The sequence below is a fragment of the Elgaria multicarinata genome, chromosome 1 (genome assembly GCF_023053635.1).
Source record: "Elgaria multicarinata webbii isolate HBS135686 ecotype San Diego chromosome 1, rElgMul1.1.pri, whole genome shotgun sequence".
NCBI lineage: Eukaryota > Metazoa > Chordata > Lepidosauria > Squamata > Anguidae > Elgaria > Elgaria multicarinata.
Genome location: NC_086171.1, coordinates 214,478,794 through 214,607,089, shown reverse-complemented (window position 1 = coordinate 214,607,089; position 128,296 = coordinate 214,478,794). Strand labels below are relative to the sequence as shown.

The 128,296-nt window shown below is 48.4% G+C and overlaps 1 protein-coding gene across 1 annotated transcript; it reads left to right on the top strand.

Annotated features, from left to right (window-relative positions):
• Positions 1 to 12,993: 12,993 nt before the first annotated feature.
• Positions 12,994 to 74,203, top strand: ANGPT4 (angiopoietin 4). The gene is made up of 9 exons (XM_063121164.1): positions 12,994 to 13,368; positions 50,846 to 50,989; positions 52,915 to 53,036; positions 56,782 to 57,014; positions 58,977 to 59,092; positions 60,918 to 61,019; positions 63,507 to 63,673; positions 73,168 to 73,298; positions 74,021 to 74,203. The coding sequence occupies exons 1-9, from the start codon at positions 13,048 to 13,050 to the stop codon at positions 74,191 to 74,193; spliced, it is 1,509 nt and encodes a 502-aa protein (XP_062977234.1). The 5' UTR covers positions 12,994 to 13,047; the 3' UTR covers positions 74,194 to 74,203.
• Positions 74,204 to 128,296: the final 54,093 nt, after the last annotated feature.

The following is a 128,296-nucleotide window of genomic DNA, read 5'->3' as shown; positions in this document are numbered from 1 at the left end:
TTCACCAGGTGCTACATGCACACAAAAGACACCTGCTCAATTTCCCTTTTCTATACAACTGTTGAAGATGCAGGAGCCCTGTCTTCTTGGAGCAAAGAGACCGTTGTTCTCATTCACTATAGAACGTTTCCAAATTCAGCCTCAGGCCAACCTAACTCGCTCCACCAACAGAACCCACCTTCTGGTTGCAACTCTCGCTTTCCCACTGAAGGGAAATTGCCCTGGCAATGGAGAGGGCTGCTGAGGCAACCTTTCTTTGGTGAGAACATCAGAAGAACCCTGCTGGATAAGACCAAGGGTCCATCAGACCAAGGCCTATCCAGTGGAATTTTAAGATGTTTTTAGAATGTTTCTAGGATGTTTTTTAGGATGTTTTAACAATGTATATTATGTTTTAATTCACTTATTTATTTTATTGTTTGCTGTTGTTCCCTGCCTCGATCAGAATGAAGAGGCAGGTAAGAAATAAAAATTATTATTATTATTATTATTATTATTATTATTATTATTATTATTATTATTATTCTCTAATCCAGTTCACAGAGTGGGCATCCAGTTGTCAATCAGGGACCCACACGCAGGATATGGTGCAACAGCACCCTCCCACCCATGTTCCCCAGCAACTGGTGTATATAGGCTTACTGCCTCTGATACTGGAAGTAGCATATGGTAGCAACACTAACACCTGGTAAACTGAGGCAGTTAGAAAGCTACTTGTCCATGGCCCTACACACTGATTACGCTCAGAAGCGTAATTTGAACACAGTAAAGCAGCAGTTTCTGCAGCCGAAACTCTCCCCACGGCCTGAGTTCGATCCCAGCGGAAGCTGGTTTCAGGCAGCCGGCTCAGGTCGACTCAGCCTTCCATCCTCCCGAAGTCGGTAAAATGAGTACCCAGTTAGCTGGGGGGAAGGTAATAACAGCCAGGGAAGGCAACGGCAAACCACCCCACTATAAGGCCTGCCAAGAAAACGTCAGCGAAAGCTGGCGTCCCTCCAAGAGTCAGTAATGACTCAGTGCTTGCACGAGAGGTTCCTTTCCTTTCCTTTCTCCTGAATCCAAGGCCTTCACTCTAGCCAATACATGACCAGACATCTTTAACAGAAGCTGCACTTATTTATAGCATCATTGACTTGGAAGGACACTTGAAGGTCATCTAGCCCAACCCCTTGCTCAATGCAGGCTCTGCAATAGTTTTTGCTGTTTTGGCATTTGCTGTTAGCTCCACTCCCCTGTGAGATCCCATCTCTGAGCCACAGGCTCTGACTCTGACCCGCACTTGAGTCCTGCCTCTACACCAGGCACCACTTCTTACAAGGAATGTTCGAGAAATCCTCAGTGGACTCAGATGGGTTCAGATTTCTATGAATCTGATCTGCAGGTTGTGCAGAAGACGCACATATATTTTTAGTTGTGCAGACTTGCAGGCTGACTTTTCACTTTTAGGGGGGGATTTGTACAAACAGGGACGAAATTCTTGCACAAAAGTCTAATTCCGTCAGTGAGAGGGACACAGAATGAAAGATGCCTGCAAAGCATAGATGGAATATATGTAACAAAATTTATGCCTCCCTACTCCTTATCCATGTTTCTCCACCCTCAATCTGTCAGGATCCAGCTATTTCGGTGAGCCCCTGCCAAAGGAGGTGAGGCAGGTGGCTACCAGGAGCAGGGCCTTCTCTGCTGTGGCACCCCGGCTGTGGAATGAGCTCCCTAAGGAGGTTCGCTTGGCACCTACATTATATGCTTTTAGACGCCAGGTGAAGACCTTTTTATTCTCCCAATATTTTAACAATCTATAAATTTTAAATAACATGGTTTTAAATTTGTAATTTTGCATTGCTGCTGTTTTGTTTTTATCTGGTTGAGCTTTTATATTGTATTTTATATTATGGTTTTATACTGTTGTTTTATATTTTGAATGGTTTTAATTTTTGTGAACCGCCCAGAGAGCTCCAGCTATTGGGCAGTATAGAAATGTAATAAATAAATAAATAAATAAATAAAATTTATCGCCAAGGTTCCTCCTTCTGAAATTGAAGGTCTGAGGAGCAACCCCAGATGAGACATGAGTGTTCAAGCCAAGCAGAAAATAGCCTGGCTCTGCCTTTCCCCCCTGAGAGTTCACTTCTTTGCCTCGAGACTTGGAAGAAGCTAAGCCCAAAAAGTTCAGGTCACCCCTTGAGACTTCATAGAATCATAGAATAGTAGAAGGGGCCTCTAAGGCCATCGAGTCCAGCCCCCTGCTCAATGCAGGAATCCACCCTAAAGCAACCTGACAGATGGTTGTCCAGCTGCCTCTTGAAGGCCTCTAGTGTGGGAGAGCCCACAACTTCACCAGGCAACTGATTCCATTGTCGTACTGCTCTAACAGTCAGGAAGTTTTTCCTGATGTCCAGCCGGAATCTGGCTTCCTTTAACTTGAGCCCATTATTCTGTGTCCTGCACTCTGGGAGGATCGAGAAGAGATCCTGGCCCTCTTCTGTGTGACAACCTTCCAAGTATTTGAAGAGTGCTATCATGTCTCCCCTCCATCTTCTCTTCTCCAGGCTAAACATGCCCAGTTCTTTCAGTCTCTCTTCATAGGGCTTTGTTTCTTGGCAACCCTCGTCCCATTGCAATGTTTCCGCCGCTAAGCCAAGAGGTGAAATGTCTTGAGAAGAACGGAATTGCCCTTTGGCCTGGCTCTGGCAAGTCCCCTGGGCCCTCAGAAAAGGCTACGGGAAAATATAAACAGATATTATCTGAAGCACAAACGCTGCACTGCCTCTCTTCCCTGGGTGCCAGAAGGCACTTTGCCGTCCTAATCCCCCCTGCAAACTGGAACAGCAGGGTTCAAAAACCAGCAAAAAGGCAAGAGATGGGTTAGCTTCACATTCCAAAATCTTGATGGTGTTCAAGTTAGAACTGATACTACAATACTACAAATGAGAAGGATCTTGGAATTGTTGTAGATCGCAAGCTGAATATGAGCCAACAGTGCAATATGGCTGCAAGAAAGGCAAATGCTATTTTGGGCTGCATTAAGAGAAGTAGAGCTTCCAAATCACATGAGGTACTGGTTCCTCTCTATTCGGCCCTGGTTAGGCCTCATCTAGAGTATTGCGTCCAGTTCTGGGCTCCACAATTAAAAAAGGACGCAGACAAGCTGGAGCGTGTTCAGAGGAGGGCAACCAGGATGATCAGGGGTCTGGAAACAAAGCCCTATGAAGAGAGACTGAAAGAACTGGGCATGTTTAGCCTGGAGAAGAGAAGATGGAGGGGAGACATGAGAGCACTCTTCAAATACTTAAAAGGTTGTCACACAGAGGAGGGCCAGGATCTCTTCTCGATCCTCCCAGAGTGCAGGACACGGAATAACGGGCTCAAGTGAAAGGAAGCCAGATTCCAGCTGGACATCAGGAAAACCTCCTGACCGTTACAGCAGTACGACAATGGAAATAGTTACCTAGGGAGGTTGTGGGCTCTCCCACACTAGAGGCCTTCAAGAGGCAGCTGGACAACCATCTGTAAGGTAGATTCCTGCATTGAGCAGGGGGTTGGACTCAATGGCCTTTAGGCCCCTTCCAACTCTACTATTCCATGATTCTATAAGTGCTTCAAAGGGTCCCTCACACACGGTCCCTTTCACGTGGGTTTCCGCTTGTTTGCTCTTCCATTCGAACCCGTCCCTTCTCCTTTCTTCTCCAGTTCGTTGGTTGTGGGACTCTGATGGGTGTGGGCTCTTCCCCACACTTGCTCAGGCTTCGTTGTCTTACTTTTAAGGTTTCATCTGGGCTCTGTTTCTGCGGGCAATGGAGCGGGGTGGCGGTTCGGGCACTAAAAAGTCCATTCAACCAACGACCCTACGACCACTGACCTGCCCACAGGTGTCATTTGTATGCCTGCAGCACCTGGTGAAACGCCCTCCATCACAACAGTTAAAGCGATAGTGACTAGATACAAACGAGGGCAGTGCTCCTGCAGTTTTACCTGTTGCAAGGAAGAGGGAATTTCACCAGGTGCTGCATGCATAACAATGCCACCTTTAGAAATTCCCTTTTCAATGCAACAGTTAAAGATACAGCAGCCCTGTCCTCCTTTCCATATGTTCATCCCACACCCACGACTCTGTGCCAGCTTGCTTTCGCACATGTCCCCTGGGAGGGTGAAGCGGCCTTTGCTACACCACTCAGTTGCCAACCATAATACAGCAGGCCACGGAGAGAGCAAGGGAAATGACAACCTGCCCGTTCAGGGAAAACAGAAGCATTCCTTTTCCCGACCATAATTTCTCAAGGCCAGGTTTGGAACGGAGTGGCCTTGTGTGCTACTTTACAGAGGACTGTCCTCTGTTTTGAAGGCTTCCTCTGTTTGAAGAGCTGTCTGTTACAAGTAGGGTGACCCTATGGAAAGGAGGACAGGGCTCCTGTAACTTTAACAGGTGTATAGAAAAGGGAATTTCAGCAGGTGTTGTTTGTAGGCATGCACCACCTGGTGAAATTCCCTCTTCATCATAACAGTTAAAGCTGCAGGAGCCCTGCCCTCTTTTACATTTGGTCACTCTAGTATAGCTCCTACAGCGTTAACTGTTGTGATGAAGACGGGATTTCACCAGGTGCTGCATGAGTTCAGTTTTCTATGAATCCGACCTGTTGCATGTTACACAAAAGGCTTGATTTTTCTGAGTGATGCGGCTACTGTAGAACTGCAGACCGATTTATTTATTTATTCATTTATTACTGGGGGAGATTTGCGCAGGGACGCACTTGTGCAAGTGGAACAAAATTCTTGTCCATTCCTAAATAAAATCCGATTCCGTTAATTAGTAGACGAAGGAACGAAAGATGTCTGACAATCTGTGAAACACAGAGGGAATCGATTTAACAAAATCCATACCTCCCTATGCAGAATAAGGGCCTTGCTAGACCTACCAGATAATCCGGTCGGGAGTAGGGGCGACGCTGCGCTGCAGCTAGCGCGCGCTGTCGCCCCTAGCTAGACATAAACACGCGACGGGGCAAAGGAAATCCCTGTCGAGTGCTCCGGTTTTCCCCAACTTAAAGGGCCATGTGCGCAGGAGCGCACCAACAAAAAAGTAAGGACTTTTTTTTAAAAAAATAAAGGGTTCCCCGCTCCCCCTGCCCCTGTTTCCCCCCCCACAATGTCTGATGCCCCCCCGCCTGCTCGCTCACCCGTCCTCCCCCCGTTCTTCTTCCCCCATCCCCGTCTGCCATGCCTGTCCCCGTCCTTCTTCCCCCCCATCCGCCAGGCCCTGTCCCTGTCCGCCATGATTGTCCCTGTGGCGTTACACCGCACAAGTCAATTCCAAATGTATGTCTGCAGTGTGTAAGTCTGTGGTTTTTAGAATGTTGGCCTGAGTGGGCGGAGTTAGAATGTCTTGGGGGTGGATGAGTGATATATAAGGGAAGGACGGAGGGGATTGAGAGTTCTTTTCAAGGTTCTTGTTCTTTTGAGGGAAGACCTTTTCAGGGAGACTTGTTAGGTACTCGTAGAGTCTGTAGTGCTCTCTGTGTTTATGGTACTTAAGCTCTGGGAAATTTGAGGGTCAGGGTAGAGAGTGGTGTCTTTAGAGTGTGGTGTGCACGTAGTGGAGGTATATCAATCAATACTGATAATAAAGAAAGTTCAAGAGTGATTGTGTGAGAAAAAGGAAAGCGCGAATGTGAAGGAGTGACCAGATTGTATGAAAGGTTTCAAAAAGGTTTTTAAATGTTGTTATTTGAAACAAAGCTTATGAACTTTTAAAAATAAATTTTGATTGTTTTGTTTTAAAACTACCACAAAAGTCCCACGTGTCTGTTTGGCATTTATCATCTTAAGTTTATACATATAACACCCACTCTGACAATCATTCACCTAAGCAGATATAACTCACAGCGCATTATTATATATATTAAAATCCTTCTCCATTTTAAACCCCTTTCTCCACATAGTTTGGAGGAAGGTGGGTTTTATCCCTCAGGCATATCAAGTGGTGGTGCTTGGCTTGAGCAGGGAGTAGCCTCGGCCGGGTCTGGTGTTCAGAGCCTGTGCCGTGGCAGTCCCCCATCCCCGTTCTTCTTCCCCTGCCCCAGTCCGCCATGGCTGTCCCCCGTCCCCGTTCTTCTTCCCCCGCCCCCATCCGCCATGCCTGTCCCTGCTTTTCTTCCCCCCCATCTCTCCTGCCGGGTCCATTCTTTCCCCTGGCCCCCATCTCCCCCCCCCCCCCGTGATTCACCCCCCCCCCCCCGGCCCGATGGGCACAGCGTTCCTATGGAATGCTGTGCCCAGTCTGTGGCTTCTCCTGGCTACTCATGAGTAAGCGAACAGCCGGGAAAAGCCACGGACCCTGCTAGACCGTCTGCAGCCCCAGCCTCAGGTCGGGGCTGCAGAAAAGCTGGGCCATAAGCGGATCCGCTTATTCCAGTTCAAGCGAGGAGTTAGCCCAGCCTGACCCCGGGATCCCCTGTGCGTCATCTGGATGCACAGGAGGGAGACCGGGCCTCACACCACGTTAAGGCCTCGTCTAGCAACGGCCTAAGTATATAATACAGTATATGTAGTTTCATGATTTACTTCTTCGCTGAGGGTCATTTTCAGTGAGGCATGTTTTCTGTTCTTCATTCTTTTCTTTTAATTAATAGTTGAATTATAGTTGGTAATCAGATTTATCATTGGGGCTGCCATGTAAACTTTTATTCAAAGGAAATTATTTATTTATTTATGTACAAAGTTTTTTGAAATATGGTGTTGTCTGTCTTTCTGTGGCCCTGAAGTGCTAGGTCTTGGATGTTGCTGAACATTGGATCCGAATTTTGGGGTTTTGTGATCAAATCCCCTTTTAAAGCCATCCAAGTTGGTGGCCATCACCACATGTTGTGGTAGAACATTCCATAGTTTTAACTATGCGCTGTGTGAAGAAGAAATTCCATTTCTCTGTCCTGAATCACCCACCGATCAGCTTCATGGGATGACTGTGTTAGGTTCTAGTATTTTCGGAGTGGGAGAAAAACGTCTCCCCGTCCACATTCTCCGCACCAGGCATCATTTTGTACACCTCTATCAAGTCTCCCTTTAGCCTCCTTTTTTCCAAGCTAAACAATCCCAACTGTTGTAAACGTCTCTCCTAGGTGATATGCTCCAGCCCCTTGATCATAGAATCACAGAATAGCAGAGTTGGAAGGGGCCTACAAGGCCATCGAGTCCAACCCCCTGCTCAATGCAGGAATCCACCCTAAAGCATCCCTGACAGATGGTTGTCCAGCTGCCTCTTGAAGGCCTCTAGTGTGGGAGAGCCCACGACATCCCTAGGTAACTGGTTCCATTGTCGTACTGCTCAAACAGTCAGGAAGATTTTTGTGATGTTCAGCTGGAATCTGGCTTCCTTTAACTTGAGCCTGTTATTCTGTGTCCTGCACTCTGGGAGGATTGAGAAGACATCCTGGCCCTCCTCTGTGTGACAACCTTTTAAGTATTTGAAGAGTGCTCTCATGTCTCCCCTCAATCTTCTCTTCTCCAGGGTAAACATGCCCAGTTCTTTCAGTCTCTCTTCATAGGGCATCGTTTCCATATTGGTTATCCTTTTCTGCACCTTTTCCAGATCTGCAATGTCCTCTTTTAGGTGCGTTGACCAGAATTGGACACCGTATTCGAAGTGCAGAAATGCCACATCGTACAGCTACAATGTCTGGCCAAGGCTCAGAAGTGCTTCCAATAGGACCGTATAGGACTCAAGGAAAAAGGTCCTTCATCTTTACCATATAGGACTCTGCATTTTCTCTTTAGCCTGAGGAAGAATTCCCCTTGACCGGGAGAAACGATTGCAGGCAGGCCCTGCCTCAGTTCCCTGGAATATCATAAATTTACCAGAAAACGAAGGAGGAAGTGCTCACTCTAATCTGAATGCCGCAGCTTTGAACCCAGCAGCAAGGTCACAGCTGGTACTGATCAGGGAGGGATTTGCTGGGTTTCTAGCGCAGAGGGGACTCTGGAAAAGAAACGGCATTTGCTTCGGAGGCTTGCTCTCTGCTTTGTTCCCGAGGATGTGCTCTGGGTAATGATATCCAGCCCTCCTGGGGTGGTAGCCTGACCTTTCAGGAACCCCTTTCCACACCCCTTTCCCATAGCTACACCCCCAATTCCTCAACCACCAGTCATTCAGTGGTTTCTTGGCTTTTTCTGCAGTTTTCTTAGTGCATTCTAAGAGGTCGAAATGACCCTGCGAAGGATTAGTCACTGGCAGTAAGAGCCTTAGGGCAGAATCCAAGCATGCCCCGGCCAGCATTTTTAAGGATTGCACCCTTATTTATTTATTTATTTATTTATTGCATTTCTATACCGCCCAATAGCCGAAGCTCTCTGGGCGGTTTACAAAATTAAGACAATTCAAGTCTAAAAGAACAATATAAAACCATAATACGATATAAAAAGCACAACCAAGATAAAAACAGCAGCAATGCAAAAATACAAATTTAAAATACAAATTTAAAACAGCAAGTTCAAATTTACTGCCAAAGGAAGAGAGGCAGGTGGCTACCAGGAGGAGGGCCTTCTCTGCTGTGGCACTCTGGCTGTGGAATGAGCTCCCTAAGGAGGTTCGCTTATATGCCTTTAGACACCAGGTGAAGACCTTTTTATTCTCCCAGCATTTTAACAGTCTATAAATTAATTTGAACTTGGTGTTTTAAATTTGTAATTTTGCATTGCTGCTGTTTTGATCTGGTTGAGCTTTTATATTGTATTTTATATTATGGTTTTATACTGTTGTTTTATGCTTTGAATGTTTTTAATTTTTGTGAACCGCCCAGAGAGCTCCGGCTATTGGGCGGTATAGAAATGTAATAAATAAATAAATAAATAAATAAATAAATAAATAAATTTATAGACTGTTAAAATGCTGGGAGAATAGAAAGGTCTTCAACTGACGTCTAAAGGCATATAATGTAGGTGCCAAGCGAACCTCCTTAGGGAGCTCATTCCACAGCCGGGGTGCCACAGCAGAGAAGGCCCTGCTCCTGGTAGCCACCTGCCTCACTTCCTTCGGCAGAGGCTCACGGAGAAGGACCCCTGAGGATGACCTTAGGGTCCGGGCAGGTACATACGGGAGGAGGCGCTCCTTCAGATAGCCTGGCCTCAAGCTGTTTAGGGCTTTAAATGTTAATACCAGTACTTTGAATCGGGCCCAGACCTGGACTGGCAGCCAATGAACCTGGAAAAGGACTGGCGTAATGTGATCTCGCCGGCCAGTCCCTGTTAGTAACCGTGCTGCCCTGTTTTGTACCAGCTGAAGCTTCCGGACCGTTTTCAAAGGCAGCCGCACGTATAACGCATTGCAGTAATCCAAACGAGAGGTTATCAGAGCATGGATCACTGTAGCTAGGCTGTCTCTGTCCAGATAAGGGCGAAGTTGGTACAATAGGCTGGGTTTTTTGGCCCCACCCTTTTGCCTTGGCCCTGCCCATTTTGCCCTAGTGTTGAAAGAGGTTCTGCACTCCAGTCTTAAATCATTTTTTGGGATGGGGTCACATATTGCCAGGTTCCATGGAAATGGCTGGTTTATTTAGCTTGATCTCACACGGATATGATGAAACTATGGAGCCAGTGTGGTGTAGTGGTCAGAGTGTTGGACTGGGCATCGGGAGATCCGGGTTCTAGTCCCCCCTCGGCCGTGGAAGCTCACTGGGTGACTTTGGGCCAATCACAGACTCTCAGCCCAACCTCCCTCACAGGGTTGTTGTTGTAACGATGAAATGGAAAGGAGGAGGAGGATTATGTGCACTGCTTTGGGTTCCTTGGAGGAAAAAAAGGCAGGATATAAATGCAATAAAATAAATAAAATAAAATATGGGGCAGGGCAGACTCCAGTGAAGGCTGACCTTTGGGAACAGATATATCATGGTGCTAGTTTTCATTACTATATGTGTTTGGGAAAGGGTCCAAATCAATCCGAATAGATCCAAATTGATTCGGAGCATGCCGATACGCTTTGGACTGATCCGGACCTGTTTTGATTCGCTTCGGATCTGTTTCAAAGCCCTCCGAATCACCCCGATTCACTTCGGATTTGGGATTCAGATCCAAAGTGGTGCACAACCCTAATATCCATCCACAGAGGGCCATGGCCAAGAGGTCTGGCATCAGTATCCGGGCCAGATGGCCATGGTTCAGCCCACTGGAACTGATGGGGTTCACCGCACTGTTCTTCGCTCTCATTTTTTAAAGGAACATTTAATACCCAGGATGTGGATGGCTCAGCATGTACCTGGTTACAGATATTCCTTTTTCAATGTTTACTTTTACAAGATATATCAGCCTTTTCTACAACACAACAGTGTTTATTCCCAAGTAAAAGAGTTTAGCGTCAGGGGCAGCAGAAGCAAACTCCCATTTTATTCCTGTAGCCATGATGGTGCTGTAATTGATGAATTTAAAATGCCAAACTGCACATGTTCAGAGTATATCTTGTTTTTAATCAGGGTTGCCAAACAGGTGGTTGTTGTTGTTGTTGTTGTTGGTAGGGTTTCTTTGAAACATATCAAGAGATGTTATGTAGAACAAGTTTGTCTTAATCGTGTGCTGTGAAATCAGATATGTGACCAAGGCTGTGTTCGGGTGGGCACCCAAACACAGGGGGCGTGCTGGACACGCCCCCTGGGGCCAGACGCGTTGGTGGGCACGCCCCCTTGAGGGCCGACTGTGTTGTCCTCCTTTTTGGTTTCCAAAATATGGTCACCCTAAAGAGTGTAGAAGCACTTGCAAAGCATGGAAAGGTGAGCCAGTGGGGAGAAACAAAATGCCAGGTGTGTTCTTCGCAACCGAAGTAATACACATTGGCTGCGTGAATGGGGCCGGGGTGAGGCGGGCCGTTCTTTTTGTTGTTGATTCGTTCAGTCGCTTCCGACTCTTCGTGACTTCATGGACCAGCCCACGCCAGAGCTTTCTGTCGGCCGTCGCCACCCCTAGCTCCCCCAAGGTTGAGTCCGTCACCTCCAGAATATCCTCCATCCATCTTGCCCTTGGTCAGCCCCTCTTCCTTTTGCCTTCCACTTTCCCCAGCATCAGCATCTTCTCCAGGGTGTCCTGTCTTATTTTATTTATTTATTTATTTATTTATTTATTTATGGATTTTTATGCTGCCATTCAGCCAAAAAAGGCTCTCATGGCGGCTTACAAAAGTATTTCTTGACAGTCCCTGCCCACAGGCTTACAATCTAAAAGACATGACACAAAAGGAAAGGGGATTGGGAGGGAGGAGGAGGAGGGGGGAAAGGAAAGAAAATTCAGGCACTACAATCTTAGTTGCAAAGTTCAGCAGTGACAGTTGACAGCAGGGGGGGGGGGGGCTCTCAGCTGGAGCTGGACCCAGGCACGGTGGAGAGGTGCCTGGCTGCTGCTTCCTCCCTCACTGGTGGCCTCTGCAGAGACAGTTGGCAGCAGGAGGGAGGGGGCTCTCAGCTGGAGCTGGACCCAGGCACGGTGGAGAGGTGCCTGGCTGCTGCTTCCTCCCTCACTGGTGGCCTCTCATTATGTGGCCAAAGTACTTCAGTTTTGCCTTTACTACCCTTCCCTCAAGTGAGCAGTCTGGCTTTATTTCCTGGGGCGGATCCGCACGTCGGCCCCAGAGCGCATTTATGCGACCCCAGGGCACCCCGAAAACGATAGTCTGTACTTGCCTGTAAAAAGAAACGAGGAAGAGACGACGATGATGATGCCGCCGCCGCCGCCACCCAGCTTCCTGCTCCCCGGCCGGGACGGAGAGCTGGGTGGAGAGCGGAAGAAGCTCTCTACCCCCCCGCCTTCTTCAAAAAGAGCTCTCCGAACCGGCCGGGGAGCAGGAAGCTGGGTGGTGGCAGCAGCGGCGGCGGCTCTTCCTCGTTTCTTTTTACAGGCAAGTACAGACTATCGTTTTCGGGGTGCCCTGGGGTCGCATAAATGCGCTCTGGGGCCAACGTGCGGATCCGCCCCTGGAGTATAGACTGGTTTGATCTTCTTGCAGTCCAAGGCACTCTCAGAATTTTCCTCCAACACCACAGTTCAAAAGCATCTATCTTCCTTCGCTCAGCTTTCCTTATGGTCCAGCTCTCGCAGCCATAGGTTACTACGGGGAATACCATTGCTTTAACTATGCAGACCTTTGTTGTCAGTGTGGCGTCTCTGCTCTTAACTATTTTATCAAGAGTTGTCATTGCTCTCCTCCCAAGAAGTAAACGTCATTAAACCCAGGGTCTAAACTTATTTAGCTGCACCCTGGAGTAGCACAGTTGGCATTCGTGAGACAAGCCCAGCGAACTGTGCCTTGAGAATGCGGTGGTTTTTCTCACATGGCATGGAGCACCCAGAAACTTCTGGGCAGTGCGTGGGGAATCCTGATTTGCGCGATCTCATCTCTTCCAGGTTAAGGGGTGCGCATGAGCTCCTTGCATCCACCCCACAAATCCCACTGCCCGCTGCAGTTCCGCATCAGCAAATTTACATAAACTGGTTGTCGCTTACAGGGTTATATGTGTCAGAAAACCGAAATCTGTACATAGGCCTGGAAGGGGCTGTTGGCTTGGCGCTCTCTCTCTCTCTCTCTCTCTCTCTCTGTGTGTGTGTGTGTGTGTGCTAGTAACTTCACATTTGAAACTTGAGCTCTTCTAGTGGGATAGGAAGGAGGGGGGGGAATCACCGAACTCTTCTGCGTTTTCTTTTCGTTCCTTCCCCCCATTCCCTTTTCTTGGCAAGGCTGCCCAGTATTGCCGCTGGAGCCAGGATAGTGATAAAAGAAAGAGCAGAGACGCCGGGGATTGGAGGGGGTGGGGTGGGGGTGCTAGAAAGACAGGGGAAAAGAGGAGGGGGATAAGAGGAAGTTCGGAGTTTATGGGATTTTAAGATGTTTTGAAGGACGGAGGGAACCAGTGTGCCTTGCAAAGGGAATCCGGGGAGTTATCCCCCAGGCAGCTGTTTCATCCCCTGAGTCTGCATCGGAGGCTGCGTGATTTTCACCCTCATCAGCCTCTGCCTGACGAATGAGGCCTGGGTGTTAGAGCAGACCGGTCTGGCCCTACGCTCTGCCACCTGGCAGCCATGTGGACGGCTACCAACTTCCACCTCTTGGCCTTGGCGTCCTTGCTGGCGGCGGTCTGGGCAGCGGGCAGCCAGCGGAGGGCGACAGAGGGCGGGATCCACAGGCGATCCCACCGCGTGCAGCACGGGCGCTGCAGCTACACCTTTGTCCTGCCGGAGGCTGACCTGCCGCCCTGCCAGCATGCCGCGGACGCCTTCGACGTCAACACTCTCCAGAGGGATTCGCCCGCCGGCCCTTCGCTGCGGAACGACGACCAGTCCACGCAGCGCGTCCAGCAGCTTGAGAGGGTCTTGGAAAACAATACCCAGTGGCTGTTGAAGGTAAGGGAAAGGTCTTGTTTGGGTAGGGTGTGATAGACCTGGAACCGGAGAAGTGCTCGGGTCACTTCAAGCTTGCCCAGAAGCTATGCCTGAGCCTAGATATCAGGGAGCTGGATTGGGTGGCTCAATGGCTAGAATAAGGCACTCCACCCATGCCCAGAAGCTCTTGCGCCCCTTCCACAGGTGTCAGAAGAAAGCGTATGTGTGTGTGATGGCATCCAATGATGGGTTCTGGGGTTGAGTTCTGGAGCTATAGGGGCACATGTGAAAATAATAGGACTTCTAAGCCCTCTTTGAGTGAGTCTCACAGCTAGCAGACAGCCCTTTCAACCTCAGTTTCCCACTTGTAACATCAGAATATGGAAGGGCCGGTTGCTTCGTGGAGTAAGGGGGGATGAATCAGTAAGGAACTGAAAGCAAAATCTCTTTCGTGAACTTCAGAATCGAATTTCAACGCACACTAGCTCTGCTTTTGGAATCACCTCTATGATTCCATGAAGGTGCCCCCTATGGGAAGGAGGCTGGAAGTCGACTGGGCCTGTACCTGTGGGATGGTTGAATGGAACCATGCCATTGAGCATGTACAAAATGCCGTCACCTCCTCCCAAATAATCACCAGTAGGCTGCCTGGTGGGGAAAATGCAGTGGAGGCTAGTGGCTCCGATGTCCGTGGAGCAGTGAATCCATTCCAGGTTTCGGTCGGGACTCTAAAGGAGCTGTCCAGCTCCTTTAGTTTTCTGACCGGTTCTGACTGAAACCCAGAACAGATTCATTACCCCACGGACATCGGAGCTACCAGCCTCTACTGGGGAAATGTGTGTGAATATCCCAGTACACAGCTAAAATGTTTGCTTCCTTTAGCTACCACATCTTGCTTCCAGGGCTCACCTCAATTCAGTTTTACAGAGGAGTTGTAGAAGCACGTAGCCAGACGTTTCTGTGTGCCTGCTTGTTTAGGTGTGAGGGGAGCAGCTGAACTGGGGGGATCCTGGGTAGCCCATGAAAAGCAATGTCAAGGAGCCAAAACCTAAATCCAAGAGAGGATCTACACAGCGTCGTGAAGGCGTCGTGAAGGCTCTTGCGTGTGCCTGCAGGGCGCCCCGAAACTCCTTGTGTAGATCCTGCCTGCAGAAGAGACAGAGGAGGAGGCAGCGGCGGTGGCCCCGCATCACCCTCGCGGGGACGGGGCAAAAAGTTTCTGGGGTCGGCGCGTCCTTGCCGCCGCCGCCGCCCACCTCCCCGAGCCCGGAAACTTTTCGCCCCGTCCCCGCGAGGGGCGATGCGGGGCTGCTGCCGCTGCCTCCTCCTCCGTCTCTTCTGCAGCAGGATCTACACAAGGAGTTTCGGGGCGCCCTGCAGGCGCACGCAAGCGCCTTCACGACGCCTTCACGACGCTGTGTAGATCCGCCCCAAGTAATCTAACACGTGTAGAGTGATTTTGCTGACTTATGTTAAAGAAATAAAAACACATGTTAAGGTGTTTTTTTAAAAGAAGAAGAAGAAGAAGAAGAAGAAGAAGAAGAAGAAGAAGAAGAAAGGAAAGACAAAATGTCTGTCTATATTATTATTATTATTATTATTATTATTAATAATAATAATAATAATAATAATAATAATAATTATATACCACCCCATAGACAAAGCTCTCTGGGCAGTTTACAAAAGTTTAAAACAGCAGATTTCTTAGGGATTTCTTATGGAACCATTGGGCTGCACATATTCCATATGGAAGGTAAAGTGACCTGCTTTAGGGTGGATTCCTGCATTGAGCAGGGGGTTGGACTCGATGGCCTTGTAGGCCCCTTCCAACTCTGCTATTCTATGACTCTATTCCTCTCTATTCGACACTAATGAGACCACACCTGGAGTATCGTGTATGGTTCTGGCCACTACATTTCCAGACAGACATTGACAGGTTAGAACAGGTTCAGAGGAGGGCCACAAAGATGATACAGGGACTTGAGGACATGCCTTACGAGGACGGGATGAAGAAACTTCAGATGTTCAGTCTGGAGAAAAGAAGACTGAAAGGAGACATGTTAGCAGTGTTCAGGTACATAAAAGCCTGCCACAGGAGGGTGGTCAAGAACTATTTTCCATGGCCACAGAAAATAGGACGCCAAATAATGGGTATAAGTTACAGCTACCTAGATTCCGATGAAATATAAGGAAAAACTTCCTGAATGTAAGATCTGTACAACAGTGGAACGGTCAACAGTGAAACCTTCTCTGGAGGTTTTTAAGAGGCTGGACTGCCAGCTCTCATAGATGGTTTAACTGGTTTTCTTGCACATTGAAGAGGGTTGGACTATCAGTGGTTCTCAACCTGGGGCACTCCAGATGTGTTGGACTGCATCTCCCAGAATGCCCCAGCCTGGCTGGGGCATTCTGGGAGTTGTAGTCCAACACATCTGGAGCGCCCCAGGTTGAGAAAGGCTGAGATGATCCTTGTGCATCCTTCCAACTCCACAGTTCTATGATTCTATGAGTTAGAGCAGCCTACCCAAACTGATATTTTTTATTTTGGGGGTATGTGTGTGTAATCTTATGCATGTTTAGAAAGTAGAACGTACTGGGACTCCCAGCGTACCCCAGCCAGTATGGGAGCGGTAGGACCTTTTTCTGTCCAAACATACATAGGATCGCACCCTGAATTGATTGGATTAATTTATATCCCACCTTGGTACTCAAGGCAGGCTAACGATAACATAACCTAAAAACACAATTTCAAACACAACAATAGAAGAAATAAACAGCACCAACCCATTAGAAACACCTTTTGCAACAGATCAGTTTATACGCCCGTGCCCTCCCGATGTGTTGGACTGCAACGTCCCACGCCAGCATCACCATTAGTCATTCTAGCTAGGGATGATCGAGATTGTACTCCGAATCATCTGTGGAGCGCACCAGGTTGGAAAAGGCGGAATTAGTGACACGTTTCTAGGCTAAAGAAGGAAAAAGAAGAGGGGAGAAAGTTGAGAAAGAGGCAGCTGGACAACCATCTGTCAGGGATGCTTTAGGGTGGATTCCTGCTAGAGGTGTGCTCCGCTCCGATTAGAATCGGAGAATCAGAAGCGAATTGGCCTGCTCCGCCTTGCCCAGAGGTGGAGTAGAAGCGGACCGCGGACCCTTAGAAGCACGGTGAAGAGAAGCGCCCATAGGCGGAGCGCTTCTCTTTTCGCGGCGCGATGCGATCGCCATTTTGGAAAATTCCGCCCATAGGATTGCATTGCAGAAAAGAATAGGGGATAACTGTGTTGTTTTTAAAGCTATCTTTCTGAAACTTTTTGTGCTTAGAGAGTCGTGGCTGGGGGTCATTTTGAGCCTACTCTCAGCTCTCTGCGTGGTGCGGTTCGCTTGCTATAATTTTTTTAAAAACCGGGTAAAAAACCCAGGAGATTTACCTTTTTGAAGTGCTGAGGGGCAGAGTCAACTCCCGGGCATGATCACATGATCCCAAAGTTGGAGGAGGGGATAGGCAAAACGGGATACTGGGAACTTCTCTTTCTTAGTCTGAACAGACTTTTCCCAGTGTTTTTTAAAAAACAGTAGCCCCACCAAATGCACAAACACAACCTGAAATCATATAGTAAGCAAATAAATAACAGATAGGAAACACAGCACTGCTACCCACCCTAACCTTGGTGAACAACTGAATAGATGTGGTGCAAGGGGATGAGGTCCCCTAGGGCATGTGGACATGCCCAGTGCACACACACTCTCCCACCCTTGGAGGGTCATCAGAGCCCTCCAAAGAGTAACCAGTGGAGAAGCAATGCCTATCATGAGTTGAAGTGTAAGTTGGCTTCTTAAAGAGTGGTCCCTAGACAGGGACAGTCAAATTGGCATTAATTCCCCCTCCCCCTGGGCACGTCCACTTCCCTCTTACTGGTAAAAGACAGATATAGCCTTTTAAAAAAAGTTCTTGCTGTTTATTCAGCAACACTGCTGCTTTTAATTCCACCCCTCCTTTATTTATTTATTTATTTATTCCATTTTATATTATTTACACCCCATAGCCCAAGCTCTCCTGGCTTTTCCTCTTCAGTGAAGTCAGGCAGGCTTTCATTGTGGTTCAACTCCTTATTGTTGTTGTTGTTGTTGTTGCTATTAATATTAATTAGTACTGCTATTAACATTATTATTTTGTTGTTCAGTAATCCCTGTGATCACAGTGCAGTCAATCAACTCTGAAGCAAGGATCACAAAGCTTTACTCTTATCCTCCTATTCTCCTAGTTATGGGATGCAAAAGAAAAGGCATCTCTCTGTGCTGCTCCCACCTCACAGGGATGGTTTGCATTATTGGCTTTGAAACTATCCTTGGCTCACTTCCTTATGCCCCCAGAAATGTCTGCTGCCTGCCTGCCTTCCCTCCCTCCCTCCTCCCCTGCCCGCCTCGCAGGGATGGTTTGTGTGTGTCTTGCTTTGACTCAGGGGATAAGTCCTTCCTGCGCTCACTTTGACTTTTGGAAGTTCCAAATCAATTTTTCAAGTGTGGAAGAAGATTCATAGAGGTTTATCTCTACTCCCCAATTCATGGCATGTTGGGATTTCCTTTGATATGGCCCCATTGAGCTGACTGCAGCTTTAAATCCCTGAGATACTGGGGTGTCCGATTTTCATAAATTCCCCAAAAATCAGGGGATGATGGGATTGGCTTGAGTCTTGGCATGCATGTGGATCTAGATGGCATCTGTGAGGGTGCCTGCTTCAATTTTTTTTTATCTGTCAAAATGTCAGAGAACAGTCCATGTCTGAAAATGGGGTGTCCGATTTTCATAAATTCCCCCAAAATCAGGGGATGGTGGGATTGGCTTGAGTCTTGGCATGCATGTGTATCCATGGATAATCTATCATAGTGCTGAGTTTGAGGTTTCTAACGTGAAAATTGACGGAGATATCAAAAGGGGTGTGAATTGGGGTGAGTTAAAAGGTTTAAGCCCCGCCAAAAATCAGAGGATGATGGGATTTGCTTGAAACTTGGCATGATTGTGGATCTAGATGGCATCTGTGAGGGTGCCTGCTTCAAATTTTTTTATCTGTCAAATTGTCAGAGAACAGTGCATGTCTGAAAATGGGGTATCCGATTTTCATAAATTCCCCAAAAATCAGAGGCTGCTTGGATTGGATTGAGCCTTGGCATGCGTGTGTATACATCCATGAGGTGTCATGGTGCCAAACTTGAGGTTTCTAACTTTAACAGAAAAAAAGTTGTAGACGTTTTTGGATTTCAATGCAAGCCTATGGGGGGAAAAGCGGAGCTCCGATCCGGATCCAGAGCTCTGCAGCGGAGCGGACTATAGGCGGAGCGGGGCGGAGCGAAGCGGCCCGATCTGCAAATTGTGGATCTGGAAGAGAAGTGAATTGGGGGTCCGTGCACACCCCTAATTCCTGCATGGAGCAGGGGGTTGGACTCCATGGCCTTGTAGGCCCCTTCCAACTCTGCTATTCTATGATTCTATGAATTTAAGGAAGGGGTTTGGAATATCTGTGAGGGGTCCTGCTCCCCTGACCCCGATGAGGGTCCAGGACATTTGTCAGGGGTCCAGCCGTCTGCCCCCAAAATAGGAGCCAGCCACAGCAAAAAAAAAAGTCCTCTATCCTCCCAAGTCCCATCTGACTTCACATCTGTCATCTCTGAGTAACAACTGCTTGCGTCAGGCCCACAAATAACTGTGTCCCTGATTGGCTGAAAGGGACAGAGTCCCACACCAGCTGGGGGGAAACTGGAAGGAACTAAATTGTGCAGCAAAGAAGAGATCGGCTCTGGGCTTGTCCTTCTCATGAGAAAATGAATGGGAGAACTTGGAAAACCATGCTCAACACCACCAGCCCGCTCTCCATTAGCATCCCTGTGAAAGGCCTGCTCTCGGTGGGATTGGGGCCACACCTTCTAACTGCCCTGGCTTATTGGAGAAAGCATCTGTTTTCTGGCGTGTCCCCCCGGTAAATCAGCAGATGTTGGGGATGGCTTTTAAAATGCTGCTGATGTGCAGTGCACATGTGCACCCCGAGTTTTCAGTTTTCAGCTCCCTCACTCAATGCTTTAAAAAAAAATCTCTGCGTGGGAAGAGGTGATACGCATGCCTTCAGTGTGCGAGCCTGCAAACATGTTTATTGTTTATTACATAGAATCATAGAATCATAGAATAGCAGAGTTGGAAGGGGCCTACAAGGCCATCGAGTCCAACCCCCTGCTCAATGCAGGAATCCACCCTAAAGCATCCCTGACAGATGGTTGTCCAGCTGCCTCTTGAATGCCTCTAGTGTGGGAGAGCCCACAACCTCCCTAGGTAGCTGATTCCACTGTCGTACTGCTCTAACAGTCAGGAAGTTTTTCCTGATGTGCAGCCGGAATCTGGATTCCTTTAACTTGAGCCCGTTATTCCGTGTCCTGCACTCTGGGAGAATCGAGAAGAGATCCTGGCCCTCCTCTGTGTGACAACCTTTTAAGTATTTGAAGAGTGCTATCATGTCTCCCCTCAATCTTCTCTTCTCCAGGCTAAACATGCCCAGTTCTTTCAGTCTCTCTTCATAGGGCTTTGTTTCTAGACCTCTGATCATCCTGGTTGCCCTCCTCTGAACACGCTCCAGCTTGTCTGCGTCCTTCTTGAATTGTGGAGCCCAGAACTGGACGCAATACTCTAGATGAGGCCTAACCAGGGCCGAATAGAGAGGAACCAGTACCTCACGTGATTTGGAAGCTATACTTCTATTAATGCAGCCCAAAATAGCATTTGCCTTTCTTGCAGCCATATCGCACTGTTGGCTCATATTCAGCTTGTGATCTACAACAATTCCAAGATCTTTCTCATTTGTAGTATTGCTGAGCCAAGTGTCCCCCATCTTGTAACTGTGCCTTTGGTTTCTATTCCCTAAATGTAGAACTTGGCATTTGTCCCTATTAAATTTCATTCTGTTGTTGTTTATTACATTTCTATACCACCCCATAGCCAAAGCTCTCTGGGCAGTTTACAAAGATTAAAAACATTAAAATACAAAAAATAATAATAATGCGAAAATATGCAAACTTTAAAAACATAAGAAACACAGACAGTCTGTTCACACAGAGACAAAATATATTGAAAAACAACATTGAGTAATCAGCTGAACCATAACGCAAATCCAGGATTGATTAAAACTCATCATATGCTGCCAAATGCCTGAGGACACAAAAAAGTCTTGACCTGGTGCTGAAACGGCAGCGACGTTGGCGCCCAGCAGGGCCTCGTTGGGGAGATGATCCCATAATTCATAGAATCATAGAATCATAGAATAGCAGAGTTGGAAGGGGCCTACAAGGCCATCGAGTCCAACCCCCTGCTCAAGGCAGGAATCCACCCTAAAGCATCCCTGACAGATGGTTGTCCAGCTGCCTCTTGAAGGCCTCCAGTGTGGGAGAGCCCACAACCTCCCTAGGTAAGTGATTCCATTGTCGTACTGCTCTAACAGTCAGGAAGTTTTTCCTGATGTCAAGCTGGAATTGGCTTCCTTTAACTTGAGCCCATTATTCTGTGTCCTGCACTCTGGGAGGATTGAGAGGGGGGCACCACAGAGTTGTGCAGACTTTATACTGTTAGTTTTACCCTACCCTGTGCCTGCTTACCCTACCCTTACCTGTTTGCATTCTCTTCCCCTCCTTATTGTTTTACTATGATTTTATTAGATTGTAAGCCTATGCGGCAGAGTCTTGCTATTTATTGTTTTACTCTGTACAGCACCATGTACATTGATGGTGCTATATAAATAATAATAATAATAATAATAATAATAATAATAATAATAATAATAATAGGAGGCCCTCTCCCTTGTTGCTGTCTTTCGAGCCTCTCTTAGAGTAGGCACCCAGAGGAGGACCTTAGATGTTGAGCATAGTGAACACGTAAGTTTGTGTCGGGAGAGGCGCTCCATCAGGAATGCAGTCTGAGCCATGTGAAGCTTTATAGGTTAAAACCAGCACCTTAAATTGGGCTCAGAAACATACAGGCAGAGGTGCCAGCAGGCCAGAGTCAGTCTGATATGTTTGGACCTTCTGGCCTCTGGCATCAATATGGCCACTGCAGCTTCTGAACCGTCTTCAAAGGCAGCCCCACATAGAGCGCATTGCAGTAATCTAACTCAGAGGTTACCAGAGCAAAGATAACTGAAGCCAGGTTAACCCTTTCCAGAGAGGGGCGTAGCTGGGCCACCAACCAGTTGGTAGAAGGCACTCCTGCTACCGAGGCCACCTGAGCCTCAAGTGACAGAGAGGGTTCCAGGAAAGCCCACAAGCTACAAACCTGAACATTCAGAGGGAGTGAAGCCCCATCCAGAACAGAGCTCTCTGAGCCAGCCGGCGAGGAGGTAGGTGGGTGGTGGTGGCGGCGGCAAGGACACCTCTTCCTCGTCTCTTCGCCAGGCAAGTTACACGATCGCTTTCACGTCGCACTGGGGCCGCATGGAAGCTCCCTCAGTACGACATGTGGAATCCCCCCTGGTAGGGCTGGAATAATTCCTTCCTGTAACTTTGGAGAGCCGCTGCTGCCAGTCCGTGTAGGCAGTCCTGGGCTAGATGGACCCAGGATCTGACTCGGTATAAGATGCCTTTCTATGTTCCTACGTACGTTCTTAGATGTCAGTGCAGGTCCAGCTGCTGTGGAGCCCATGAATGGACGGACCCTGCACTAGGCAGGGAAGAACTGCCTGCAAAGGGTAATACATTCTTCCCCGACCTGAGGAAACCGACATGGGATGATGGGAGTTGTAGTCCTCCATATTGTGATAGGATGGAGGCTTGGTGTTGATGGGCACTCAGGCAGTAACTTGCGATGTGATCAGTGGTGCAGTTAGGTCAGGGGTGGGCCGTGCGGCCTCAGTGGCCACTGTGCTGTGCCACCAAAAATGCCCCCTGCTATGACACTGGAACCACAGGATTCTGCTGGGAAACAAGGGACTCATCTACACCAAGCAGGATATTCCACTATGAAAGTGGTAGGAAAGCGGTATATAAAAGGCAGGAGCCACACGACGGTTTTATAGCGGTATTGAAGTGCGCTGCAAGATCTACAGTACTGCTTTATAGGCCTTAGCTAGACCTACCTGTTATCCTGCGACAGAGGAGGGAAGATCTCGCATCGTGTTTAACGCGAGATCCCTCCTCTGTTTACACACGACGCTCGACGACCTCAGAAGGAGAGGCGTCGTGCCTGCCATTTTTTTTATTTTCTTAAAGGACCAGCAGCGCATGAGCGCTCGTGCGCAAAAGGTAATTCCTTTTTAAAACTCAACTTACTTTCCCCGCTTTCGCCACCCTACCCCCGATGCGCGGCTCTCAGCTCCTCGCGAGGAATCGCACAGAGCCGGGTCAACCCACAGCACCGCGGTCTCGGGCTCTAAACTGGGGCCAAAGGGTAGGGCGAGATCCTATGGCAAGGGAGGGGGTCATCCCTCCCTGATCCTGGGATCCCCTGTGCTTCATGTAGACACACAGGGACAATCCCGGGGTTCGCCCCAGGATAAAGCCCCGTCTATCTATGGCCATAGTGGTAATGAAGTGCACTCACAACATGTTGGGGCTGATGACACATCTACACCAAGCACGATATAACACCATGAAAGAGGGTTGAAAGCAGTATATGGTATGTGTCATGGGCCTCAACAACATTCGCTTCCACAAGACATAGTGATGGCCACCAATTTGGATGGCTTTAAAAGGGGGTTGAATAAATTCCCAGAGGAGAAGGCTATCAATGGCTATTAGCCCTGATGGTTGTGTGCCATCTCCAGTATCAGAGGCAGAAAGCCTGTATACACCAATGCTGGGGAACATGGGTAAGAGGGTGCTCTTGCACTGAATCCTGCTTGTGGGTCCCTGGTCGACAGCTGGTTGGCCACTGTGTGAACAAGAGCTGGACTGGATCCCCTTTCATATGTTTTAATGTGATTTTAGGTTGTAAGCCTCTAGGAAGGGTATCACTGTTTTATTTGTATATTTTGTACAGCACCAAGTACATTGTTGGTGCTAAATAAATAAATAAATAAATAGTGGAGTGTGTTCAGAGGAGGGCAACCAGGATGATCAGGGGTCTGGAAACAAAGCCCTATGAAGAGAGACTGAAAGAACTGGGCATGTTTAGCCTGGAGAAGAGAAGATGGAGGGGAGACCTGATAGCACTCTTCAAATACTTGAAAGGTTGTCACACAGAGGAGGGCCAGGATCTCTTCTCGATCCTCCCAGAGTGCAGGACACGGAATAACGGGCTCAAGTTAAAGGAAGCCAGATTCCGGCTGGACATCAGGAAAAACTTCCTGACTGTTAGAGCAGTACGACAATGGAATCAGTTGCCTGGTGAGGTTGTGGGCTCTCCCACACTAGAGGCCTTCAAGAGGCAGCTGGACAACTACTTGTCAGGGATGCTTTAGGGTGGATTCCTGCATTGAGCAGGGGATTGGACTTGATGGCCTTGTAGGCCCCTTCCAACTCTGCTATTCTATGATTCTAATAATAATAATAATAATAATAATAATAATAATAATAATAATAATAATAATAATAATAATAGGCCCTTGGTCTCATCCAGTAGGACTCCTCTTTTGTCCTTGCTGATTAAATCTGCAGGCAAGTGCCTTCTGTGCTATGAAAGGGGAAAATAAACATCATTTGTTTTTAGGTGATGTGCATGTAGGGATGTGTGAATCAACAAAACCCGGGTTCACGGAAGTTCTCTGGATTCCATCTCAAAGCTCCTTCCAACTCAAGTCCCCATCAGATTGCAACTTTTTCTTTTCTCATAACCCATATTGTTGCATGTTTTCAAAATGCAGGCATCAATGGCCCGCAAACCTGAAATGTGTGCATTCTTCTCCCACTGATTAAAGCGTATTTGTCTGCTTTTTTCAGAAGTGCGTATTTTTTCATGAGCATTTTTCAAATGTTTGCATGCTGCTGAATACATTCCCCCCCCCCCCGGGAGGGGCCTGTCTACACATCCCATTGCAAGCTTGGAAATGTATAGACTTTGACAGCAGATTGCATTCACGTTCGCTTCTATTCCTGAAGGTGCGAACTGGGTAAATCCTAATCGAAAACGAACCGAAACAAAGTTCTCATGCATCCCTCTGCAGTTGTGCTCACATTTTACAGCAGCTCCATCGCAGAGGAGGAATTCCTTAATGTATGTAAGGGTGAGAAGGAGAGATGCTTACTCTGAGATGGTGCTTTTGATGCGCACAGTTCTCATAAGTTCTTCACTTCAAGCATAATTAGGTTTTGGCAAAAGCTGCCTGATGAATTGGGCACATGTTTTTAGTCGATTGAAAGGATTTTCAAAAACAGATTAAACTCCCTGATTAACATGGCGATCCTATAGATGGCATCAGAGCGCCCCCTGGAGGAGGAGCGTCCCATGCATCCAACACCCTGCAGGGCTCCAGCTGCCTGGGCAACAGGGAAGGGAGGGTGGCATTCTCTGCTCTTCGTAACAGATTCCCCACCCACCCCCAAAACAAACAAACAAACAAAATTCCTTTCCCAGTAGGAGAGAATGAACTTAGACCAGATACAGGGCTGAACTAAATTTCCCACATGATATGGGGCTGGAAGGGCTTTGCATCCACCGGATCCTTTCCTGCTCCACCCATAGTAGGTCTGTGGCTGTTACTAGATTAGGGTTTAGCCTGGGCTGATACCTGGCCTCACTCCTGTTTATCCAGATGACGCACAGGGGATCCCGGGGTCAGCCCGGGCTAAACCTTTCCTTGGCCTGGGATAACCGGCACCAGTTGTGGCCCGGTATTTCCGTAGCCCTGGGGGGAGCTGCAGAAGGTCTAGCCCGTTCCGTGGCTTTTCCTGGCTTCCGTGGCTTTTCCCAGCTACATCGGGCCAGGAATCGCAGGAGGGGGAGGGAGATCGAGGCCAGGGGGAGAAATTGGGGGGGGGAGATGGGGCCAGGGGAAGAAGAGCGGACCCGGCGGGAGAGATAGGGGGAAGAACAGAGCTGGAGGGAAGATCGCGCCCGGGGGATCACAGATCGCAGCCAGGGGGAGCAGGGGGGCATCGGACATGGCAGGCGGGGGGGGGGGCATCGGACATTGCGGGGGGGAAATTGGGGGCAGGGGGGGCAGGGAACCCATTTTTTTTTAAAAAAAGCCTACCTTATCATCATCATCATTGTTATTATTATTAATAATTATTATTATTTATAAAGCGCCATCAATTTTCATGGCGCTGTACATAATAAAACAAAGCAAGACAATCTGCCATATGGCTTACAATCGTTGGTGCGCTCCTGCACACATGGCCCCGTTACATGTAAAAAAAAAAAAAAGGCTGACGCAACGGGGCTTTCTTTTACCCCGTCACATGTCACATGTAGACAGGAACGACAGCCTGCGCTACCTCTAGCATGGGCACCAGGCTGGCCCCTCCACATGCCGGGATTTTAAGGTAAGTCTAGCAAGGCTCCAAGATCTGCTCCCTTTCCCAAGGTCAGAGCCCCGATGTCAGAGTGGGGAGGGGCATGGATCTTTCTGCAGAGGCAGAGGGTTGCTGGGGTGGGGGGGATCAGCTCCTCTCCTCCAGTCCTCTGTCTCTGACTTTGGAGGGTTATGATTATGATCCATCCTATGGCCTGTCCCAGGGCCCGTAGAAGTGCGCCCTAAATCACTAAAGATCACAGCTTTCACGACAGCTTGTCCCCCATCCCTGTTATCGATTAGGCTGGTCACCGGTACACCTAGGGGTGACCACATTACACCAGTTTTAAAATCTCTTCACTGGCTGCCAATTAGTTTCCGGGCGAAGTATAAAGTGTTGGTTATCACCTTTAAAGCCCTACATGGTTTGGGTCCAGGCTACCTGCGGGATCGCCTCCTCCCGTACAATCCGCCCCACACACTCAGGTCCTCTGGGAAAAATCTACTTCGGTCTGCCAAAATTAGGCTGACAAGTATAACCCAGCGGACCTTCTCTTCTGCTGCTCCCAGACTGTGGAATGGCCTGCCGGAGGAGACTTGCCAACTTGACAGTCAATTAGCATTTAAGAGAGCTATAAAGACTGATGTCTTCCAGCAGGCCTATCCAGGGGAATTTTAGGATGCTTTTAGTAAGTTTTTAGGATGTTTTAACAATGTTTATTGTGTTCTTAATTCAGTTTTATGTATATTATTATTATTATTATTATTATTATTATTATTATTATTATTATTTACTGTTGTTCCCCGCCTCAATCAAAATGGAGAGGCGGGTAAGAAATAAATTTTATTATTATTTATTATTATGAAATGTTGGAAAGCACAAGATTTCCAGGGCAGGTTTGAGTTAAAAAACATGAAGAAGAAGGAGGAGGAGGAGGAGGAGGAGGAGGAGGAGGAGGAGGAGGAGGAGGAAGAGGAGGAGGATTTTTCTGCTGTGGCGGGAGGATGTGATCTTAGAACATGTCTATATACACCTGCTCAACAGGTAAAGAAAAGATAGGTACCTGGCCTCTTCCGTGGAAGCTGGCCTCTCGCCAGTCCTACACCCATGGCCACCCAGTTCAGGATAAACATAGGCTAGCTGTGATGATGAAGACACACAGCACATGCTCTGAGGCACTCTTTTCTCTAGGCAACTTGTGGCCCTCTGGATGTGTTGGCCTGCCAGCATGGCAATGGTGAGGTATGATGGGAGTTGTAGGCCCAAACATCTGGAGGGGGGTCATTTGCCCACTACTGAGGTAGCCCTACTGTCAATATATGGGGCGAGGTCACAGTGCATCATAGAATCATAGAATAGCAGAGTTGGAAGGGGCCTACAAGGCCATCGAGTCCAACCCCTGCTCAATGCAGGAATCCACCCTAAAGCATCCCTGACAGATGGTTGTCCAGCTGCCTCTTGAAGGCCTCTTGTGTGGGAGAGCCCACAACCTCCCTAGGTATCTGGTTCCATTGTCGTACTGCTCTAACAGTCAGGAAGTTTTTTCCTGATGTCCAGCTGGAATCTGGCTTCCTTTAACTTGAGCCTGTTATTCCGTGTCCTGCACTCTGGGAGGATCGAGAAGAGATCCTGGTCCTCCTCTGTGTGACAACCTTTCAAGTATTTGAAGAGTGCTATCATGTCTCCCCTCAATCTTCTCTTCTCCAGGCTAAACATGCCCAGTTCTTTCAGTCTCTCTTCATAGGGCTATGTTTCCAGACCCCTGATCATCCTGGTTGCCCTCCTCTGAACACGCTCCAGCTTGTCTGCATCCTTCTTGAATTGTGGAGCCCAGAACTGGACGCAATACTCTAGATGAGGCCTAACCAGGGCTGAATAGAGAGGAACCAGTACCTCCCGTGATTTGGAAGCTATACTTCTATTAATGCAGCTCAAAATTGTGGACTCCACCATCGTGCAGCCAGAAGAAAGATCTTCACTGTCCAATGATGGGTGCTTCCCTCTTAGGAAGAATGGCAGCCTGGAGGGGGGGGGGCAGGTTTAGTGGGACCATGTCATGGAGAGAAAGGTTAGCCTCCCCCCCACCGCCCACGCTGCAGTCCCAGTCATGTGATTGTTAAAGGAAACGGCAAGAAAAATAGCCAGACATCCAAGCATGTGACGTCACTTCTGCAGTGTAGCAGCTTTAAGCTGGGAACTCTCCTTCCCGTGCGTCTCTGGAGGAATGTCTCCCTCGCTGGACAAAGCCGCGCTCCTCTTCTGTGTACACAGCTGCATCCAAGGTTGCTACTGGGGAAAGTGTTGCTGATGCAGCAACGCGGTGGAGGATGAAAGGCCTTTGCAGCAAGCAATGGGGTGGAAGAGCAACAAGCTACTGGAGCAGCCATGTCGGGTCACCCTGATTTACACAGGATCCGTTCCCCCACTCCCATCCCCTACACAGCCACAGGCCACAGCCCCCCCCCCCTTGACACTCTTTGCTTTGAGTTGCTGCTACATGCAGAGATACAGTATCTGCATCCTTTGCAGCTGTGTGAAACAACTAGGGGAAAAGAGCAAATGCTATTTTAGTATGCATTAATAGAAGTAGAGCTTCCAAATCGTTTGAGGTACTGGTTCCCCTCTATTCAGCACTGGTTAGGCCTCATCTAGAGAATTGCGTCCAGTTCTGGGCTCCACAATTCAAGAAGGACGCAGACAAGCTGGAGCGTGTTCAGAGGAGGGCAACCAGGATGATCAGGGGTCTGGAAACAAAGCCCTATGAAGAGAGACTGAAAGAACTGGGCATGTTTAGCCTGGAGAAGAGAAGATTGAGGGGAGACAGGATAGCACTCTTCAAATACTTAAAAGGTATTAAAATATACATAATACACATTTTAAGTATTTAAAAATTTAAAATACTTAAAATACACAGAGGAGGGCCAGGATCTTTTCTCGATCCTCCCAGAGTGCAGGACACGGAATAACGGGGCTGAAGTTACATTAAGCCAGATTCTGGCTGAACATCAGGAAAAGCTTCCTGACTGTTAGAGCAGTACAACAATGGAACCAATGACATAGGGAGGTTGTGGGAGGTCATGGGCTCTCCCACACTAGAGGCCTTCAAGAGGCAGCTGGACAGCCATCTGTCAGGAATGCTTGAAGGTGGATTCCTGCATTGAGCAGGGGGTTGGACTCGATGGCCTCAGAGGCCCCTTCCAACTCTACTGTTCGATCATTCTATGATTCTATGAAGACAGGTCTGTGTGTATTCCACAAATCCTCAGGATTGCTGTGCTGTGCAACTGTCTGTCACTGAACTGGGCAACCTGAGCATACTGGTCTTACTTAAAACAAAATCCACAGCATTTTCAAAATGTTGCAAAATACAATAAAAAAATCAAAGAAAATGCACCACATATTCAAAATGTTGTGAAAATTGCAGAAGAGAGTGAGAAGGTAAGGTAACTATGGCTCCTTCTGTCTTTTTCCTCCACGTGGTCTGGTCCTCCGTCCACCTGCAGAGCTCCAAGTTCGTTGCACAAATTATGAAGATTAGGGTTGTGCTCCGCTCCGCTTCGGATCCCCAAATCCGAAGCGGAGCAGGCCGATCCAGACCTCCTACACCCGGTTCCAGAGTGAGTCAGTGGAGGTCCGGATCGACTCTAAGCGGTTTGGAATGGTCCAAATCGTTCCGAAGTTTTGGAGGCAGGTAAAGGGGGAAGGGGGGCTTACCTGGCTCCGCTGCCACCACGGTCCGTGTGGTAACAGCGGCGGAGGCAGGTAAGTGGAGAATGGGAGGGGCTTACCTGGCTCTGCTGTCCACTGCCACTGCGGTCCGTGTGGCGATGTCGGCGGAGCCAGGGAAGGGGGAGGGGTCTTACCTCATTCTGCCGTCCGCCACTGCCACGGTCCTTGCGTCAGCTTTGACTGCTACTGATGTCTAAGGCCAGAAGTAGGCCACGGCCTTAGGCGTCAGTGGCAGTTGAAGCTGCCGCACGGACCACAGCAGACGGCAGAACCAGTTAAGGCCCCCTCCCCACTTACCTGGCTCTGCATTCCGCCGCTGCTGTGGTCTGTGCGGTGGCGGCAACAGAGCCAGGGAAGGGGGGAAGGAGGAGGGGGGCTTATTTGGATGCCTTATTTTGTCCCCCCCTTCCCCACTCACCTGCCTCCACCATCTGCCATGGAAGGAGGTAAGTGGAAAAGGGGGGGGGGGGCAAAAAAGCGTCCTAATATCAATCTGGACCTCCAGATCTCGTTCCGGATCCAGTTCCGGAGGAGGTCAGGGGGGTATCCAGATCGACCCGAATCAGTTTGGGCTCGATCCGGAAGGTCCGGATTGGGATATTGGGGGGGGGGGGCGTGCACGTCCAAACGAAGATGATGATAAGACTATGGAAGGGAGAAAAGAGGAGGAATCAATTATTTTATTTTCTATAACACCCATTAGCTGAAGCTCTCTGGGAGGTTCAGAAACATTACAAACCAAATACAAGATAATAAAAACGTAATATAAAAACTTCAACATACAAAATTTAAAAAATATATATTAAAAAATGGCTAAAACAGTTGCAGTAAGATACTTGACCTGAGATCATAAATGCCTCCATCATATGCCATTGAATTCCTGGGAGTAGAGGACAATCTTTACCTGGGATTGAAAAGATGACAGTCATGGCGGCAGGAGGACCTCAGTGGGGAGACCATTCAAGAATAGGGGACCCACCTCTGAGAAGGCCCTGTTCCTTGTTTCCACCTTCCAAGCTTCCCTTGAGGCGCTCAAAGGAAGGTCTCAGATGCTGATTGCAGCATCTGGTTGGGAGAGGCACCCCATCAGGAGGGAAGGCAGCCCCACCAAGAACTCAGACTACCTTCCTTCATCTTCATCCAGAGATTTAGAGGGTTACGCCTTGCACCTGTGTCTTGCAAGATGGCAATCTAGGCATCCTGCAAATCTGAGCATATCTACATTGATTGAGGCTGCAGCCCTAGGCTGACCATATGGAAAGGAGGACAGGGCTCCTGTACCTTTAACAGTTGTATTGAAAAGAGAATTTCAGCAGGTGTCATTTGTGTATATGGGGAACCTGGTGAAATTCCCTCTTCATCACCACAGTTAAAGCTGCAGGACCTATGCTAGAGTGACCAGATTTAAAAGAGGGCAGGGCTCCTGCAGCTTTAACTGTGGTGATGAAGAGGGAATTTCACCAGGTTCTCCATACATACAAATGACACCTGCTGGAATTCCCTTTTCAATACAACTGTTAAAGATACGGGAGCCCTGTCCTCCTTTTCATAGGGTCACCCTGTGCATGGTAATGGCCTCTCAAATAGGGTGACCCTATGAAAAGGAGGACAGGGCTCCTGTATCTTTAACAGTTGTATTGAAAAGGGAATTTCAGCAGGTGTCATTTGTATATATGGGGAACCTGGTGAAATTCTGTCTTCATCCCAACCATTAAAGCTGCAGGAGCTATACTAGAGTGACCACATTTAGGCTCCTGCAGCTTTCACTGTGGTAATGAAGAGGGAATTTCACCAGGTTCTCCATATATACAAATGACACCTGCTGGAATTCCCTTTTCAATACAACTGTTAAAGATACAGGAGCCCTGTCCTCCTTTTCATAGGGTCACCCTGTGCGTGGTAATGGCCTCTCAAATAGGGTGACCCTATGAAAAGGAGGACAGGGCTCCTGTATCTTTAACAGTTGTATTGAAAAGGGAATTTCAGCAGGTGTCATTTGTATATATGGGGAACCTGGTGAAATTCTGTTTTCATCCCAACCGTTAAAGCTGCAGGAGCTATACTAGAGTGACCACATTTAAAAGAGAGCAGGGCTCCTGCAGCTTTAACTGTGGTGATGAAGAGGGAATTTCACCAGGTTCTCCATATATACAAATGACAGCTGCTGAAATTCCATTTTCTATGCAACTGTTAAAGATACAGGAGCCCTGTCCTCCTTTTCATAGGGTCACCCTAGCCTTGTTCACATCTGAGGCAGTTTTACGTTAGACTTGACCATGGCAGGGCAGCGTGGCCACTGAATTTCTGAAAAAAAGAGGAAATGTGTAGCCAAAAGAAGGAAAAAAACAAAAAAAAAACAAGGGCAGCAATTTGCATATAATTTGCATATGCTAATTTATATGTATAAATGTACAATTAGAAGTATTATTTCAATAGTAATACCCTACAACTCACCATAGCGGGAAGGACCCGGGAATCCATGCTCAGTTGTTTACAACCGGAAGGCCTTTCTAATGGCTTGTTGTAGGACTTGGACTGGGGCAGTCCTTCAAAACAGAAGATGCTTTCCAAGTAGAGGACCGTCCTATGACAGCCCTTTAAACAGAGTTGGTTAACATATGGAAAGGAGGACAAGGCTCCTGTATTTAACAGTTGTATTGAAAAGGTGATTTCAGTAGGTGTCGTTATGCATGCAGCACCTGGTGAAATTCCCTCTTCATCACAACAGTTAAATCTGCAGGAGCCCTGCCCTCTTTTGTATCTGGTCCCTCGAGTATAGAGGTAATTTCACTAGGTGCTGCATGCTTGACAATGACACCCACTGAAATCCCCTCTTTATCACAGTTAAAGCTGCAGGAGCTATACTAGAGTGATCGGATACAAAAGAGGGCAGGGCTCCTGCAGCTTTAACTGCTGTGTTAAAGAGGGGATTTCACCAAGCGCTGCATGCCTACTAATGACACCTGCTGAAATTCCCTTTTCTATGCAACTGTATACAGGAGCCCTGTCCTCCTTTCCATAGGGTCGCCCTAAAATAGAGGGCCGCCCTATGTCAAAGAAAACCCATGGGTGCCCCCTACAGAAGCTTTGCAGGCATGGTTTTGGCTTTGGAGGGAATGTGGGGGAATAAGGTGCTTCATCGCAGCCTTCTCAGAGGGCGGGAACCTGGCTTTGGCCGCCTTGGCCCTGGCTCGCCAAAAGCCCCGTGTCCCCTTGACCTCCCTGCTGCAGTGTTGGGGGGAATCTGCATGTCGTTGTCAGGGCGCTTCTAAGTGACCCCAGTGCGGCCCCAAAGTGATAGTGTAACTTACCTGGAGAAGAGCCGAGGAAGAGACGTCCTTGCCGCCGCCGCCGGCAAGGACGTCTCTTCCTCGGCTCTTCTCCAGGTAAGTTACACTATCGCTTTGGGGCCGCTTAGAAGCGCCCTGAGAACGACGTGCGGATTCCCCCTTGCTCTTCCAAGACAGGGTTGTTTTTCACAAATCCAGCTGGAACCACTTAACGGGACCTGTTTTCTTTGGATTCGGATCCTGAAACAACAAGTAGGAGGCATGGATGAGGTGAGGGTGGGGTAGGGACTGAGCTGTGACAGAAGAGAAAGTTCAAAATGGCTTCAGGCCAAGTTGCCTGGATGCCACGGCCTGGAATTGTTAGGAAGGAGGAGGAGGGCGCCTCTGTGCGTGTGTAGAGCACCTTTCCCCCACTGTTGAGTAACAGAACCAGCTTCCACAAATGTGGCATTAGGGATGGGGACAATGAAAGGTGAGAAGACCAGAGTTGCAGGTATAATTTTTTAAAAGCAATTTTGAGGTTCTTCAGGTTGGTACGGTAGATCAGGGAGTTGGTTTAAATCCACTTGAACTACTGGTTACACTTTCCAAGTCTAGGAAAGCTGAGAGTTGGGAGCAGGGGTCAGAGGACCTAGCCCAATGGGCCCCTGCTGGCTAGGAGCCTTGCAGGGGCTGGATGCTCAGGTGAGAGTGTCTTAATGGACAAGGCAGAGGGGGGCAGACGAATACCATAACAAGTAACCAAGTCAAGCGCTTAAGAGTGACTCACACGTGTTCTCACTCACATTTTACACTTTTACTTTGGTCTACATCTTCGATAGCTCCTTAAGAGTTCTGACTGAAACCCGGAGCGGAATCGTAACCCCACTGACATCGGAGCCACCCGCCTCCACTGCTCCTGGCAAGCCTATCATGGTCCTCAGTAAACAATAGTTAGAGACGTTGTGTTTTTCTCTCTTCTGTTCCTCTGGCTCTCAAGAACGTACAGTGACCAAGACCAGAGCTTTGGAGGTCTTCTCCTGGGAGCTTTGGTGAGGCTTGATTAAATGGGCAGAAGCCTTTCCAAATTTTATTTTTTGAGAAAAAGCAGGAGGAGGCTAGCTCTCTGGAATGCACGAAATACAACGTCCATAGAAACCATGCATTAGAGACATGCAATCATTTTAAAGGGAGATCCTGTCATGTGTTCACTCAGCTCTCTGGGCCCATCGCTCGTCTCTGGACAAATCAGCTACTGCAGGCCTTGGAAGCACTACAAAAATCTAGGGCTGTGCTCCGCTTCTCTTTGGGATCAAAGCAGAAGCGGATCGGAGTGCTTTGCCTCCCCTTAAGGCGGAGGCGAAGAGGATCAGGGAGGCAGCGGAGCATCGCGGAGCGGATCGAGATGAAGGCGGATCCTTCGCCTCAATCCGGAGCTCTGAAAAAAAGGTAAAGGAGCCTTACCTGGCACTGCCACCGCCCATGCAGTGACGGCAGCAGAGCCAGGTAAGGGGGCAGGGGGCAGGGGGGTCTTACCTGGTCCATTGCGGCCCGTTGACAGCTTCACTTGAGCTTGCGGCTAAACCCGGAAGTGTAGGCCCTACAGTTCTGGGTTGAGCCGCGGGCTGAAGTGAAGCTGGAGACGGGCCGCAACAGACTAGGTAAGTGGTGAGCGTGAGGGTGGGCTTACCTGGCCCCGCCACCACAGTTCGTGTGGCGACGGTGGCACAGCCAGGTAAGTCTATGGGTGTGTGTGGGGAAACGGAGCTCCAATTCAGATCTGGAGCTCCGTAACAAAGCGGACCGGGCCACAGGTGGATCGTGGCGGGGCGGATCGGCCCGATCCGGAAGTCGTGGATCGGGCCGCAAAGAGGATCGGGGGGTCCGTGCACAGCCCTACAAAAATCTACTAATCTTTGCATGAGTAGAGTTGAGAGTCACCCACGTGCACACGCAAAAGCCTGAGTGTGCAAAACCATGAGCAACAATGCTGGAAGAAGCCAGAGGCTTGTCAAAAGCAGCCTGGATTCTCCGTGCTGGTTGGAGGCTGGCATCTCGCCCTGATTCTGCATTAGGAGGGCCAGCACTGTCAATGTCTCCCAGTCGCTTCTTCCATACCATTCCTTCCTAACCTCTACATTTGAAGATAAACAGATTGGGAGTTAGACTTTCTAAGACAGGGGTTCCCGACTTTTTGGGAACCCCTGTGGCATATTTGGGAATTTGGGGGAACTGCCATGGTTGCCACCACAAAATGGCTCCCGCAGAGGATGTGGCTAGTCACACAATGGCTGCCATAGGGGCCTAGCTAGTCAAAAGACGTCGGAGGAGAGAAATAGCCAGGCTACAGGCTGGGAGGCAGAGGAGGACTAGCAAGGCAAAGGGGTAGAGGAGAGAGAAAGAGCAGGGCTGGCAGAGGGGGAGAAACAGCGAGGTGAAAAGTTGCGGAGAGAGAAACAGTGAGGCTAGAGGCTGGCAGTGGAGAGAAACAGCAAGATAAAGGGGTGAATGGGAGAGAAATAAGTGTCATGTCTAACCCTACTGCCCCGGTTTTGGGAGAAAGTGTTTCAGGTAATCAATCAGAATCAGATTCAGAACTAGAAGACTCAGCGCCAGACACCAACCAGCCTGTTCCAGTGGGGGAGGAAGCTCTCACAGGTGATTCCCCAGCTGGCGGTCAGCCCTCTCCAGAGCTTATCTCCTCAAGGCCAAATCCTACACACTCAGTGGGAAGTGAGGTTTGTTCTGGAGGTGAGCGTCCTGACAAGCTAGCTGATGCAAGGGTCCGCCGGAAGCAGAAACACACGGCGTGGAAGGAAGGTGTGAGAAAGTCGTTTAGATTATGCCAGAACCTGCCTCCGCACCAGGCGCTCTGAAGTTATGGGTGTTTGAGAAGTGGCTTCCTATTCTTCTTGAACAGACAACTGTCTTGCTTAATTTGCATAGTTTTGCCTAGGGGAAACTTTCCGAGAGGTTAGACTCTATTCAGGGAGAAGAAACGTTAGTTGCTTAATAAAAGCTTTGTGGATTACTTAGCAAGTCTCGTCATTTGCCTCCCATCGAAAGCAGGAGTGTTCTGAGAAACACGACAATAAGGTGGCCAGGGATGGGATAGAGGAAGAAGTAGAAAGACCCAGGCTAGAGGCTAGGGGAGGAGAGAGACAGCAAAGGGGGAAAGGCCTTTTGGGACAGAAGAAGATTGGCTGGGTCCAGGAAGCAACTAGTTTCTTCTCTGATCAGTGGCAGATTCAGGAACAGAAAGAAGAACCTGATGCCCTAACATTTTCCAAGGTTTTTTGAATTTAAAATAAATTTGCAAAAGGGCAGGGAGCAGAGAGCTTCATCAGCACCCTTGGCGGTTTCTGTGGGCCTGTGGGTGCTGCACCGGGCCCCCCCTGATTTAAAGCTCCTCCAGCATATCTCCTCCAGTGGTTGCGTCGACTTTGCAGGGGCTGATTTGAGATCCTCTGGGCCCTTGTTTTGGCATGAGGAGACATTTTGCAGAGCGGGACCCTGCCAATGCGTCTTGGTCTTGGGACTGCACTGGATTTCACTCTTCTGCCTTTCATAGAATCATAGAATAGCAGAGTTTGAAGGGGTCTATATGAGGCCATCAAGTCCAACCTCCTGCTCGATGCAGGAATCCACCCTAAAGCATCCCTGACAGATGGTTGTCCAGCTGCCTCTTGAAGGCCTCCAGTGTGGGAGAGCCCACAACCTCCCTAGGGAACTGGTTCCATTGTCGTACTGCTCTAACAGTCAGGAAGTTTTTCCTGATGTCCAGCCGGAATCTGGATTCCTGTCACTTGAGCCCGTTATTCCATGTCCTGCACTCTGGGAGGATCAAGAAGAGATCCTGGCCCTCCTCTGTGTGACAACCTTTGAAGTCTTTGAAGAGTGCTATCATGTCTCCCCAAAATCTTCTCTTCTCCAGGCTAAACATGCCCAGTTCTATCAGTCTCTCTTCATAGGGCTTTGTTTCCAGACCCCTGATCAACCTGGTTGCCCTCCTCTGAACAAGCTTCCTTTAAGCTAGGGTGACCATATGAAAAGGAGGACAGGGCTCCTGTATCTTTAAGAGTTGCATAGAAAAGGGAAGTTCAGCAGGTGTCATTTGTATATATGGAGAATCTGGTGAAATTCCCACTTCATCACCACAGTTAAAGGTGCAGGAGCTATACTAGAGTGACCAGATTTAAAAGAGGTCAGGGCACCTGCAGCTTTAACTGTGGTGATGAAGATGGAATTTCACCAGGTGATGCACGCATACCGGTGACGCCTGCTGAAACTATGCAACTGTTCTATGCATAGTTCTATGCAACTATGCAACTGTTCTATGCAACTGTTAAAGATACAGGAGCCCTGTCCTCCTTTTCATGTGGTCACCCTATTTAAGCCAGCCTGCCCCAACCTGGTGACAACCCCAACATCCCCAACCAGCATGGCCAATGGGACTTGTAGTCCAACACATATGGCGGAGGGCTCCAGGTTGGAGAATAACACCCTTTTAAAGCTGTCATTAAATTACAGATGTTGAGCAACTTCTGCCTCCCTTGGGATCTTTCCACGAACACCATAAACATGGATCTGGTTTACGTTTCCCAAAATAGCAAGGAGCATAACCCCACCCACCCTGATCTCTTCCCCTTCTCTCATTGGCACTTTTGATGTTTTCTCAGTCTGTTATTCTAACATTATCTGGGACCCGGCCATAGAGTTCTTTGCAAACTGGTTATTTTTCATCACAGGAGAAATTCATTTTGGTTCAAAGGAAAACGTGGAATGGAGCCGGTGTGGGGAGCAAAGACAAGGAACGGGGTTGAGGGGGCGGGGTGTAGCATAGGGTCTCTCATCAGTGTTCTGCTTCTTGGCAGTAAGAAACCGTGATTAATGAGTGGCTGTCAAGATGCTGTGGAGAGAGTGAATTAGCAAGCTGTTCCTTCCCAAATATTCTGATTTGATAGATCGGGTCCTGCAGGGCGACCATCTGTCTTGATGGATCAGGAGACAAGGCCAATGGATGGGAAGCAGCTCAACCCAAATCCCAGGGAAGTAATAATATTGTTCTTCTCAGAACTGGGAAGGTTTCATCGAGGAAGTCGTCTATCCTGCAAGATGTACCAATTCATAGAATCATAGAATCATAGAATAGCAGAGTTGGAAGGGGCCTACAAGGCCATCGAGTCCACCCCCTGCTCAATGCAGGAATCCACCCTAAAGCATCCCTGACAGATGGTTGTCCAGCTGCCTCTTGAAGGCCTCCAGTGTGGGAGAGCCCACCACCTCCCTAGGGAACTGATTACATTGCTGTACTGCTCTAACGGTCAGGAAGTTTTTCCTGATGTCCAGCTGGAATCTGGCTTCCTTTAACCTGAGCCCGTTATTCCGTGTCCTGCACTCTGGGAGGATCGAGAAGAGATCCTGGCCCTCCTCTGTGTGACAAGTATTTGAAGAGTGCTCTCATGTCTCCCCTCAATCTTCTCTTCTCCAGGCTAAACATGCCAAGTTCTTTCAGTCTCTCTTCATAGGGCTTTGTTTCCAGACCCCTGATCATCCTGGTTGCCCTCCTCTGAACACGCTCCAGCTTGTCTGCATCCTTCTTGAACTGTGGAGCCCAGAACTGGATGCAATACTCTAGATGAGGCCTGACCAGGGCCGAATAGAGAGGAATTAGTACTTCACATGATTTGGAAGCTATACTTCTATTAATGCAGCCCAAAACAGCATTTGCCTTCCTTGCAGCCGTATTGCACTGTTGGCTCATATTCTTTTCCAGCGTGCTTCTTTTCCATGCGTTTCTGATGCTGACCAGTCAAAGCTGCCTGACTGGCTACTGAATTTCACCCCAATTATTTGTTTATTTAAATTGCTGTTGTTGTTATTGTTGTTGCTTTCTCACTGCCAGAGGTGGTGCATAAAGATTTTAATAACGATGTAAAGCCAATTAAAATAACAATAAAAAATAGCGTACTAAAAATGTATAACAGCAAAGCGCAGGAGTAAAACGAAGGAGTAACGTTCGATGTACAGAGTTTAAAATACCCTTTTGAGCCCAGGAGAATAATAATAATAATAATAAAATCCTGGCACGAAAGAACAAAAGTGGCAACAACAGGCAAGTATTGCAGCAGGGGGCCCCGAGTGCAGAGGCAAAGCGCTTGCTTTGCATGCAGAAGGCTCGAGGTGGAATCTCTGACGTCTGAACAAAGAGTCGGTAGCAGGAGCTACGAAAAGCCTGTGCCTGAGATCCTGGAACGCTACTGCCTATTCTATTAAATTGCCCTGAGTGATGTCATTACCTAGCAACATCTCATTGGCTGTGCTGACCCACATGATTTTCTTTACTGACATTCGGTGATGTCGGATGTAGTGCCGTGACATTGTTCCATCCACTCAGAGATCCTTAAGAACATCAGAAGAGCCCTGCTGGATCAAACCAAGGCCGTTGCTAGACGAGGCGTTAGCCCGGTGTGAGGCCCGGTCTCCCTCCTGTGCATCCAGATGATGCACAGGGGATTCTGGGGTCAGGCTGGGCTAAGACCTCCCTTAACCCGGGATAACCGGATGTGGTTATGGCCCGGCTTTTCCGCAGCCCCGGCCTGAGACCGGGGCTGTGGAAGGTGTAGCAGGGTCTGTGGCTTTTCCTGGCTGCTCACTTACTCGCAAGTAGCCGGGAGAAGCCATGGACTGGGCACAGCATTCCATAGGAGCGCTGTGCCCATCGGGCCAGGGGGGGGAATCACGGGGGGGAGATGGGGGCTGGGGGAAACAACGGACCCGGCAGGAGAGATGGGAGGGAGAAGAACGGGGACATCCATGGCGGACGGGGGGAGGACGGGTGAGCGAGTAGGCAGGGGAGGGCATCAGACATCGTGGGGGGGAAATCAGGGGGAGCGGGAACCCTTTATTTTTAAAAAAAATCACTTACCTTTTCCGTTGGTTCTGCGCACATGGCCCTTTAAGTCTTAAAAAAACTGGAGGACGCGACGGGGCTTTCCCTTACCCCATCGCATGTTACGTCTAGAAAAGGGTGACGGCGTGTGCTAGTTGCAGCGCGCCGTCGCTCCTACTCCCCACCGGATTATCTGGTAGGTCTAGCAAGACCCCAAGAGGCCATCTAGTCCAGCACTCTGTTCACACAGCGGACAACCAGGAAGGAAGAAGCAGGAAGTGATATCAGCTAGCAAGAAAGCAGGAAGTGGGCATCAGATGTCAGCCATTTCAGGACTGGATGTGGCCAAGCTATGGAGGTCTTCCCTGGAGCTCAGCTGGGTGGCTGGTAGTAGACTGGGAAAAAGGAGGTGCAAAGCTGCATTCTGTCGAACCTTCCCTGACCTGGTGCCCTCCAGATGTTACAGACTTTAATTCCCATCATCCCAGCCCACATGGACAGTGAGCAGGAAACACGAGAGCTGTAGTCCAAAACGTCTGGTGGGCAACCAGGTTGAGGAAGGGTGGTCTAAGGTTTGAGCCAAGGATCCTATATTCCTTGCTGAATCTTTCAACAAGTTCCCACACTGGTTTATTGAGGCATGATGAGCTTGAATAGGCAAACACTTTGGCCAGGGCAGGCCCGAGAGGAGGGGAATCTACAAAACCAACGGAGCTGAAGATCATAGAAAATGCCCTGTTCACTGGGTCGCCAAAGAGGCATGTATCACATCCAACCTAGGCCAGCTCTTCCCCAAGCAGGATATAACGCTATAAAAGCAGTTTGAAAAGAGCATAATGCATGCGTCATGGACCCCAACAGTTGTCGATGGACTTCCGATACCATTATAAAACAGTAGTGTTATTCTTAACCGTAACCTGTCATTCTCATTCAAGCTCAGAGAAATACTGTCAAAGTTGTGAATGAATTTCCATTTTTAAAACAAATGTCTTCTGTTACAACAGGGAAGTAACAGTTCTTTATCTCCCCTGCCCCCAACACACACAAAGATCAGAGTCTCATTCATGAGTGTTTTGTCTTTTCCCATTTCCTCTGTTCATACTGGGTATTTTTATTTTTATTTTTAAAAAAATTTCCTTCATCCCCAGGGAGAATCACATCCTAGAGGGTTCAGCAGGAGCAAAGTTTCTGTCTGAGCTGGAGTAGACTTTCTCATGCGTGGCCGGCCGGCAATTTGGGCCACTGGGGATTTGCTCCCAGAGTTATCCTCCTGCTTTACGCAGCCCGAAAACATAAGAACATGGACACTCTAGACACTTTTAAACTTGTCCTGTGCAGGACGTTTGCTATGTTGGACACTTTTATTGGGGGTTAAATTCAATGGGAAATGGAGCCGTGACTCATTCGTGCTGGTTGGCTCCGGCTCTGGACCGTTAAATCTGCTAGCCTCATAAAAGATCCCCAGCTAAGATAAGCATAATTAGGAGTTGGTTCTGGCTGACTGGTGTCAGAGAAGCGAGTTCAAATTCCTGCTTAGTCACAGGGTGGCCGTTGCTAGATGAGGATTTAGCCCGGAGCGAGGCCCGGGCTCCCTGCTGTGTGTGCAGATGACGCACAGGGGATCCCTGGGTCAGGCCGGGCTAAATCCTCCCTTAACCCGGGATAACTGGATCTGCTTGTGGCCTGGTTTTTGGTCTAGCTACTTCCGTGGCTTTTCCCGGCTGCTTGCTTACTCACGAGTAGCCGGGAGAAGCTGTGCACTGGGCACAGTACTCCATAGGAGCGCTGTGCCCATCGGGCCGGGGGGGTGTAACATCACTGGAGGGGAGATGGGGGCCGGGGGGGAAAGAGCGGACCTGGCAGGAGAGATGGGGGGGAAGAGAGGAGCCAGGGTGGGAAGAGCATGGACGGGGGGGGGGGGGGGGCGCGGAGGGGGCATCAGACAGGAGAAAAAGAATTGTAGAAATAGAATAGCAAGGTAACTGTGGGATATTTAACCATATTTAAAGACAATAAGTACAGTAAAATCAGTGCTCCTCTACTTCAGTCCCAATCAAATAATTACAACAATGCAGTACAGATTATTTGTTAATTAAAAAAATAGTTTACTTCAGTTTTCGTTTATTTTGTTTGTTTGATGAATGAAAAAAAGTCCTTTATTACTGTATATTCAATCAACGTTTACCTTAAAAAAAAACCCTGGCTGAACCATCTAATGAAACGTGCCGCGCACGCCTGTGATGCCAGCTTTACACACTGCTGAATTTACACCATTAAGAATTTATTCCAGCTTTTCTCTGATCTTTTTGGGAAAGGGATAAGATGGGGAAACTGCAGGGGATGTCCTGGCTGATGATGTCATCATGTAATCGACCTGCAAAGTGGCCAGTCATGAGTGTGCTATAAATAACTCGTTTAGAGAAGCCCATACTCTTTCCAAGGTGACCATTGGAAAGTTACTGTTATGCAATAAATGTAATATAGATGGGGGAGGAATTTGTTTGGTTCACATTTTAATGCCAACTTACCTAACTTCACAATTTTGAGTCAATACATGACCTGAAACTCAGTTAGGTTTTGAAATTTGCCCTCCTCCAAATATTGCAATGGCATTGCCCAATCAAAAAATGCGTAAAGAAATACAAATATTCATGAAGATAATCTTCACAAAAAATGCATTATATTAAGAATACTGATTCCAAAAAAAGAGGGGCATATTAGGCAAAATTGCATGAAAAAACATTTGTATCAGAAGAAACGCATGTTCAATTTTCCTTGTGAACTTTTTAAAAAGCTTCTTAAAGTTGGGGATAAAATGAACCTAAGTTTGGAAAACTGAGAACCTGTGGGGGGGGGGGGGGAGAAAAGTGACAGATTTGCTCATCAGTAAAATGTAAATATTTGCACATATAATTTGTGGAAGTGGAAAGAAAGTGTGTCGGGCTAGAACTATAGAGAAAACAGGTGCCCATCAATCAAGCAAGCAAAAATGAGGAGCAAGTGAGAATTGCAGAAAGGTATTCAAGGGAGTAGCTAGCCAGCTTCGGCTACTGGCTGGTATAAAAATGTAATAAATAAATAAATAAATAAATAAATAAATTCAAACAAAGAAGGGTATTACAGGGTTAAAACTGTAGCGGATGAAGACAAACCTGACTGGATACTCAGAAAGGCAGAGTAAGCAGAAGGTGCAGAAAATGGCTTTGTTGATTTTCTGGTGCCAGACGAAGACCTTTTCATTCTCTTGGGCCTTTTAATTTAATTTTTAGCTGCTGCTTGTTTTACTTTTCATGATGTATTTAAAGCTGTATTTCACAAATGTCCTTCTCCGTGTTTTTAGCTGCTTGGCATTTATTTCCTGCTTTTAAAATTGTCGTTATTGCTGTTTTTAAATTCCTTTAAATTCTTTTTCTTTTAAATCATGCCATTGGTTCTATTATTGGCTTGGTTGCGTTTGTTTTTTTATTATATATGTCGCACTGAGAGCTTTGGCTATAGGCCAATGCATAAATGGAAAATAATAATAGTAATAATAATAACACAAGGGGTGAAGTAAGTTAGGCAAGGGGGGAGGAAAATTAGGTTGAGAGAATAGGCAAGAATGCAAAATGATGAAAATATGTACCTATAAATTACATTAATTACAGTACAGGTTTCTATCCAAAACAGATGAAATATTATTCGTAATCATTCTAGAAATGGGAAGGAATTCATCCTGAAAAAATGGAGCTCTACTCCTACAGCCCATTGCTTCTTTACAAGAAGAGAAAGCCATCAATGGCGGCTAGCCCTGATGGCTAGGTGCAACCTCCAGTATCATAGAATAGTAGAGTTCCTATAAGGCCATCAAGTCCAAAAAAAAAACCCTGCTCAGAGGGGGGCCTATTACACAGGTGCAGTAGGGTGACCATATGGAAAGGAGGACAGGGCTCCTGTATCTTTAACAGTTGCATAGGAAAGGGAATTTCAGCAGGTGTCATTTGTACGCATGCAGCAGCTGGTGAAATTCCCTCTTCATCACAACGGTTAAAGCTGCAGGAGCCCTGCCCTCTTGACTAGATACAAAAGAGGGCAGGGCTCCTGCAGCTTTAACTGTTGTGATGAAGAGGTAATTTCACCAGCTGCTGCCTGTATGCAGATGACACCTGCTGAAATTCCTTTTTCTATGCAATTGTTAAAGATACAGGAGCCCTGCCCTCTTGACTAGATACAAAAGAGGGCAGGGCTCCTGCAGCTTTAACTGTTGGGATGAAGAGGTAATTTCACCAGCTGCTGCCTGTATGCAGATGACACCTGCTGAAATTCCTTTTTCTATGCAATTGTTAAAGATACAGGAGCCCTGTCTTCCTTTCCATATGGTCACCCTAAGTAAGCCTGTGTGCACCAGTTGCTGGGGAACATGGGTGGGAGGGTGCTGTTGCACCATGTCCTGCTTGTTCATCTCTGGCCAATGGCTGGTCTAGATGGAGCCTTGGTCTGATCCAGCATGGGACTTCTTATGTTCTTTACTCTTTGAATGAACTTGGGCCTGTCTCTCTCAGCTTAACCTAGTCCTGATGGCTATATGCTATCCCCAGTATCAGAGGCCTTAAGCCTGTGTGCACCAGTTGCTGTGGAACATGGATGGGGGGCTGCAGTTGCACCTATGTCCTGCTTGTTCATCCCTGGCCGATGGCTGGTTGGCCACTGTGTGAACAGAGTGCTGGACTAGATGGACCCTTGGTCTGCTCCAGCAGGGCTCTTCTGATGTTCTTACATTCTTAACGACTGATAGACCTTATTAATCCTGAGGAGTGTGGGGTATTTCTGTAATGAACCGTAGTGTTGAGCTGAACGTTTCAGTTCTTGGGGTGAAACTTGTGATTTTGGCAGGCTGCAGTATCCTCCCCCATGTTATCTGACACTTTTATTTCCTGAGCAGCTCACACAGGCACTGTCACCCATTCAAGGATGACTTAGCAAATGGGACGACGTCACGACACTACCGCTGACATCACAGAATGTCAGTAAAGAAAATCACATCAGTCAACACAACCATTCAGGCTTCGCCAGGCAATGATGATAGGATCATAGAATCATAGAATAGCAGAGTTGGAAGGGGCTACAAGGCCATCGAGTCCAACCCCCTGCTCAACGCAAGAATCCACCCTAAAGCATCCCTGACAGATGGTTGTCCAGCTGCCTCTTGAAGGCCTCTAGGGTGGGAGAGCCCACAACCTCTCCAGGTAACTGATTCCATTGTCGTACTGCTCTAACAGTCAGGAAGCTTTTCCTGATGTCCAGCTGGAATCTGGCTTCACTCATTACCTAGCAAAACCTGAAAGTGAGGGCAAGTTCAAAACAAAAATAAGGGAATGTTTTTAAAAGGAGTTCTGGAATAATTACTCCCCCCACCCCCAAAGGCTTGGTATGTTGATATTAAAGATGGTAAGTTGCTTGGGCTGAGTTGTATTCGTTTTAATTAGCTGCAGCTTCTTGCTTCCTCCACCCAGAGGCCTGCAGCTAATTTTCTTGTTTAATTACACATGGTTAACGATGAGCATATCAATTTTCACAAGCAAGTGTGGTGTCAAGCTGCAGCTGGTGGGTGTGTTATTTTCGGCGTTGTCACCCCCAGGCTGGCTCATACGTGTCCCCTCCCCACATACCGACTTCTGCCTGTGTTTACTGTACTCAGTAAACTGTGCTGTGATTCGCCTTGGTCAAAAGCCCGAATCCGAGTTGAAGTGGGCCGATTCGTTTCGACTTAGCCTGAATCTGGTTTGAGACCAGATTGGGCTGCCTCAGCCTGAAGCAACTGAGCCGCTTTGGGGTGATTCGGCCCAATGGCCAGCTGCTGCCTCCATCCTATTTGCCCACCTGTGGGACATACCTGAGGCCAGCTGCCCAGCTTCCTCTATGGACTGCCATAGATTTAGTGTTGTAAACCATTGTAGTTTACTAAAATAAGTCTACAACAGTCGAGAGAGGAGGCCGGGTGGCTCGCCAGCCCTTGTGAAGGCCTCAGGTAAGTCCTGCAGGTGGGCGGGTAGGTAAGTGGGGGGCGGGCAGCGGTTGGGAGGGGGGAGTCCAATGGACTTCCAGTTGGCCTCGTGTCCAGGAAACTGCCTGTCCCAAGTCAAATGGGACAGGCTGTGCACAACCCTATTAAATACCATAAATGATGTTTCCTCCTATACCAATCTGCCCATGTACTAAGATAATCAATTGAGCCTCCTCACAAATACCTTTGGTAAGAGAAGTGTGTTACGAAGGCATGAAGAATATGGCCTTTTCTGTGTTGGCTCCCCAGAAGGGCATAGAATCATAGAATAGCAGAATTGGAAGGGGCCTACAAGGCCATCGAGTCCAACCCCCTGCTCAATGCGGGAATCCACCCTAAAGCATCCCTGACAGATGGCTGTCCAGCTGCCTCTTGAAGGCCTCTAGTGTGGGAGAGCCCACAACCTCCCTAGGTAATTGGTTCCATTGCCGTACTGCTCTAACAGTCAGAAAGTTTTTCCTGATGTCCAGCCGGAATCTGGCTTCCTGTCACTTGAGCCCGTTATTCCGCGTCCTGCACTCTGGGAGGATCGAGAAGAGATCCTGGCCCTCCTCTGTGTGACAACCTTTCATGTCTTTGAAGAGTGCTCTCATGTCTCCCCTCAATCTTCTCTTCTCCAGGCTAAACGTGCCCAGTTCTTTCAGTCTCTCTTCATAGGGCTTTGTTTCCAGACCCCTGATCCATTCCAGAGAGAGGGTGGGGGGAGAGAGAGAGGGAGAGATTCTTTTAGGCACCAAGTTAAAATGTTTTTGTTTCCCTGGGCATTTTAATTGTGTGTGCTTTGAAAACGTTGATATAATTTTAGCTGGTTGATGAGCCGTTGCTATACCCTCTTATTTTTATGCTCATTGATTGATATTTCACGAGAGAGAGATTTTACCTTTGTACAGCCATTTACTGAAGGGCAACAACAGATCAGAGCTGTCCTCTTCCTACCCTGCTTGTGGACTTAGTGTTGTGGTGCTGGGAATTGGCCCCTGACCCACAAGGGCTCCTCATTCAAGTCCTGACCCCAATTTTCCCTTCTAAGGTCTTAGCGGCTGTGATGATTCCTAACACATGAGGATGCTTCTGCTGCACTATTCCCAGGGGCCTGTGCAGCGTGCCTTTTGAAATCCCCATTTCCCCATCTCCCACAAGTCAGTCCAAAAAGCCGGGCACCTGGAACGTATCATCAAATTAACCAAACATCTGATTTATCATAAAATCTTCTAAAAATAGGAGAGGTTTTGGGAAATGCATCTCCCTGGTGGATTAAGAAAGAGGAAGCGACATCTGATCTCAATCTGTGTCCTCTTTCCATCTTCCGCAAACACCCGATCTGCAATTGTATCACGTCCAGCCGCTTAGTGGGACTGCATTTATTGATTGAGTTTATTATCGATTTATTGAAAGTTTTTTTTATCTTGCTCCTTGTCTAAAAAGGTTCCTCTTGCAGGGGCTTACATAATCATCAAAAAACAAGACAGTCCCTGCTTGCAGTCTAAAAAGACATGACACACAAGGAAAAAGGAATGGGGAGGGAAGAGGAAGAAATGAAGTATTTCAGCATGGTTACTTGAATGGCCACAGTGCCTCCCCTACTCAACTCTCCCTCTGTACGGTCATAGAATCATAGAATAGTAGAGTTGGAAGGGACCTATAAGGCCATCGAGTCCAACCCCCTGCTCAATGCAGGAATCCACCCTAAAGCATCCCTCACAGATGGTTGTCCAGCTGCCTCTTGAAGGCCTCTAGTGTGGGAGAGCCCACAACCTCCCTAGGTAACTGGTTCCATTGTCATACTGCTCTAACAGTCAGGAAGTTTTTCCTGATGTCCACCCGGAATCTGACTTCCTGTAACTTGAGCCCGTTATTCCGTGTCCTGCACTCTGGGAGGATCGAGAAGAGATCCTGGCCCTCCTCTGTGTGACAACCTATTAAGTATCTGGAGCTGATAGATTCTCTCTCCTGCCCTTGGGTAATTTCTCACTACACTTGTTTCGGACTTCTGCAAAACTTTGAGGTTCCGCCAAGCCTAGGGTGACCCTTTGAAAGGAGGACAGGGCTCCTGTAGCTTTAACAGTTGCATAGAAAAGGGAATTTCAGCAGGTGTCCTTTGTATATATGGAGGACCTGGTGGAATTCCCTCTTCATCACACCAGTTAAAGCTGCAGGAGCCATACTAGAGTGCCCAGATTTAAAAGAGGGCAGGGCACCTGCAGCTTTAACTGTTGTGATGAAGAGGGAATATCACCACGTTCCCCATATATACAAATGACACCTGCTGAATTTTCCTTTTCTATGCAACTGTTAAAGATACAGGAGCCCGGTCCTCCTTTCCATCGGGTCACCCTAGCCATGCCCATTCCCACACAAGGCGGCCGGCGCTACCATCAGGCCACCTAGGGCGCAGCAGCCCTCGGAGACCTCCGCGCGCGCCCAAAGGCGTGGAGAGCGCCGGGCTCCAGCCATTCCTCAGCTGCGCGCGTTTTGCTCTGCTCTGCTCCGCGGGCGTCGCCGGGGTGTCCGGGCTGCGGCCCTTCGCTCGGGTCTGGAGCCTGCTCCGCGGGAGGGGGGGGGGCACCATCCGCAGCGGCGCCTCCGCTCGTTTTGCTCTGCTGCCATCACCTTCTGCGAAAGTTTCCAGTTTTGCTGGTGCTGGGAAGGCGGGCCCCGCGCCCTTCCTCCTCCTCCTCCTCGCGCGTCCCTCCTGGCCTCTCCCCGCCGCCGCCGCGCCCGGACTCGGCTCTGCAGGACCCAGCGCGCGCCCTCCGGCCCCGTCCTCCCCGCCGCCCCACGGCTCTCCGGCTCCTCTTCTCGGGCGTCCTCGCCCTGCTCTGCGCCCAGCTGGTGAGTGCGCGCGCGCGGCCGCGGCACTTGGACCCGGAGCCGCTCCCAGGAGCGCGCCCCCGACCACCGCCTCCAGCATCACCCCGTTGGGCTGCCTTTTCCTTCTGGTGGCGAGGGGGGGGGGCATCGGGAGGTCGCGCGTGTGCGTCTGGCTACTTTGGGGTCATCCAAATTATGGTTTCCCACGCGGAAACCGTTTCGCAGTTTCAAGTTTTGTGCTTTTTTTTTCCCCCTACAAAAGATCTGTTCTTAAAAATCGAAGTTGGCAATTTGGGTGTGTGTGTGTGTCTGTGTGCAAGTAGCTCGCCTTGCCTAGGGTGTAAAATAGTCTGTTGCTGGCTAGGGCCGGTGCCAGGCTTTTTTGCGCCCTAGGCAAGGTGAGCTACTTTCACCCCCCACCCCCACCCTACCGTACCCCCACCCCCACCCCAGGTAGGCAGAGACAGGTGTTACCTTTCCCTTGCCTGAAGTTGTCCCAGCTTGGCTTCGGCTGGGCGGGACGCTGCGGTGGGGCAGGCAGGCGGGCAGCTCCATGTTCTGACGTCTGGTCTGGCGTGCCCCGACGCCAGAACGTGGAGCTGTCCATTCGCCCCCCTCCCCAGTGTCCCAGCTTGGCTTTCGCTGGGCAGGCCCAGCCGAAGCCAAGGTGGGATGCTGGGGGGGGGGCGAACATGGAGCTGTCCGTTCACCACCACCTCCAGCGTCCCAGCTTGGCTTTGACTGGGCCAGCCCAGCTGAAGCCAAGCCTGGACACTGGGGGAGGGGCGGTCAGACGGCTTCACTTTCTGACGTCCGGCACGAGCTGTAAGTCAGAACGTGGAGCCGTCCATTCGCCCCCAGCATCCCGGCTTGGCTTATGCTGGGCGGGCCCAGCTGAAGCCAAGCCGGGAGGCTGGGGGGGGGGGGCAGTCGGGCAGCTCTACGTTCTGACGTCCAGCGCCCGCCAGAAGTCAGAACGTGGAGCCATCCGACCACCCACCACCACCACTCCAGCGTCCCAGCTTGGTTATGGCTGGGCAGACGCCCAGCTGAAGCCAAGCCAGGGACGCTGCGGTGGGGGGTGGAAGGGCGGCTTCAGAACGGCATGCCCGGAAGCTGCCCTCGATTAGGCAGAGCGGCTCTGGGAGTGGGAGGGCGACTTCCGGGCGCGGCGTTCGGCGCCCTCCTTACCTTGGCGCTCTAGGCAGCCGCCTGACTGGCCTCTATGGCAGCGCCGGCCCTGTTGCTGGCCCTGTTCATGCATTCCTCTTCTGTTTGGATGCTGCTGTTTCTGCTCCGTAAAGATCCACAATTGGATAATGGGTTCGCTATTTGCACATCGGATTTTCTAGCAGTGTTTCCCGAAAGGTCAATTTGGAGGAGAGGAAATGTTCTTCCCGCCTGTGCAGGGTTGAGACAAACTTTGCTCAGGCAATTAATCTCTGAAGCCGCCCTGGGTTTCCAGCATTTGCTCAGTCAAAAAAACCAACTTTCCAACTGTTGGATAGTCCGTGGATTACGAGAGGAGGGGAGTTTAGAAAGCCAGAGGGAGTTCGGGGACACAATCAGCGTCTAATATTTTCTTAGCCAACGTTTCTCAGAGAGATTAATTTTTCCAAGAGGAGGTCTTTAAAATTATTATGGTGATTGTTGTGTCCCTGAAGGCACCGATCCGGGCTGCCAAGAGCATGCCCTGACCTCCGGGCGGCTCATGGTTTTGCTTGGCCACAAAAGGCATTCAGGATGATGATTTAGGTTAAATTGACCTGAGACATATTTCCTAGGAATGGCCTCAAGCTTTGGCATCAGTTTGGAGGCAAGAGAATCCAAGGTGGGCCTCCAGAGACAAGCTCAGCAATTACTCCTCGGAAGGAGGTTCTATTTCAGGAAACGGGGGGGCAAAAGGCTTCTTTCTATGGAATGAACCGGAGGGAGGTTGGAAGCCAAGATGGGGCTGGGGCGGCTGGGGGGAGATCTCCAAGAATCATAGAATCATAGAATAGCAGAGTTGGAAGGGGCCTACAAGGCCATCGAGTCCAACCCCCTGCTCAAGGCAGGAATCCACCCTAAAGCATCCCTGACAGGTGGTTGTCCAGCTGCCTCTTGAAGGCCTCTAGTGTGGGAGAGCCCACAACCTCCCTCGGTAACTGATTCCATTGTCGTACTGCTCTAACAGTCAGGAAGTTTTTCCTGATGTCCAGCTGGAATCTGGCTTCCTTTAACTTGAGCCCGTTATTCCGTGTCCTGCACTCTGGGAGGATCGAGAAGAGATCCTGGCCCTTCTCTGTGTGAGTTCCTCCCCGCCACCCTAACGTTTGGCTGCTTTTCCTTTAGTTGGAGAGTTACATCCAGATGAGCATGAAGTCGGAGATGGTGCAGATCCAGCAGAACCAGACGGCCACCATGTTGGAGATCGGGACAAACCTCTTGAACCAAACGGTGGAGCAGACCAGGAAACTCACGGATGTGGAGGCTCAGGTGTCTTTTGCGAGGGAGGATACCTGGGGAAATGCAGGAACAATAAATACATTCATCAGGAGAGGGGATCAGGAATAGGGTGACCCGATGGAAAGGAGGACCGGGCTTCTGTATCTTTAACATTTGCATAGAAAAGGGAATTTCAGCAGGTGTCATTTGTAGGCATGCAGCACCGGATGAAATGCCCTCTTCATCACAACCGTGAAAGCTGCAGGAGCCCTGCCCTCTTTTGTATCTGGTCACTCTAGTATAGCTCCTGCAGCTTTCACTGTTGTGATAAAGAGGGTATTTCAGTGGGTGTCATTTGTATGCATTCAGCACTTGGTGAAATGCCCTCTTCATCACAACAGTTAATGCTGCAGGGGCTATACTAGAGTGACCAGATACAAAAGAGGGCAACTGTTGAACCGCAGGCCTGTGGGCTAAATCCAGCACTCCCGGGATCCCCAGAATTCCACGCCCTGTCTCTTACCACACCCCCTCCCTTGGCCACACCCCTTTCACCTGACTAGCAATCTTTTGGTGGCTTCCCAGCTTTTGTGCAGTTATTCTCCCATTCTAAAAGGTTGAGACGCCTCTCCTAAGGTTTAGTAACTGGCAGCAAGAGTTTCAAACTAAACTATGCTGGCATTTTTGGCTCCACCTTTTTGCCTTTGGCCACGCCCAACCCTGGAATAGGGCCCCCCATGAGTTTCTCTTCAATGGTGTTTGGACCTTGGGCTAAAACAGGTTCGACAACACCCCTGGTGTACATCATGTGACACGTGATGGCTGGCCCTTGCACATGAAAAGCATGTCTATCAACTGATGGGTTTGATGTCTCCTGTTAGAAAGGCAGTTAGCACAGTTTAAACAAAAGGCAAAACAGAATGAGCATTTACAAGTCCCACATGCACATAGAATCATAGAATAGCAGAGTTGGAAGGGGCCTACAAGGCCATCGAGTCCAACCCCCTGCTCAATGCAGGAATCCACCCTAAAGCATCCCTGACAGATGGTTGTCCAGCTGCCTCTTGAAGGCCTCTCGTGTGGGAGAGCCCACAACCTCCCTAGGTAACTGATTCCATTGTCGCACTGCTCTAACAGTCAGGAGGTTTTTCCTGATGTCCAGCTAGTATCTGGCTTCCTTTATCTTGAGCCCGTTATTCCGTGTCCTGCACTCTGGGAGGATCGAGAAGAGATCCTGGCCCTTCTCTGTGTGACAACCTTTTAAGTATTCGAAGAGTGCTATCATGTCTCCCCTCAATCTTCTCTTCCCCAGGCTAAACCTGCCCAGTTCTTTCAGTCTCTCTTCATAGGGCTTTGTTTCCAGACCCCTGATCATCCTGGTTGCCCTCCTCTGTACACGCTCCAGCTTGTCTGCATCCTTCTTGAATTGTGGAGCCCAGAACTGGACGCAATACTTTAGATGAGGCCTAACCAGGGCCGAAGAGAGAGGAACCAGTACCTCACGTGATTTGGAAGCTATACTTCTATTAATGCAGCCCAAAATAGCATTGGCCTTTCTTGCAGCCATATCGCACTGTTGACTCATATTCAGCTTGCAATCTACAACAATTCCAAGATGCTTCTCGTTTGTAGTATTGCTGAGCCAAGTATCCCCCATCTTGTAACTTTCATGAATCCTTGCTGTCAATGGAAGGTAGAACCTGGATCCAAGTATTGGGGGAAATATGGCTCCCATGCAAGAAATAGCGAGATAAGCAGCCTCCATAATGTAAAGGACGAAATTTGCCTGCAGACCCTTTCCCCAAAGCGTAGTGAGTGGTTAAACTTGCTCTATGGACAGAGAGACACTCTGCACGTGCTTCTTCTTCTCCATAGCTGAACACCAGCCGGGGAGAGCGATTCTGGGGTGAAGCTCTGATGGGCCGCTGGCTCCGGCCTTAGCCCTGACCTTAGCTTTCATTCTGCGCCTCGCACAGGTGCTCAACCAGACGTCCCGCATGGAGGTCCAACTCCTGGAGAACTCTCGGTCCACCAACAAGCTGGAGAAGCAGCTGCTGATGCAGACGGATGAGATCCACAAACTGCAGAACCAGAACAGGTAGGCTGCCTTCTCCCAGGTACGGGGGCCACCGGTGCAGGTGGGAGGCTCTGATGTCAGTGGGGCAGTGAATCCACCCTGGGTCTGTAAGAACCAGTCAGAACTCTAAAGGAGTTATTCTGGGTGTTTTGCATGGGGGATTGGATTTGCATTGTATTGTAACCAGGATGGTCAGAGGTCTGGAAACAAAGCCCTATGAAGAGAGACTGAAAGAACTGGGCAGGTTTAGCCTGGAGAAGAGAAGATTGAGGGGAGACATGAGAGCACTCTTCAAATACTTAAAAGGTTGTCACACAGAGGAGGGCCAGGATCTCTTCTCGATCCTCCCAGAGTGCAGGACACGGAATAACGGGCTCAAGTTAAAGGAAGCCAGATTCCAGCTGGACATCAGGAAAAACTTCCTGACTGTTAGAGCAGTATGTCGATGGAACCCATGACCTAGGGAGATTGTGGGCTCTCCCACCCTAGAGGCCTTCAAGAGGCAGCTGGACAACCATCTGTCAGGGATGCTTTAGGGTGGATTCCTGCATTGAGCAGGGGGTTGGACTCAATGGCCTTATAGGCCCCTCCAACTCTACTGTTCTATTCTAGAACCAATGGCCAGAAATTGCAGGGAGGCAGATTCTGGCTAAACATTAGGAGAACCTTTCTTATGCTACAAGCTGTTCAACCCAGTGGAGGCTGGTGGCTCTGATGTCAGTGGGGCAGTGAATCCACTCAAGGTTTCAGTCAGAACTGTAGAGGAGCAATCCAAGGTGCTTCACACTCCCTCATACCTTAGATAGGTCCTTTAGAGTTCTGCATTGTTGTGGCTGAAACCTGGAGTGGATTCACTGCCCCACTGATATTGGAGCCCCCAGCCACCACTGGTTCAACTGTGGAATGGTCTGGGAGGTGTTCAGCTCTTTTTCTCTGGAAGTATTTAAGCAGAGGCTGGGTGGCCACCTGTAGCTACATCCTGCATTGCAGACCTGCATTGAGCAGGGGTCTGCACCATATGACCTCCAAGGTCCTTTCTGACTCTTTCATTCTATGAAACATGCAGAAAAGTCTCTTTTTACAGAGCCTGCCATAGAATGGGGAAATGTGCATGTATTTTAAGGCAATGGGGGCCATCAATCAAGCCACCTCAACCAGTCATAAAATGTTCTCGCAGGCTTGAAAACATATCTCTGCAGCCTGAGTGCTTTCTCTGTGTGGTGTGTGTGTGTGTGTGTGTGTTTAAAGAATGACCTCTAAGATCCACAGGGACCTGAATTCCATACCAAATGATTTGACACTTGCAGGGATCTTGGAATACATGATCTTATTTTTCTCTCCATCTTTTGGTAAATGAAGGTCACCATTGACCAGCTTTTCATAACGTTTTGGCATGGCGAATGAGTTTTGGGAACGATTCAACATATGCTGTGGTTGCAACTGAAATAATCTCCGAAAACTTTAGGAAGACAGCTGGCTGAGTTGTAATGAGCTGTCATCTCACATGAGTTGGCGCGTTCACAAGAATGGATGTGTGTGGAATTACACCATGGAAAACCACAGTCAACTCCAAGTGACTTCATCAGGATGTGTTTTAATGGTCTTTTGTACTGGCTTAAGAGAACTGAGTAGACACCTCTGATCCGACCATCATCTGGTGGGAAAAAAACCAAAGTGTAGTTCTTCTACAAAGAAGTCTAGAAGCCACTGTGGTTTAGTGGTTAGAGTGTTGGACTGGAGCTCGGGAGATCTGAGTTCAAGACCCCACTTGGCCATGAAGCTCACTGATTCTCAGCCCGACCTACCTCACAGGGTTGTTGTGCAGAGGATCATGTAAGCCACCTTGGGCTTTTTGGAAGAGGGGGGAAAGCAGGATATAAATCTAATAATATTTTTTTTAAAAATTTAAATACCTGGAACTGTGTTTTCTCATGTTTGTTCCATGTTAAGAACTTAAGAAGAGCCAGGCTGGACGAGCCCAAGGGTCCATCTAGTCCAGCACACGATTCACACAGTGGCCAACCAGCTCTCAACCAGGGAACCACACCTCCCACCCATGGTCCCCAGTGGCTCGTGCATATGGGCTGGCTGCCTCTGATAATGGAGGTAGCACATAGCCATCAGGACTAGAAGCCATTGATAGCCTTCTCCTCCAGGAATTTATCCAACCCTCTTTTGGATAGGGAGACGTTTTTCTCCTCCTCTTATAAAATTAGAACCCAAAAGGGTCATCCCAGGAAGCTGATTGGTGGGAGATTCAGGACAGATACAAGGAAGGACTTTTCCCCACAGCACAGAGTTTATGGAATTTGCTACCACAAGTTGCTGTGATGGCCACCAATTTGGATGGCTAGAAAAGGGGGTTAGATAAATTCTTGGAGGAGAAGGCTATCAAGGGCTCGTAGTCCTCATAGAATCATAGAATAGCAGGGTTGGAAGGGGCCTCTAAGGCCATCGAGTCCAACCCCCTGCTCATTGCAGGAATCCACCCTAAAGCATCCCTGACAGGTGGTTGTCCAGCTGCCTCTTGAAGGCCTCGAGGGTGGGAGAGCCCACAACCTCCCTAGGTAACTGATTCCATTGTCGTACTGCTCTAACAGTCAGGAAGTTTTTCCTGATGTGCAGCCGGAATCTGGCTTCCTTTAACTTGAGCCCATTATTCCGTGTCCTGCACTCTGGGAGGATCGAGAAGAGATCCTGGCCCTCCTCTGTGTGACAACCTTTTAAGTATTTGAAGAGTGATCTCATGTCTCCCCTCAATCCTCTCTTCTCCAGGCTAAACATGTCCAGTTCTTTCAATCTCTCTTCATCGGGCTTTGTTTCCACCTCCAGTATCAGAGGCAGAAAGCCTGTATACACTAGTTGATGGGGAAAATTGGTGTGTGTGTGTGTGTGCGTGCTGTTGCATTATGTCCTGCTTGTAGGTTCCTGGTTGACAGCTTGTTGGTCACTGTTTGAACAGAGGATTCGACTAGATAGACTCTTGGACTAATCCAGGAGGGCTCTTCTTACGTTCTTGTGTTCATTTCAGCCTCTTAGAATTGTGTAGGTGAGTGGAATTTCTGAAAACCTGGAAAGGGTTGGCCCAGGGGGAGAGGCGTGGCTAGAATTTCAGACCAGGTTTGACCCATGGGCCTGAGGTTCAAAACCCTTTGCTTTAAATTAACTAGAAAAACATGGTTGTAACTCCTGGTGGCACGTTCCAGCCCTTTAGGAAATGTTGTAAAGCCACTGTGTATATTGACAGCACCTTTATAGCCATGCGTCAGTCAGTCCGTGGAAGGCAACGGCAAACCAGCCCGCTATAAGGCCTGCCAAGAAAACGTCAGCGAAAGCTGGCGTCCCTCCAAGAGTCAGTAATGACTCAGTGCTTGCACGAGAGGTTCCTTTCCTTTATCAATCAGTTGTGCCGTGTTCATAGAATCATAGAATAGCAGAGTTGAAAGGGGCCTACAAGGCCATCTAGTCCAACCCCCTGCTCAATGCAGGAATCCACCCTAAAGCGTCCCTGACAGAGGGTTGTCCAGCTGCCTCTTGAAGGCCTCTAGTGTGGGAGAGTCCACAACCTCCCTAGGTAACTGGTTCTATTGTCGTACTGCTCTAACAGTCAGGAATTTTTTCCTGATGTCCAGCTGGAATCTGGCTTCCTTTAACTTGAGCCCGTTATTCCGTGTCCTGCACTCTTGGAGGATCGAAAGGTTGTCACCTTTTCTCTTCTTTCGAGGATCGAGAAGGTTGTCACCTTTTCTCTTCTTTCGTGTTTCAGTAACTTGGAAACCCGGGTCCTGCAGATGGAGACCAAGCACCTGGTGGAGATGGAGGGGATGAGGACTGAGAAGGAAGAGCTGCAGCAGCTAGTGAGCAGCCAGAGTGACACCATTGAGGGCCTGGAGAAGTCTCTGCATGCCACCCACAGCAACACCAGCCTGCTCCAGGAACAGCAGCAGCAGCTCCTGGAGTCGGTCCAGGGTTTGGTCCAGCTGGTCTCCCAAGGCAAAGGTGAGCTCAGAGGCTTTAAATGATGTCTGAGATGCATGTGCTCCTCTGTCCCTTCAGGGCTTCGGGGGATACACATAAAAGCTAGAGATGTGCAATCGAAAATTGGGCTGGACTGTTCAAGTCAGTGTGTGAAATTCAGAACCCTCTTCCGGGGTGTTGCTCGCCCCCCCCCCGCCCCCCGGGGCCCAAATCTTCATCAAACTTGCAGGTATTGATTTAGCCAAAACTAGGCTGACAGGTATAACCAGAGGACCTTCTCTTCTGCTGCTACCAGACTGTGGAACGGCCTGCCGGAGGAGACTCGTCAACTTGACAATGTATTAGCATTCAAGAAAGCTATAAAGACTGATTTCTTCCGACAGGCCTACCCAGTGGAATTTTATGATGCTTTGGGGATTTTTTTTAGGAAGTTTTAACAATGTATACTATATTTTTAATCAGTATTTTATACTTACTGTTTTTCCCCGCCTCTATCAGGATGGAGAAGCAGGTAAGAAATAAATGTAGTAGTAGTAGTAGTAGTAGTAGTAGAGAAAAAATCACTAGGATTTGCTTCATGTTTTCAGAGAAGGCAAAGCCATTCATTTAGGGTGTGATCCTATGCATGTTTAGACTGCGGGGGGGGGGGGGGGGAAGCTTACAACTCCCATCGTTCCCCAAACAGCCATGCTGATTGCGGAATGCTGGGAGTTATAGGACTTTTTTTGGGGGGGGGGTGTAAACATGCATAGGTTCGCACCTTAATTTCTCATCCAAATCATCTCACATAAAATAAATTCTTCAGATAGTTTTCAGCCTCACCCAGAGCACTCCAGACCATGGGTTTTCCCCTTAAACTTAAACTAAAACTTAACTGCTATGCAGGGATAGATTTTTTGACAGAGGGGGGTGTTGAAGTATTTGGGGAGGGGAGAATAACCCCTTCATTCCCCAGCTGCAAATCCTCTTCAAAATCTCGCCCCCTTGCAGGGCAATTAAGCTAAGAAAAATAATAATCCATTCCTTTGGTAACAATGGATATTGAGGGCTCTGGGGAATAGATCTGCGGCCCTTGGAAATAGATTTGGGCGCCCTGGTCTCCCCCAGTCCCCAACTCTTTGACGTGTGTCTTCTTAGCTCACTGACTCACCATCCTCTCTCAGTCCTGTTTCCTTGTCTTTTTCTTACCATTCTTACCAGCCGCTTCAGCGTCTTGCAACCTCGTCAGTCCTTAGGGCCTCCTCTGAGATTTTCCTCCTCTCAGCTCTGTCCCTCTTCCGCCAGCCTTTGCCACAGTTCCAGGGCGTTTATATGCATGGCATTTATTGTGTGCTCATGATTGTTCGTTCACGGAAGTTCGCGGGTCCTTTTCATGACGTCATCAACCTCTGGTGACTCTCTCGTATTTTTTTTAGGTTTATTCCGCCCTTTTGTAAGTCGACGAAAATGCAGTATTAAAACAAAAACATGCCATCAAGAGCAGGTGTAATTTAAGAATTGCACAATATTGTAGGTATTATACTGGATGTATAATGAAACATATGGAACGTGTCCTCAAAGGAACTGGGGACAGGGAAAACCCTGGGGGCAGGAGAGCATGTCTATAGTCCCCGTGGTAAACCCACAAAGATGAAACCCTGGTAAGGCTGCGGAATTTTTACTTAATGTAGAGAAGCCCCCCGGCATCTCAGGAGACACCTAATGCTATTTTGGGCTGCATTAATAGAAGTATAGCTTCCAAATCACGTGAGGTCCTGGTTCCTCTCTAGTTTTTCCTGATGTCCAGCTGGAATCTGGCTTCCTTTAACTTGAGCCCATTATTCCGTGTCCTGCACTCTGGGAGGATCGAGAAGAGATAGTAGTTGCATCCCCGCATCGTAACAGTTATAAGAGACCCTCTTCCTCTCTCTCTTTCACTCAAGAAATCGGAGGCTCGCCTTCCTCAAAAGAGAAAACTCTTTAGGTTTTTTTCCTCCCCTCTAGTTCCTTTGAAGAAAGAAGATCGTATCTTTCCAGACTGTGCAGAAATCCGCCAATCTGGACTCAACCTCAGTGGGGTTTACACCCTTCATATCAACAATCTGACTGAACCCAAAAAGGTCAGTAAGACCCCAAAGACGATAAATTTAGATGATGGTGATATGTTATTTAGATCCCACTTTTTCTCCTCTTGCAATGAACCCAAAGTGGCTTACATTAGGGTGACCATATGAAAAGGAGGACAGGGCTCCTGTATCTTTAACAGTTGTATAGAAAAGGGAACTTCAGCAGCTGTCATTTGTATATATGGAGAACCTGGTGAAATTCCCTCTTCATCACAACAGTTAAAGCTGCAGGTGCCCTGCCCTCATTTAAATCTGGTTACTCTAGTATAGCTCCTGCAGTAGTAACTGTTGTGATGAATAGGGAATTTCACCAGGTTCTTCATATTTACAAATGACACCTGCTGAAAATCCCTTTTCTCTACAACTGTTAAAGATACAGGAGCCCTATCCTCCTTTTCATAGGGTCACTCTACTTACATAGTCTTCTTCCTCTCCATTTTACTCTCACAACAACCCTGTGAGGTAGGTGAGGCTGAATCAGAGTCATGCCAGGAACTATGTGAATCTAATTCTTCTACATTTACACTGTCCAAGTGAAGAATTTGGCATTCATTGCAGCATCCTGAAAATAACAGTTTGTATATTACATTTCTAGCCTTCATGGCATTGGCGAAACCAGCTCTTCCTCTTACAAACCTGAAACTCTGTTCACTATTCCCCATTAGAAATGGACAAATAAACCTGTTTCCGGACTGTGTCACTTTCATATGTGTTCACCCATGTTCATCCCTTCCCGTTTCCACATTAATGTGGACATTTTTAATCCACACCAAAAATGCCTTTCAGTAATATTTAAACATGTAGTTTTCAATGTCTATTTTCTGAAAATACACATTTTTAAATGCATATTTTGAACGAGATCCATATTTTTTTTGATACAGGAGTTGTAGGGTGACCATATGGAAAGGAGGAGAGGACTCCTGTATCTTTAACAGTCGTATTGAAAAGGGAATTTCTGCAGGTGTCATTTGTATATATGTAGGGTGACCATATGGAAAGGAGGACTGGGCTCCTGTATCTTTAACAGTTGTAGAGAAAAGGGATTTTCAGCAGGTGTCATTTGTATGAATACAGCATTTGGTGAAATTCCCTCTTCATCGCAACAGTTAAAGCTGCTGGAGCCTTGCCCTCTTTTGTATCTGGTCAAGAGGGCAGGACTCCTGCAGCTTTAACTGTTATGATGAAGACAAAATTTCACCAGGTGCTACATGCATTCAAATGACACTTGCTGAAATTCCCTTTTCTATACAACTTTAATAGAAGTTGTCCTCCTTTTCATATGGTCACCCTATATATATATATATATATATATATATATATATATATGGAGAACCTGGTGAAATTTCCTCTTCATCACAACAGTTAAAGCTGCAGGTGCCCTGCCCTCTTTTAAATCTGGTCGCTCTAGTATAGCTCCTGCAGCTTTAACTGTTGTGATGAAGAGGGAATTTCACCAGGTTCTCCATATATACAAATGACACCTGCTGAAATTCCCTTTTCTATGCAACTGTTAAAGATACAGGAGCCCTGTCCTCCTTTTCATAGGGTCACCCTAGACAAGAGCTGTGTTCAAACATGTGGAAACTGGTGGAGAATTAAATTCTGACCTGCCCGTGAGTCCTGGTGGTGCAGCTGAGATCCGTTTGTGTATTATTATTTATTTATTTATTTATTTATTTATTTATTTATTTATTTATATAGCACCATCAATGTACATACAGTGTATCGGTATTTGCAAAGGTCAAATTCTTCTCGGCCCCGCTGTGCTTCTGCCTCACATTTCTTCCCCTCTAGCAGCCTCTGCTTTCTTCCCTCACAGGCCTATTGTGACATGGAAGTAGACGGAGGGGGCTGGACGGTCATCCAGCACCGGGTCAACGGCAGCATCAGTTTCCAAAAGAACTGGAAAGAGTACAAACAGGTGGTCTGAGCCTGCCTTGGCGTTGCCATCCTTAATACTTCAGGGATTTTGATCAAAAAAGGCAGAGGGGAGGCCACACAGCAAGGAACAGGGGAATCCCTGCTCTTATCTCTGATCTCAGGCTGGAGATATAACAGCAAGCCTGTACTGGAATATAGGGATGTGCTCCGCTTGTCCTCAGACTGGAGAAGCAGGAGCGGATCGGGGGGGCTTCGGCTCCCCTTAAGGTGGAGGCGAAGGCGAAAAGGATCGGGGGAGCTGCGGAGCGTTGCGGAGGGGATCGAGGTGAAGGCGGATCCTTCGCCTCGATCCGGAGCTCCGCAAAAAAGGTAAGTGGGGTTTATTTGGCCCTGCCGCTGTCACTGTCACCCATGCAGCGATGGCGGCAGGGCCAGGGGAGGGGGGTTTACCTGGCCCTGCCGCCGCCGCTGCCCGTGAGGCGACGGAGCAGAGCCAGGTAAGGGAGCAAGGGGGAGTCCTCGGGCTCAGTTGAAGCAGCCGCGAGACCGCAGACGGACGCAGGTAAGGGAGAGGAGGAAGGGGGGGTTACCTGACGCCACTCCCCGTCGCTGCGGAGCTCCCATTCAGCCTAGGTAAGGGAGAGGAGGGAGGGGGGGTTACCTGACGCCACTCCCCGCCACTGCGGAGCTCCCTCTGCGGCCTAGTCTTCCTGGTTGAGTCCTCGGGCTCAATTGAAGCAGCCACGGGACCGCGGACGGATACAGGTAAGGGAGAGGAGGGAGGGGGTTTACCTGGCCCTGCCGCCGCCGCCACCCGTGCGGCAATGGGGCAGAGCCAGGTAAGGGAGCAAGGGGGAGGGGGGTCTTACCTGTGTCCGTCCGTGGTCCCGCAGCTGCTTCAACTGAGCCCGAGGACTCAAACAGGAAGACTTGAGTCCTCGGGCTCAGTTGAAGCAGCCGCAGGACCGCGGACGGACGCAGGTAAGGGAGAGGAGGGAGGGGGGGTTACCTGACGCCACTCCCCGCCACTGCGGAGCTCCCAATCGGAGCCGGAGCTCCGCAGCAGAGCGGAATGGCCCCCAAGCGGATCGAGGCGGGGCGGAGTAGGCCCGATCTGCAATTTGCGGATCGGGCGCGAAGAGGATCGGGGGGTCCGTGCACACCCGTACTGGAATACCAACTGGTCAGTGGAGGCTGGTGGCTCCGATTCCAGTGGAGCGGTAAATCCATTCCGGGTTTCAATCAGAACCAGTCACAAATCTAAAGGAGCTCTCCAAGGTGCAGAAGCTGACATCAGAGCCACCAACCTCTACTGTCCACAAGTCCACAGAATCCGTGCAACTTGTAAGGTACCAGTCTGCCACGGAAGCCGCAGGTCGGATCCGTAGAAATCCAAAGTAATTTGAACCTGTCGGAGATTTCTCTGACATCCCTAGATGAACATAATTCACTGCGGAGGAAGCACATTCACCATAGTGTGGTCAGATGTATGCTCTCCTCTCCCAGATCAAACTCAGAGGAATCCCCCCTTGTTTTTGGCAGAAGCTACTGTGCATAGCACTGATAGGCTAGGAAGTGTGAAGTCACTAACCCATTTCGCTCAGGACACGGAATAACGGGCTCAAGTTAAAGGAAGCCAGATTCCAGCTGGACATCAGGAAAAACTTCCTGACTGTTAGAGCAGTATGACAATGGAATCAGTTCCCTAGGGAGGTTGTGGCCTCTCCCACACTAGAGGCCTTCAAGAGGCAGCTGGACAACCCTCTGTCAGGGATGCTTTAGGGTGGATCCCTGCATTGAGCAGGGGGTTGGACTCGATGGCCTTGTAGGCCCCTTCCAACTCTGCTATTCTATTATTCTTCCCCCTGGGACTTGTGTAGTGTTCAGCATTTTATTTAACAGCGATTGATCAAAAGGAGGGGGACACACACACACGTAAATATCACTTAGTAAATGCACATGCCAACGCTTTTGAAATAAAAGGAGGCGTCGCTAGACTGAAGCATGGGAGAAAGTAGCCAACTCACTCAGCCTCTCATTCACTAGCTAATGCGTCTGACACCTGGGCTGCACAAGTAGGTGGGTAGGTGGGCTTGAGCTGTGGAAGAGAACCCCATGGCAGCCCCTGTTTGGCATCTAGGGTGGCATTCTTAGAGCCAGTTCAGATGACCCTCATGACCTTGTTCCGAGCTCATACGGCAAACCACCAGCCTTGTTGCGAACTCAAAGCAGACCTGTGAAATGCTAACATGATTGAGGACCCTGGAAAAATGTTTTTTTTAAAAAATAATAATTGCAGGAAGGCATGAACAGAGTAGGGTCTCCACTACAGAAGTCATGGTCAACACATGAGGGGTGAGGAGGACAGTGATGGAGGGGAGCAGAGCTAACACGCCTGTCCACGTTTTCTCTCCTTGAGTGTAGAGACTAAGAACACTCAAAGAGGGCAATAAACTCTTAATTGATCTGTACCAAGGAGACACAGAGGGACCCCCCTCACTTACTGCTTGCGTTCCCCCTCTCTCAGGGCTTTGGAGACCCAGCAGGAGAATATTGGCTGGGTAATGAGGCAGTCTACCTCTTGACCAACCAGGCAGCCTTTTCCTTGAGGGTGGAGCTCCTGGACTGGGAAGGCAATCGCGTCTACGCCCAGTATGAAAAGTTCCAGCTGGGGAGTGAGCAACAACGGTACAAGTAAGTGGTGACCTTCATCGGCTGTATGCAACAAGGTAGGGAAGGTTTATAAAGTTAGGAATGGGGTGTGTGTGTGTATGTTGGTTGGGAGGAGTACATAGGAACATAGGAAATAGAAACCAAATGCACAGCTACAAGATGGGGGATACTTGGCTCAGCAATACTACAAACGAGAAGGACCTTGGAATTGTTGTAGATCGCAAGCTGAATAGAAGCCAACGGTGCGATACAGCTGCAAGAAAGGCAAATGCTATTTTGGGCTGCATTAATAGAAGTATAGCTTCCAAATCACGTGAGGTACTGGTACCTCTCTATTCAACACTGGTTAGGCTTCATCTAGAGTATTGCGTCCAGTTCTGAGCTCCACAATTCAAGAAGGATGCAGACAAGCTGGAGCGTGTTCAGAGGAGGGCGACCAGGATGATCAGGGGTCTGGAAACAAAGCCCTATGAAGAGAGACTGAAAGAACTGGGCATGTTTAGCCTAAAGAAGAGAAGATTGAGGGGAGACATGAGAGCTCTCTTCAAAGAGTTAAAAGGTTGTCACACAGAGGAGGGCCAGGATCTCTTCTCGATCCTCCCAGAGTGCAGGACACGGAATAACGGGCTCAAGTGAAAGGAAGCCAGATTCCAGCTGGACATCAGGAAAAACTTCCTGACTGTTAGAGCAGTATGACAATGGAACCAGTTACCTAGGGAGGTTGTGGGCTCTCCCACACTAGAGGCCTTCAAGAGGCAGCTGGACAACCCTCTGTCAGGGATGCTTTAGGGTGGATTCCTGCCTTGAGCAGGGGGTTGGACTCGATGGCCTTGTAGGCCCCTTCCAACTCTGCTATTCTATGATCAGAAGAGTCCTGATGCTGGATCAGACTAAGAGTCTATCTAGTCCAGCATTCTAGCCAACCAGCAGCCCTCAGGACACCAACCAGCAGGACATGAGTGCATAGACATGCGCAGCTCATTTTATTGGGGTGTGCACCGCGGAGGAGGGGAAAACGTGCTTTCCAGGGCCTCCAGAAAGTGCATTATTCTCCCCCACCATGATAATGTAGGCTGCGATTAGCATGGTGGGGGGGGGGGCGGAATTACACACTTTCTGGAGGCCCCAGAAAGTGCACTTTCCCCTCCTTTGCTCCCATTGGAGCAGTAGGGGAAGCAGGAAAGCGGAGGCAGCCCTGGGAAATTAGGGTGTGCCTGGGCACACCTGGCACACCCTGTGCGCACGCCTATGCATGAGTGCATCTCTCTCTCTCTCTCTCTCTCTCTCTCTCTCTCATGTAATACAAGATCTCAAAGGCATCAAAACCTACAAGATGTAGTGATGGCTTCTGGCCTTTAAAGGAGGAGGAGAGTTCTGTCAACAGCCAGGAGTTGCAAGAGCTAAATTGCTCCTTTTCTGTTCCACAAATATCTGTTGGAAAATCCGTGGAGGATAAGGCTATCGGTGGCTACTAGTCACAAAGGCCATGTGCTAGCTCCAGAGTCAGAGGCAGCAGGCCTTGCAGTACGAGTTGCTGGAGAGCAAAGCCAGAGGCGATTCTTGCCCTCGTCATGTCATAGAATCATAGAATCATAGAATAGCAGAGTTGGAAGGGGCCTACAAGGCCATCTAGTCCAACCCCCTGCTCAATGCAGGAATCCACCCTAAAGCATCCCTGACAGATGGTTGTCCAGCTGCCTCTTGAAGGCCTCTAGTGTGGGAGAGCCCACAACCTCCCTAGGGAACTGATTCCACCGTCGCACTGCTCTAACAGTCAGGAAGTTTTTCCTGATGTCCAGCCGGAATCTGGCTTCCTTTGACTTGAGCCCGTTATTCCGTGTCCTGCACTCTGGGAGGATCGAGAAGAGATCCTGGCCCTCCTCTGTGTGACAACCTTTTAAGTATTTGAAGAGTGCTATCATGTCTCCCCTCAATCTTCTCTTCTCCAGGCTAAACCTGCCCAGTTCTTTCAGTCTCTCTTCATAGGGCTTTGTTTCCAGACCCCTGATCATCCTGGTTGCCCTCCTCTGAACCCGCTCCAGCTTGTCTGCGTCCTTCTTGAATTGTGGAGCCCAGAACTGGACGCAATACTCTAGATGAGGCCTAACCAGGGCCGAATAGAGAGGAACCAGTACCTCATGTGATTTGGAAGCTATACTTAGAATCATAGAATCATAGAATAGCAGAGTTGGAAGGGGCCTACAAGGCCATTGAGTCCAACCCCCTGCTCAATGCAGAAATCCACCCTAAAGCATCCCTGACAGATGGTTGTCCAGCTGCCTCTTGAATGCCTCTAGTGTGGGAGAGCCCACAACCTCCCTAGGTAGCTGATTCCACTGTCGCACTGCTCTAACAGTCAGGAAGTTTTTCCTGATGTCCAGCCGGAATCTGGCTTCCTTTGACTTGAGCCCGTTATTCCGTGCCCTGCACTCTGGGAGGATCGAGAAGAGATCCTGGCCCTCCTCTGTGTGACAACCTTTTAAGTATTTGAAGCGTGCTATCATGTCTCCCCTCAATCTTCTCTTCTCCAGGCTAAACATGCCCAGTTCTTTCAGTCTCTCTTCATAGGGCTTTGTTTCCAGACCCCTGATCATCCTCGTTGCCCTCCTCTGGACACACTCCAGCTTGTCTGCATCCTTCTTGAATTGTGGAGCCCAGAACTGGACGCAATACTCTAGATGAGGCCTAACCAGGGCCGAATAGAGAGGAACCAGTACCTCACGTGATTTGGAAGCTATACTTCTATTAATGCAGCCCAATGTCCTGCCTGTGGGCTTCCCAGTGTTCTCTAGCTGGGTAATCTGGGGAACAGGATGCTAGACTGGATGGATAGGCCTTGAGTCTGATCCAGTGTTGCTTTTAAAAGGGCTCAAGGGCTAAGAAAGAGCCTTCTCTGCCTGGGACCCGGGAAAGCTACTGGCAGTTAAAATAGACAAGACGAAGCGAGGGGGACGAATCGTCCGACTCGTAATAAGGCGGCTTTCACAGGAATGTTCCCGTCCCGTCTAGTCCTGCCAGCTGCAGGTTCTTCACTGGAAATCGTGGTCTTCCAGCCTGACTGCAAAGGATCTGGGGAGGCTGGAGGGGCCGCTGATGCATCGTCAGAAATGCAGAAATAAGACCTATCATTCAAATAGGCATTCAGCGGGTCTCACCATGGTGGTGGAGTCTGCAGCCAGGTTATCGCTGTGCCTGCCTGTTCAGTCTGCTGTCCAGGCCCCCATCTTGACGGCCTCGGGTCTGAGCCCCGAGGCCCCGGGCTCTTGAATTGGCACTCCTTCCCAGCATCTACATGGGGAAGGAGCACCAATTCAGAGTCACTGCTGCCGCCGCTGGCAAAGTCAAGGAAAGAGGAGGAATGGGGGCAGCCGGCTCTCCTCCCAAGGGAGGAGAGCCGGCTGCCCCCATTCCTCCCCCCTCCCCAGTGCTTGTCCCAGCAGCGGCGGCTGACTCCCGGCTGCCCCATTCCTCTCTTCCCACCCCCTGTTTCTTTAAAATGTATTTATTTATTTACCATGTGGAGTACAGAGCTCCCTGTCCGCCCCCTTCCAACACCCCTTTTAAGAATTTTTTTTTCTTAAAAAGGCTCCACAAAGGCGTGGAATCTGGATCTAAGCTAAAAAAAGTTGGAGTGAGTACCCGACTTCTTTAGAGTGGAGCTTTGGGGCTTTGCCCCTGGATCCCTTTGGAGAGGCAGCTGTGTCATGTAAATCACCTGCCGCCACTACCTGAAGCTACTCTGGGGTAAAGCGCCCGTGTAGATGAGCCCCAGGTGCTTACTGCTGATGTATAACTTCAAGGGCCCTGCGGCTCTGGCTTCTTAGGGTTCTTGATCTTTAATTGTTATTAGGCCCGTTCAGAAGACACCTTAAACCACGGCTTTAACCATGGTGAATAAGGCTTTTTGCTTTATTCACCATTGTTAAAGCTGTGGTTTTAGGTGACTTCTGAACACGGCCCGGCTTTCTGGCTTAACCACCGGGGTTAAAGCCATGGTTTAAGGTGGCTTCTGAACACGGTCCGGCTTTCTGGCTTAATCACCGGGGTTAAAGCCATGGTTTAAGGTGTCTTCTGAACACGGCCCGGCTTTCTGGCTTAACCACCATGGTTAAAGCCATGGTTTAAGGTGGCTTCTGAACACGGCCCGACTTTCTGGTTTAACCACCGGGGTTAAAGCCATGGTTTAAGGTGTCTTCTGAACACGGCCCAGCTTTCTGGCTTAACCACCGGGGTTAAAGCCATGGTTTAAGGTGTCTTCTGAACGGGGCCCGGCTTTCTGGCTTAACCACCATGGTTAAAGCCATGGTTTAAGGTGTCTTCTGAACGGGGCCCGGCTTTCTGGCTTAACCACCGGGGTTAAAGCCATGGTTTAAGGTGTCTTCTGAACACGGCCCAGCTTTCTGGCTTAACCACCGGGGTTAAAGCCATGGTTTAAGGTGTCTTCTGAACACGGCCCGGCTTTCTGGCTTAACCACCATGGTTAAAGCCATGGTTTAAGGTGGCTTCTGAACACGGCCCGACTTTCTGGTTTAACCACTGTGGTTAAAGCCATGGTTTAAGGTGGCTTCTGAACAGGGCCTGGCTTTCTGGCTTAACCACCGGGGTTAAAGCCATGGTTTAAGGTGTCTTCTGAACACGGCCCGGCTTTCTGGCTTAACCACCGTGGTTAAAGCCGTGGTTTAAGGTGTCTTCTGAACGGGGCCCAGCTTTCTGGCTTAACCACCGTGGTTGAAGCCATGGTTTAAGGTGTCTTCTGAATGGGGCCAATGTCATACAAAAACAACTTGGGGCCAGAATACCTAGCAGACTGCCTTCCCTTATACCTACGTGGGCAACCTTTAAGGTTGTCAGTGGATTCCTTGGTGGACATTCCTAAATGAATGGATTGTTGCCATGAAATACCCTGACAGTGGGCCTTTTAGGAAGTGGCACCCATCCTTTGGAGAAACTACCCTCATGCAGTTCGGGAGGCAGAAAAGTGGCATCTTTCAAATGCCTCCTGAAAACACACCTGTTCACCTAGGCTTTTCCAGGGCTGGAATTGAATTAATCATGTGGCCCCATTTTCTGCTCCTTGTATTGCTTTTATTGTAATTGGAACTGTTTTTTAACATTGGGTTTTTAATATTGCAATTTTAATGTGATTTTAATATTTATATTTATATGTGAACTGCTTAGTGATTTTATTATATTTAGCAGTATATAAATATCAGAAATAAATAAATGCATTTAAACTGGATTTGGGGGGTCTTTAGATTAAGGGGAAACCACGTTTCCTTACTGGGGCTTTGCTTTCTGCTTCTCTTGCACAGTTGTAATGGGCTGCATTACACAGGCAGAGAGGGGTGACAACGTGATCTATAATTGAAAACTTCCCCTCCTCTTAGTGCTCATAGCCCAAAATGGGACAGCACCCTCTATTGGGTGTTTTGTAGCGCAACTTCAGATGCACACAGCAGGAAATCCCGCAATATTTCAGAAGAATTGGGATATCCAGGGTGTTTTTTTTCAGAACAGAATTACTGGGGGAAGGTGTGGGAGACATGCAGGAGCTTGATGACATCGTCAAACGGATCCATGAACTTCCGTGGGTGGCCAGTCACGAGTGTGCTTTATTTCGCTCATGTGACGAAGCCCTCGGACTGGTCAAATACAGGACTGTCATCTTTCAGCTCTTCCAATAGAAGATTGCCCTCTGTAAAATAGGACACATGGCCACAGCTTCTCTGAAGACATGTAGTGGAGGTGGAAGAAAGAGTGTAGCTACGTTGCTGAAGAACTTTAAAAAGACACGCACACACTCCCGTGGTGGATGAGACCAGCCATTCCTTCCTGAACTGAGCCCTTTTATTCATTTTCCTCTTCTGAGAGACACTTCTATTTTAGAGATATTCCCCTACTGGGCCAGAAATCCGTTAGATAATTGCTCCGTCTCTCACTTATTCAGCCTTATTCAGATATCACTTATTCAGCCATCAGGTTGTGTGTAGAGGTTCCACGAGGGCGTTGCGTAGGGTTCACAGCAACACTTGGCCTGGCCAACCTCAAGTCCATTGAAACTTAACTCCAAAACAGATGTGGCTAAGACAGGCTCCAGCCTCTCACTGGTATTTGCAATGGGGGGGGGGGACCTAGCAAATCATGTGCCTTTCTCTTTCTGTTGGCCCTTGGTGTGGAGACCGTCTCTGGTGGGTTCAACAGGAATTGGAAGACAGCTGAAATTGCCTGTGATGAGAGAACGTTGCTACAGCGGACAATCACCTAGCAAATCATCCGCCCTGTTTCTGTCGGCACCTCTGTATTCTTTGGAAGTCATCCATCTGAGTCCTGAGTGTGCCAAGCCCTGTTTAACTTGCTGGTTTTTATGAACTTGAGACCAGAACATCTCAATGGCTTCTGGCAAATGCCTGTTTCCGAGGTAGAACGGGGAATGTGGCGTTCTTTCAGAGCGCTCGTGAATCCTTCGCACTTGCCCACACAAATGCGTTTTGCCCCGTTGATGATGTCTGTTTTTTCTGACCCAAATTCAGAACCCTTATTTATTTATTAGACGCGTATTTATGAGATTATTGATTCTTGTCATGAATGTTTAATGGATGCCAACTTATTGTAGGCTTCATTATGAATGTTTGATGAACACCTTGTAAATGTTATCTATATGTTATCTTGTTCACGCGCTGGTTATCTCTCGGTTGGACTACTGCAACCTTCTTCTCTCTGGCCTTCCTTCGTCTCACATCAGTCCGCTGGTCTCTGTCCACCACTCTGCCGCTAAGATCATCTTCTTGGCCCGCCACTCTGACCATGTCACTCCACTTCTGAAATCTCTTCATTGGCTTCCAATCCACTTCAGAATCCAATATAAACTTCTCCTACTGACCTTCAAAGCTCTTCACTGCCTAGCTCCTGCCTATCTCTCCTCTCTCATCTCACACTATCGCCCCGCTCGGGCTCTCCGCTCCTCCGATGCCATGCTTCTCGCCTGCCCAAGGACCTCCACTTCCCTTACTCGGCTTCGTCCTTTTTCTTCTGCTGCCCCTTACGCCTGGAACGCTCTTCCAGAACACTTGAGAACTACAAACTCAATCACTGCTTTTAAGACTCAGCTCAAAACTTTTCTTTTCCCTATAGCCTTCAAATATTGAGTTTGTTCTGACTTTACACTGTTGGTTTTGCCCTACCCTGTGCCTGTTTACACTTCCCTGTGCCTGTTTGCATTCTCCTTCCCTCTTTATTGTTTACTACAACTTATTAGATTGTAAGCCTATGCGGCAGGGTCTTGCTATTTACTGTGTTATCTGTACAGCACCATGTACACTGATGGTGCTATATAAATAAATAATAATAATAATAATATATGCCTGTCTTTTGTACATTTGTGATGTCTTTTGAATTATTCGTCTATAAAATTTTCTTAGTACCTTTGTGGTTGAGTGGTATCACTCATATTGTACCGTTGTTATTTTCAACCACAGCCTTCTATTTTACTTTATCTTGTAATTTATAGGCATGGTCTCCATGAGCTCCACTTTTGCATATTCAGAGGAGGACATGACACGTCTGGTTACCTCCTCTTCTCTATTTGACGATGGCATTACTCATACTAGCTCCAAGGATTGGGACAATTTAAAATTTTCAAAGAAAAAATTGATAAAATTAAACCTACATGCAACATCTCTTATGGACTATTGTAGAGCCCGTAGAATACCTAGGGGGCTTCGAATTAACAAGATGCCTTTGCTATTTAGAGATGATAATGAATTTAAAATGAAGTGGATTTCGATCCTCAACAAATGTTCCTTTGATCTGATGTTGCTTATTATAGAAAAATCCAAGGAAGAATCGTCTCAACTAACGGTTCAGATTGAAAATCAAGAAATAGCTCTTAAAGATCAATTGCCTCTGGAGGAATTTACTACTAAATGTCGTGACTTTCAAAAGGATCTTCTGACATTTCAGAAATGAATTAAAAAAACATTAAAATTAGAAAATTTGCACGGGATGAGAGGGATTATGTTCAGTGATGAGTGTATAGCTGGCTTACGGATGGACATTCATTCAAGAAAAATGTAGTCTGTTTTTTCTGGCCAGGCAGGTACCGAATTTGGAAACTCGGTCCTCTGTTCTGCTTTTATCTTCACCTGGGCCATCCATAAGACTTTGTAACGTCGGGCTTTTACAAGCGATTTGTGGAGAACAGTCCAAAACAGCTGAGGCTCCAGCATGGCGAATAAAAATGACTTTATTTCTCCGTACAAGGAACAGCTAACCACCAAACTTGGATTACTTAAATACTATTCAGCTGTGCTGGTTCATGCTTAATCTTAAAAGAACATTACACCACAGACTTAGCTACTTCCGGGCACCAAAAAACTGTGACGGATCTCACACTGCTGCCTAGACGATCGGACTTAACTGCGTTGACTGAAAGTGGAAGGAAGGAAGGACGATGTTTTGCAAAGAGCACTTTTGCAATGAAAAATCGTCCAAAACAAAGACCTTTCCAATATCTTGAAAAATGTAACCAATAGGTTGCTGTCAGAGGTCAGATCAGATTATTTGTCCTTCTGGTGCAGTATTGCCCATTCTGAATTGTGGAATTTCCAAAGGACATGGGAGCTGGCTGTTGTGTGCAGCTAATGAGCTCAAGCAAATGCTATTTTGGGCTGCATTAATAGAAGTATAGCTTCCAAATCACGTGAGGTACTGGTTCCTCTCTATTCGGCCCTGGTTAGGCCTCATCTAGAGTATTGCGTCCAGTTCTGGGCTCCACAATTCAAGAAGGACGCAGACAAGCTGGAGCGTGTTCAGAGGAGGGCAACCAGGATGATCAGGGGTCTGGAAACAAAGCCCTATGAAGAGAGACGGAAAGAACTGGGCCTGTTTAGCCTGGAGAAGAGAAGATTGAGAGGAGACATGAGAGCACTCTTCAAATACTTCAAAGGTTGTCACACAGAGGAGGGCCAGGATCTCTTCTCAATCCTCCCAGAGTGCAAGACACGGAATAACGGGCTCAAGTGACAGGAAGCCAGATTCCTGCTGGACATCAGGAAAAACTTCCTGACTGTTAGAGCAGTACGACAATGGAATCAGTTGCCTGGTGAGGTTGTGGGCTCTCCCACACTAGAGGCCTTCAAGAGGCAGCTGGACAGCCATCTGTCAGGGATGCTTTTATTTATTTATTTATTACATTTTTATACCTCCCAATAGCTGAAGCTTTGAGGTGGATTCCTGCATTGAGCAGGGGGGTTGGATTTGATGGCCTTATGGGCCCCTTCCAACTCTACTATTCTATTCTTCTCTAACATTCTATGATTCTAGGAGCTCTCCACGGTATCAAGGGAGCCATCCAAAGTGTGAAGCACCTTGGAGAGCTCCTTTAGAGTTATGACAGAAACCTGGAGTGGATTCCCTGCCCCACTGACACTCAGAGCCACCGGCTCCCACTCTTTTGCTCTCTGCAGCAATTTCAAGATGCAGGGCTTTAACTTCCTGATGCCTTTTTTGTTCCACAGGCTTTTTTGGAAAGGCTACAAGGGCAACGCAGGGCAGCAGAGCAGCTTGGCTCGCCAAGGGACCGGCTTCAGCACGCGAGACGCCGATAATGACAACTGCATGTGCAAATGTGCCCAGATGCTTTCTGGTGGTGCGTAATAACCTAGTGCCTGTCGGCTCTGGCAAGGAAAGGAGGCGGAGGGGGGACGATTGGGGGGGCAGAGACCAGGACCGGTACCTGGGAGCTTGGGAGAACACAGGTTTTGGCTAGGAGTGGTTTTGTGCTTTCCTCTTAGTGGGGTGGACTAACCGGTCAATCACAAGCAGGAGTACAGGACTCTGAGATGTTTCGGTAGTTTTGTGCAAAAATGACATTTGGGCAGTTGTAGCTTGCCTCGCAGAGCTAGGGATGAGCATAACTACACCTGCTGAAATCCCCTCTTCTATACAAGTCCAAAAGGAAGGGGGTGCCTGCCCCCGGTTTGCACCTGGCTGGCAACTGCTCTCAGTCCCACCGCCATCACAGGCACGTCTGATGGGAACGCTGGAGAGGGCCTTCTTGGTGGCTGCTCCAGTGCTCTGGAACTCTCTTCCCAGGGAAGCTAGACTGGCTCCCTCCTTGATGTGCTTTCGGAGGCAGTCAAAAGCGTTCTTGTTCCGGCAGGCCTTTGGCAAATGATCTGGACCTCCGCCTATGCCTAGGCCTTTTTTAAATTGTCATGTATTTTAAATGTGTAAATGTTTTAATATTGGAGCTTATTTAATATATTTTAAACTTTTGTATATTTCTGTTCATAGGTTTTTAATGTATATGTTGCACTGAGGCGTTTGGCCTTCATCTCCAGCTGACCTCTTTCTTCTGGTCCTTTGCAGGTTGGTGGTTCGATGCCTGTGGGAATTCAAACCTGAACGGCATCTACTATCCGGCCAGGCACAACACCCGGAAACTGAATGGGATCCGATGGCATTACTTCCATGGGACGGGTTACTCATTAAAAGGCTCGCGGATGATGCTCAGGCCTTCGGGGGGCCGTGAAGGGGCGTAGCGGATACAGTCCCCCCCCACCTGAGCCAGAGGGAACGATCCTTCATGTACTCCGGGAGCGCAGCAACAGAGCAACTCTGTGGGGTTGAGGCCTTGCAGACAGGGGCGAGGCGTTCTCCAGGCAGGACGGATGCAAGCAGCAGAACTCACATTTCAGATAACCGATGAAGCTTCCTGTGGGTTCTTGGGCTTCTAAGCAATAGCGGAAGGAATTATTATAGCTGTTAAAGGCTAAATACGATCTATGAAAAATGTGCTGCATCAACCAGATAATTTCTGGAGTGGGTGGGTTGGGCAGCGGGACGGGGTGTGTGTGGGGGCTTGTTGGTTAATCTGAGAAATATTTGCTAAGTTATGTTATACTTCAGAACTTTTTCAAAGTCAGACACGTGCTTTTTCCTGTGTCAGGCAGTGTTTCTGCAGATTTTAAGTCATATATACATATTGAGTAATGTGTACCATCACTGGCCATGCTCACTTCAGAAGTTACTTCATTTTAACAAGCCCCTGGTGCATTTTAGCCTAGAACAGCTTTCCCCAACCTTTTCCCCTTCAGATGTGTTGGATTGCAACTCCTATCATTTGCCATGCAAGCTGGGAATGATGGGAGTTGCAGTCCAATATATCTAAAAGGCATCAGATTGAAGAAGGACGCCCTGCATATCTGTTCAAAACCTTCCCCCTCTTTTTAGCATGTGAAAAGGGTCTCTTTCACACTTGGAGGTTCACTTTTGTTCGAATAATCCCATTTCGGTTATATAGTGCTTATATAGCATATGAAAACTTGTAAACTTACACCTCTGCTGTAGTGCGTTGCGGAGATCCGTTGAGGTTCACTCACACATGTTGTTACCCCCACCCCCCATATCTTCTTTGTACCTCCTCCTACCGTTTATTGGTTGTTTGAAGTGGGGACAAGTCCCCCTCGGACAACAGGGATTGGGATTTGCTTCTCTAGTGACGGAACACCAAAGTAGAATGTTACGTAAGACTGCAGTCAACTCTTTTGCATGCTTACTCAGTAAGTCTACGTTGTAAATCTACGTTGTAGATCGCAAGCTGAATATGAGCCAACAGTGCGATATGGCTGCAAGAAAGGCAAATGCTATTTTGGGCTGCATTAATAGAAGTATAGCTTCCAAATCACGGGAGGTACTGGTTCCTCTCTCTTCGGCCCTGGTTAGGCCTCATCTAGAGTTAGGCCTCATCTAGAGTCTAGTTCTGGGCTCCACAATTCAAGAAGGAGGCAGACAAGCTGGAGCGTGTTCACAGGAGGGCAACCAGGATGATCAGGGGTCTGGAAACAAAGCCCTATGAAGAGAGACTGAAAGAACTGGGCATGTTTAGCCTGGAGAAGAGAAGATTGAGGGGAGACATGAGAGCACTCTTCAAATACTTGAAAGGTTGTCACACAGAGGAGGGCCAGGATCTCTTCTTGATCCTCCCAGAGTGCAGGACACGGAATAACGGGCTCAAGTTAAAGGAAGCCAGATTCCTGCTGGACATCAGGAAAAACTTCCTGACTGTTAGAGCAGTACGACAATGGAATCAGTTGCCTGGTAAGGTTGTGGGCTCTCCCACACTAGAGGCCTTCAAGAGGCAGCTGGACAACCATCTGTCAGGGATGCTTTAGGGTGGATTCCTGCATTAAGCAGGGGGTTGGACTCAATGGCCTTGTAGGCGCCTTCCAACTCTGCTGTTCTATGATTCTATGATTCTAAATAAATCCTGTTGAGTTCAATGGAATGTATTTCCAAATTAGAGCTCCACGGATTGTAGTCTTAATTTTTGCAAGTTTAAAAAGGAAAAAAATGGGGTGGGTAGCTGGGGAAGGGGAGTGAAGCGAAGCAAGGTAGGAAGTGGCCATCTCAACTCCCAGTGTACGGAGGAGGAGACTTCAAATGCAGCACCAGGACCTCCAATGGCAGAGAAATTGAGAGGGAAATCACAGTTAGAGGATTAAGCCATCCTTTCCCATGGGGGTCTCCCAATAAAAACTGGACCCCCCATTGTTAAAAACAAGAAAAAGGTGGGGAGATGCAGGATCCCCCCCATGGAGAATTTTTCCATCTCTGTGTCACGTTGTTTGTGTCTCCTGCCATCCCCCACTCATCTTCACATGCTGAAAGGAATGGAAGTACTATCTGTGTCCTTCCCCCACCAACTCTCGTTCAAATAAGAACAAGAGCAACACATGTTTTTTACGGAGACAAATCAATAAGGGAAGAGACACACAGCCTGTGTCTGAGATGTTGGGAGGAGCCCCACCCCCATGGAGAGCAAGGAAGGGGTAGGGGGACGGGGCATTGTAGGATGGAAAATGACACACACACACACAGATAGATTCAGAAGCAGCCAAAGGGCTTCGCTTGAAACTGACAAGACATTTGGGTGAAACTGACCAGCCTTGTCTTGCTTTGAAGAGTGCTCTTAGGACCTAAGGAAAAACACTTTCCTTTGCAATGGAAAATGGTTAAAAACACACAGAGATCTAAAGAGTCTCTCCCCCTGCACACCTTCCTTTCCTCCCTTGCTGTCCTGTCTGCTTGATTTGTATATATGTGGGTGAAGGTTGCTGCTGCTGCTTTTTGCTTCTTCACCTGGGGTATTTAGCCGCTCCTGTTTCCCTGCCAGGAGGGAGCGGGGAAGTTCAGAAGCAGGAGGAGGAAAGAATTTGAATTTGCACACCCTTCTCCTTCATCGGCAATACTGCCCCTTGAAAACACGCCCACAGTACAGCGCATTGAAAATGATGGAAGAAAACACATGTTGCAATTTGAGCGATGTGTTTTTGCATGCCCAGAAGAACCAGACTTTCCCTGTACCAAAATATTTCACTATAAGGGGGGGGGGACCGCAATCACAGCAGGACATAGTCGACGTCCTTTGCAGTTAAAGCAGACTATAATATCAGTGTCATTTCATAGTATCATAGAATAGCAGAGTTGGAAGGGGCCTGCAAGGCCATCGAGTCCAACCCCCTGCTCAATGCAGGAATCCACCCTAAAGCATCCCTGACAGAGGGTTGTCCAGCTGCCTCTTGAAGGCCTCTAGTGTGGGAGAGGCCACAACCTCCCTAGGTCACTGATTTGAATCTTTTGCATAGATTTCGCAGCAACAGCACAATATAAGGCTGGTGGGATGAAGCTTTCAAACATCTGTGAGCAAAAGTAGACCAGTAAATTCAGCAAGTGTAGGATTTTTCCAAAGAACTGGTCTGGTTGACTGTGCATTGCCTTGCATGGCTCTGCATTGTTCCCCATGAAAGAGTTGGCCAGTTTGCCATGTACATGGTACTGTTGCTTCTCATGCTGGACTATTGTGGTCTCCCCTCATTGTGTGCCGTCATCTTAAAACATAATCCTGCAATCCTATGCATGTTTAGGCAGGAAAAAGTCCTGCAATCCTATGCATGTTTATTCAGAAAAAGTCCTGCAGTCCTATGCATGTTTATTCAGAAAAAGTGCTGCACTCTTATGCATGTTTATTCAGGAAAAGTCCTGCACTCCTGTGCATGTTTATTCAGGAAAAGTCCTGCACTCCTGTACCCGTTTATTCAGGAAAAGTCCTGCACTCCTATGCATGTTTAGACAGAAGAAAGTCCTGCAATCTTATGCATGTTTAAGCAAAATAAAAGCCCTACAACCCTATGCTCATTTAGGCAAAGGGGAAAAAGTCCTACCCCTCCCAGCATTTCCCCAGCCAGCCATACTATCTGGGGAATGCTGGGAGTTGTAGGACATTTTTCTGCCCTCTTTTAAATCTGGTCACTCTAGTATAGCTCCTGCAGCTTTAACTGTTGTGACGAAGAGGGAATTTCACCAAGTTCTCCATATATACAAATGACACCTGCTGAAATTCCCTTTTCAATACAACTGTTAAAGATACAGGAGCCCGGTCCTCCTTTTCATATGGTCACCCTACAGGTGGACCTTCCTTCTTCTACACGTAGGGTGTTGGGGGGTAAGAGAAGCCTGGTCCCCAACTATGCTCCTCCCAGAATTATGAGCTTATTGCTGAGACTTCAGCCCTGCGGCACCTTGGCGGAATGAAGCTGGACTTCCCTGATCTACATTATACGTCAAAAGGCATGATGCAGTGCGACTGCGAGTGAAATGGTAGAGCGCTGTTTATAGCAGGCAGAATCTGTAGATGTGTCATTTTGTTCTTACATCTGTCCCAATTCAGCATAACAGGTCCGTCCTGGAGGGAAGAAATGTACAGTAGAGAGAAAGGGTGATGTTTCAGATTATGAATACAACACTTGAAGATGCTAGAGAATGCAAGCGAATGGTTCTCCGTCATCCACAGAATACAGGGAAGCCTTTCAATATCTGACCATATAGTAGGTTTTAGGGTTAAATTTATTTGTATAGTAGATAGTGCAGACTCTGGGCAGGGACCATGTCAGTGATATATTTTGTACAGCACCTGGCACATAATTGGCACTAATAAATGTTAACCAGTATCATGGCGCCATTTTTTCTAGCTTCCCCTTTGTTTCCCTGACATCAGCACAAATGGCAACTCTTCATAGGTTTAGGAACATCAGGAGCTGAGTGTCATGTCCCCAGTCTCTGAGGGTCCTGCAGCACCCTGAGGAGGACTTGGAGCCCAATAACCCACTGGTCAACCCTATTTGGGCACCTTCCAGGCCTCAGGGTGTAGGCTTCCGCTCACCCTCAGGATGATTCCCTCGTGTCTTTGTCCCTCAGCCACGCAAGAGCACAAGGCTGCAGAAATAACCAGGGGCCCTTTAAGAGCTGCCTCTAGCGTCTAGCAGGAGTGAAGCCTGCTTTCTTAAGGCCTCAGTTGTCTGCAGCTCCTGGCTGAGACAACAGCTCTCCTTGTGCAGAACAGGCCAGTGAGTGTCCCAGTAAAGTTTGCTTCCATGGTGCTGACCATTCTTCTTTACCTACCGGTGAGTCTGCTCTCAGGACCTGACTGTGCTTTACCAGCTCAACCCTTTCTGTACCTGGCACTGAACCATCCTGGAGTTATAGCCTCTTTCCCTGGGCAACAAGCCAAGCCAGGACATAGAGCCTGTTGTAATGCCTCCGTAGCCTCCTGCCTCTCATCTCTGAGGCCATGGATTGCTTAAGGTGCCCTCTGCTGGCACAGTTTGGTCTTACATGTCCTGATAACAGACAGTGAAGACAGACACCTTGCCTTCTTGACCAAATACAGAAGAGGGCAGGGCTCCTGCAGCTGTAACTGTTGTGATGAAGAGGGAATTTCACCAGGTGCTGCATGCATACAAATGACACCTGCTGAAATTGCCTTTTCAATACAACTGTTAAAGATACAGGAGCCCTGTCCTCCTTTCCATAGGGTCACCCTATAGTTGAAGGAAGATTCAACTGCCGGTCCGGTTGGGTTCTGTATGTGGAATAGGGGTGGGGCGCATCACTGCCTTGGACAGCAAAGTACCTTGGCCCTGCCCTGGACCCAAGACATGTAAAAGAGACCTAGCCCTGATGGACAAGACATTTGGTTGAGTTGAGCAGATCTGTGTGAGCAGACCTAATATAGGGTGACCATATGAAAAGGAGGACAGGGCTCCTGTATCTTTAACAATTGCAAAGGGAATTTCAGCAGGTGTCTTTTGTATATATGGAGAACCTGGAGAAATTCCCTCTTCATTACAATAGTTAAAGTGCAGGAGCTATACTAGAGTGACCAAATTTAAAAGAGGGCAGGGCACCTGCAGCTTTAACTGTTGTGATGAAGAGGGAATTTCGCCAGGTTCTCCATATATACAAATGACACCTACTGAAATTCCCTTTTCAATACAACTGTTAAAGATACAGGAGCCCTGTCCTCCTTTTCATGTGGTCACCCTAGCTAATAAACTATGCATACAAACTGGACATGAGTAGGGCTTCATCTCAATGTTAAATGAACACACATGGGGTCCTGGGGCACACACCCCTCAAATGCTTGCTTGCTCACCTTGAATATGATGACTGAACACAACAGGGCTAATTTAAGCTCAACCTTCGAGAAAGTCAGAAAGTCTAAATACAAACATTGAATGAATGAATAGTTTATTTGTTTGTAGCACAAAGACCATTACAAAATACAGAATTGCTCACATATAGCAACACACATTATTTAAAATATTCAAAATATTCGAGGTACAATCCTTTCTCAACCAAGGAGTCAGTCAGTGGGTCACTCTAGGGGTGCTCCATTTATCTGCAGCGTCCACCCTTTGCTATCTCGATGGTGACATACATGCCAAAGTCACAAGGATGATTCCAGTGATTACATTATAACCTAAAATACTAGCAGTCAATATCTGGCACTGTCAGATAGGTGGGATCTCTGATGATAGTTTATACAAAACTATTAAATCAAACGGTCCCCCTTACAATCTACGCAGACTTTGTTTAGAAAGTTATTTCTGATTTTTTGGGCTGCAGCCGCAAACTTTGCTACCTTAATTGTGATTACTTTACTTGGTCTGCCATAATAGACTATTTTATAATTTCCCCTGACCTGCTCCACAACATCAAAAATTTCTCAGTGGAAGACAGGCCTGAAAGCGACCATTTTCCAATCAAATTAGTGATGCAAGCCTTGGCTACGCGAACTAGCATCAAAAAAACATACTCCATCGAGATGGGTCCCACAGGTAGCAGAAGGATCAAATGGTCAGGATCCCTGAGTTCCAAGGTAGTAAATTTGCTACACGGTCCGATCCTCATGGGTTTTAAAGAGCAGATTGGAAAAGGGAAGCTAGGTTGTTCAGAGGGCTACCAACAAATTGTGGATGACTTGAAACCGTTTTTTATCCAGTCGGGTCCCTATGGCAGGGCTAAATCCCGAAACACTGGCTGGTTTGATAAATACAAACGTGCAAATGGAGCTTTCACCAGGAGAGGTCGCCAGAGGCCATGTCTAGAATTTCAGTGCCTGGGGAGGAAGCAATGCTCTTCCAAGCCTTCCAGCTAAAGTGAAATGCTGCGTAGATGTACATAGAGTGGTGGTGCTGGTGATTCCTCATCAGGCAAAACATCCAAAGTATTACATAGGAAGCCATTTTGGTTTTGCTTTTTAAAAAGTTTCTCAGCGACTTCTTGGCTCGCCGCTCTGACCATGTTACTCCTCTTCTGAAATCTCTTCATTGGCTTCCAATTCGCTTCAGAATCCAATATAAACTTCTCCTGTTGACCTCCAAAGCTTTTCACGGTCTAGCTCCTTCCTATCTCTCCTCTCTCATCTCACACTATCGCCCCGCTCGTGCTCTTCGCTCCTCTGATGCCATGTTTCTCGCCTGCCCAAGGGCCTCTACTTCCCTTGCTCGGCTCCGTCAATTTTCTTCTGCTGCCCCTTACGCCTGGAACGCTCTTCCAGAACATTTGAGAACTACAAGTTCAATCGCAGCTTTTAAAGCTCAACTAAAAACTTTTCTTTTTCCTAAAGCTTTTAAAACTTGATGTTGTGCAGACTTTATACTGTTAGTTTTACCCTACCCTGTGCCTGCTTACCCTACCCTGTGCCTGTTGGCATTCTCTTCCCCTCCTTATTGTTTTACTATGATTTTATTAGATTGTAAGCCTATGCGGCAGGGCCTTGCTATTTACTGTTTTACTCTGTACAGCACCATGTACATTGATGGTGCTATATAAATAAATAAATAAATAAATAAATAAATAATAATAATAATAATAATAATAATAATAATTCATCTGATCAAGGTGCTGGAGCATCTCCCCTATGACGGAAGGTTGCAAATCTGGGATTGTTTAGCTTGGAAAAAAGGAGGGCAAGGGGAGAACTCATAGAGGTGTACAAAATGATGCATGGTGTGGAGAATGCAGACGGGGAGACATTTTTCTCCTTCTCTCATAATACTGGAACCCAGTAGGGTTGTCCCATAAAGCTGATTGGTGGGAGATTCCAGACAGATCAAAGGAAGTCCTTCTTCACACAGCACATAGTTAAATTATGGAACTCACTGCCACAAGATGTAGTGATGGCCACCAATTTGGAAGGCTTTAAAAGGGGTTTAGATCAATTCCTGGAGTATTATTATTATTATTATTATTATTATTATTATTATTATTATTATTATTATTATCCCACCTTTTGCCCAATGCTGGGCCTCAAGGCAGCCTTACAAAGTTTAAAATATACATGGGGGGGGGAGGGAAACAAAACCATAAACAATTAAAAAAAACACAACAAAATTATAAGACATTAACATAGATGGAGGGCTGGATTATTCTCCAAAGGCCTGCTGGAACAAAAAAGTTTTAGCCTGCTTCCGAAAGCCCATCAAGGAGGGAGCCAGCCTAGCTTCCCCGGGAAGAGAGTTCCAGAGCACCGGAGCAGCCACCGAGAAGGCCCTCTCCCATGTTCCCACCAAGCGTGCCTGTGAAGAAGGTGGGACTGAAAGAAGGGCTTCTCCAGAATTATTATTATTATTATTTATTTATTTATTTATATAGCACCATCAATGTACATGGTGCTGTACAGAGTAAAACAGTAAATAGCAAGGCCCTGCCGCATAGGCTTACAATCTAAGATCTCACAGCACGGGCAGGCTCATAAGGGAGAAGACGTTCTTTCAAATAACCTGGACCCGAGCCATATAGAGCTTTATAGGTCACAACCAGCACTTTGAATTGTGCCTGGAAACAGACTGGAAGGCTATCAGTGGCTACCTCCAAAATCAAAGGCAGTATGATTACGTCATACTGGGGAACATGGGCAGGAGGGTGCTGTTGTGCTTGTGTCCTGCTCATGGATTTCCTGGCCACTGTATGAATAGAAGGCTGGGCTAAATGGACCCTTGTTTTGATCCAGTAGGGTTCTTCTGATGTTCTTAAGAAGACTAGCAAAATTCTCAGGAGGATTTTGGACATCCTAACATGAAGAACAGGTATCCTTTGTCAGTTTTCTGGCTTATTTATTTACAATATTTATATACCGCTCCCCATTCAAAATTTCGGAGCGGTGTTCAAGATCAAATAAAATAAAAACAGAATAAAATACTTTAAAATAGATTTTAAAAGAAGCAAAGGAAACAAAAGGAGCTTATCATAGAATCATAGAATAGCAGAGTTGGAAGGGGCCTACAAGGCCATCGAGTCCAACCCCCTGCTCAATGCAGGAATCCACCCTAAAGCGTCCCTGACAGAGGGTTGTCCAGCTGCCTCTTGAGAGGTTCCTAGTGAGGAACCAGGACCTCACGTGATTTGGAAGCTATACTTCTATTAATGCAGCCCCAAATAGCATTTGCCTTTCTTGCAGCCATATCGCACTGTTGGCTCCTAGTCAGCTTGCGATCTACAACAATTCCAAGATCCTTCTCGTTTGTAGGATCTCTCAGGTGCCTAATTTATGATTTAATTAATTATTATATCTTTATCCAAGCTTTCCTTCACAGAGCCTATGGCTCTCCGGGTGCATCCTAAGGGGAGAAAACAGGATTGCGTTCAGGGTGCAGCTTAGAGATCCCCCAGAATTCATCTCCGGTACCCAGACTTGAAACCAGAAGAGGGATGAGGCATCTTTTGATCACATGCAGATGTACAAAGAGTCTGTTTAATTTGACCATGCAACACCAGCCTAGTTACTGCATGTCCCAGGGAGCAGCAGCAGCAGTGAACAGGACACCCTGTGAACAGCAGACGGGATGGTGAACAGATTAGGAACAATAGAGAACATTTATTGATTTATTGATTTAATATTCTACCTTGCATCACAAAGAGCGCAGGGCAGCTGACAACCTATAAGAAATGCAATACATCACATAGACAATATTAAAACTACGACTCTGAAATCAAAATATATGATCAACTTGGGACCAGGATACCTAGCAGACCGGCTTCCCTTATATACACCCAGACGATGTTTACGATTGTCAGAGGAGGCTCTGCTGGCTATTCCAAGATGAAGAGAATGTCATCATGAAGAACTTCGACGGCGGGGCCTTCTCTGTAGCGGCCCCCACCCTCTGGAAAACCCACCCTCGTGCGGTTCAGGAGGCGGAAAATATAACATCTTTCAAACGCCTCCTGAAAACATATATTTTTAGACAAGCTTTCCCTAAACTATAACTTCTTCTGGTTTTATATGACATTTTTAGAGTTTTAAATCTCAATTTTTCTACATTATGGTTTTAATTGTAAACTGACCAGACAGCCTTGGCTGTTGGGCAGTATAAATATGTAATAAATAAATAAATAAATAAATACTATAAAACCATCAACCGAAATCGATAAAAACAACAACAGATGGAGCCCCAAAACCTGCACTAATGATAGTTATTTAAGTGATGCCTTAAAGTAGGGTGACCATATTTGGGAAACCAAAAAAGAGGACACCTAGTGTGTGTGTGGGGGGGGGGGGGAAGCAGCTTTCTGAGTCCTGCAGAAAGTACGTTATTCCCCCGCCACCTTAAAGAATTCGATTGGAGTGGAGGAGGGGAAAGGATTTCATTCTGTACCACCACCATCCACTCCAATTGGGGCCTTTTCTATAATGTCCACGAATGACCCACTTTCCCCTTAAAGACCTCAATTGGAGCTCAGGGTGGGGGAATGATGTGCCTCAAGAAAGCATGTCATTCCCTCCTGCCATGCTAATGGCAGCCTTAAAGGGGAAGGTGTGTCATTCCAGGACATTATTGAAAATTATAGAAAATCCCCCCTGACACCATGGAAAGAACAAAAACCAGGACAAATCCGGGGAAATCCTGACAGTTGGTCACCCTACCTTAAAGGCAACATGGCAGAAAGGGAGAATTCTGTAAGAATCTATGTATCCCAGCTTGTGGCTGCAGCGGTTAAATGGGTCATGGGTTCACATTGTTCCATTTCTCCCCTGAAGGCAGTTTCCAATGGACAAATGCCTTAAGAAACTGTGTTGCAAGCACCACCTTCTGCCATAAAGTAGCTAAACTAGTTTGGCCACAGGAGCTCAGGTATGCCGGTAGCCCTTGACCAGTACTTGCGGCCTGCAGCGTTCATATTTATGGTTTCCATTTCAGCTCCTAGCAGGAAGAAGCCAAAGGCTAAGAGCGTCATCACACGGGGGGGGGGGGGTCGCATTTCCTTACCGTCGCTTCTCCGCCTACGCATTTGTCCCTCATCACTTCCTCTTTTGAAAGAGGAAGTAAACCACGTGCACGTGTCCCATTCGGTGGGCCGTTTTGATCGCGCTGCTTCTCCTGCACACAGCAGGAGATAGCGGCGACTTCCGTCTTTCAAAATAAGTTAGACTTACAGGGGTGTTTTTTGTCACGCGAAGAAGGCTAGAAGGAGTGGAAAGCAGACGTCATCCTGAGAGGGACACGCAAAAATCCGTGTGTACCCAGTAACGAGCGTGCAATAAAATGCTCATCTGATGGAGCTCGGAGTTTTGTCAGTGTGACTAGACACACCTCCTAGGGCATGAGCTTCACCGGGTACACGGGAGCCTCCCTTGCGTTTTGGGTGTTAGTTGCAAATACTATTAATGCTCGAGAGAATTTGAGAAGGGGAACATGGGCTCATGAGTCCCCTGTTCCCGCCAGCAAGACAGCCATGGATGAGGAGCAGGGGTGGCAAAAACACACAACAGGATGACATCAAAGTCAAAGTTTGTTTATTTCGGTCATAGACCAGCACAACAGAAAACGTCATCACAATAATATTAAAAACCCCAATATACAATAAAATACATACATAAAATCCATAAAACCCCCAATATACAATAAAATACATACATAAAATCCATAAAACGTGGCATAGAACGTAGACCTCTAGTAGGGTGACCAACTGTCAGGATTTCCCCGGATTTGTCCTGGTTTTTGTTCTTTCCATGGTGTCAGGGGGGATTTTCTATAATTTTCAATAATGTCCTGGAATGACACACCTTCCCCTTTAAGGCTGCCATTAGCATGGCAGGAGGGAATGACATGCTTTCTTGAGGCACATCATTCCCCCACCCCGAGCTCCAATTGAGGTCTTAAAGGGGAAAGTGGGTCATTCGTGGACATTATAGAAAAGGCCCCAATTGGAGTGGATGGTGGTGGTGCAGAATGAAATCCTTTCCCCTCCTCCACTCCAATCGGGTTCTTTAAGGTGGCGGGGAAATAATGTACTTTCTGCAGGACTCAGAAAGCTGCTTCCCCCCACACACACTAGGTGTCCTCTTTTTTGGTTTCCCAAATATGGTCACCCTACCTCTAGGTAGCGGGATGACATCGAGGCCCATGACATTTCATAGGGATAAATGCCAAGTACTACATTTAGGAAATAGAATCCCAATGCACAGTTACAAGATGGGGGATACTTGGCTCAGCAATACTAGAAACGAGAAGGATCTTGGAATTGTTGTAGATCACAAACTGAATATGAGCCAACAGTGCGACATGGCTGCAAGAAAGGCAAATGCTATTTTGGGCTGCGTTAATAGAAGTATAGCTTCCAAATCACGTGAGGTACTGGTTCCTCTCTATTCGGCCCTGGTTAGGCCTCATCTAGAGTATTGCGTCCAGTTCTGGGCTCCACAATTCAAGAAGGACACAGACAAGCTGGAGCGTGTTCAGAGGAGGGCAACCAGGATGATCAGGAGTCTGGAAACAAAGCCCTATGAAGAGAGACTGAAAGAACTGGGCATGTTTAGCCTGGAGAAGAGAAGATGGAGGGGAGACATGAGAGCACTCTTCAAACACGTGAAAGGTTGTCAAACAGAGGAGGGCCAGGATCTCTTCTCGATCCTCCCAGAGTGCAGGACACAGAATAACGGGCTCAAGTTAAAGGAAGCCAGATTCCAGCTGGACATCAGGAAAAACTTCCTGACTGTTAGAGCAGTACGACAATGGAACCAGTTCCCTAGGGAGGTGGTGGGCTCTCCCACACTAGAGGCCTTCAAGAGGCAGCTGGACAACCATCTGTCAGGGATGCTTTAGGGTGGATTCCTGCATTGAGCAGGGGGTTGGACTCGATGGCCTTGTAGGCCCCTTCCAACTCTGCTATTCTATGATTCTATGATTCTATGACAGAAGGGGAGTGGGGCACACTCAATGCAGGATTTTTTTTCTGCGGCAGTGTTGTGCAATTTCCGTTCACACGCCCACCACCGAGTGGGCATTTTGCAAAGAAAGAACGACGAAGGATCCAAAAACTGACATCTGAGTCATCGCTCAGTTGGAGCTGAAAAGGAGATGTGAAGAGATGTGAAATCGGGTGAAAGTTCAATATTTAAACTGTTGGATTGCAAAAAGCCAGAAACGGATGTTTCAGTTACAAACATCGGGCAAGCATGTTTACTTACACACACACACACAGAGAAACTGCAATCAACTAAAAATTCAAGACAAATGCAAAAGTTGGAAATTGAAAGGCTATATTTGAAAGACCGTATTCTCCCTTATGAGCCTGCCCGTGCTTTGAGATCTTCTGGAGAAGCCCTTATTTCAGTCCCACCTTCTTCACAGGCACGCTTGGTGAGAACATGGGAGAGGGCCTTCTCGGTGGCTGCTCCGGTGCTCTGGAACTCTCTTCCCGGGGAAGCTAGGCTGACTCCCTCCTTGATGGGCTTTCGGAAGCAGACTAAAACTTTTTTGTTCCAGCAGGCCTTTGGGGAATAGTCTGGCCCTCCATCTATGTTAATGTCTTATAATTTTGTTGTGTATTTTAAATGTTTATGGTTTTGCCCCCCCCCCATGTATGTTTTAAACTTTGTAAGGCCGCCTTCAGGCCCAGCAATGGGCAAAAGGTGGGATACTAATAATAATAATAATAATAATAATAATAATAATAATAATAATAATAATAATATATTTTTAAATGTTGTTGTTGTTTTATCAAGTGGTCAAAGCATGGTGGGATGTGGCCAGGATCCTGGCTCACAAGTCACAGCCAGGGCCACAAGTGTAACCTGGAAATTTGAGAATTAGATTAGAAATTTGTCTCCTACCCACAACTAATTAGAATCCAGTACTCATGCACACATTTATGACACAGTAACTACACCTTGCAGGCATAGGCGTGCGCAAAGGGTGTGCGGGGTGTGCCCAGGCACACCCTAATGTCTCAAGCAATAAGTGCTGGATTGCAGTGAGATTGAGTAGGGATCCAGAGAGGGGTTCAGACGCAGTGGGAACAGTCCTCTCGCTGCCCTCTGGAATGCTCTGTCGGGATCTACTCTGTCGGGAGCCACGCTTCCAAGAGGCCAGGAGGAGGGCCCCTGAAGGCTCATCCTGCCTGGTAAGCCCCTCCTCCATCCAGTGTCACCATAAAGCCCAACCAATGCCGGGGCCTGAGAAGCATCTCCTCATTCCTCTCCCCCACCTGCAACAGATTTCCCGTGACCAGGCAGGCCGAACACGGAGTAGGGCAGTGTCTAGAGCAGCCTTCCTCAACCTGGGGCGCTCCAGATGTGTTGGACTGCATCTCCCAGAATGCCCCAGCCAGCTGGCTGGGGCATTCTGGGAGATGCAGTCCAACACATCTGGAGCGCCCCAGGTTGAGGAAGGCTGCTCTAGAGTGTTTAATCAATAAATGAATAAAAATAATCTCCTTTATGATTGAGTATTCAATAAACGTTGCCTTTAAAATGAAATTCCTGGGTGAACGCCCTAATGAAATGTGCTGTGCATGCCTATGCTTGCAGGTAAATATTAGGGCTGTGCACCGCCTCGGGCCGAGTCCCTGAAACTGAGGTGAAGCGGCCTGAATCGGGTCAGCCTGAGGCACCCCAAAGCTAAAACCGATCGGCACCGAAGCTTCGGGGTGCCCCGGGCCGCTTTGGAGCGGCGCCGGGCCACGCTCCCTGCTCACCTGCTGAGATTGCTGCCGCCTCCTCCTCCTTGCTTTCGCCACCATCGCCACTGCTGCTGCATCGCTCCTGCTGCCACTGCCATCATCGCCGCCGCATCTGAGAACCCGACCACGATTTTAAGACATTGCGAGGGCTCTGATTAATACCTCTGTGGCCACCATAGTTTGTGGCCATAGAGGTACTAACCAGAACCCCTGCGATATCTTAAAATCGTGGTCTGGTTCTCAGATGCGGCATCAGCGGTGATGGTGGCAGGAGCAAGGAGGAGGAGGAGGAGGAGGCAGTGGCGGCAGGAGGGAGGTGGAGGAGGCGGTGATGGCGGCGGCGATGGCGGCAGGAGCGAGGAGGAGGAGGCAGTGATGGCAGCAGGAGCGAGGAGGAGACGGCAATGGCAGCAGGAGCGAGGAGGAGGAGGCAATGGCAGCAGGAGCGAGGAGGAGGAGGCAATGGCAGCAGGAGCGAGGAGGAGGAGGCAGTGATGGCAGCAGTGATGGCAGCAGGAGCGAGGAGGAGCGAGGAGGAGGTGGCAATGGCAGCAGGAGTGAGGAGGAGGAGGAGGAGGAGGCAGTGGCGGCAGGAGGGAGGTGGAGGAGGCGGTGATGGCGGCGGCGATGGCGGCAGGAGCGAGGAGGAGGAGGCAGTGATGGCAGCAGGAGCGAGGAGGAGACGGCAATGGCAGCAGGAGCGAGGAGGAGGAGGCAATGGCAGCAGGAGCGAGGAGGAGGAGGCAATGGCAGCAGGAGCGAGGAGGAGGAGGCAGTGATGGCAGCAGTGATGGCAGCAGGAGCGAGGAGGAGCGAGGAGGAGGTGGCAATGGCAGCAGGAGTGAGGAGGAGGAGGAGGAGGAGGCAGTGGCGGCAGGAGGGAGGTGGAGGAGGCGGTGATGGCGGCGGCGATGGCGGCAGGAGCGAGGAGGAGGAGGCAGTGATGGCAGCAGGAGCGAGGAGGAGACGGCAATGGCAGCAGGAGCGAGGAGGAGGAGGCAATGGCAGCAGGAGCGAGGAGGAGGAGGCAATGGCAGCAGGAGCGAGGAGGAGGAGGCAGTGATGGCAGCAGTGATGGCAGCAGGAGCGAGGAGGAGCGAGGAGGAGGTGGCAATGGCAGCAGGAGTGAGGAGGAGGAGGAGGAGGAGGCAGTGGCGGCAGGAGGGAGGTGGAGGAGGCGGTGATGGCGGCAGGAGTGAGGAGGAGGAGGAGGAGGAGGCAATGGCAGCAGGAGGGAGGTGGAGGAGGCGGTGATGGCGGCGGCGATGGCGGCAGGAGCGAGGAGGAGGAGGCAGTGATGGCAGCAGGAGCGAGGAGGAGACGGCAATGGCAGCAGGAGCGAGGAGGAGGAGGCAATGGCAGCAGGAGCGAGGAGGAGGAGGCAATGGCAGCAGGAGCGAGGAGGAGGAGGCAGTGATGGCAGCAGTGATGGCAGCAGGAGCGAGGAGGAGCGAGGAGGAGGTGGCAATGGCAGCAGGAGTGAGGAGGAGGAGGAGGAGGAGGCAGTGGCGGCAGGAGGGAGGTGGAGGAGGCGGTGATGGCGGCGGCGATGGCGGCAGGAGCGAGGAGGAGGAGGCAGTGATGGCAGCAGGAGCGAGGAGGAGACGGCAATGGCAGCAGGAGCGAGGAGGAGGAGGCAATGGCAGCAGGAGCGAGGAGGAGGAGGCAATGGCAGCAGGAGCGAGGAGGAGGAGGCAGTGATGGCAGCAGTGATGGCAGCAGGAGTGAGGAGGAGGAGGAGGAGGAGGCAATGGCAGCAGGAGCGAGGAGGAGGAGGCAGTGATGGCAGCAGTGATGGCAGCAGGAGCGAGGAGGAGCGAGGAGGAGGTGGCAATGGCAGCAGGAGTGAGGAGGAGGAGGCAATTGTGGCAGGAATGAGGAGGAGGAGGCGGTGATGGCGGCGGCGATGGCGGCAGGAGCGAGGAGGAGAAGCAAGCAATGGCAGCAGCAGCGGCAGGTGAGCAGGGAGAAGGAGGTGAGTCCAAAGGATTCACGGCTGACCTTGCTACTGGCTTTTCTTGGTGCCAGCTACACAGCCGGTTCCCAGGGAGTTGCAAGGCTGAGTCACCTTGGGCCCCCTGAATCTCGCCTCAGCTTCGGCACCAAGGCGAAGCGGGCAGCCCCCGAAGTCCCCCGAGTCGAATCGGGGCTGTTTCGGGGGCTCCGAACCAGTAAATTGGGGGGACCATGCACACAGCCCTAGTAAATATATCATTATGCTCCTGCACCCCAATGCTGAGAGGGGAAAACTTTCAAGGGCTTCAGGGCTTACTTAGAATTCAACTTCCTAGAAGGAGATCACTGGAGTGTTGTGGTGTTTGTTTTATTATTAAAAAAAAGGTTTATTTACACTCCGTTCAGGATGAAAGCCGACAACCTCACAACTCCAGGCATCCTCACACCCCTGTTTCCTCTCAGCTGCTTAGGGATCTTCTTCTCCAAGACAAAAGCTGCTCTTCTTTTGTCTTAGATTCACCCTTCCCCCAGATTCACTTCTTCCTTCCCCCCACCCCCCAGGCCTTTCAGATCAAAGCCTACCAGTCCAAGAGTCAGAGGGTTGGGGGAAACCCTCAGTCTCTTTGTACTCAGAGACACTGAATTCTAAGGTACCCCTGGGGGTAAGTTAGACTGACCACAAGCCCATAACACTAGCTCCACATCACATTGCAAATGCTATTGTTGGGTTGCTGTTTTTTAAGAGCAGCTAAAGGGGAAGAGTTTGAGCAGAGAAGTGTTAGGTGGGACCGATGCTGATGCCTTTTTCCTGCCTGCCTCTTCTTCACTCCAACTGCTCCCAGTACCTTTTTTCTCTCTAAAAACTTGCATTTTAAGCCACACAAAGGCCACATTTAGTGTGGGGGGGGGCGGACATTTTGGAGTGTAGAAACTGCAGACCATGCATCTCCACCTCTGCTCACTTTTCCACTTCACATCATCCTGTCCTGGAGCAGTTTGAAAACTAAAACTAAAATCTGGCATCCTTTGCACGTAGCACAGTTAGCCCAGCAGAGACTAAGGCCACAGCTAGACCGAAGGTTTATCCTGGGATCATCCGGGGTTCACCCCTGCCTGAGCACTGGATCCCCTGTGGCCCCAGCTAGACCGAAGGTTTATCCTGGGATCATCCGGGGTTCGCCCCTGCCTGAGCACTGGATCCCCTGTGGCCACAGCTAGACCGAAGGTTTATCCTGGGATCATCCGGGGTTCGCCCCTGCCTGAGCACTGGATCCCCTGTGGCCCCAGCTAGACCGAAGGTTTATCCTGGGATCATCCGGGGTTCGCCCCTGCCTGAGCACTGGATCCCCTGTGGCCACAGCTAGACCGAAGGTTTATCCTGGGATCATCCGGGGTTCGCCCCTGCCTGAGCACTGGATCCCCTGTGGCCACAGCTAGACCGAAGGTTTATCCTGGGATCATCCGGGGTTCGCCCCTGCCTGAGCACTGGATCCCCTGTGGCCACAGCTAGACCGAAGGTTTATCCTGGGATCATCCGGGGTTCGCCCCTGCCTGAGCACTGGATCCCCTGTGGCCACAGCTAGACCGAAGGTTTATCCTGGGATCATCCGGGGTTCGCCCCTGCCTGAGCACTGGATCCCCTGTGGCCACAGCTAGACCGAAGGTTTATCCTGGGATCATCCGGGTTTCGCCCCTGCCTGAGCACTGGATCCCCTGTGGCCACAGCTTGACCGAAGGTTTATCCTGGGATCATCCGCTGTTCTCCCCTGCCTTAGCACTGGATCCCCTGTGGCCACAGCTTGACCGAAGGTTTATCCTGGGATCATCTGCTGTTCTCCCCTGCCTTAGCACTGGATCCCCTGTGGCTACAGCTAGACCGAAGGTTTATCCTGGGATCATCCAGGGTTCGCCCCTGCCTGAGCAGTGGATCCCCTGTGGCCACAGCTAGACCGAAGGTTTATCCTGGGATCATCCAGGGTTCGCCCTTGCCTGAGTGCTGGATGCCCTGTGTGACATGTAGATGAACAGGTTTGACCCCAGGACAATCCTGAGATAAACCTTAGGTCTAGCTACGGCCTTAGTCTCGTGGGGCAAATTCTGAACCCAGAAGAAACTTCAGTGGCGTTCAGAGATCAATAAACAACCTCAAATAAAAGGATTAGAGGCCCATTGCCTCTTGCCTGGTTTCATATTTTAGCATTTAGCTGCCCCACCAGCTCGGTCTAGACAATATTTTGAAAGATTTGCATCCGCTGCAGTCCAGGATTGGTGATTTGCATAGATAACACTCTTCCGGGTCCCCTCCTGGGCCCCCGTATGGATCCCCACACACACACACACTTTTGTATGTGTGCCTTGCAGCATTGACTGAGTGATCACACATCCCACCAGGGCTGCTATGGCAACTGCCTCCCCCATCCCTGACTCCTCCCCCTCCCCCCTCGTTTTGCATGTATACATGAGCAGCCCTCTGCTTGGGGAGGCAAGCCAGACAAAGAGGGCGGGGGGGCTGCCAGCTGTCCCGGAGCAATTATGCCCCTTGAAAACATACAGATCATAATTGCATTCACATTAGTCCAGATCCCACACCTCCTGCCGCTTGCCGTCCCCCCCCCCGTGCCCCCCTCGCCCCCTGACTTTCCTCCCACTGCTCAGAACACACAGCTGACTGAGAGAGGCACAATGAAAGGGGAACACTGATGGCAGATCTTCAGCTCTGGCTCTGGGTGCGAAGATAAGCTATTGACAGGGTTCCTCCCTTAAGGAAGGCAGGGCTCCTGTATCTTTAACAGTTGTAACAAAAAGGGGATTTCACCAGGTGTCGTTTGTATGCAGGCGGCACCTGGCGAAACGCCCTCTTCATCGCCGCAGTGAAAGCTGCGGGAGCCCTGCCCTCTTTTGTATGTGGTCACTCTAGTATAGCTCCTGCAGCTCTAACTGTTGTGATGAACAGGGTTGCAGGCATACAAACGTCACCTGCTGAAATCGCCTTTTCTCGACGACTCCAAGTCCTGTCCTCCTTTCCTTAGGGTCACCCGACCTAATTTATACTGCTGAAATGGAGATGAGCTAACCAGGAGTGAATTTGTGTGTGCAAGGACCGTGAACTCCATTCAGTTTTAGAACTCTGAACAAATTCCTCAGCTCGGAATCCTTTAATTCTAAGTGTATGACTTTTGCAGCACACTCCAATGGGTGGTTTACAGAATTCTATTATTTATTTATTTATTTTAAAAAAGTGGATTCTGCAAGTCTAAAGACTGCCCTGCTGTAGCCTGTGACTTCCTTCCTTTGTTTGTTCATTTACTATTCGGCCCTGGTTAGGCCTCATCTAGAGTATTGCGTCCAGTTCTGGGCTCCACAATTCAAGAAGGATGCAGACAAGCTGGAGCGTGTTCAGAGGAGGGCAACCAGGATGATCAGGGGTCTGGAAACAAAGCCCTATGAAGAGAGACTGAAAGAACTGGGCAGGTTCTAGCCTGGAGAAGAGAAGATTGAGGGGAGACAGGATAGCACTCTTCAAGTCCTTGAAGGTTGTCACACAGAGGAGGGCCAGGATCTCTTCTCGATAACGGGCTCAAGTTAAAGGAAGCCAGATTCCAGCTGGACATCAGGAAAAACTTCCTGACTGTTAGAGCAGTACGACAATGGAACCAGTTACCTAGGGAGGTGGTGGGCTCTCCCACACTAGAGGCCTTCAAGAGGCAGCTGGACAACCATCTGTCAGGGACGCTTTAGGGTGGATTCCTGCATTGAGCAGGGGGTTGGACTCGATGACCTTGTAGGCCCCTTCCAACTCTGCTATTCTATGATTCTAGGATTCTAGGATTTCTATACCACCCCATACAGCCAAACTGCTCTGAGCCACTGGCAAAAATTAAAACCCTAAAATGCAACATGATCAAACATATCATAAAATACTTCAAGCCCATGCTCTCTTCCCATCTCTTCCCTCCCATCCTAGGGAGGGGGTGGGGGCGTGTGTCCTACTTTACAGAGGTCAGTCCTCTGAAATTGTCCTTCCTTTGAAGGGCTGTCTGGTGCAAATCCAGTTCCAAGGTGATGCTACTTTAAGAAGGGAAAACAGAGCAGAGGTCTTGACTTGAAGTTGCCGATCTCCTCTGAGCACCGGGACAACAGACTGGATAGGTAGCACAGAAGTCACCCTGTGACACAATGACGAGGGGTAGGGTGTTCCTATTTAAATGCCAGTAATCATTGGACTTATTAGCATAGGCAGATTTTATGCAAATATGTGACCTATTTTGTCTCTGTTTTGGCAATGCATCCCTCATTCTCTACTTCCACTGAAATGTTAGGGCTGTGCATGGACACACACACCTGATCCGCTTCGCACCCGATCCGCAAATTCCAGATCGGGCACACTCCGCCCCGCATCGATCCACCTACGGGCTGCTCCGCTCCGGCTCTGAATTGGAGCTCTGCAGTGATGGCACCGACGCCAGGTAAGGCCCCCCTCCCTCCTTTCCTGGGTCCATTGCAGTCCGGCAGCTGCTCCAACTGAGCCTGAGGACTCAAACAGGAAGACCAGGCCGCAGCCTGATCTTCCGCTTTGAGTCCTTGGGCTCAGTGGAAGCCACTGCCGGAACGCGACAGACTCAGGTAAAACCCTTCCCCCCTGCCCCCTTACCTGGCTCCGTCACCGTCACCTCATGTACTGCGGTGGCGGCTCCAGTGCCAGGTAAGGCCCCCCTCCCTCCTCCCCCTTACCTGCGTCCGTCGCGTTCCAGCAGCGGCTTCACCTGAGGCCGAGGACTCAAACAGGTTGTGGCCTGGTCTTCCGGTTTGAACCTCAGCCTCAGGTGAAGCCGCTGCCGGACCGCGACAGAGGCAGGTAAGCCCCCTCCTTCTGCCCCCTTACCTGACTCTGCCGCCATCGCCGCACAGACTGCGGCAGCGCCAGGTAAGCCCCCAACTTACCTTTTTTTCGGCGCTCTGGATCAAGGTGAAGGATCTGCTTGGTCTCGATCCTCTTCGCCTCGATCCACAGCCGCCCCCCGACCCGCTTTGTCTCCGCCTTTGTCGGAGGCGAATCAGGCTGCCTCGCTATTGCTTCTATGCTCCGATGTGAAACGGAGCACGGTAGGGGTGTGCACGGACCCCCCGATCTGCTTCTCTTCCAGATCTGCAACTTCTGGATTGGGTCCGCTCCGCTCCACTCCGCTCCACTCCGCCTATAGTCCGCTATGGTTCACTGCGAAGTTCCGGATCCGGATCAGAGCTCCACTTTCCCCCCCCCCCATAGGCTTGCATTGAAATCCAAAAAACCCTACAACCTTTTTTCTGTTAAAGTTAGAAACCTCAAATTCGGCACCATGACACCTCATGGACGTATACACATGCTTGCCAAGACTCAAGCCAATCCAAGGCTCCCCTGATTTTGGGGGAATTTTTGAAAACCGGACACCCCATTTTCAGACATGGACTGTTCTCCGACCATTTGACAGATAAAAACTTGGAAGCAGACACATCTGCATTCATGGCAAGTTTCAAGCAGATTCCATCATCCCCTGATTTGGGGGGGGCTTTAACCTCCAACACAGCACCCCTAACACCAATTCAAACACCCCTTTCTATATCTCCGTCAATTTTCACGTTAGAAACCTCAAGTTCGGCACCATGACACCTCATGGATGTATACACACGCATGCCAAGACTCAAGCCAATCCAAGCCTCCCTTGATTTTGGGGGAATTTTTGAAAAAATAGAGTATCTCAGGGATTTAAAGCTGCAGAAGCTCAATGGGGCCATTTCAAAGGATATCCCAACATGCCATGAGTTGGGGAGTAGATAACTCTAAATATGAATCTTCTTCCACACTTGAAAAATTGATTTGGAACTTCAAAAAGTCTAAGTGCGCGCAGGAAGGACTTGTCCCCTGAGACAAAGCAAGACACACACAAACCATCCCTGCGAGGCGGGCAGGGGAGGAGGACAGGCGGGCAGAGTGCCAGGCAGAGATACGCCATAGATCTAGTATGGGGGATCAGTCCCGGCAGATGCCCCACCACAGCACCACCCTGGGGGGAAGGCACACAGGCAGGCAGGCAGCAGGCATTTCTGGGGGCATAAGGAAATGAGGCAAGGATGGTTTGTTTCAAAGCCAGCAGTAAGTCATGCATTGCAAACCATCCCTGCGAGGCGGTCACAGAGGAGGAGGACAGGCGGGCAGAGAGCCAGGCAGAGATACACCATAGATCTAGTATGGGGGAGTCAGTCCCGGCAGATGCCCCACCACGGACTTGCCCGTTTGATTTTCACAGCAGGAGAGGCGGCCTGCTTACTGGTGCCAGCCTGAGCCTTCCCTTGACCACCACTGCTTTCAGCACGCCCAGCCACAGACGTGCGCCTGCTCCCTCTTCTCATGATGATAATAATATAATAATACTAATAATAATATGTATTTAGGGAAATGGGACAAGTGTGTATGCTTTGCCTAAACAGGATTTGAAATGCTCAAACTGTATTGGCTTTTTTGCACTTCACAAGCAGTGCACACAACACACTCACACAATAACACACAGACACACACACAGTCCAAGTAACACTCACACACACACACACACACACACACACACACACACACAGAGAGAGAAGAAATAGAGAATTTTTTTTGGTATTTTTTTGTATTTTTTTTTATATAGAAGAAAGAAGGAAGATGAAACACAGTCAGGCTTTAAGAGGGGGAAGGGGGGGGGAACCAAACAAACACACACTCCAAAATTTAAAAATAAAGTTTATATTAAATCAAAGTAAGGGAAAAACACAGAGCAAACTAAGCAAACAGTCAGAAACAAGCAAACACACACACACACAACCCAAGCTAAATCCTAATCTAATCTCCTCCAACTCCAAACACAGCAGCAGCACCTATAACTAACTCCTCTCTCCACGAACGCCAACCCACAAAGAGACACAAAGCAGAAAGCTCTCAGGGTGGCTCTGCCTTAGTCCCCCCCCCCTCCAACGCTGGGATTAGAGGATGCTTCATGAGGTTATCAATTCTCATCAGGATTGGGAGTTGAATCTGCCTGTCATCGCTAAAAAACACACAGCCGCTTTTACCCTCTCCCGCTTTTTTTAACATATTTTTAAAAAAAATTATAGCAAGCGAACTGCACCACGCAGAGAGCTGAGAGTAGGCTCAAAATGACCCCCAGCCACGACTCTCTAAGCACAAGAACTTTCAGAAAGATAGCTTAAAAAACAACAAAGTTATCCCCTATTCTTTTCCGCAATGCAATCCTATGGGCGAAATTATCCAAAATGGCGGGCGGAGCGCTCCGCGAAAAGAGAAGCGCTTCTCCTATGGCCGCTTTTCTTCACCATGCTTCTAAGGGTCCACGGTCCACTTCTACTCTGCCTCTGGGCAAGGCAGAGCAGGCCAATTCGCTTCTGATTCTCTGATTCTAATTGGAGCGGAGCACATCCCTAGAGCACAGCCCTATGAAAAACAGCTTGCAGGGACAAAAGGAATTGGCAGGGAGGAGATGTTGGCCTCCCCGCTCCTTCCTCCCATAGCTGTTTCAGTAGGTGTGGAAAGAAACCCAGTTTTCCTGGAATTGCTCACCAGGGATCAGAGGGAGCGATGGGTGGAGAGGTTCCCTCGGTATGCCTCATTCCTGTGACTTGCTAACCCGCCTCTGCCTCTCATCCGATGTGTAATCTAAACTCCTTTCTACCTTTGATTCTCCAAAACCGAGACAATGCCTTTAAAAATAAAAAAAAGTTTCCCTCTGAAAATCATGAGTGCTAGCATCTTGATCCTTTTAGAAGCAAATGACCTTGACAAAGTTATGGATGCAAGATGCGAGAGTCAAGCACCACCAATTCTAACCCCCAGTGGGTTCATCCTGAACCCAAGAACTACAGGGTGTCAGGTGTGCAGGGCCGGCGCTACCATTAGGCCAACTAGGCAGCCGCCTAGGGCGCAGACCTCAGAGGGGCACAGCAGTACTGCCTTTAAGGGTCATAGCTTTATACAAATTAGCTGTTTTAAGAAAAAAATAAAATAAAGGCTAAAACTTTTTTGTTCTAGCAGGCCTTTGGAGAATAGTCTGGCCCTCCATCTATGTTAATGTCTTATAATTTTGTTGTGTATTTTTTAAATGTTTATGGTTTTGTTCCCCCCCACCCCCAGCCATGTATATTTTAAACTTTGTAAGGCCACCTTGAGGCCCAGCATTGGGCAAAAGGCGGGATACAAATAAATATAATACTACTAATAATAATAATGGTGTGTGTGTGTGTGTGTGTGTGTGTGTGAGAGAGAGAGAGAGAGAGAGAGAGAGAGAGAGAGAGAGAGAGAATATATCTGACTCAGCGTTGCCTTGTGGGTGGATGGCACATTTATCTCCTGCTTCTCCCAAAATAGGCAGGATGATCCATGACTCAGCAGCTCAGAGGGCGGCTGCAGAGATGCACGACTCACCGTTCAGCCGCCAGCATCCCACCCCGGTCCCAGGGACCTCCTCGTAGGTACAGTCCGCGCCCCTCTGCGTGGCACACTTCTGACTTCCTCCAGCTGCCCAAACTTCAGAATTCCGCTCCGTTATAAGCCACGCGACAATGCTAATTTATTGACGCACGCACACACGCCTCCTCTAAATGGTAACATGCCCATTCTCATGTGTTATCAAAAGTACATCTCCTAAGAAATGCTGTTGCAACACTGTCAAGTCATAAAGGCCTCCAGCGGCCTGTAGGAACATGCGGCGTTGCGTTCTACTGACACAGGTCCAAGGACGACATGGAGCATGAGAACCATGAATACCGCAGAACCTGTTGTGCCAGGGGTGGAGGGAGGAAAAAGATTTGGACTGCAACTGTGACACTGGCAGATATTATTTTTAAGCCTTCTCTAGGGTGACCCTATGAAAAGGACACCTGCTGAAATTCCCTTTTCTGTGCCGCTGTTAAAGATACAAGAGCCCTGTCCTCCTTTCCATAGTCCTTGCACATAGAAATCTAGCATGCCAGGCAGAAGGCTAATTTAAAAGCTGTCTCCCTGAGCCATGCTGCTATTGTCTGTGTTTTCCTTGAAGCTGGAATTTACAGTGAGAGGAAATCCCTCTTAAGGACATAGGAAGAGCCATGCTGGATCAGACCAAAGGTCCATCTAGTCCGCTCTTCTGGTTTCACAGTGGCCAACCAGACACCGTAGGGAAGTCCACAAATTGGAATCTTGGAATTATTGTAGATCACAAGCTGAATCTGAGCCAACAGTGCGATAGGGCTGCAAGAAAGGCAAATGCTATTTTGGGCTGCATTCATAGAAGTATAGCTTCCAAATCATTCGAGGTACTGGTTCCTCTCTATTCGGCCCTGGTTAGGCCTCATCTAGAGTATTGCGTCCAGTTCTGGGCTACACAATTGAAGAAGGACGCAGACAAGCTGGAGCGTGTTCAGAGGAGGGCAACCAGGATGATCAGGGGTCTGGAAACAAAGCCCTATGAAGAGAGACTGAAAGAACTGGGCAGGTTCAGCCCGGAGAAGAGGAGATGGAGGGGAGACATGATAGCACTCTTCAAATACTTAAAAGGTTGTCACAAAGAGGAGGGCCAGGATCTCTTCTCGATCCTCCCAGAGTGCAGGACACGGAATAACGGGCTCAAGTTAAAGGAAGCCAGATTCCAGCTGGACATCAGGAAAAACTTCCTGACTGTTAGAGCAATATGACAATGGAACCAGTTACCTAGGGAGGCTGTGGTCTCTCCCACACTCGAGGCCTTCAAGAGGCAGCTGGACAACCATCTGTCAGGGATGTTTTAGGGTGGATTCCTGCATTGAGCAGGGGGTTGGACTCGATGGCCTTGTAGGCCTCTTCCAACTCTGCTATTCTAGGATTCTACGATTCTATGAAACAGGACATGAGTGCAACAGGACCCTCATGTTCACGTTCCCCGGCTTGGAACTGTTATGGGGAGGCATTCTGCCTCTGATGCTGGAGGTAATATATAGCCATCACAACAGGTAACAATTGACAGCCTTATCCTCCATGAATTTGCCGAATTTGCCTAAAGGCCCTTACCTTAACTCAGTAGAAGAGCAGCTGCATTGCAAGCAGAAGGTTCCAAGTTCAAGCCCCAGCATCTCCAAGTACTGCAAGAAAACTTTTTCCTGAAACCCCGGACTGTTGTTGCTGCCAGCCAGTATCGACGATACTCTGGGCTAGACGGACTCCTGGCCTGACTAGGTCGAAGGCAGTTTTCTCTGTTCCTAATCCTGTTTATGTTAGTGGCTAGTATTGTAGTGTGTTTTTAAAAAAGAACTCTTGACCTGATACAAAAGAGGGCAGGGCTCCTGCAACTTCAACTGTTGTGATGAAGAGGGGATTTCACCAGGTTCTCCATATATACAAATGACACCTGCTGAATTTCCCTTTTCTATACAACTGTGGAAGATACAGGAGCCTGGTCCTCCTTTCCATAGGGTCACCCTCTTGACCTTCTTTAGTTTTCCTTTAACCCCTTTGTCATCCGAAGGACCAACTGCCTCCTCCTTAGCCAGTTTCTGCTACTGAAGTATTTCAAATATTTGTTGCTGTTGCCCCCAACATTGTTAGTTAGCAATAAGCTCGTCGAAATCTTTCTTTGCATCCTTTATTGTCCGCTTGCATGTCCTTTGTGCAAGTTCATTCCTTTTCATTCTCCTCATTTGGGCAAGGCCTGCCTTTTCTGAAGGAAGCCTCCTTTACTCTAATAGCTTCCTTGACATTACTTGTTTAGAGTGACCATATGGGAAAGGAGGACTGGGCTCCTGTATCTTTAACAGTTGCATAGAAAGGGGAATTTCAGCAGGTGACATTTGTATATATGGCGAACCTGGTGAAATTCCCTCTTCATCACAACGGTGAAAGCTGCAGGAGCTATACTAGAGTGACCAGATACAAAAGAGGGCAGAGCTCTGTCCTCCTTTTCATATCATAGAATCATAGAATCATAGAATAGTGGAGTTGGAAGGGGCCTCAAAGGCCATCGAGTCCAACCCCCTGCTCAATGCAAGAATACAACTTTAACAGTTGTATTGAAATATTTATTTATTTATTTTATTTATTAAACTTATATACCGCTCCCAGAGCCAGGGCTCTCTGGGCGGTTTACCTGCTGAAAAGGGAATTTCAGCAGGTGTCATTTGTATATATGGAGAATCTGGTGAAATTCCCTCTTCATCGCAACAGTGAAAGCTGCAGGAGCTATACTAGAGTGACCAAATTTAAAAGAGCTTTAACTGTTGTGTTGAAGCTTTAACTGCAGCTTTAACTGTTGTGTTGAAGAGGGAATTTCACCAGGTTCTCCATATATGCAAATGACAGCTGCTGAAATCCCCTTTTCAATACAACTGTTAAAGATACAGGAGTCCTGTCCTCCTTTCCATAGGGTCACCCTATACTTGTTATCCATACTTGGGGACTTTGTGCACTCAAAGAGGAGGGATTTTTCTGAACTGCAGCGGGGAAGAAAGGGTTAAATTCTCCCTCCACTGTCAGTTGTGAGCCTCATAATTATCAGCAGTTGGGCCCCACCTGCTGATTAATTTGCATTATTATTATTATTATTAATCTGCATGTTAAATGCAGAGGCACAATCAGCATCGCATCTGGTTTGGCCCTGGGACTAAGCACATATATTGCTCCACTTGAGTTGAGTTGCCAGCTATTGATTTCCAAACAGTTCTTCTGCATCCAGAGTCTGGCAGATCAAAGCAGAACTTGGGTGGGGTTGGGCAGAACATTTAATGTTTTTTCCCCCCAGTTTCCATTGTTGCACCGTGTCCTGCTTTGTTGCTCTCTGGTTGACAGCTGGTTGGCAACTGTGTGAAGAGAGTGCTGGACTAGACGGACCCTTGGTCTGATCCAGCATCAGGGTATTTCTGATGTTCTTATGGTATTGGCCACATGACTGTCCAATAGCCACGCCCTGGAAGAGGGTCCGAACATGCAGGAAACTACGTTGATCCGTATCAACAAACTAGATCTAGAAGTTTTCTCTACCAGGAGCAGGGCTTTCCTATAGCTAAGGGTCTATCTGTTTTTTTGGGTTTTTTGTAAGCAGGAATGGATGCAGGAATGGATGCAGGAATGCAGGATGATCAGGGGTCTGGAAACAAAGCCCTATGAAGAGAGACTGAAAGCACTGGGCATGTTTAGCCTGGAGAAGAGAAGATTGAGGGGAGATATGATAGCCCTCTTCAAATACTTGAAAGGTTGTCACACAGAGGAGGGCCAGGATCTCTTCTCGATCCTCCCAGAGTGCAGGACACGGAATAACGGGCTCAAGTTACAGGAAGCCAGATTCCAGCTGGACATCAGGAAAAACTTCCTGACTGTTAGAGCAGTAAAACAATGGAACCAGTTACCTAGGGAGGCTGTGGTCTCTCCCACACTAGAGGCGTTCAAGAGGCAGCTGGACAACCATCTGTCAGGGATGCTTTAGGCTGGATTCCTGCATTGAGCAGGGGGTTGGACTCGATGGCCTTGTAGGCCCCTTCCAACTCTGCTATTCTATGATTCTGTGATTCTATTTATTTTACAGAAGTTAAAAACCAACACACAGAAGCTTCCCAGACAGCTGAGGCTCTGTCCCTGCGTCCCACCTCCTACCTTGGGGTGTTTGTGTGCTTTTCCTTTCTGCAGTTCAGTAACACACAAATAGCCCTTGCAGAAATGAAGCCCCAACAAAAGGGATTTCCTGAGACCAGCTGCCACCTAGAAATGAAGGATCCCTGAGGGCAGGGAAGAGTTAGGGGCTCCATTCCCGTTCCTGTTGAAAATCAGCTCAGAAACCCGATCCCCGGCCAAGTCAACAGGTGCAGCGGGAGAAAGTGATATGGGATGGAAACAGGCCTCCCGCAGCTGGAGTCAAGAGGCTCTCTGTGGCAGTCCGGCAGGGTGGGGAGTGGAATGTTATTTTTGCTGCTCAAAGCGTGGCCTCCCTGGGAGGTGGTAAGGTTGCCAACTGACCGGGAAAACTGGCCTGTCTCCCATTTCCTGCCCCTTAAACAGGAGCAGGAGGACCTTTTCCCAGCAGGGAGATGGCAGTTATTATTATTATTATTATTTATTTATTTATTTATATAGCACCATCGATGTACATGGTGCTGTACAGATTATACACAGTAAATAGCAAGACCCTGCGGCATAGGCTTACAATCTAATAAAGTTGCAGTAAACAATAAAGAGGGAAGGAGAATGCAAACAGGCACAGGGAAGTGTAAACAGGCACCGGGTAGGGAGAAGCTAACAGTATAGAGTCAGAACAAACTCAATATTTGAAGGCTATAGGGAAAAGAAAAGTTTTTAGCTGAGTTTTAAAAGCTGTGATTGAGTTGGTAGTTCTCAAGTGTTCTGGAAGAGCGTTCCAGGCGTAAGGGGCAGCAGAAGAAAAAGGACGAAGCCGAGCAAGGGAAGTGGAGGTCCTAGGGCAGGCGAGAAGCATAGCATCAGAGGAGCGGAGAGCACGAGCGGGGCGATAGTGTGAGATGAGAGAGGAGAGATAGGCAGGAGCTAGACCGTGAAGAGCTTTGAAGGTCAGCAGGAGAAGTTTATATTGGATTCTGGAGTGAATTGGGAGCCAATGGAGAGATTTCAGAAGTGGAGTGACATGGTCAGAGCGGCGGGCCAAGAAGATGATCTTAGCGGCAGAGTGGTGGACAGAGACCAGCGGACTGATGTGAGACGAAGGAAGGCCAGAGAGAAGAAGGTTGCAGTAGTCCAACCGAGAGATAACCAGTGCGTGAACGGGAGTCTTGGCAGAAGAGACAGACAAAAATGGTCGAATCCTGGCAATATTATACAGGAAGAAACGACAGGATTTACTGTTCTCATCCGCTGAAAACTGTGGCACATCAAGCCACTGTTAAAGCACAGCAACAGGGGGCAGCTAGAAAGCTGGCATCCATAGAGGAGCAGTGGAGGTTGTGGGCACCACCTGAGCGTTTGCACACGCTGTCTTTCAGCCTTGATCAAATCCAGGTGCCACACTTTGGAACAACAATGGTCCGGAAACTTCAACTGGTACAAAACAGGGCAGCACGGTTACGAACAGGGACTGGCCAACGAGACCACATCACACCAGCCCTGTTCCAGCTTCATGGGCTGCAAGTCCAGGTCCGGACGTGATTCAAAGTGCTGGTATTGACATTCAAAGCCCTAAACGGCTTGGGGCCAGGCTACCTGAAGGAACGCCTCCTCCCATATGTACCTGCCCAGATCCTAACATCATCCTCGGGGGTACTTTTCTGTGAGCCCCTGCCAAAAGAAGTGAGGCAGGTGGCTACCAGGAGGAGGGCCTTCTCTGCTGTGGCACCCCGGCTGTAGAACGAGCTCCCCAGAGAGGTCCGCCTGGTGCCTACACTGTATTCCTTCCGTCGCCAGCTGAAGACCTTTTCATTTTCTCAGTATTTTAACAGTCTATAAATTCAATTTTAACTTGGCTGTTTTAAATTTGTATTTTAAATTTGTATTTCTGCACTGCTGCTGATTTTATCTTGGTTGCACTTTTATATTGTATTTTACATCATGTTTTTATACTGAAATCTCTTCATTGGCTTCCAATTCACTCCAGAATCCAATATAAACTTCTCCTGCTGACCTTCAAAGCTCTTCACGGTCTAGCTCCTTCCTATCTCTCCTCTCTCATCTCACACTATTGCCCCGCTCGTGCTCTCCGCTCCTCTGATGCCATGCTTCTCGCCTGCCCAAGGACCTCCACTTCCCTTACTCGGCTTCGTCCTTTTTCTTCTGCTGCCCCTTACGCCTGGAACGCTCTTCCAGAACACTTGAGAACTACAAACTCAATCACTGCTTTTAAAACTCAGCTAAAAACTTTTCTTTTCCCTATAGCCTTCAAATATTGAGTTTGTTCTGACTCTATACTGTTAGCTTCACCCTTCCCGGTGCCTGTTTACACTTCCCTGTGCCTGTTTGCATTCTCCTTCCCTCTTTATTGTTTACTACAACTTATTAGATTGTAAGCCTATGCGGCAGGGTCTTGCTATTTACTGTGTTATCTGTACAGCACCATGTACACTGATGGTGCTATATAAATAAATAAATAATAATAATAATAATAATAATAATAATAATAATAATAATAATAATACTGTTTGTTTTATACCTTGAAGGGTTTTAATTTTTGTGAACCGCCCAGAGAGCTTCGGCGATTGGGCGGCATAAAAATGCAATAAATAGATAAATAAACAACAACAACAACATGCAGCTGCTGCTATTTTCGTTAGCAAAATTCCAGATCGGTTGTAGTTTAATGGCGCGGGGGGGGGGGAGAAAGCCCACACCCATCAGAGCCCCACAACTAATGAACTGGAGGAGGAAACAAGCGAAAACCCACGTGAAAGGGGCCGTGGAGTTGGAACCACGTCTAGCCCAACGGCCTAACCACTACCACACTTTCTCCTCTAATGATAATATGATTTAGCACGTATACAAGAGTTTTCAGCCCGCTCCACGTTCTTCACCGTGGTGTACAACAACCCTGTAGTGTAGGTTGGGATTATTATCCCCAAACTGCAGCAAACTTCCTTTGTTGAAATCTCTTCATTGGCTTCCGATCCCATATAGAATTCAGTATAAGCTTCTTTTGCTGACATTCAAAGCGTGTCATGGTCTTGCACCTTCTTATCTTTCCTCTCTCATTTCACTCTACCATCCCCCTCGTACCCTCCGTTCTTCAAATGTTATGTTGCTCTCCCGCCCAAGGGTCTCTATCTCTCTTGCCCGGCTTCGCCCATTCTCTCTGGCTGCCCCGTTTGCTTGGAATGCTCTCCAGAGCAACTACATACCACTAGTAGGGCTGTGCACGGACCCCCAGGCTCCGCCCTGCGCCCGATCCACAAATTGCAGATTGGGCCCGCTCCGCCCCGCCTTGATCCGACTAGGGTCCGCTCTGCTCCGCTGCAGAGCTCCAGCTCCGAATCGGAGCTCCGCAGCGGCGGGGGGTGGCACCAGGTAAGGCCCCCTCCTTCCTCCCCCTTACCTGCTTCCGGCCCAGCCCGCCGCCAGCTTCACTAGAGCCCGTGGCTCAACCAGGAACTGTAGGCCCCCGCTTGCAGCCTACACTTCCGGGTTGAGCCGTGGGCTCTAGTGAAGCCAGCAACGGGCCGTGACGGACACAGGTAAGACCCCCTCCCCCTTGCCCCCTTACCTGGCTTTGCCACCGTCGCTGCACAGACGGCGGTGGCAGGGCCAGGTAAACGCCCCCTCCTTCCTCCCCCTTACCTGCGTCCGTGACAGTCCCACGGCTGCTTCAACTGAGCCCGAGGACTCAAACAGGAAGACCAGGCCCTTTGCTTCAACTGAGCCCGAGGACTCAAACAGCCCCCTCCCCCTTGCCCCCTTACCTGGCTCTGCTGCTGTCACCGCACAGGCGGCAGCGGCAGCGGCAGGGCCAAGTAAACCCCCCTTACCATTTTTGCAGAGCTCCGGATCAAGGCGAAGGATTCGCCTTCACCTCGATCCGCTCCGCAACGCTCCGCGGCTCCCCCGATCCTCTTCACCTCCGCCTTAAGGGAAGGCAAAGCCCCCCGATCCGGTCCGAGGAGAAGCGGAGCACAGCCCTAGTAACCACTAGTTCCACTGTAGATTTTAAAATGCGTTTGAAAGTTTTCAATAGCTTTTGTTTTTTGTTTTCAATAGTTTTTGGTATTTTAGCTTGATTTACTGTTCTTATTACCATGATTATTCTCTTATTATTAATTTTTGTGAACCGCCCAAAGAGCTCCGGCTGTTGGACGGTATAGAAATGTAATAAATAAATAAATAAAAATAAATAAACAATTTCTGTTTTGTGAACCCCTTCCCCCCTTCATATGTTTTAATGTGATTTCAGGTTGTAAGCCTCTAGGCAGCGTATTGCTGTTTTATGTATATTTTGTACAGCACCAAGTACATTGTTGGTGCTATATAAATAAATACTAATAATAATAATGAGGATGTTTGCAAAGAGCACTTCTTTATGCTACAGTGGCACCCAGGTGGCAAGTCTGTTTTGAAAAGTGTAGCCGCTTCTCGGTCCCCTCCGTTCAATGTAACTCTTCCTTGTTCATTTGCTTAGACTAAAACAGGCAGCAGGTCTTGATGAAATTAATGGTGCAATCCTATGCTTGGGTATTTGGTGGTGGTGGTGGGGAGTCCTACAACTGCCAGGATCTCTCCAGCCAGCCATGCTGGGAACAGTAGGGCAGTCTTCTGTCTAAATATGTATAGGATTGCACCCATGGTCATGCAGTTCAGATCTGGAGAACAAACCACCAGCTTTTCTTTCTCCATCACAGAATCATAGAATCACAGAATAGCAGAGTTGGAAGGGGCCTACAAGGCCATCGAGTCCAACCCCCTGCTCAATGCAGGAATCCACCCTAAAGCATCCCTGACAGATGGTTGTCCAGCTGCCTCTTGAAGGCCTCTAGTGTGGGAGAGGCCACAACCTCCCTAGGTAACTGGTTCCATTGTCGTACTACTCTAACAGTCAGGAAGTTTTTCCTGATGTCCAGCTGGAATCTAGCTTCCTTTAACTTGAGTCCGTTATTCCGTGTCCTGCACTGTGGGAGGATCGAGAAGAGATCCTGGCCGTCCTCTGTGTGACAGCCTTTCAAGTATTTGAAGAGTGCTATCATGTCTCCCCTCCATCTTCTCTTCTCCAGGCTAAACATGCCCAGTTCTTTCAGTCTCTCTTCATAGGGCTTTGTTTCCAGACCCCTGATCATCCTGGTTGCCCTCCTCTGAAAACGCTCCAGCTTGTTTGCATCCTGCAGACTTAGGGCCCACGGAATGCACTTGTAGGGCACGGGGTGTCTGTGTGTCTGTGTTTTAAATAAAGACATTGGATATTGTTTTCAATGCAGATCAGGCTGCTTGCTAAAATAAGATCCCCTGATCCTTAGGCTCCGACCCAACGGTAAGTTGATCGCCCAGGAAGCCCCAGAAGAATTTTCCATCCCTCCGCGGCGTCTTGCAGGGTACCCCAAGGTGGAATGTCTGTTCTGCTCAGGGCGGCTGCTCACACATCGCCCAAAAGGAGGAGACGCATTACCCAAGAAGAGGACAAAAGCGGACATGGATTTGCAGATGCGGATTTTGAAGCAATGACTCCAATTTAAATAGAACTACAGTATGTTGGAGCATCTGGTAAAGTCTTATGCAGCTTCCAGACAGGGCCGGTGCTACCATAGAGGCCACTCAGGCGGCTGCCTAGAGCACCAAGCTAAGAGGGGTGCCGGGCACAGCGCAGCACTCACGCACGTTGGGTGTGAGCCGGCCCGGCCCGAGGATTCAGCTGGGCCTGGGCGGGCAAGATGGCGCCCCTTGCCCGCCCAGCTGAAGCGAAGCCAGGGATGCTGTGGTCGGGGTGGGGCGGCTCCATGTTCGGACTTCCGGAACGTGCCCGGAAGAGAGAGAGAGAGAGAGAGAGAGAGAGAGAGAATGTATGGGGGGGGGGGGTGAATGGGGTGCATGGGGTCTTTGAGTGTTCCAAAGTGTTCAATCATTCTTTATTGTTTGTAGCCAATGGCCATCACAACATCATAAAACATTAAAACATTTAAACATTTAAACATTCAAACATTCAAACATCTAAACATTCAAACATCCAAACATTTAAACATCCAAACATCCAAACATCCAAACATTTAAACATTTAAACATTTAAACATCCAAACATCTAAACATTTAAACATTAAAACATTAAAACATTCAAACATTAATCTGATTAAAACTGTTGAAACGGTAGGACAAGTTAACACATTAAGCAAAATAGAGCAGCAATAAAACACGTTATCTTAAATCAATGCCATACTCTCTGTTTTATTGTCTACCTTACCCAAGGTCAGAATCCAGACCTGCCACAAAAGCTCTCCTTAACTTTAATGCTGCTAGGGCAAAGAGGGCCACCCTGTAGCTTACAAAGTTGTCTGTGTCTGCCAGCAACCACCTGATTCTGAACTCTTCCGTGTGGCCTTCAAGGAACGCGCCCGGAAGAGAGAGAGAGAGAGAGAGAGAATGTATGAGGGGGGGGGGTGAATGGGGTGCATGGGGTCTTTGAGTGAATGCATGTGCTCATGCGTGTGTTTGTTTGGAGTGAGTGATGCTGAGTGTGCCTGTGTCCACGCGTGTGAGTTGGGGGGAGGATTTGGAGGTGAGTTGAGTTGAATTTGTTTATTTCGGTCATAGACCAGCACAGTAGAAAATATCATCACAATAATATTAAAAAACCCAACATACAATAAAATACACGCACAAAATACAAAAAACACGGCAGTCTCAGGCCATAGCTAGACCTAAGGTTTATCCCTGGATCGTCCAGGGGTCAAACCTGTCCATCTAGGTGACACACGGGGGATCCAGTGCTCAGGCAGGGGCGAACCCTGGATGATCCTAGGATAAACCTTCGGTCTAGCTGTGGCCTCAGCCTAAGTCTAAGGTACAATAAAATTCTTCAACATAAATTTCCATCGGCTTATGGCAGCCACACAAAAACTAGCCACTTTTAGAGTAACCTGAGGATTCTGATCTGATAGAAGATGTTTTATGTAATATTCATCTGATCTATTGGGAGTTCGCTGTAAGATAGAGGTTATAAATGTTTGGTGCAAATTTTGATAAAAGGAACAATACAGCAGAACATGGCCTACAGTTTCCACTTTACCCATCTCACAAGGACATACCTGTTCTTGGTAGGGTATATTTCCAAACCTTCCATCCCAAAGGGCTGAAGGTAGAACGTTAAACCTGGCCAGAGTGAAAGCTTTCCTGAATTTAGGAATATTCAAGTCCACCAGATATTTTGCATAAGTGACATTCCTATTAAACAATGCATTTTAGACCCATAGGGGTTCCTTTCCAGTTTGTTTGCTATAATTGGCATGATGTATTTCTTGAACTTTAAATTAAATTTAGCAGTTTCAAGTTTTGTGTTTCTTATTTTTTTCCAGGAAACATCTGTTCTTAAAAATCAAAGTTGGCATTTTTGCGGGGTGGGGTGGGGTGAAAGTAGCTCACCTTGCCTAGGGTACAAAATAGTCTGGCACCGGCCCTGCTTCCAGATGGAGGGCTCCTAGCTCTTACCCTTAGAAAGCATTGTGCAGTTATTCCATCTTTTCTACAGGGTTATCTGCAGCATGAGAAAAAGCAGAAGTGGTGGGAAAATTTGGGAGGGTTGCAAGTTAAAAATGATGTCGTCTGGAACACACACACACACACACACACACACACACACACACACACACGTAAAAATCCCATGAATGATCCAGGGCAGAGGCACAATAAAAGCTTTATATGGAAGCACCCCTATACCACTTATCTGGAAGTAATTTCCATTTAACTTGGCAAGAGTTTATTCTGAGTAAAACCTGCATTGTGATTCGGAACTTATTTATTTATTTATTACATTTTTATACCGCCCAATAGCCGAAGCTTGTTCTTTTTTCGTTGGTTCAGTTCTAAAACTACCGTTGAGAAATGTGTTGTCCAGAGGGAAAACTCTAGGGATGTGCTCCGCTTCTCTTCGGTTCAGAGAAGCAGGAGCGAGGCGGCCTGATTCGCCTCCGGAAAAGGCGGAGGCGAAGAGAGTCAGGGGGGCTGCGGATCGAGGCGAAGAGGATCGCCTCAATCCGGAGCTTCGCCTGCAGGTAAGTGGGGGGAGAGGAGGACTCATCTGGCGCTGCCGGCACCGCCATCCATGCGGTGGTGGCAGCGGCAGCGCCAGGTAAGGGAGGAGGGATGCTTACCTGCTTCCGTCGTGGGCTTCAATTGAGGCCCCGGTTGAAGGCAGAAGTGAAGGCCGAGGCCTCTTCTGGCTTCAACCGGGGCCTCAATTGAAGCCCGTGATGGATGCAGGTAAGGGGGTGGGGGGGTGGCTTATCTTGCGCCGCCGCCGTCCATGTAGCGACAGCAGCAAAGCCGGATCTCGCTCTGAGAAGAGGATCAGGCCCAATCCGGATTTTCCGGATTGGGCCATGAAGCGGATTGGGGGGTCCGTGCACACCCCTAGAAAACTCCACCCTACAGTGGAGGTTTTTTTTTTTTAGAAAACGCTCCGTGCTGAATATCCACCCTGTGCAGAGGAGAGTTCTTGCACAACCATTGTGTTGTGTGGAGGGCTCTGTGGAGTTTCCCGTTACATTGAGTGGACTTTTCCCACTGGCTGCAGAGTTCTCTGGCAAGAGTGGTGAAAGGAGCAAGTGCCGCTCTAGGAGAGCAGCCAGGATCATTTTTATTTTTATTGCAGCAATGGCTGATGGGATACCGTCAGGAGGACTGGGGGAGGAGAGAGGATGGAGGAACTGTCAATCAAACATCACATTGCCTTTTACTCCACAGTAGCCCACAGTCACACCACAGTGGAGTTAGAACATGTGGTGTGGTGAGTACCCCCTACAAACTCAATAGTTGAGTGGAGTTTTCATACTGTGTAGAGAAATGTGTTGTCTGAACAAAGCCAATTTTGTCTTTTTAAGTGTTGTGAGAGTTATTGTTTAGACTAGTATTGAATGACCGGGCTAAGCCAGCATGAAGTCTTTCATAATTTCATATTTTTTAAACAGGTATATAGTGGCTTGGTTTAAACATAATACTAAACTACGATTTGGCTTTACAAGAGCCTCAGGCTTGTGTGCTTTCTCCCTACTCCTGCATTGAGCAGGGGGTTGGACTTGATGGCCTTATAGGCCCCTTCCAACTCTACCACTATTCTATTCTGTCTCATCAGAATGGGGATGAGTGTGGCCAGGTGACCCATGTGCCTGTTCAGTCTGATGGCTGGGCGCTAGCAGTTCATGGCAACTTCAAGACACCTGCTCGCCCTTCTTTGAATTTATTTATTTAGTTATTAGATTTATGTCCCTCCTTTTTCCTCCAGCAAAGATCCCAGAGTGAGTCCCATGGTCCTTCACCTCTCCATTTATATCACAACAACCCAGGTAAGGCCCCCTCCCTCCTGCCCCCTTACCTGTGTCCATCCGCGGTCTGGCGGCTGCCTCAACTGAGCCCGGGGACTCAAACCGGAAGACCAGGCTGCCTTCCAGTTTGAGTCCTCGGGCTCAGTTGAAGCCGCTGCCGGACCGCGGACGGACGCAGGTAAGACCCTTCCCCCCTGCCCCCTTACCTGGCTTCGCTGCCGTCACCGCATGGGAGATGGTGGCGGCAGGGCCAGGTAACCCCTCCTCGCGCACACCACTTACCTGGTCCGTCGTGGCCCGTCGCCAGCTTCACTAGAGCCCACGGCTCAACCCGGAACTGTAGGGTTGAGCCACAGGCTCTAGTGAAGCCAGTGATGGGCCACAACGGACCAGGTAAGACCCCCCCCCGCCCCCTTACCTGGCTCTGCCGCCGTCGCTGCACGGGTGGCGGCAGCGCCAGGTAATGCCCCTTACCTTTTTTTGGAGCTCCAGATTGAGGCGAAAGATCCGCCTTCATCTCAATCCACTCCACGATGCTCCGCTACCCCCCCCCCAATCCTCTTCACCTCCACCTTAAGGGGAGGCGAAGAGGATTGGGGGGGACAGCGGATCCGCTTCTGCTTCTCTGATCCGAAGAGAAGCGGAGTACAGCCCTACTCCTAACCACAGCTGCCTGGTACTAATTGGACTGTTGGGAAATGACTGGGCCAAGGATCAACATCAGCCGTGGGCCTTTCCAGGGCCCTGGGGCCCTGGCTACTGCCTTAGGACAAGGACTGCTCCCGCAGCTGGGGCAAGGCCCCCACAAAAATGGCAATGGGGAGACACAGGGAGCCTGCTGTCCACATGTTGCCTACTCTTGATGACACACACATACATACAAACGAGGTTGGAGGGGAGTCTGTGGACCTTTAATAAAACCCAAGGACCCTCCATTTGACACATGCAAAACTTCACTTTCAAGATACATGTGTGTATCTCGAAAAATGACGGCGATAAATGCAGTTTTGTAAATGGGGGTGGAAGCTTCAAAATTCTCTAAGAATCAGGGGATGATTCGATTTACTTCAAAATTGGCATGAATAAGGATCTATTTAGAAGCTATCGTGGTGCCCAGTTACATGTGTGTATCTTGAAAAACAAAAAAGTTATAGGCGTTTTTCTTTTCCAATGTAAGTCTATGAGGGGAAATACGGACCTCCGGATCGGTTCGGAAGAGGTCCGAATTGATCCAGAGCGGTTCGGACCCGATCCGGAAGGCCCATGGTGTAATGAGGGTCTTGTGCTGTCGGTCTTGCTGATGCATCTGGTCTCTTCTCCTGTTCCTTCCCACCGTCACCACAACCACAACACACCCATTCTAAAAGGTTGAAATGTCTCTCTTCGGGTGACGTTCCTGGCAGTTAGAGACGTCGGGGAAAGGATTTTAGATTTGTATGAACCCGACCCACGGATTCAGCAGTGGGGAGCTTCCTCTAAGTCACACGAATCCCGCAGACTTGTGGATCGTTCTTTGTTGTTGTTTTACTTTCTGGAATTTTACACAAATTTAGTCATAGGAAAATACAATTTCTTAAAAAAGGCACTGGCCAGGAGCCTTAAAATATACACTTGGAGGTGGTGCGTGAGCATGTTTGCATGTGCCCCTGTCTACATGTCAGATATGACTAGATGGACCTAATTTAATAAGCTATAAAAGATCCACAGAAACCACATTTCAGTAGCTTCAGTAGCCTACGATTGTGCAATCTCTTCCCCTGCAGGAACTTTGCACCGGGACCTGCCAAGCTCTACAAAGCGGAGAACCTCTGTTCTTGCAGAATCCATGGGCTTCTCCTCCTTCTCCTCAGGAGATCTACATCGATCACCAAAAGCCAACGTTTTCCAAGAACAAACTTGAGGTAACATGAAACTTCAAAGGAAAACTGGGAGCGACGGGCAGCCTTCTGGACACTTTCTTCTTCACAATACAAAACATTCCGGACGAATCGAGTGATGCGGTTTCTGGATGTCCCGGAGCATGCCAGGGAGGGTCATTATATTGCTTGGGTTTGTGATGCAGCCTCGTGCACCTCGGCGCTTTGAACGAACAACGGCTTCAGCAAACGTTGTTCTGGAAGGAGCCCGTGAACGAGGCATGGACAGTGTTGTGATTTCTGCGCCCTTCTCGCTTTGCTGATGGCATGTTCTATTTTGCCATCCCTCCACGTCTATGAGGCTGGATTTCTTGACAGTCTGAACAACAGGGAAGGGGGTCTGGCTTCTTAATGAGGCATCAAGGGACTAGTCCTCATTGTGGGAAGGAAATCTTGGAAATGCTTCGGCAAGGTACACTGAATTCTCTGCAACTCAAGGGGGTTGGAGTCTTGGCAGCTAGAAACGGCAAACCTTCTGATGCTGTTGCCACACCTGCAAGCAGGAATCGCCAAGAGGAACAGCAGGCACAATGCGCTACAGTGCGCTCCGATAATGAGCTTCTACACCAGACCGGGGTGGGTGGGTGGAATCATGTGATGAGCAAAGCTACACCTTATGGCACTGACGTGGAAAATCCAGCATGCTTCCTGCTTCCTCCACATACAGTATTAGATGTGACATGAAGACCAGAAGTGAAGCTGTTAATAGTACCTAGCATATATGTCACGCCTTCAGATTCTGCTACAGAGCCCATTTATTTTATATTATATTTATTTTGCCAGTGCCTGCAAGGGGGGGAGGGCAGCCCACGGGGGAATGCTTTAATGCTTTAATGCATTAATGCTTTATGTGTGTATGTTCTGTGCTTTAGAATTTTAAATTCTTTATATTCGTTTTTATCTTCTGTCCACCACTCTGCCGCTAAGATCATCTTCCTGGCCCGCCGCTCTGACCATGTCACTCCACTTCTGAAATCTCTTCATTGGCTTCCAACTCACTCCAGAATCCAATATAAACTTCTCCTGCTGACCTTCAAAGCTCTTCACGGTCTAGCTCCTGCCTATCTCTCCTCTCTCATCTCACACTATTGCCCTGCTCGTGCTCTCCGCTCCTCTGATGCCATGCTTCTCGCCTGCCCAAGGACCTCCACTTCCCTTGCTCGGCTTCGTCCTTTTTCTTCTGCTGCCCCTTACGCCTGGAACGCTCTTCCAGAACACTTGAGAACTACAAACTCAATCACTGCTTTTAAAACTCAGCTGAAAACTTTTCTTTTCCCTATAGCCTTCAAATATTGAGTTTGTTCTGACTCTATACTGTTAGCTTCACCCTACCCGGTGCCTGTTTACACTTCCCTGTGCCTGTTTGCATTCTCCTTCCCTCTTTATTGTTTACTACAACTCTATTAGATTGTAAGCCTATGCAGCAGGGTCTTGCTATTTACTATGTTATCTGTACAGCACCATGTACATTGATGGTGCTATATAAATAAATAAATAAATAATAATAATAATAATAATAATAATAATAATAATAATAATAATAATAATCTTAATTTTAGAATTTCTGTAAACCGCTGCTGTAAACCCTGGCTATGGGAGTGGTATATAAGTGTAATAAATAAATAAATAAATAAATAAATAAATAAATAAATAAATAAATAAATCAGGGAGCAAGAATAGCCCCGAGAGGGGCCGGTGCCAGACTATTTTGCGCCCTAGGCAAGGTGAGCTACTTTCACCCCACCCCACCCCCCAAAAATGCCAACTTTGATTTTTAAGAACAGATGTTTCCTGGAAAAAATAAGCACAAAACTTGAAACTGCTAAATTTATTTTAAAGTTCAAGAAATACGTCATGCCAATTATAGCAAACAAACTGGAAAGGAACCCCTATGGGTCTAAAATGCATTATTTAATAGGAATATCAGCTCCAAATCATCCCCCCCAACTCACACACGCGCACACAGGCACACTCAGCATCACTCTGTACAGCACCATGTACACTGATGGTGCTATATAAATAAATAATAATAATAATAATAATAATAATAATAATAACACTCACTCCAAACAAACACACGCATGAACACATGCATTCACTCAAAGACCCCATGCACCCCATTCATCCCCCCCATACATTCCCTCTCTCTCTCTCTCTCTCTCTCTCTCTCTTCTGGGCGCGTCCGGAAGTCCGAACGTGGAGCCGCCCCACTCCCACCCCAGTGTCCCTGGCTTCACTTCAGCTGGGCGGGCGAGGGGCGCCATTTCGCCCGCCCAGGCCTGGCTGAATCCTCGGGCCGGGCTGGCTCACAGCCAACATGCGTGAGTGCTGCGCTGCGCCCGGCGCCCCTCTTAGCTTGGCGCTCTAGGCTGCTGCCTCTATGGTAGCACTGGCCCTGGCCCCGAGAACTCTCACAGTTGCCCTCCACTGCTTCAAAAGCACATGTGTTAGTAGCCTTACAACAACCATGTAAGGTAGTCCAGTATGGACCCTCCTTCCCATACTGAAGAGACAGGGCCCAGGCTATGGCCAGCAGCTGGCCTATGGCCCCATAGCAGGACGCCATGAAGGATTCCATTACTAAATGTGGGGCGAAGCAAAGAGATTCCAGGGAGGAGACCAGAGTCACAGGAGGCTTCAAGACTCACAGGAGGCTCTTGGAAAAGATGAGATTTAAATTGGAGAGGAGAAAAGAAGCAAGGCAGTGCGTTATATGATTACTTTTTCAAACCCCATGATGATAATGATAACTGACAGAGCTTTTTAAAACCACACGGATTTATGTCATTGGCAGGAACACCCAGATATAAGCCCGAATAATTGTTTATGATAATCTGTATGGCTCTATCCCACTTTTTTCTCCAAGAAGCAGAGGGTGAGTGGGATAAACAGCACCATCACCACTGCACACTTATTCTCACAATAATCCCATGGGGTAGGTTGGCCTGAGAGATAGTGAGGAGGGGCAGGCAAGATTGGTGTGTGTGTGTGTGTGTGTGTGTGTGTGTGTGAGTGAGTGTGGCCGTCCTGGCATTTGGGATAGTGCATGATATTAACAGTATGTTTTCATAGAATCATAGAATAGCAGAGTTGGAAGGGGCCTACAAGGCCATCGAGTCCAACCCCCTGCTCAGTGCAGGAATCCACCCTAAAGCATCCCTGACAGAGGGTTGTCCAGCTGCCTCTTGAAGGCCTCTAGTGTGGGAGAGCCCACAACCTCCCTAGGTAACAGGTTCCATTGTCGTACTGCTCTAACAGTCAGGAAGTTTTTCCTGATGTCCAGCTGGAATCTGGCTTCCTTTAACTTGAGCCCGTTATTCCATGTCCTGCACTCTGGGAGGATCGAGAAGAGATCCTGGCCCCCCTCTGTGTGACAACCTTCTAAGTATTTGAAGAGTGCTATCCTGTTTCCCCTCAATCTTTAATTCATATGGATGGGGATACGACATACATGAAAACCAAGCACATACATGAGGGATCTTTTGATGCTGAACTCTGGGCACTGAGGAAAAGCTAATACACACACACACACACACACACACACACACACACATACAAACACGCAACACCGGAGAGAGTGAGAGACCACAAAAAACTCCTTGAAAGCAATTCTTTGTTTTATTAAACAACAACAAGAGAGTATCAATTAAACATCAGGAGAATTAGAACCGTACATTAACACGGAGAAGATTAAAGATAGCACGTCTCAGAAGTGAAGTTAGGTATGATGGGATGCATAGCAAATCATGTGTGCGGTGCTTTAAGGTAGATTCCTGCATTAAGAAAGGGGTTGGACTTGATGGCCTTATGGGCCCCTTCCAACTCTACTATTTTATGATTCTATGATTCCCCTTTGTCAGAGCTGCCACCATCTGGTGCCTAAGCAATCCTTCACCCAGACAGTACAGGGCCAAACAGGGCTGGCCCAAAACATTTTGCTGACTCAGGCAAAGGACAAGATATTTCTTCGCCGTTACATGCCGAATCCATGTGAAACGGCAGCTAAGTCTTATTTCAGCAGTGGCCATGGGACAACATCACCTCACTGTACCTGAGAGCAGCAGACTGACTTAGGCGGCACAGAGCAAACAAGCTCACGGGACTCCAGAGGAACACTAGAAGGGAAGCGACTGCCACCTCCAGTCCCTTCCGACTGAGGCAGCCGCTTCACTCTGCCTCATGGGAGGGCCAGCTCTGGGTCCAGAACAGCTTAGCTTCTGCAGGAGCATTTTCCGGCCGTTCTCCCTGGGCCACAGAATGGTGGCATCTTCCCTTTTCAGTGAGCGGCATTAAACGGCAATAAACGGAGAACAGCCAGCCATGCGCCTCAGCCTCTGCCCTTGATTCCTTTGTCAGGGGCAGATTAGGAGGCGCATTTGAGCCAAACGAGCCGGGATTTACGACGGCTTTCCAAATAAAGGGAAACCAATTGTCCAGCGCGTGGGGTGAGCTGAATGAGGAGGCCTTTCTGACACAGGATCTCCAGCTGAGACAACAAGCATCCTTGTGTTAATGGGTCTTCCATTACGCATGTGACCCCCCCCCCCCCACTTCTAGAATCTCCCTCAAAGATTGCTCAGATCAAAGAATGGCGGAATTGAAGATTTTGGAGGGGCAGCAAAAAAAAGTTATCTAAGAGTTCTGCAGTGTTTAAGTCTCAGAATGCACCTTTCGCCTTAACATAAATGGGGCCTTCTTTCAAGACCAGCCTTTCCCACCTTCCAAATATGTTGAACTGCAATTCCCATCCATTTATGATGGGCATTGTAATCCCACACTTCTGGAAAGCACCAGGCTGGGGAACGTTGGGTTAATCCTTAAACCTCTCGCTACTGAGGGCCAAGCTGGAGATGATGTGGAAACAGCAGCAACAACAGAGCCAGCGTGGTGTAGTGGTTAAAGTGTTGGACTGGGAGACAGGAGATCTGGGTTCTAGTCCCCACTCAGCCATGGAAACCCACTGGGTGACTTTGGGCCAGTCACAGACTCTCGGCCCAACCTACCTCACAGGGTTGTTGTTGTTGTGAGGATAAAAGAGAGCTTCGGCTATTGGGCGGTATAGAAATGTAATAAATAAAAATAAATAAATAAATAAATAAAAATAGGGACGAGGAGGATTTTGTACGGCGCCTTGGGTTCCTTAAGAGGAAAAAAGGTGGGATATAAATGCAATATTAGATAAAATAATATTAACAGCATGCTTTCATAGAATCATAGAATAGTAGAGTTGGAAGGGGCCTACAGGCCATCAAGTCCAACCCCCTGCTCAATGCAGGAATCCACCCTAAAGCATCCCTGACAGAGGGTTGTCCAGCTGCCTCTTGAAGGCCTCTAGTGTGGGAGAGACCACAACCTACCTAGATAACTGATTCCATAGTCGTACTGCTCTAACAGGGACGATTTTTGTGAACCGCCCAGAGAGCTCCGGCTATTGGGCGGTATAGAAATGTAATAAATAAATAAATAAATAAGTCAGGAAGTTTTTTCTGATGTCCAGCTGGAATCTGGCTTCCTTTAACTTGAGCCCGTTATTCCGTGTCCTGCACTCTGGGAGGATCGAGAAGAGATCCTGGCCCTCCTCTGTGTGACAACCTTCCAAGTATTCAAGGAAGACTCTTGCCATCTGTCCCACTAGAGTCTTCCAGTGTCCTCATGTTCCTTCTCTCAAAACACCTTAACAGACAAAAAAAATATTGATGCTGGTGGTGCTAGTTACACCTTAGTGGCGTAACCAGCATGAGGTAACAGAGGCAGGTACGCTGGGCATTACCTAAACAGGCTCCCTGTAGAAGATCATGCAATATATATATATATATATATATATATATATATATATATATATATATTCGTTAAAATGACTTCATGATGTTTCTTTTTCATTAGGATGTAATTAAACGTGTTTTGAAGACGGCCAATGTAATGACAGGATTCCAGCCCAGCTTACGCCATCTCATTGTCCCGGTTGTACCAACAAGCAGCCTAACACAGCGAAGCACATCCAGCCAGGAGAGCAAAAGAAAGCCCTGGGGAGGTGTAATGTTACTGGACATCAACAGCCAGCAGGGTTTGGGTCATGAGAGTTTCGGAGCAGCAGCAGTCTGTCTCGGCACTTTGGGAACATTGGGTTTCAGCCCTCACAACATACTGTCACAAAGTATGAATGTTACAGAGGAGGGCGGTGTCTCCAATTTCAGTGGGGCGGAGATTTCATTCTGGGTTTTAGTTACAACCAGCCAGAAGTCTAAAGGAGCTATCCAAGGTGCTAGAAACGTTTTAGGGATAATAATAATAATAATAATAATAATAATAATAATAATAATAATAATAAATTTCTTACCCGCCTCTCCATTTTGATCAAGGCGTGGAACAACAGTAAATATAAAATACATAAAACTGAATTAAGAATATAATATACATTGTTAAAACATCCTAAAAACATTCTAAAATCCCCCTGGATAGGCCTGCCGGAAGAGATTCGTCTTGATTCCTGCACTGAGCAGGGGGTTGAACTCGATGGCCTTAGAGGCCCCTTCCAACTCTGCTATTCTATGATTCTATGAAAACCCAGAATGGAATATCCACCCCACCGAAACTGGAGCCACCAGCCTCCCCTGGAATGTAAAGTATATTGTTGATAAGAATTCATTGTATTTCATAGGGGTACTATTCACAATAATCTGTGTATGTTAACTATGTTGTACCCCGCCTCGATCCAGAGGGAGAGGCGGGTAACAAATAAATAAATAAATATATGATGATGATGATGATGATGATGATGATGATGATGATGAGAGATTAGGAGTAATGTGGTTAGCTATATGCTATGAAGTAGTAACTGTGAGCATGGGAAAGTGTTCTGGGAAATGGAGCAAAGAGAGTTGCCACATGCCTCAGATTGGTTAGCCGCCTCCACCCAAGCGAAAAGCTGCTTGGATCAGGAAAGATGCCCTCATTAAGGAGTTTCGGGAGTCAATGGTAAACCTGGCTGCAGCCTTACTCGGATTCGAGGGGTGAAATAACAGCATTGCTAAGACCAGGCCCAGGTCTTAGGGTGAGGTCATCAACAGAGGAGTTATAAAAAGCAAGAGTTTGTTCTGATTTCCCAGATAGATCCTGGGAGAATGAAAAGCCTACCAATTATGATTATTTAAGCTCTGCCAACCACACCTGGCAAATAGGTAACTATAACATCTTAAGGATGTCTGCTTGGTTGGTCGAGAAGAATAGAACCTCGAGGGCACTATTTGGGGCTGCATTCATAGAAGTATAGCTTCCAAATCACGTGAGGTACTGGTTCCTCTCTATTTGGCCTTGGTTAGGCCTCATCTAGAGTATTGCGTCCAGTTCTGGGCTCCACAATTCAAGAAGGACGCAGACAAGCTGGAGCGTGTTCAGAGGAGGGCAACCAGGATGATCAGGGGTCTGGAAACAAAGCCCTATGAAGAGAGAATGAAGGAACTGGGCCTGTTTAGCCTGGAGAAGAGAAGATGGAGGGGAGATATGATAGCCCTCTTCAAATACTTAAAAGGTTGTCACACAGAGGAGGGCCAGGATCTCTTCTCGATCCTCCCAAGTTAAAGGAAGGCTCAAGTTAAAGGAAGCCAGATTCTGGCTGGACACCAGGAAAAACTTCCTGACTGTTAGAGCAGTACAACAATGGAACCAGTTACCTAGGGAGGTTGTGGGCTCTCCCACACTAGAGGCCTTCAAGAGGCAGCTGGACAACCATCTGTCAGGGATGCTTTAGGGTGGATTCCTGCCTTTAGCAGGGGGTTGGACTAGATGGCCTTGTAGGCCCCTTCCAACTCTGCTATTCTATGATTCTATTATTCTATGCAAGTTTAGGCAGAAAAAAGTCTTGGCACTGTACACTGCCCTGAGATCCTTGTGATTTAGGGCGGGAAAAAAACGTTTTAATAAAAATACAGCTCCCGGAATATGTCCTAATTTTACTAAGAAATATGCTAGCCACTTTTTTCTATTATGCTTGTAATCATCCTAATTGCATTGTATGTAGTAACATGTTTTGCTTCTTTTACCATTTCAAAATTGTGTTGTTCTTTAAGACCGTCTGTGCAATAAATATCCTTTTTTGGTGCTGCTTCATGTTGTTTAGCTTGAAGGGGTGGTTTCAGGAACCACAGCCCTCTTGAAGCCCAAACACTCAGCTGGGGTTTTCACATCTGTTGCTGTCCATACAGCCACCGTTTTCTCTCTAAGTCAAAGTAGGGTGACCCTATGGAAAGGAGGACAGGGCAGCACCTGGTGAAATTCCCTCTTCATCACAACAGTGAAAGCTGCAGGAGCCCTGCCCTCTTTTATATCTGGTCAAGAGGGCAGGGCTCCTGCAGCTTTAACTTGGAAGACCTAAAGACGGTAGTGCATGCTCTGATAACCTCGAGGCTCAACTTCTGCAATGCGCTGTACAGAGGGCTACCATTGTACCTAGAAACTTCAACTAGTTCAAAAAATGGCAGCCAGGTTAGTCACTGGCACACCTAGGGGTGACCATATTACACCAACACTAAAATCACTCCACTGGCTGCCAATTAGTTTCTGGGCGAAGTACAAAGTGTTGGTCATTACCTTTAAAGCCCTAAATGGTTTGGGTCCAGGTTACCTGCGGGATCGCCTTTTCGCGTACAATCCGCCCCGCACACTCAGGTCCTCTGGGAAGCAACCAGGATGATCAGGGGTCTGGAAACAAAGCCCTGTGAAGAGAGACTGAAAGAACTGGGCATGTTTAGCCTGGAGAAGAGAAGATGGAGGGGAGACATGAGAGCACTCTTCAAATACTTAAAAGGTTGTCACACAGAGGAGGGCCAGGATCTCTTCTCAATCCTCCCAGAGTGCAGGACACAGAATAACGGGCCCAAGTTAAAGGAAGCCAGATTCCAGCTGGACATCAGGAAAACGTCCCTGACTGTTAGAGCAGTACGACAATGGAATCAGTGACCTAGGGAGGTTGTGGGCTCTCCCACACTAGAGGCATTCAAAAGGCAGTTGGAGAACCACCTGTCAAGTATGCTTTCGGGTGGATTCCTGCATTGAGCAGGGTATTGGACTCAGTGGCCTTGTAGGCCCCTTCCACCTCTGCTATTCTATGATTCTATGATTCTATGAATTTACTTCAGCTAGCTTCTCTTCTGCTGCCCCCAAACTGTGGAATAGCGTGCTGGAGGCGATTCGTCAACTCAATACTCTCTCCAAGTTTAAGACAGCTATAAAGACTAGTCTTTTCCGGCAGGCCTACCCAAATGAATTTTAAACCTAAGAATTTTAAGACATCCTAATTGTTATTGTTATTTTAATATTGTTTTGGTTCTATATGCTCTTTTAATCAGTTTAATGAATTGGATTTACTGTATAGTGTATTGTTGTACTTAATGTTGGTCCCTACCTTGATCCAAAGGGAGAGGCGGGTAAGAAATAATAATAATAATAATAATAATAATAATAATAATAATAATAATAATAATATTCTGTTGTGATGAAGAGGGAATTCCAGCAGGTGTCATTTGTATGCATGCAGTACCTGGTGAAATTCCCTCTTCATCACAACAGTTAAAGCTGCAGGAGCCCTGCCCTAGTGACCACTTACATTTCCCTTTTCTATTCAACTGTTAAGGATACAGGATCCCTGTCCTCCTTTCCATACGGTCACCCTAGTACAAAGCTAGGGGGTTAGAAATGGCTACCGGCAACAGAAGCCTGACCCAATATGGCCTGTGAGTCAGAGATGTGGGGGGATGCCTAGTATTCAGCCGAACGTGTAAAGGGCTCACACCCCATTTTAATCCAGAGGGATGATTCTCCTCCCTCTGCCTTGCCCACGCCTGCCCCTTGCCAGGGTTAGCAATCAGCTCTTTTGTTAATGCTGGCTTGCCTCTCTGTGCATTTGCCAAGTGTGTCTTGGTTGTTGTTACAAAACCCGCCGAGGGAAATCCTGTATTAATGCACTCAAGGCTTATTTGGAACTAGAAATGCATTAACGCTTCCTGCATCCTGCCGCTCTCCCCCTGCTCCTCACGAGGTGCAGCACAAGGCCCAGCAGCAGAACAGCTGGGCAGGAAGACACACACACACACACACACACATACAAACAGCAATTTCATTGAGCCCAAAGGAGCAACCGATTTACAGTACTCGTTTATTTTCCAAATGAATTCTGAATTTCGAATTCTGACTTCAGAATTTCCACAGGGAAATATAAACGGTGACTGAGCAGCTCCCACTGCTATAAATTGGAAAATAAAAGCATCCTGTAAATTAGTTGGAATGCTCCTATTCAGGTCCCCTGCCAGCCAATTTTCCTCCAAGATATTCCAATACCTTCCCCATTTTCCTTCCAATGTTTTTAAACTGACCCTCAACACCTCTTGGCTATGGAACATGCTTAGTCTTTAATCATAAAATCATAGAATAGCAGAGTTGGAAGAGGCCTACAAGGCCATCGAGTCCAACCCCCTGCTCAATGCAGGAATCCACCCTAAAGCATCCCTGACAGATGGTTGTCCAGCTGCCTCTTGAAGGCCTCTAGCGTGGGAGAGCCCACAGCCTTCCTAGGTAACTGATTCCATTGTCGTACTACTCTAACAGTCAGGAAGTTTTTCCTGATGTCTAGCTGGAATCTGGCTTCCTTTAACTTGAGCCCATTATTCCGTGTCCTGCACTCTGGGAGCATTGAGAAGAGATCCTGGCCCTCCTCTGTGTGACAACCTTTCAAGTATTTGAAGAGTGCTCTCATGTCTCGCTTCAATCTTCTCTTCTCCAGGCTAAACATGCCCAGTTCTTTCAGTCTCTCTTCATAGGGCTTTGTTTCCAGACCCCTGATCATCCTGGTTGTGCTCCTCTGAACACGCTCCAGCTTGTCTGGGTGGGGAGAATGTCTCCTTTGGCTTTCCATAACTTTTTGTACTTCTGCAAACCTCTGGGCTCCTTTGAGCATCTTCTAATTGCCCTCTCGGTTTTCAGTGGCCCAATTTTGGCGACGTAGCCATTGGCACCGTCCATCTGATTTCACGAATGGAAGGAGTGATCGTTAAAGAACGCGCCTGAGTTTGCGCCCATTGGTCACCTGTTGGAGCTCCTATCAGCACAGGTGGACTTTTCCCCCCCTTTTCCCCGAGGGCAGGGCCGGTGCCAAACTATTTAGCGTCCTAGGCAGGTGAGCTGCTTTCACCCACCCACCCCCACCCTAGTGTACCTGGGCACGGAGCGCCATCTTGCCCACCCAGCCGAAGTGAAGCCAGGACACTGGGTTGGGGGCGGCAGCTTCGGAACGGTGCGTCCGGCTGGAAGCTGTTCTGAGAGAGCGACTTCCGGGTGCACCGTTCCGAAGCCGCCTGCCCGCCCCAGCATCCGAGCTTCGCTTTGGCTGGGCGTCCACCCAGCTGAAGCAAAGCCAGGATGCTGGAGTGGGGGGCGGGCATGGCTTCATTTCAGCTGGGTGGGTACCCAGTCGAAGTGAAGCCAGGACGCTGGGGCAGGCAGGCGGGCGGCTTCGAAACAGCGCGCCCAGAAGCCGCCCTCTCAGAGCTGCTGTGGGAGAGAGGCTTCCAGGTGTGGCATTCGGCGCCCCCCTTATCTTGGCGCTCTAGGCGGCCGCCTGAGTGGCCTCTATGGTAGTGCTGGCCCTGCCCGAGGGCCTCTTGATGCCACTTCTTCAGGGACCTCTCAGCACCACGTGTGATGGGGAATTGTTCAATATTGCAGCTTCTCCCTCTCTTTCTCTCTCCCCTTGTTCTGGAATGAGCTCAGAAGGCCTTCCCGCTGCCTGACCTTTACCATGAATGCAGCTTGCGCAGCGGTGTGCCAGGGAAGCCCTCCCTTTCCCCCAAAAGCACGTTTCCTCCAGCTGAATTTCGAACAGGGGCATGCCGACAGACTGGCACAGAAAGGATTAGGCAGAGGGCAAAACGGGCTTTGCTATTTAATGTGCACTTAACAGATTCCGACCGTACGGTGCAAGATATCAAGCAGATTTTGATTGCTCATAAAAGCCTTGATCCCAGGACAGAAGCACCTCCCCATTGTATGAAACTCAAACGAAAAGCAACGCCGTCTCCCTTCCTCCACTAGTTCACTGGCCCTGGTTTGGGCTTTAACTCTTCGGGTTTTACTTCTTTAACTCTCCCGTTTTTTGGATCAGCGACGGAGAGCAATGAGCACAGGTAAAAGGGACACAGAACCCACTCACAGACTTCAGGCCCAAATTTAGTGGCATGGGGGCAAGAAGTCAGACCGCTCTGCATCCCTTCTCCAGGGGTGTTTCAATGGAAGACTGTCCAATAAGAGTTCAATGTGCAAAACCAAGGCAGAACCTCTCCAAAAATTAACTCATTTGTAATCTAAGTGCTGATTTCAACCTAGCCAGAATCCTCTGGAACATGGGAATACCCAAGTATTCCAACCTTGCTCTGCTTCCTCCAATGTAGTATGTGTGTGTGTGTGTGTGTGTGTGTGTGTGTGTGTGTGTGTGGACTATACATTACTTTCTCCAGGGGATTGGTTCACCTGTGCTACACCTGCACACACCTGGCTGGGGAAAGCTGGGAGTGATAAGACTTTTCTTCTGTCGGAACAGACATAGGATGGGGCCATTAGCAGCGTTTACCCTGTGAACTGTTTGAACACAGGGGTGGAATGGTCATGAAAAAGGTGCAACCCGTGATCATTTTGTGCAACCCGTGAATACGGAGGCAATCACATTTTTAAAATAAATTTGTTTAAGCTAGAATGAGGGTTTCCTGTCTCATTGCAGGTGCTAATTAACATGTCAAAGCTGGGATAATTAGGTTACCACTAATTACTCCTTTGTGAATGGACACTGGGTGTTATTTTGCATACATTTAAGGTTTAATTGAATTGGGGAAGACCAAATGTTTTGCATCCCACTGTCATTTGACACGATTTGTTTTATCATTCCTCCCCATATCTTGTGTGCATGTGTACACACACACACACACACACACACACACACACACACACACACGACAACTGAGACACTTCCAAGATCTGATAAAGTGGACTCAGGTCCACAAAAGCTTTATGCCAGGGAAGGCAATGTGGCGTCCTCTAGAATGTTTTGGTGTACGACTCCCATGACCCCTGATTTGCCATGCTGCCTGGGGCTTATGGGAAATGTAGTCCAAAACATCTGGAGGTCATCACCTGGTGGCCTGTCTCCTGACATATGCATTAACGGGTTGATAATCATGAAGGTACCTCAAGCCTTGAATCATAGAACAGTTGGAAGGGGTCTACAAGGCCATCAAGTCCAACCCCCTGATCAATGCAGGAATCCACCCTAAAGCATCCCTGACAGATGCTTGTCCAGCTGCCTCTTGAAGGCCTCTAGTGTGGGAGAGCCCACAACCTCCCTAGGTAACAGATTCCATTGTCGTACTGCTCTAACAGTCAGGAAGTTTTTCCTGATGTCCAGCTGCAATCTGGCTTCCTTTAACTTGAGCCCGTTATTCCGTGTCCTGCACTCTGGGAGGATCGAGAAGAGATCCTGGCCCTCCTCTGTGTGCCG

What these genes read in the sequence shown, in the direction of transcription:
- ANGPT4 (XM_063121164.1), top strand. Translation starts at nt 13,048, where the DNA reads ATGTGGACGGCTACCAACTTCCACCTCTTGGCCTTGGCGTCCTTGCTG. An exon ending in GCTGGTCTCCCAAGGCAAAG is followed by an intron (nt 57,015 to 58,976) that starts GTGAGCTCAGAG and finishes CCTCCCCTCTAG; the next exon opens with TTCCTTTGAAGAAAGAAGAT. An exon ending in TGCCCAGATGCTTTCTGGTG is followed by an intron (nt 73,299 to 74,020) that starts GTGCGTAATAAC and finishes GGTCCTTTGCAG; the next exon opens with GTTGGTGGTTCGATGCCTGT.